Genomic DNA, 144,179 nt, shown 5'->3' on the forward strand with positions numbered 1-144,179 from the left:
CTTTATCCCAGGGATGCAAGGATTCTTCAATATCCACAAATCGATCAATGTAATTCACCACATTAACAAATTGAAAAATAAAAGCCATATGATTATCTCAATAGATTCAGAGAAGGCCTTTGACAAAATTCAATATCCATTTATGATAAAAACTCTCTAGAAAGCAGGAATAGAAGGAACATACCTCAACATAATAAAAGCTGTATATGACAAACCCACAGCAAACATTATCCTCAATGGTGAAAAATTGAAAGCATTTCCCCTAAAGTCAGGAACAAGACAAGGGTGTCCACTTTCACTGCTACTATTCAACATAGTTCTGGAAGTTTTGGCCAAAGCAATCAGAGCAGAAAAAGAAATAAAAGAAATCCAAATTGGAAAAGAAGTAAAACTCTCACTGTTTGCAGATGACATGATCCTCTACATAGAAAACCCTAAAGACTCCACCAGAAAATTACTAGAGCTAATCAATGAATATAGTAAAGTTGCAGGATATAAAATCAACACACAGAAATCCCTTGCATTCCTATACACTAATAATGAGAAACTAGAAAAAGAGATTAAGGATACAATTCCATTCACCATTGCAATGAAAAGAATAAAATACTTAGGAATATATCTACCTAAAGAAACTAAAGACCTATATATAGAAAACTATAAAACACTGATGAAAGAAATCAAAGAGGACACTAATAGATGGAGAAATATACCATGTTCATGGATCGGAAGAATCAATGTAGTGAAAATGAGGATACTACCCAAAGCAATTTATAAATTCAATGCTATCCCTATCAAGCTACCAGCCATATTTTTCACAGAACTAGAACAAACAATTTCAAGATTTGTATGGAAATACAAAAAACCTCGAATAGCCAAACAATCTTGAAAAAGAAGAATGGAACTGGAGGAATCAACCTGCCTGACTTCAGGCTCTACTACAAACCACAGTCATCAAGACAGTATGGTACTGGCACAAAGACAGAAATATAGATCAATGGAACAAAATAGAAAGCCCAGAGATAAATCCACACACCTATGGTCACCTTATCGTTGACAAAGGAGGCAAGAATATACAATGGAGTAAAGACAATCTCTTTAACAAGTGGTGCTGGGAAAACTGGTCAACCACTTGTAAAAGCATGAAACTAGATCACTTTCTAACACCATACACAAAAATAAACTCAAAATGGATTAAAGATCTAAATGTAAGACCAGAAACTATAAAACTCCAAGAGGAGAACATAGGCAAAACACTCTCCAACATAAATCACAGCAGGATCCTCTATGATCCACCTCCCAGAATTCTGGAAATAAAAGCAAAAATAAACAAATGGGATCTAATTAAAATTAAAAGCTTCTGCACAACAAAGGAAAATATAAGCAAGGTGAAAAGACAGCCTTCTGAATGGGAGAAAATAATAGCAAATGAAGCAACTGACAAACAACTAATCTCAAAAATATACAAGCAACTTATGCAGCTCAATTCCAGAAAAATAAATGACCCAATCAAAAAATGGGCCAAAGAACTAAATAGACATTTCTCCAAAGAAGACATACAGATGGCTAACAAACACATGAAAAGATGCTCAACATCACTCATTATTAGAGAAATGCAAATCAAAACCACAATGAGGTACCGCTTCACACCAATCAGAATGTCTGCGATCCAAAAATCTGCAAGCAATAAATGCTGGAGAGGGTGTGGAGAAAAGGGAACCCTCTTACACTGTTGGTCGGAATGCAAACTAGTACAGCCACTATGGAGAACAGTGTGGAGATTCCTTAAAAAATTGCAAATAGAACTGCCTGATGACCCAGCAATCCCACTGCTGGGCATACACACTGAGGAAACCAGAATTGAAAGAGACACATGTACCCCAATGTTCATTGCAGCACTGTTTACAATAGCCAGGACATGGAAACAACCTAGATGTCCATCAGCAGATGAATGGATAAGAAAGCAGTGGTACATATACACAATGGAGTATTACTCAGCCGTTAAAAAGAATACATTTGAATCAGTTCTGATGAGATGGATGAATCTGGAGCCGATTATACAGAGTGGAGTAAGCCAGAAAGAAAAGCACCAATACAGTATATTAACACATATGTACGGAATTTAGAAAGATGGCATGATGACCCTGTATGCAAGACAGCCAAAAAAACACAGATGTGTATAGTGTACTTTTGGACTCAGAGGGAGAGGGAGAGGGTGGGATGATTTGGGAGAATGGCATTGAAACACGTATACTATCATGTAAGAATCAAATCACCAGTCTATGTCCGATGCAGGATACAGCGTGCTTGGGGCTGGTGCACGGGGATGACCCAGAGAGATGTTATGGGGAGGGAGGTGGGAGGGGTTTCATGTTTGGGAATGCATGTACACCCATGGTGGATTCATGTCAATGTATGGCAAAACCAATAAAGTATTGTAAAGTAAAATAAAGTAAAAATAAAAATTAAAAAAAAGAAATAAATGCAGACAAAATATAATAATTTTAAAAAAGTTAAAGAGAAAAGGAAGAAGAAAGTAAAAACAAAAACAAAAAACTCCACAGAACTGCAAAAGCCCAATGTAGTGGCAGAGGTTTATAACAACAATAAAAAATGTGACTGAATATATATACACCCATATGCAAAATCACAACAGTCCAGCTAAAATAAAATACAATAGATTAGCCCAGCAAACAAATGAAACAAAAAATTATATCTGCCAGTTAAGAAAAAAACTAACTAAAACACAAAGTATAAAACAAAACTAAAGCACAGTGCCAAGTGGGGAATAAAGCAATGAAATCAAAAGTAACAAATATGTTGAGAGGAAAGGAAAGAAAGAAAGAGAGAATAGATATGCAGAGTTAAATAGAAGTAGGTGAAGATTCATATACATTAAAGGTTACCTGCAAGGGGAAAAGGACAGTAGGAAAAGCAAACAAAGGAATAAATGTAGAAAAAATATTAATAGGTTTAAAAAAAGTAAAATTGAGAAAAGAAAAATAAATGGGAAGAAGAAAAAAAAAAAAAAAAAAAAGAAAAACTCCGCAGAACTGCAAAAGCCCAATGCAGAGGCAGAGGTTTATAATGGCAATGAAAAATGTTACTTAGGAAAAGAAAAAGAAAACCTCAAAAGCTTAATTAGATTTCATAGTGCCAATAAAATCAACTACAACAGAGCGGGGGTGGGGAGGGAAGAAAAGTAAAAAAGTAAAAAAATCCAAAAGAATCTATGGAACAAGTCAAAATATAAGAATAATAAATGTTTTTCTTGAGTCACTGCTGTCACTGTCCTTTCCCATGCTGGGAGTCACAGTCCACCTCACCTCCCTAGAATGCCCTCCAACCCTGTGCTGGTCTCTGGACCTGCTGTGGAGGCAGCTCAGATTCTAACCTGGTCCTACTCCTGTGTGTTCTTGCCTCCAGTGTCCACAGCTATCAGAACAAGTGTGTTTTCTTTTGTGGGAGCTCTCAGTGATCTTTTATATATTCCATAGACACAGAGTCTGCCCAGTTGATCATGTGGATTTAATTTGCATCTTGTACAGCTGGTGGGAAGGATTTGGGTCTTCTTCCTTAGCCACATTGCCCCTGGGTTTCAACTGTGGTTTTATTTCCACCTCTACATGTGAATCATCCACTGGGGTTTGCTCCTGAGGCTGCCCTGGAGGACTTGGGTTTGCCCCTGTGAGGGCCAGGTGTGGAGGTGGTGCAGCTGCTTGGGTTGCTGGGGTTCTGGCAGCACCAGGTACTCAGGGGAGTTGGTGGCTAGGGCAGCAGGAAATATAGTGCTCTACAAGGGTATGCAACCAGTACTGACCAATACACTCCAATATTCTTGCCTGGAGAACCGCCCTGACAGAGAAGCCTGGGAGGCCACAGTCCATAGGATTGCAAAGAGTTGGGACGACCCAAGTGACCCTGCATGCATAGATGCAAGTTGTTTTTGCCTGTGGCAGCTCTGCTCCATGAGGGTTGAGCATGAAGGTGGTGCAGCTGCTTGGCTTGTGGGGACCCTGGCAGCGCCAATTGTGCAGGGACATAGTTACCTCTGCCCCAGGAGTTGTGGCCCTATCAGAGTCTTTTTTTTTTTTTTTGAGCCTCTGGTAGCTGGTGATCAGAAGGCCTCTTTGGCCAGTCTTTCTCCGTAGCTCTGCCCATTCAGGCACTTAGAAGGCTCCCTTGCCTGGGATCCTTCTCTGTTGTTTGGAGTCAGGCACACAGAGGGGCCCCCATGGCTGGGGTCCTACTCTGTAGTTCCGCACATCAGTCACTTAAAAGAGCACCCTTGGTGGGGTCCTACTCTGTAGTTCAGTACGTCAGGTGTTTGATGGACCAGCCTCTCTGTTGTTCAGCTGCCAGTGGTGGCATGTGGGGAGAGAGAGGCTATGGTGATGGCTCTACAGCTTCTTGTGACTCAGCAGTGTCGCCTTGCTTCATGGCTGCCTGGCTTTCTTCCACAGGCATAGCCTACTGCAGTCTCCTCCCTCACATCCCCTCAATCAGTCTCTCCTCAGGTAAGAGCAGCGCTTGCCTTGGGATTGCTCCACAATCCCTAAACTCCAGCTCCCAGCCGCTGCACCTTCTAGGGCACCTGTGTCCCTGTCCAGGGCATGAATGACTGCGGCAAGGACTGTCTGATTCTCATTCCATTTAGGCTGCCACAGATCAGCTGTTTCACTCTCAGCCTTGAATGTTTTTCCTCTGACTCAGACAGTTGTCCCATGTGGGGATCAGACCCCTGCTTCAGTTCCCCCACCCGCCCAGGGCACATCCAGTCCTACTAACACTCTTGTTTTTCCCCCTAGTTCCTTCATCCTACCGAGTTTTACATGATTCTATGTATTCTTTCTACTGGTCAGGTACTCCTGTCCGCTCTCAGCTGGTGTTCTGCGTGCGCTTCTGTGTCTGAAGGTGTATTCCTGATGTATCAGTGGAGAGCGATGTACTCCATATCCACCTACTCCTCCGCCATCTTGTTTCCATTTTTGTATATTATGTTTTCATTTTCATTTGTCTCTAAGTATTTTTAACTGCCCTTGTAATTTCTTATTTGATCCATTGGTTGTTTGAAAGTGCATAGTATTAATTTCTTCATATTTATAAATTTTCCAGTTTTACTTCTGTTGTTGATTTCTTTTTTTTTATTATGTTTGGAGATAATACTTTGATCTCAATCCTTTAAAATTTACTGAGACTTTTTTGTGAACTGATCTATCATCTAATTTAGTGAGTGTTCTCTGTGCACTTGAGAAGAACAGGTGTTTTTATATATATATAATTCTTTTAGGCAGAGTACCTCTGTCACTGTGGAAAGACTCCTTCTCTGTGGAGCATGTTCCATGAGTCTTGGGGAGGGCTTGGTCTCGCATTTGTATCACTAACTTTAGCAGGAGTGAGAGACTTCACCATTTCAAAGTCAGCTGGAAATCTAATACTAAATTAACCCACTCAGGGGCAAAGGAAGAGGTTATTGCCAAATATCCTGGCTGCTATGGACATCTCTGCTCTTGCTTTGAAGGAATGGCTAGGAGTCTGGAGGCAGGCTTCTGGATTTGTCTCTGCTAGAGTGGGTTGGGGTTCCTCCCATCCTTACTCTGCAGGACTGAGCTGAGCAGGCAACTAACCTTGGTGGCCAGTTCCCATTGACTGGGATTCCTCAACGCTCAGTACTTGATCCCCATGTAGGTGGCAGGAGACGAGTATAGGGCCATATTTCTTACATATTTTCCAGGGGCCACTGATGCTTCTTAAAGAAGGCAGGGGTTGTCAGATGAGCTTTCTGGTCTGGGTCACCTAGATGGGACGTGGGGGATATGTCAACCAGTAGCCTCTGGGCTTCACTTTCAGGCACAAAATAGCTTTCCCTGGCCAAGCTTCATAGATCTGTGCCCATGGAGTGCTGAAAACCAACACAACCTTCAGAATGCCTAAAATATGACAACTTGGGATCATAGGATACCCTAACCCACCAGCCCACAAGGTTGTTTTTAAAAAACATCAGCATGAAATCTCCTAGACTCTCAATGTGTTAAAATTGGAGGAGATCTACAAGCTAGGCTGACTCTAGCCCCTCATTTTACAGATGATAAGACATCATGAGAGGGGAGACCTTGCTCAGGATCACCCTGCAAGCCAATGGCACAACCAGGACTGCCCCAAGTCCACCCACTGCCCCACCACCAGTTTGGGAATGAAGGTCAGCACATTCTCCTTTTCTTATTCTTGCTGCTCCTTGAAGCTCATCTTTTGAATTCTGCGCCCATGTTCTTTCTTATCTAGTCCTACTACCAATGCCTTAATTAAAGTCTCTTTCCTCTCGCCAGGATGGTGATGATGGTGAAAACAATATTAATGATAGCAGCTTACACTGGATGAGTCCTTCCTGCTCACCAGGCCCTGTTCTAAACTTCACAAGTATGAATGCTTTAAAACTGAACAGCCCCTTGAAGGAGATAATAATATCACTTTGATCTCATAGATGAAGAAACTGAGGCACAGAAAAGCATGAGGTGGGCTTCCCTAGTGGCTCAGTGGTAAAGAATCTGCCTGCCAACGCAGGAGATGTGGGTTCAATCCTTGGGTTGGGAAGATTCCCTGGAGAAGGAAATGGCAACCCACTCCAGTATTCCTGCCTGGGAAATCCCATGGACAGAGGAGCCTGGCGGGCTACAGTCCATGGTGTTGCAGAAGAATCAGACATGACTTAGCGAATAAACAACAGAGATGGTGGTTAAGTGGTGAAGCCAGATTTGAATATGAGCAGTTTGACTCTGGAGTTTACGCTCTTAACCGTTTTATTAAAGTGCCTTGAGTGTATATTAGCATAATGGATAACATTTCAGACTCCTGTATTACAGACCCCATTTTACAGACCAAGAAACTGCGTCTTGGTGAGATTAAGCAAGGTCACAAAGCTAGTAAGGAGCAGAGTTTGTTCTCAAACCAAAGCTCTGGCTCTTAAACACCAGTTATACTTCCTTCTTGTCATCATGACCTCCCTGCCACCATCAACCTGACAAAATCTAAACCTCCAACAGGAGGGCCCAAGAAGCTGTGTTTTTAACAAGCAAACTTAAGAATCACTGATATCAGGACTGCTATATTTAAAAATAGATAACCAACAAGGACCTACTGTATAGCAGGTCTCTGCTCAGTATCATGTAACAACCTAAATGGGAAAAGAATTTGAAAAAGAATAGATACATGTATATGCCTAACTAAATCACTTTGCTGTCCGCCTGAAACTAACACACCAATATTTTATACCAATATAAAATAAAAAGTTTTCAAAAAGGAACTACTGGGATCAATGGTCAAGATTAAGGAATCAAACAACACAGAGTGTGGGATCCTGGGCCTGTCACTTTAACCCTTTTAAGCCTCATTTCTCTCTCCTCTAAAACAGGGGTGTTAGCTAGCATTTTAAACCACAGCTAGCATTTATCATCTGCTCACTGTTGTCCAGACCCAGTGCCTCACACGCACAGTTTCATCCGATCACGCTGCTGTCCCACAAAGTTGTAGAGGCAGGTAAGTGAGACAACACCAAGCATTGAGCCAGTATGAGTTCACACTCAGCAGACAAATAGATATCATCTTAGCCACGATTATTGCTCTTCATCCCTTTTGGGTCTGCCTCCCCTCTGAACAGGAAGATTCTCACAGTTATGACACATGTCTCACTCATTTCTGTGTCTGAACAAGATCAGTCTCATAGCCAGCTTCCAGTTAATCTGTAGATATCTGTTGACATGAAGGCTGAGAGTGTGTCCTCTGCTTGGCTTCCAGACCCTTATTGACTTTTTTGGCTGAGGTGAGCCTCTTGCTTTCCATTTTCTTCCAACTAGTCCCTATTCTTCCACAAACCCGAGCTATGCATGCTTCAAGTGGTTATGTTTTTACTTTAGGGATAAGGACAGCACAGGGTGGATTTTTGAGACTTGCAGAAGAGGATGGAAAATCCGGGCAGTTTGGACCAGCCTTCATCACAGTGTAAGGTAAGATGTGAGCTGACATGCTGGTGGCCAAGGTGACCGGTGATCTCTCCACCTCATCTGTCTGCATTTGAGTTCTCAGAAGGCTTATTGCTGCTGCTATGGGAGTACATCTCTTGACCCCATAAAGTGGGGTGACCACTGCTTTGATGCATCACAAGGTCATGGTGAAGATCAGGTCAAGTAACCACATGCTAGTGGAGGCTTTTTGCTAACTGTAAAGTTTTGTACTGGGGCTATGCTTCAGTCAGGTGGGCATCTGGTTCTTGGTGAGTCTCCCCTCCCCTTGGTGGGGACGTCCCTCTCCAAGACTCAGGGCCTTGCCTTCTCATTGTTCTCTCTTCCTGCTCCTCTGCTCACTTAGATCAAACCAGGCTGGGCTTTCCTCACTTGCTTCTGAATCCCTTTCAGACACATCTTCCTTATCCTTGTCCCCTTGCTTTCAAATTCTTAACTGACATTTTAATTTTTCTACAGGAACCACAGTCTTTCCAGCATTCCCGTCTTACTTTAGCAGTGCCCTGTGTCTGCTGGTAAGTGTTATTTGGCAGTCTTGGCTCATGGACCACTGCCTGAGCATGCAGCTGTCTGATGAGCTCCTAGCCATTGGGGGGAGGGAGTCTGTTCCTGTCTTCCTTTATTACACACATACAAGCCTCCTGTCTCCTGGAGCATCCTGTCACATTGCTTGTCTCAAGCCAAGATCTTGCCTTTCAACAGAACCTCATTCAGTTTGTTTTCTTACTGACATCATGTTGTTCCACCCGGATGATCTTCTGGTCTCTTGGTAGCCCTTTCAGTCTCCCCAACTGGTGGGATCTAACCCAGACTTCTGAGAAATCAAACCTGCTGTTGGAACCAAGAGCTAACAGACGGGGTGCTGTGAGTAGGCCTTGTGCCTGGGACACCTGGTACAGTCCCGGCAGGCCCCACAGGAGGTTCTGCTCCCCGCCAGTCACCCTCAGAAGCCCCGTGCAGAAGGTTGGAGGGCAAGTACCACCACTGTCCAGGTAAGGGGACCAACTGACCCAGGTTGCTTGGGGCCAGGGGTTTTGCAGGGCACAAAACATTCAGTGCTAAACTGAGAAAGTCCTGGTCTCCTTATAGTTGGGACAGTTCAGCCTCAAGAGGCCAAAAGGGGGTCCTTTCACTTCTGTTAAATTAAATACAGAACATGAGAGCTGTGAATTAAGTTCTATCTGGGGCAAAATGACAACTGTACCCCGAGAGACAGTGTTTCAGATAGATCTGAGATGCTGCTCCAAGGAGGTGAGGGAAGGAGTCAGGATATAAACGAGTTTTGCAACAAAGGGCAGGTAGTCAGAACATCAAAAGATTACTGTTAGTTAAAGAAAACTAGATATCCCAAGTTAAGGAATTTAGCACTTTTCAAATGTGTGGGAAGATGCAAGAGTCTGGGCTCACTGAAACTGTTCCTTTGATTTCTCAGCTATCCGGGGCCAGTATCCTGTGTTTTCACATCCTGATTTTTCTCAGGGCTCACCAGCTCGTGGTGGAGGATTGGAATCACCAATGACTGTGACGTTCCTGTTTACTGATATGTAGGAAATGTTTCACTTCTCACTTCCTATTTGGCTTCAAGACCCCTTCATTGATTTTGCTCAGTCGATGAGGATGTAAGCAGTGGTTTTGCCTGAGCCTGAAACCTCTGTCCCAGTCCAGATGAATGGTGATAAAAGGCAGGTCTGAGCAAGCCCATGTTGGCCCCCAGCAGCCTGCTTGATGATGTGGGAAGTGAGGCTCACGGGAAGAACAGAGAAAGAGCACATCTATTTTAGTTCAGGTGGTAAGCCTCCATCAAGACAAGAGAAACCCCAGGAAATAATGATGCTGATCATTATCAGCTAAGTTTGCTGTTGACCAATAATGCCCATGTGTGGGGTCCTGCAGAATATACAAATCAGACATTTTCTTCAGGCAAATACAGTGGGGGAAGGATTTAAAAATGTGTTCTTGACAATATAATTCAACTGCTTCCAAAGCTTCCTGCCCACCTACCACCTCTTAACACACAGAGGCATGTGCACACACACACACGCATATGCACACACACACACGCATATGCACACGCACGGCCACCTTCTTTTCCCCTTACACATCCTTGCAGGTCCTTTGACTAATGCTGCTTCTGTATCTAGGCCATGGCCCCTGCTGTGCTGCCAGATCCACAAAGAGAGCTGAGACTCTTGGGCGATGACTTTCAGTGCTAACAGCCTCCCTGGCCTCACAGATGTCCCTAATGTTGCCTGAGGGATTGCTGCCTCTATTCTCCTGCCCTAATCATTCCAGGGTCAGGTACCAGACAGCTCAGGATAGCTCCTGTGCCCCAGAGCCTGCTAGAATTATTTTAAAAACCAGTCCTAAGCCTGCATACCCTGCCTTACCCATCTTTCCCATGGAAGCTGCAATAAAGGTTCTTACCCAGTTTCCTCTGCTGTCTCTGCCCTCTGACTGGGCTCTGGTATTTCCCCGTGTAGACCTCCTGTTTCCAGGGATCTGTGAGCATTGCACACTTCTTCCCTTGTGAAAGTTGTTTCTGTTTCTGCATGTCATACCCTACCTGCCAAAGCAACAGGTACTTTTGTTACAATCAGGCACACATCCAAACACTCACTGTGCATGGATCATCTCATTAAACCTCAGCACAGTTTGTGTGTGTGTGTGCATTAGTCGCTCAGACGTGTCCGACTCTGCGACCCCATGGACTGGTTCCTCGGTCCATGGAATTCTCCAGGCAGTTGAGGTGGGTTTTATTATATTTTGCAGATGAGGAAATGGAGACCTGAGTACATACAATTAAAATAACAGAGCCAGGATTAAGAAATCAGGCGTGCCAATCTGAAAGGCTGTACTCCCAACTTCCCCTCTGATCTGCCTCAATCATTATTGAGTAGCTGTCTTAATATTACATCAGCAGGCAGGGGCAGGGTAGTCAGAGCAGAGGTCAGTTGGGAGAACTGAGCTTTGTATCTGGTTCTGGTCCTAAGTGGGCCCTCTTGAGAGCTTTAAAAGGCCCATAGAGGAGCTGGGTACTAGGTGGGAGGCAACCTTCTGGGGCATCCTGTCTTGATGGATTTGAAAGGATCACTCGTCCAGTGATCTGTTTACAATCACCCTCTACCCCCACCATCTGTCAGTCAAGGAGGTTTTAGATTATGAGCAAAAGATACCAGCTCTGGGTAACTTAAGTGACACTGATCAGAAGACTATTGGTACATTAACAGAATCAATAGAGAAGTTAGAAAACTGGTGTAAGAATCATCACACACCAAAAGGAAACTGGTGGCTAGAACACAGCAAATTCACCTTCAGGAACAGTGTTCATGATGCCACCTGGGGCCTGTGTTCCCACACACTCACTGTGGCTACTCCCACATTGCTGTGTCTTCCTGACACTGATTTAAGAATCACCATCAGTGGGCACTTTGGGGGGTGATGGATATGCTCACTTTCTTCACAGTGGTAATAGTTTCATGGATATATATACAGGTCAAAACATATTGCACATTTGAAATATTTGTAGTTTATTGTATGTTGCCTTAATAGCACTTTTTAAATCATGGAGTCTGAAGACAGCCCTGGTGCCTAGAGCTGGGGGGGGTGGCAGGGAGGGAAGTGGAAGATAAAATGGAGAATGAGGGGCAAAGGCTGACAGGCCAGCTTCATGAAGACAGGCAAACTGTGGTTTCTCTTCCTCGGTCTTCTAGAGTGTCCCAGATCTCTTACTGGGTCATCGTTTGTCAATAGCAAGTTAAATTTGCAGTTGATGTCAGCTTTGATAGAATAACTACTATTTCTTCCTTCTTAGGCCTTGTTTTCAGCTCCTCTAACCATCTTTTCCTCACCAAACTTCAGCCTGGGAGGGACAACCTCCCTTCCTTTAGAAGCAGCACTGAGACAGGTCTCAATGGCTAGAACTGTTGAGGGATGGCATTGCTCAGATGGGTTGTCCCAAAGCAGATAGTGAGGCATGAATTTGTATTAAGTTCCCAGGGGACACAGGTAAGGGAAGCAGGACAAAGCTTGGGGACCTTCTGATAAAGGCCTATGAGGGCAGCTTCTGCCAATCCCACAGGGTAGCCTGGAGTGTGAAGAACACTTCAGATGCCCTAGACTGGGCTGGGCTCTCATGCTGCTGCCCACCACTCACTGGGAGAAGAGGAGGAGGACACCTACTTCCAGGAATGCCCTGAATTCTTCACTTTAGCATGGGGCCACTTCAGCAGCCGAAGACAGTTTCCCCCAGGAGAGGTGAGAGTCTACCGTGGGAGGAGGGCAGGGGCCCGGGAATGAGGCCAGGTGGTCAAAGTGCAGCACCAACACTGTCCACGACATGCCAGCGTCTCCTTTAAATCCCAGCAAGTCCAGCGTGGTTGATAGAGGTGATGGAAAGGCAACCTCATTTGGAGGAAGGTGAGCCTGAGAGCCCAGAGACCCTAGACTTAATTATCACACAGTTCTTTTACTTGGCTGTGTGTTTTCAGCCGATAGAGCAAAGCAGGCTTAGCTACACACGTCTGACACATTCTTCCACTGCTCATGTCAGAGGTATTCAGGAATATCAGCTTTCAAGAAGTGCTACACCTTCTGTTTTAGTCACGCTGTGTTCTTCTGGAGATGTACAGGGTCTCTGCCCAAGGGGGCTGTGGGGTGAGAGGGAGGGCAGGGGGAGTGTGGGGGTCAGTGCTCAGAGAGGCTCTGTTGACTGATCCCAAGGCAGGACCATATGCTGCCTGCACAGAACAGGACATGGAGACTGGAAATGTGAGGATCGTTTAGTTCAGGGGCCTCACTGTACAGAGGCCCAGAAAGGAGAGGCTGTCTACTCCTTCAGTGCCTCTCTGTGCCGGGGCTTGTACCAGAACCTGGGAATAGAATGCCAGGATGTCATAGACCCCAGCCTTTTGGCTGTTCACCTTGAAATAATTATAGATTCACGGGAAGTTGCAACTATGGTACAGAAAGGCCCCATGTGCCCTTCACACAGCTTTCCCCAGTGGCAATATCTGGGCTGAAAACCACAGGGTAATATTAAATCAAAGAAGCACATAGGCACAGCCACACAGTGTTCACATGTACATGTTCATCTGTGTGTGTTTATGGTGTGTCTGTAGGGGTGTGTGTGTGTGTTCTGTGATACACAGAACTACGTGTCGTGATGTCATGCCCATCATGACAATTGCGATACGGAGCTTTTGTATCACTGCAAAGGAGCTCTCTCTGAGTCCGCTTTATAGTTGTCCCTACCCACCCCCACCCCCACATTCCTGGGCCACTGCTAAACCACTTTCCATCTCAGCTCTTGCTGTTGGTGGGCTCACTCCTTAGGAGGGATAGAGATGCAGATACAAGTCTTGGTAATGCATGGAATATTAAATACCTGCGTAAGTCTAGGAATGAAGTTGTACCATGGCACTCAGCTGCAATTAACGTCACACTCCTGATGGTGTCTGAGTCAGGTTGAATCCATTGAAAGGGGACCAGAAATTTCAGTCACTAAAAAGAACAAGTGGCACTGAGTGAGCTGACGTAGAACAATCTTCAAAGCAGATGACAGAAGGCAAAGTATAGAACAGTACATTCTGGCACACAGGGGGGTGTGTGTGTGTGTGGCAGCTGTCATGTGTATACCACCAACACCACTCACGGCATCCCCTGCGGGAAGTGAGGCAGCAGCTGAGGTGGGAGAGATGATCCTCTCCTTGCTTATTCTCTTGTGCTTTTGCAGTTTTCGCTAAATGCATGGCTTGCTTTTATTAAAAGGAAATGGAATTATTTTGGACCCTCCTTAAGTCGGAGGAGTGCATCCTGTATAGTCATATCCTCATATCCTTATATAGTCATATCCTTGCTTTTTCCTCTCCCCCGGGTTTACAGAAGGCCCTCTAGGGACTTTGCATTCTTAAAAGGGGGTTTTGCAGCCTCCAGTTGCCATGGTAGCTGTTGCTCCTGGTGACACAAGAGGCAGGCCTGGCCCTCCTGGCCCTCTGTGCAGGGAGCTTGGAATCCCCACCCAGGGACGATAGCACCCCCACATCACCCTGGGTCCCAGATGTTTAAAAGATGTCTCTATCAATGCTAGTGAGGGAATGAGTCAGCTGTGTCATTTCAGGAAGACATTGTGTTCAGTGATCTGTGCTGTGTGGTGTACTCTTTCTAAAGACAAATGCTCCTCACCTAAAAACACATTTACCTCTATCTTAGAGCACCAGACCCATTCTCCTCCCCTCCAGGCTAATCTGGTTTAACTGCCTCCAGCTAAATATAAGAGTCCTGTTTAGAGGTTGTAGAAGGGCAGCCCATTCTCACACCAGGGTTCCCTCCCAGCACACTCAACTTCCTCTCAGACCCAGAAACAGGAAGAATTGTTTATTGCTTCTTAAGGGATGGGAGAGTGCTTGCTGACCATAGGAAGAAAACTGGGTTAACTTCCAGTGGGTGGGATGCATCAAGATAGTTATTGTTCTTTCCCGGTAAGTCAGTAAGAGCAATATATGACGTAAATTAATTTCTTAATAAATGATTGTGGTATATTAAATTCCCATGAAATTCTTCTCCTTCAATAACAGAAAGGTCTTGCTTTTCATAGGTGACACGGTTAGTGGTATTTGTGTGTGTACACATGATATCTGATTACAGAACTCTCTCTCTCTCACACACACACAAACACACACACCCCAGAATGTGCCATTCAACATTGTGTGTTGACAGAACAAAAGTAAAGTTCAGTGAGACCTGGAGGAGAGAACCAAGTAAGCTCTTCTCTTGGGGAGGAGTGGGCTGGGGAGGGGAGCATTTGTGGTGGCCCTTGAGGTGGGGTAGGATTTCGCCAGGTGGAGATATAAGGAGGAGAGCTATCACATCCTTGGTGCTAAAACTAGGGTCCTGAGTCTGTCCAGAGATTTTCCAAACTATGTCATGCCTCCATGGCCCTGAGCCCTCTTCATCTCAAGGATCAAAGGCATAGGTTCAGGTGAACATAAAGCCTGGAGAGAGGCAATGCGTTCTTGTCACCTGACCAGGATATATTCAGTCCAGATGGAGCCTGCAATACGCCAATGTGCACTGAATTGCCAGACTCCACTTCATCTCTAGTGGAACCAGTGTCCTGGGGACAGGCTGGGGCTGCTGCCCTAAAGTAAGGCTTTGTCATTCATGCTGTGATTTCTGTGGGTGCAAACTAGATAGGGTTAAAGGAAGGAGAGGGAGGGAAGACAAGAAAGGCAAGGCAAGGTGGAGAAATCAGGGAAGGCCAGGCAAATCTACTCTGCGGAAGGTCTCAAGCCATGACTCACAGTAGGAACCGGACAAACATCCTTCAAGGCCTGTTGTTTGAGGCCCACATTTCTTCCCTCTGGGATTCCCAAAGCCTAATGGTTCTTGGCACCTCTCACAAACAAAAGGCAAAAATAATGTTTTAATTTCCTCCAACAAAAGTTTGAGTTATAAATACTGATCTTGTTCCAAGAACCAATTCTTAGGAAATGGGATTAAGACATAAATTAACTGAGTTCCTGGATTCTTTTCCCACTTCGGCCACATGTGCTCCACTCTGCCTTTTTCCTGCCTGTGTCTGAGATACAGAGCCCAACGTCAGGGTTTGCAATCACCCCCTTAGCATGGAGCCTGGTGGGAAGAGTCTGCGTTAGGGGACTAGGACTCTAGTTCCATCTCCACCAACTCCTGAGTGACTGCCAAGAGGCCACATCCACTCCGAGGACTCTGTTTCCCCATCTAGAAAAGAAAGGTCGGTACTTCCTTGATGTTCTAGTGGTTGAGACTGTGCCTTGCAATGCAGGGCACATGGATTTGATCCCTGGTCAGGGAACTAAGATTCCACAAGCGATGGAGCAACTAAACGCATGTGCCACAGCTAGAGAGTCTGTGCCCCACAGCGAAGATCCTGTGTGCTGCGGCCAAGACCCGAGGCAGCCGGATAAAGAAATGCATGATTTTTTTTAAAAAAGAAAAGTTTACACTAGATCTTTCATAGAAAAAATTCTGCATACACAATTTTAGGGAGGTGAGTTGGTTAAAAATTTACCCAAGTAAGTAAAAATTAATTTTAGGTGTTTGGAAGTCATGGAACAAATCATCTTCAAGGCTATGTGCTGTGCCATGTTGAGTCGCTCAGTTGTGTCCGACTCTTTGCAACTCCATGGACTGTAGCCCACCAGACTCCTCTGTCCATGGGGATTCTCCAGGCAAGAACACTGGAATGGATTGTCATGCCCTCCTCCAGGGGCTCTTCCCAACCAGACCAGGGATCGAACCCTGGTCTCCCGCATTGGAGGTGGATTCTTTACCATCTGAGTCACTAGGGAAGGCCAAGAATACTGGAGTGGGTATCCCTTCAGTTCTCCAGGGGAACTTCTCGATCCAGGAATCAAACTGAGGTCTCCTGCACTGCCAGACAGATTCTTCACCAGCTGAGCTACCAGGGAAACCCCTTCAAGGCTATATCCAGATCTAACTTCTCTATGTCTTTAGACTTCTCCACCCTCAAAAGTGGAAGCAGAGTGGGGAGGAGGGAGGTGGCTTGTCTTCCACAGCCGGGTCCCCACAGCAACCCTTCCACCATTGCCCTCTTTTATGAAAGGAGAGTGTCTCACACATGTCTTCTGTCTCTTGGGCTGGAGTGGTGGTGGTAGCAGCAGCTGGCCCTTGTTGCGTGTGTTTCTGATGGCTGGAGCAGTGAAGGCATTTCCTGTGCTAAGGGGTGGGAAGAGAGTGGGGTAGCCGAGGACAAGAGGTTCTCGCCCAGCCTCTAGGTCCTTCCCCACCCTCCCTGAAGAACAGCCCCCTCCAGAAAGGAGAAGGAAGGGAATCAGGAGCATGTAACCTGTGGGACCCACTGGAATGTGTACTTGCAGGGTCTCAAGCCACATAACCTCACAGGAGTAAGTCTGGTGTTACTGAGTCCAAGCTCGTCCTGCTTACTGCACAACGGGCCAATCAATAGAGAGATGAGTTGTTAGGACCAAGAATAGCAATTTTATTCAGAAAGACAGCAGACAAGAAGATGGTGGACTGGTGTCACAAAGAACCATCTGGCCCAGGTTTGGGTGCTGGTTTGTTTGTTGTTTGTTTTTTTCTTAAATAGAACAAAGAAGGGGAGGTAAGGAGGTAAAGTAAAAAGACGGTGGTAAGTTGTTGCATATATTTCCTGGTTCTGGCCAGACTCCAGAGGGAATGTGTTGTTTCTTCTTGCCTGCAGCCATTCACAGGTGGGTCTGGTCAGGGGGTTTCCTGTGAGCTAAGCAAAGGTATTTTAGTTTAATGCTCAAGTGTTCCTTGGCAGAGTTCCTTGTTGTTATTTACTGGCTAAGTTGTGTCTGATTCTGACCCTGACCCCCATGGACTCTAGCCTGCCAAGATCCTCTGTCTATGGGATTTCCCAGGCAGGAATATTGGAGTGGATAGCCATTTCCTTCTCCAATGGGATCTTCCCTATTCAGGGATTGAACCCGTGTCCCCTGCATTAACAGGTAGATTTTTTTTTTTTAACCACTGAGCTACCAGGGAAGCCCACAGGGTTCCTAGAGATGGGCAGTTATGTATACTTTAAGCTACAGGCAACATCCCTTTAATAGCAAAAGCAATACAACGCAAAGGTTAAAGTGAAAGAAACATCCAATATGGAGTCAGATTTGTTTTTCCCTATCTCATGAGCAGTCCCTTTCTACAGGTAAGAAAAATGAGGAACAGGGAAAGGAAGCATGTTGGCTTCAGGCATCAAATGGTGAGCCCAAAATACCTATTCTGAGGGTGGCTGGATGAGCAGGAGCATCAGGACCATGACCCCTGGAGGAGGCAGTTGGGGTCACATGCACTCACCGATTCCTGCTTCAGAACGACTAGCCAGGATGCTTTTTCCGGGAGTTAGGAAACAAAGGAGGTGGTTGGGAATAATGAAAACAGCCTTCTGAACGAGTGAAAATGAACTGAGTGTCTGTTCCGGGACAGGTGCTTCCTCTTATGGTGCTTCATTTAGTCCTCAACCACGTGATCTGGTAGGCAGGGCAGACACACCTCCACCCGCACTACACAGAACCCTCAGAGAGGGTCAGAGGGCTTCCAGGGAGGGCAGAACTCCAGTCAATCTCAGCCCCTCTCACTCACAGGTCTCGCTCCTATCAAGGGGCCCACTGGCCACAGCTGCCAAACAGCTGATCATCCTGTGTGATTTCCTGGAGTACAGTCAGCCTGCCCCCCATCCCATGCCCAGTGCTGGGTATGGAGGAGACGCTCAGAATCAGAGCACAAGTGTTTTCCAGCCTATTTAAAAGTAATGGAAGCCACTGTTGTGAATTGGTCTCCTCATGCCTCTTTCCACCTGCCAGAGTGTGCCAGAGTGACTTCCAATAGCTAAGTGGGAAAATAACTCTTTCCCTTTTGCAGGAAATTATACCTCAGGGGGTCCTAGGAAAAGAGCATTGTGCTGGGAGTCCTGCACTGGATCAGCCATAAGCCTGCCGGGTGCCTCAGTTTTCCCATCTGGGCCACGAGAGTGCCTTTGGTATGCCTAAAGGCCTCTTCAGAACACACAGCACTGACTCTTTTGTGGTTGGAGCTTCCAGTCTCTCCCAGAAGGAATTCCCTTCTAGGCTTGCCGTCCAGAGGCAGCCCTGCTCAGGCCCCATCTCTGTGGTCCTTCCTGCTTTTCTACTTAAAAATAGTCTTCACTAGGCTATGACCAGATAAAAGAGATGCACAGAGCTGGAACTCGCTGGCCAGAGAGTGTCACTATTAACTCCTGCCTGCTGGTTACAGATGGATTATAGCAGGTCCCACGGGGAGCCAGAGCAGGCACATAAAGAATAAATGGGCTTCCCTAGTAGCTCAGATGGTGAAGCCTGCAATGCAGGAGACTCGGGTTCAAACCATGGGTTGGGAAGATTGCCTGGAGTAGGAAACGGCAACCCACTCCAGTATTCTTGCCTGGAGAATTCCATGGACAGACCATGGGGTCACAAAGAGTCAGACACAACTGAGCAACTAACACTGTCGCGATGAAAGAATAAGTAAGGAATATGAGTTCTGCGAGGGCAGCAATCGTGGATCATCTATCGCAAGGATGGCACAGAATATTTCTTAAAGGAAAAACTTGAGTGTACTAGTGAATGAGTGGAGGTGATTCCTACCTACAGCTGATAGGCATGTTGGGGAGAGAAGAGATATATACATGAAAAGTTAAATAATGACCTAAGGACCAAATCCTCCCCCAACCCCCCACCCATACAAAGCAATGGTATGAGATGTTGCAAGACAGCATGTGTTCAGCCAAATCTATGGGCAGGAACACAGTGTAATTAACTCTGGGTTGGGGACAGAAGGAAGAGTCTCCAGAAGAAGGTGGACTTTGGGCCAGCTCTTGAGGGATGAGCCCAGTTTGAGGGGTGTGGTGTCTCCAGATGCTTGCCCAGAAGACCAGGCAGTTCCTGCAAAGGTTCTGTGTTGAAAATGAGCAAAACATGCTCAAGTTTTCCAACAGAGGCTGTGTCTCTGCTTCAAGAGTTGGGATACTGGGCAGGACTGATGGAGCTTAGAGTATTCTGTTCCAGACTCTGCCCCTTAGTTTGTCTAATAGATGGATCTCAGAATATCTGCTCCACTGGGATCTTGTTGGGATTTCCTGGGATGTATTTGCACAAGCATTTTGCGCTGGGAAATGTTTCATAAATACCCATTGTAACCCCAAGGGGAAACCTGTCGCCTGAGGCAGGCACACTGTTGGCTCTCTCCACATTTCCCTCAGGCTGAGGGCAGCTACTCAAGGTCCCAAATGCTGACCAAATCGGTAACCAGCTCGTGGAGCCCCATGGTTGTATACGAGAGGAAGGAAATAGGTCCCACCCTTCCAGAGCTTAAAGAGGAGATAAGAAAAGCTGGTGAAAACTTAATATCCTCTGAGATTTTGTTTATCAGTTTAAAAGAATGATAGAACTTGCTGGAATGATATTAGGTCAACTTAACTGCCCTGTTTTCTATGAGGTCATTTCAACTCCAGAGGGGTGAGACTAGGGTGGGGGTGATAAGCCATATTCAATCTCATTAAAAAGAGACCTAGTGACATTAGCAGGGAAACAGAGCCTCTGTTTACTTCTCTTGGCCCCAGGAACAGCACCTCGTTAGCCTCTCTCCCAAACACAAGTGCACAATGTGGATGAAATAGAGTGTTAGTCACTCAGTCGTGTCCAACTCTTAGCGACTCCATAGACTGTGGCCTGCCAGGCTCCTCTGTCCATGGGATTCTCTAGGCAAGAATACTAGAGTGGGTTGCCATTTCCTCCTCCAGGGGATCTTCCTGACCCAGGAATTGAACCTGGGTGGTCTGCATTGCAAGTGGATTTTTTACCATCTGAGTTACCAGGGAAGCCCAGTGTGGATGAGGTCAGTTTTAATGGCTTTAAATGTGTATATCCCTGTGACTGCTCTAACAGTGTGTCTCAAGGCAGGGAGAACAGGAGAACATCTCCACTGAGCAGATGAGGGACTGGATCTGGAACAGGGGATGTGACTTTCCTAGGCCAGAAAGTGAGTTAAGCTGGCTATGGAAGCCCCTTCTCCTGATTAATGCCTGGAGCTGGTTCGGTGCCTGCTGGCCCTGGTTAGAACTGAGTTGGGCATTGGGAATGGTTGACTGAAGTTGGAGGATTCCTCTGTGGGATGCTGATATGGCTAGCTCACTAAGCTGCATGCTTGCTTAGTCATGTCCGAATCTTTCCGACCCCATGGACTGTAGCCTGCCAGGTTCCTCTGACCGTGGGGTTCTCCAGGCAAGAATACTGGAGTTGGTAGCCATTCCCTTCTCCAGGGGATCTTCCTGACCCAGAGATCAACCCCAAGTCTCCTGCATTGCAGGCGGATTCTTTACTGCTTGAGCCGTTGGTGAAGCTCAGGCTTGCTAAGTCATTCACTAAATATGGACTGACTGACTGTTACAGTCCAAGCACTGCTCTAGTGTTGAGATTCGTTCAAGAATGAAACAGACACAAGTCCCTACCCTCATGGAGCTTAAATTCTAGTGTGGGGGGAGGCACACAAGAAACAATAAGAAAGCACATTATATAGCACACTGGAAGATGATACATGTCATGGGAAGAAGAGGGTAGATCAGGGTAATGGGAACCAGTAGTTTGGGGTGGGTGAGGTTCAACTTTAAGACAGGATGCTCAGGGTAGACGTCATTAAGAAGATGTGAGATGAGTAAAGGCTTGAAGGAGGTGAGTGAGTTAGCCAGGTAGATCTCTGGAAGAACGTTCTGGGCACAGGGAATGGTCAGTGTAATGGCCCTGGGGCAGAAGTGTGCCTGGTATGTTCAAGAGATACTGAGGAGGCCAGTGTGGCTGGAGCTGAGTGAGCAAGGGGAGAGCCTGAGATGAGGGCACATGGGTCATGGGGTCATGTCATGGTGGGGGTTATGGAGGGCTTTGTGGTTATTCTAAGTGGGATAAGAGCAGTTGAGTACTCATCTAACTTGCATTTGAACAGGATCCCCAGGGCAGCCAAATAGAGAATAGACTCAAAGGCAATGATGGTGGAACAGAGGGTGAGTTAGAAGGCTGTCAGCATGGTCCAGGTGAGCAGTGATGGTGCCTCTGGCTAGGCTGGGACCTGGGGAGAAGCAGTGAGATTCTGTATCTATTTCTAATGTAGAAGTATAAGCTACAAGATTGGCTTGCGGGTTAGATGTCAGACACGTAGGAAGGGAAGGAATAGATGAGTACTCCATAGTGCTGAGGGGAATGGGGGAGGGGTCATTTACTGAGATGGGAATACCAGCTGGCTTGGAGTTAGGAACTGTGAATCCAGTTTTGGATGTGTTAAGTTTTAGATGTAGATTGACAGCCAAGAGGAGATAGTAACTGGCAGCTGGAATTACTGGACCACAGTTCAGGGCCAAGGTTGGGGCTGGAGACATGCTCTTGTAGATGAGCTAGTTAACTTAACAAAGAAGTTATTAGTTTAGATAGAAAAGATAGGCTAAACCCAACTTACAAAGGCCACATAAAAGAGCAGAATCTAGGGACTTCCCCCGTGGTCCAGTGGTTAAGACTCCACACTGCCAGTGCAGGGGGCCTGGGTTTGATCCTTAAGTCAGGGAACTAGATCCCACATACTGCAACTAAAGATCTCACATGCCGCAACTAAGACCAGGCAGGGCCAAATAAATATATATTTTTTAAAAAGAGCAGGGTATATCAATAAGTTAGGATACTGAAAGGGAGACAGTGAGTGAGAAACCAGAAGAGGGTGGGATTCAGGAAGTCAAAAGAGGACAGAGGTTCAAGAAAGGAACTCACCTTCATCAAATGCTGCTGTGAGCCCTGGGCTTGGAGGGACAGAAATCTGATTGGAATGGGTTCCAAAAGAGGAGGGAAAATGAGACTGAGTATAAGCAACTCTTTCAAGAAGCTTTGCTATTAAGGAGAAACTGGGCACTAGCTGGAGAAAGAACGATCTAGCCGAGAAGGGGAAAACGCTGCAGAAAGCACGGGGTCGCCATCCTCGAATGGGCGAGGCGATGCAGGCTCCAGGGCACAGGGGGCCACAGGGAGGAGTACCAACCAGCACATGACCTATTGCCTTCCCCACAGCTTGTCAGTGTGTCAACTGCTTTTCCTGACTCATTCAGGCGGAGGAAGCAGCTTTCCCACTCTACAGCAAGCAGAGAAAATCCAGGTGCTACAGAACTTAACATCAGCCCCAAGAATTAAATCATATGTTATAGGGCTGGAGTGAAGACATCATGCCTTTGACAAAAAATGTAGAAGAAAAATGCTTTCTGGCAAAAAGCAACCAGTTGGGAGCATGGCGTGTAATGAAGTGCTGTGTCCCCTCTACAGGAAATCATGTCCTACTTTACTCAGAAAAATGAGGCAAAGAAGTTTTCATATTTTTCCTTCCATGATGGTGTTTCACTTTGTTACTAATCAGACTAAGGCAAATAAAAATTGAAAGCAGTATTTTTTTGCCAAATGGACAAATATTTTAAAGAATAATTCTTAGTACTCAAAAGTGTTTGGTAAAATAGACATTTTCTTCAAATATGGGTGGGAGTGAAAAATTGGTTTCAGATCTTTGAGAAGCAATCTGGCTATTGGCTGTAACCAAAAGACTTAGACAGTTTCATACGTCAGTACTTCCTCTTTTGGGAATGCAATCTAGAGAAGTGATTGAAATTTGGACAAAGATTTAATAACAAGATTTCTCACAAATTTGTTTATAGTAATGGAATAAAAATATGAACGTTAACTGTCCAAACACAGAAAACTAGTTTACAACATTTTGACATGGTCATGTTTAATGTTATGGAGAAATGTAAATGCTGGTAAGTGAAAAGAAGTTACAAAATTATCCCAAGTGAATTATTCAATACTATCTTAGGAATTGTACATCTACTCTTCAATTATGTATAGACTAAAAATTATCTTATTTATTGAATTATTTAAAATTTTAACAACTATATTCTTCTCCACATTTCTAGTTGCGTTTTCTAATGGATGTTTTTCTTTCCTTTCTTTGAGGATTCTAAATATGCATAACATCTATTATTTTCACTTCTTATAGAATGAAATCCCCCTACTGTTGGTTTGATTGGCTGTCTTTTTAGTACAGTGCTTTGCCAAAAGACTTACTTTTGGTTTTAGGTTAAGAGGATTCATCAGCAAAACACCACTCTGCACTTAAGTAAACAAGAAGTAAGTATTATTATACTGATAGCCAGACATCCTGGAATGTTAAGCCAAGTGGGCCTTAGGAAGCATCACTGTGAACAAAGCTAGTGGAGGTGATGGAATTCAATTTGAGCTATTTCAAATCCTGAAAGATGATGCTGTGAAAGTGCTGCACTCAATATGCTAGCAAATTTGGAAAACTCAGCAGTGGCCACAGGACTGGAAAAGGTCAGTTTTCATTCCAATCCCAAAGAAGCGCAATGCCAAAGAATGTTCAAACTACTGCACAATTGCACTCATTTCACATGATAGCAAAGTAATGCTCAAAATCCTTAAATCCTTCAAGCCTTCAATCCAGGCTTCAACAGTATATGAAACAAGAACTTGCAGATGTTCGAGCTGGATTTAGAAAAGGCAGAGGAACCAGAGATAAAATTGTCAACATCCATTGCATCATAGAAAAAGCTAGAGAATTCCAGAAAAACATCTACTTCTGCTTTATTGACTATGCTAAAGCCTTCAACTTTGTAGATTACAACAAACTGTGGGAAATTCTGAAAGAGATGGGAATACCAAACCATCTTACCTGCCTCCTGCAAAACCTGTATGCAAGTCAAGAAGCAACAGTTAGAACTGGACATGGAACAACAGACTGGTTCCAAATTGGAAAGGAAGTACATCAAGGCTGTATATTGTCACCCTGCTTATTTAACCTATATGCAGAGTACATGATATGAAATGTACTGGGCTGTATGAAGCACAAGCTAGAATCAAGATTGCCAAGAGAAATATCAATAACCTCAGATATGCAGATGACACCACCCTTATGGCAGAAAGTGAAGAACTTCTTGATGAAGGTGAAAGAGGAGAGTGAAAAAGTTGGCTTAAAACTCAACATTCAAAAAATGAAGATCATGGCATCCAGTCCCACCACTTCATGGGAAATAGATGGGGAAACAACGGAAACAGTGACAGATTTTAAGGGCTCCAAAATTACTGCAGATGGTGACTGCAGCCTTGAAATTAAAAGATGCTTGAACCTTGGAAGAAAAGGAATGACAAACATAGACAGTATATTAAAAAGCAGAGACATTACTTTGCCAACAAAGGTCTATACAGTCAAAGCTATGGTTTTTCCAGTAGTCATATATGGGTGTGAGAGTTGGGCCATAGGGAAGGCTGAGCACTGCAGAATTAATTGATGCTTTTGAACTGTGGTGTTGGAGAAGACTCTTGAGAGTCCCTTGGACAGCAGGAAGATCAAGCCAGTCAATCCTAAAGGAAATCAATCCTGAATATTCATTGGAAGGACTGATTCTGAAGCTGAAGCGCCAATACGTTGGCTGATGTGAAGAGCCAACTCATTGGAAAAGACCCTGATGCTGGGAAAGATTGAAGGCAGGAGAAGGGGATGACAGAGATGAGATAGTTGGATGGCATCACCGACTCAGTGGACATGAGTTTGAGCAAACTCTGGGAGATGGTGAGGGACAGGGAAGCCTGGCGTGCTGCAGGCCACAGGGTCACAACTGAGCAACTGAATAACAAAAAAGCTCAAATATTTCAGTAAAACTTACTTTTTTAAATTGAGTGAACTCTATGACCCTGAAGTCTCTCCAGTCCTGAGTTTAAGAAAAGCAAATCAAATCTAATAAGCTAAAACCAAAAGACTGAACTCCTAGATTGTTGTCATCACATCATAAAACCTGGACAGTTCCCCCTGAAGGAAAAACAGATGCTCTTTATCCTTTCTGATACTCTGTCTTAAACCATTTGGACCCAATAGATTTGATCTCTTGTCACATTGGAAGGGAAGCACTTGCCGAGGTCACCAGATAAGTTCCACAGAACTCGTCTTCCCTTGGGACTTAGTCAAATGAGACCTGCTGAGCCTGTGAGCAGAGGAGCATGTGGGCGACAGCAGAGGGATTTGAGGGAGCATTTTAGGTTCAGAGGCTACCTTGACTGTCACTCAATGAGACCTTTAAATATCCCGCCAGGGGCCAAACAATTGGAGAAACTTCTTTAAAACAAAGCAATAATTATTTCCCTCATTTTGGAAATGAACCAGGAACATCTGAAATAACCAATAGGAGGTCCTAATGCTCAACAGATGTCTAGGAATATCAGCCTGAGCTGACATCTTACAGACAGGAGAAAAAGTGAAAAGCACTTGGCATTTTAATTGCAGGGTGGCCTTATCTAAATGACTGCACAATTTCTTTCTGTGTTTTAACAAACAGAGCTTACAGACCACCAATTTCCCCCAGACCCCTTGGACAGAAACCCCTTACAGATGACTGTTCCAACACTGGGTCTGAGTTGCACTCCCCACATGGTTAAATGCAGTCTCCAGATCGAACTCTTGCCGAGCCGCCTGGGCATGTTACCTCACTTCTCTGAGCTTCACTTTCCACATCTGCAGAGTGATGATGCTAACACCCCCAAGTAGGGCTGGGTTACATATTCAATCAGGCACCATGTGTGAAGTCCTCAGCATTTTTGTTGGTAAGTGATGGGACTGTGGGCCATGAAGTCTCATGGAGCACTTTTTTTCATGGTACTTTTCTAGATCTCCTGCCTGTCCAGTCTCCTTGAGGGAGGGAAGGTGGAAGGTACTGGACTAGATGGAACATAGCCAACATCATTCCTAGGAAAGGGCTTGCCCCACTCTGTACCACTTGAACCACTCACCCCACATTCCCAGGAAAAGGCTTGCCCTACTCTGTACCACTTGAACCACTTGAACCACTTGCCCCACTCTGTACTCCTTCTTAAATTTCTCTGAAACAAGCTGGCCACCAGCCAGCACATGGCTCAGTGAGCAGCTGTGGGCGTGAGCAGCTTTGTAGGAAAGGCAGGAAGAGTAGCTGGGGAGAGATAAACTGTGGGCTTCAGGACGCTGGCTGCTGTACGGACAGCAGCCTTTCCGGGACCAGTGGTCTAAAAGATAGCGAAGAAGATGAGCGCGCTGGGAGACACAGCCTGGACAGACTCTGAAGGCTTCAGAGGGTGAGTGGCTCATTTGTCTCACATTCCATGCCAGGGACAAGGGAAAGGCAGGAGTGCTTATTCCTTTGGGGGTCCACAAAGGGTAGACTACCTGTGGCAGAAGTAAGTAGACCAGAGCATGCTCTTATCTGGTTACTAGCAAGCTGTACAGTCTTGAGCAAGTCACCTGCCCTCTCTGGGCCTGTTTTCTCATCTATAAAATAAGGAATTGGCCAAGTCTAATAACCAGACTAATAACCATACCTAACATTTGTGCAGTGTTCACCAGTTTCACTTTTGAAATAGAACTTCATTGGGTCCCCGTGGCAACACTTGGTTGAAGGATTGACTGTCACATTTACAGGTGAAGAGGGCTTCCCAGGTGGCACTAGTGATAAAAAAAAAAAAACCCACCTGCCAATGCAGAAGATGTAAGAGACATGGGTTCAATTCCTGGGGTGGGAAGATCCGCAGGAGAAGGAAATAGCAACCCACTCCAATATTCTTGCCTGGAGAACCCCATGAACAGAGGAGCCTGGCAGGCTACAGTCCATGGGTTTGCCAAGGGTTGGACACAACTGAAGTGACTTAGCACACACGAACACACAGATGAGGAAACTATTACACACTGGGGCCAGTGGACCTAAGAACCTGGTCTCCTGGGGACAGTTCTGGGCTCTCGTCAGCACCAGCTTCCCCTTGAGCTCTGAAACCTGAAGATTCCCGGTTTCTTGTCAAGGACCACCTCATTTTCCCCACCCTCCCTCACTCTTTACTTCCCACCAGTTGTCTCTTCCCCAGCCCCTTTGCAGAGTTTCCTTTCTCATCCTGTAGGCCAGGCACACTAATATTTCTGAGACGAGGGAGGTTAATATTTGATACCCTGCCCCCATGCTCCCTGGGTTAGCAGTTGTGTGCAGCCTGTTTCCTAGAATTCGCTCTGCTTTGTGGAATGTCTTCCTGTGGGGTCCCAAGAGAAGTAGTAGGTGAGGCTGTTTAATCTTTAGGGCCATGCTTCTCCAGGTGTGAGCCTGGGCCCTGTTGTGTGGGTCACAGACAGTCAGGGTGCTGCTTACATATGCAGATTCCTGGGCCTCACCCCAAAGTTGGTTAATATGCAGATTCCTGGGCCCTGCCCCAAATTTGGTGAGTCAGAATGGGCATTTCACCAGCTTCCCCTGTTTCTGACAAGCACTAACCAGGGTCTGAGAACCATGCTCTTAGGAGACTGCCTTGTTGGGCTGCAGAGGGCTGTTGATAGACTTCTTAGAAGTGAACCACACTTATATTACTGAAGTAAGTCCTTCCTGATGATGATGATAATTGATTTTTACTTCCTGGCCATGCCATGTGGCATGTGAGATCTTAGTTCCTCGATCAGGGGTGAGAACCCCCTGTAGTGGAAGCTTGGAGTCTTAACCGCTGGACCACCAGAGAAGTCCCTAATTTTTAAAGTAAACTTTAAGATTTAACTAGGTTATATTTTAGAGTTTTGCATCTCTGTAAGTGAAACTTGTCCAGAATTTTCTCTTTTTGCATGCTGTCTTCAGTGGGATTGGGTAATGATAGCTTATAAACTAGGGATCTTACCGTCATTTTCTACAATCTGAGATGGTTTGACATTGGACTTATTTTCTGAAGATTAGAGAAAGCTCAACTGTGAAAACAAGCTGGGCCTGACATTATTTTATTTTATTTATTTATTTTTTTAATTTTAATTTTTACTTTATTTTGCTTTACAATACTGTATTGGTTTTGCCTTACATTGACATGAATCCACCATGGGTGTACATGAGTTCCCAATTCTGAACCTCCCTCCCACCTCCCACCCCATATCATCTCTCTGGATCATCCCCATGCACCAGCCCCAAGCCTCCTGTATCCTGTATTGAACATAGACTGGCAATTCGTTTCTTACATGATAGTATACATGTTACAATGCCATTCTCCCAAATCATCCCACCCTCTCCCTCTCCCACAGAGTCCAAAAGTCCATTCTATACATCTGTGTCTCTTTTGCTATCTCGCATACAGGGTTATCATTACCATCTTTCTAAATTCCATATATATGTGTTAGTATACCGTATTGCTGTTTTTCTTTCTGGCTTACTTCACTCTGTATAATCGACTCCAGTTTCATCCATCTCATTAGAACTGATTCAAATGTATTCTTTTTAATAGCTGAGTAATACTCCATTGTGTATATGTACCACAGCTTTCTTATCCATTCATCTGCTGATGGACATCTAGATTGTTTCCATGTCCTGGCTATTATAAACAGTGCTGCAATGAACATTGGGGTACATGTGTCTCTTTCAATTCTGGTTTCCTTGGTGTGTATGCCCGGCAGTGGGATTGCTGGGTCATCAGGCAGTTCTATTTGCATTTTTTTAAGGAATCTCCACACTGTTCTCCATAGTGGCTGTACTAGTTTGCAGTCCCACCAACAGTGTAAGAAGGTTCCCTTTACTCCACACCCTCTCCAGCACTTATTGCTTGTAGACTTTTTTTTTTTATACAAAGGCTTTCAATTTTATTTTATTTTTAACAAACATACATGGGACTTGATAAAGGTTACTAACTGAATGAGCTCTAACAGACAGGTTCTCTGTGGCTTTGACACACTCAGCTTCTAAATGATCAGCTAGCTAGTTAGGACTGTACACTTGGTACTTTTTGCGGTTGTTCAGTCATTCAATCATGTCCAGCTCTTTGCCACCTCATGGACTGTAGCCCACAAGGCTCCTCTGTCCATGGGATTTCCTAGGCAATGCTTGTAGACTTTTGGATCGCAGCCATTCTGACTGGTGTGAAATGGTACCTCATTGTGGTTTTGATTTGCATTTCTCTGATAATGAGTGATGTTGAGCATCTTTTCATGTGTTTGTTAGCCATCTGTATGTCTTTGGAGAAATGTCTATTTAGTTCTTAGGCCCATTTTTTAATTGGGTCGTTTATTTTTCTGGAATTGAGCTGCATAAGTTGCTTGTATATTTTTGAGATTAGTTGTTTGTCAGTTGCTTCATTTGCTATTATTTTCTCCCATTCTGAAGGCTGTCTTTTCTCCTTGCTTATAGTTTCCTTTGTTGTGCAGAAGCTTTTAATTTTAGTTAGATCCCATTTGTTTATTTTTGCTTTGATTTCCACTATTCTGAGAAGTGGGTTATAGAGGATCCTGCTCTCGGAGAGTGTTTTGCCTATGTTCTCCTCTAGGAGTTTTATAGTTACTTGTCTTACGTTTAGATCTTTATTTGAGTTTATTTTTGTGTGTGGTGTTAGAAAGTGATCTAGTTTCATTCTTTCACAAGTGGTTGACCAGTTTTCCCAGGAGCACTTGTTAAAGAGATTGTCTTTACTCTATTGTATATTCTTGCCTCCTTCATCGAAGATAAGGTGTCCATAGGTGTGTGGATTTTTCTCTGGGCTTTCTATTTTGTTCCATTGATCGATATTTCTCTCTTTGTGCCAGTACCATACTGTCTTGATGACTGTGGCTTTGTAGTAGAGCCTGAAGTCAGGCAGGTTGATTCCTCCAGTTCCACTCTTCTTTCTCAAGATTGCTTTGGCTATTTGAGTTTTTTTTGTATTTCCATACAAATTGTGAAATTATTTGTTCTAGCTCTGTGAAAAATACCGCTGGTAGCTTGATAGGGATTGCATTGAATCTGTAGATTGCTTTGGGTAGTATCCTCATTTTCACTACAGTGATTCTTCCAATCCAGGAACATGGTATATTTCTCCATCTATTAGTGTCCTCTTTGATTTCTTTCATCAGTGTTTTATAGTTTTCTATATATAGGTCTTTAGTTTCTTTAGGTAGATACATTCCTAAGTATTTTATTCTTTACATTGCAATGGTGAATGGAATTGTTTCCTTAATTTGCTTTTCTAGTTTCTCATTATTAGTGTATAGGAATGCAAGGGATTTCTGTGTGTTGATTTTATATCCTGTAACTTTACTATATTCATTGATTAGTTCTAGTAATTTTCTGGTGGAGTCTTTAGGGTTTCCTACGTAGAGGATCATGTCATCTGCAAACAGTGAGAGTTTTACTTCTTCTTTTCCAATTTGGATTTCTTTTTCTGCTCTGATTGCTGTGGCCAAAACTTCCAGAACTATGTTGAATAGTAGCAGTGAAAGTGGACACCCTTGTCTTGTTCCTGACTTTAGGGGAAATGCTTTCAATTTTTCACCATTGAGGATAATGTTTGTTGTGGGTTTGTCATATATAGCTTTTATTATGTTGAGGTATGTTCCTTCTATTCCTGCTTTCTGGAGAGTGTTTATCATAAATGGATGTTGAATTTTGTCAAAGGCCTTCTCTGCATCTATTGAGATAATCATATGGCTTTTATTTTTCAATTTGTTAATGTGGTGAATTACATTGATTGATTTGCGGATATTGAAGAATCCTTGCATCCCTGGGATAAAAGCCCACTTGGTCATGGTGTATGATCTTTTTAATGTATTGTTGGATTCTGATTGCTAGAATTTTGTTAAGAATTTTTGCATCTATGTTCATTAGTGATATTGGCCTGTAGTTTTCTTTTTTGTGTGGCATCTTTGTCAGGTTTTGGTATTAGGGTGATGGTGGCCTCACAGAATGAGTTTGGAACTTTACCTTCCCCTGCAATTTTCTGGAAGAGTTTGAGGAGGATAGGTGTTAGCTCTTCTCTAAATTTTTGATAGAATTCAGCTGTGAAGCCGTCTGGACCTGGGCTTTTGTTTGCTGGAAGATTTCTGATTACAGTTTCAATTTCCGTGCTTGTGATGGGTCTGTTAAGATTTTCTATTTCTTCCTGGTTCAGTTTTGGAAAGTTGTACTTTTCTAAGAATTTGTCCATTTCTTCCACGTTGTCCATTTTATTGGGATATAATTGCTGATAGTAGTCTTTTCTGATCCTTTGTATTTCTGTGTTGTCTGTTGTGATCTCTCTATTTTCATTTCTAATTTTATTGATTTGATTTTTCTCACTTTGTTTCTTGATGAGTCTGGCTAATGGTTTGTGAATTTTGTTTATCCTTTCAAAGAACCAGCTTTTGGCTTTGCTGATTTTTCCTATGGTCTCTTTTGTTTCTTTTGCATTTATTTCTGCCCTAAATTTTTAAGATTTCTTTCCTTCTACTAACTCTGGGGTTCTCCATTTCTTCCTTTTCTAGTTGCTTCAGGTGTAGAGTTAGGTTATTTATTTGACTTTTTTCTTATTTCTTGAGGTATGCCTGTATTGCTATGAACTTTCCTCTTAGCACTGCTTTTATAGTGTCCCACAGGTTTGGGGTTGTTGTGTTTTCATTTTCATTCGTTTCTATGCACATTTTGATTTCTTTTTTGATTTCTTCTGTGATTTGTTGGTTATTCAGAAGTGTGTTGTTCAGCCTCCATATGTTGGCATTTTTAATAGTTTTTCTCCTGTAATTGAGATCTAATCTTAATGCATTATGGTCAGAAAAGATGCTTGGAATGATTTCGATTTTTTTGAATTTATCAAGGTTATATTTATGGCCCAGGATGTGATCTATCCTGGAGAAGGTTCCAGGAGCACTTGAGAAAAAGGTGAAATTCATTGTTTTGGGGTGAAATGTCCTATAGATATCAATTAGGTCTAACTAGTCTATTGTATCATTTAAAGTTTGCATTTCTTTGTTAATTTTCTGTTTAGTTGATCTGTCCATAGGTGTGAGTGGGGTATTAAAGTCTCCCACTATTATTGTGTTATTGTTAATTTCCCCTTTCATACTTGTTAGCATTTGCCTTACATATTGCGGTCCTCCTATGTTGGGTGCATATATATTTATAATTGTTATATCTTCTTCTTGGATTGATCCTTTGATCATTATGTAGTGTCCTTCTTTGTCTCTTTTCACAGCCTTTGTTTTAAAGTCTATTTTATCGGATATGAGTATTGCTACTCCTGCTTTCTTTTGGTCTCTATTTGCGTGGAATATCTTTTTCCAGTCCTTCACTTTCAGTCTGTATGTGTCCCTTGTTTTGAGGTGGGTCTCTTGTAGGCAGCATATATAGGAGTCTTGTTTTTGTATCCATTCAGCCAGTCTTTGCCTTTTGGTTGGGGCATTCAACCCATTTACATTTAAGGTAATTATTGATAAGTATGATCCTGTTGCCATTTAGTTTACTATTTTGGGTTCGGGTTTATACACCCTTTTCGTGTTTCCTGCCTAGAGAATATCCTTTAGCGTTTCTTGGAGAGCTGGTTTGGTGGTGCTGAATTCTCTCAGCTTTTGATTGTCTGTAAAGCTTTTGATTTCTCCTTCATATTGAAATGAGATCCTTGCTGGGTACAGTAATCTGGGCTGTAGGTTATTTTCTTTCATCACTTTTAAGTATGTCTTGCCATTCCCTCCTGGCCTGAAGAGTTTCTATTGAAAGATCTGCAGTTATCCTTATGGGAATCCCCTTGTGTGTTATTTGTTGTTTTTCCTTGCTGTTTTTAATAGTTATTCTTTGTGTTTGAACTTTGTTAATTTGATTAATATGTTTCTTGGGGTGTTTCTTCTTGGGTTCATCCTGTTTGGAACTCTCTGGGTTTCTTGGACGTGGGTGATTATTTCCTTCCCCATTTTAGGGAAGTTTTTAACTATTATCTCCTCAAGGATTTTCTCATGGTCTTTCTTTTTGTCTTCTTCTTCTAGGACTCCTGTAATTCGAATGTTGGAGCATTTCATATTGTCCTGGAGGTCTCTGAGATTGTCCTCATTTCTTTTAATTCGTTTTTCTTTTTTCCTCTCTGATTCATTTATTTCTACCATTCTATCTTCTACTTCACTAATCCTATCTTCTGCCCCCGTTATCCTACTATTTGTTGCCTCCAGAGTGTTTCTGATCTCATTTATTGCATTATTCATTATATATTGACTCTTTTTTATTTCTTCTAGGTCCTTGTTAAACCTTTCTTGCATCTTCTCAATCTTTGTCTCCAGGCTATTTATCTGTGATTCCATTTTGATTTCAAGATTTTGGATCATTTTCACTATCATTATTCAGAATTCTTTCTCAGGTAGATTCCCTATCTCTTCCTCTTTTGTTTGGTTTGGTGGGCATTTCTCCTGTTCCTTTACCTGCTGAGTATTCCTATGTCTCTTCATCTTGTTTATATTGCTGCGTTTGGGGTGGCCTTTCTGTATTCTGGGAATTTGTGGAGTTCTCTTTATTATGGAGTTTCCTCGCTGTGGGTGGGGTTGTATCAGTGGCTTGTCATGGTTTCTTGGTTAGGGAAGCTTGTGTCGGAGTTCTGGTGGGTGGAACTGGATTTATTCTCTCTGGAGTGTGATGAGGTGTTCAATAATGAGTTATGTGATGTCAATGGTTTTGGAGTAACTTTGAGCTGCCTGTATATTGAAGCTCAGGGGTGTGTTCCTGTGTTGCTGGAGAATTTGCCTGGTATGTCTTGCTCTGGAACTTGTTGGCCCTTGGGTGGTGCTTGGTTTCAGTGTAGATATGGAGGCGTTTGATGAGCTCCTATCAATTAATGTTCCCTGGAGTCAGGAGTTCTCTGATGTTCTCAGGATTTGGACTTAAACCTCCTGCTTCTGGTTTTCAGTCTTATTTTTACAGTAGCTTCAAGACTTCTCCATCTATACAGCACCGATGATAAAACATCTAGGTTAGAGATGAAAGTTTCTCCACATTGAGGGACGCCCAAAGAGTTTCACAGAGTTACATGGAGAAGAGAAGAGGGAGGAAGGAGTTAGAGGTGACCTGAATGAGATGAGGTGGAATCAAAAGAGGAGAGAGCAAGCTAGCCAGTAATCACTTCCTTATGTGTGCTCCACAGTCTGGACAGCTCAGAGATGTTCTCGGATTTATACAGGGAAGAGGAGAGGGAGGAAGTAGACAGAGGTGGCCAGTAGGATAAAAGAGAGAAATGAAAAGGAGAGAGACAGATCCAGCCAGTAACCAGTTCCCTAGGTGTTCTCCATCGTCTGGAACACACAGAGATTCAGAGTTGTTTAGAGAAGAGAAGGGGGAGGGAGGAGACAGAGACAACCTGGTGGAGAAAACGGAGAGTCCAAAGGAGGAGAGAGTGGTCAAGTCAGTAATCTCGCTCTCAGGTAAAATTGGTACTGAAGATTGGGTTTTTAAATGTACAAAATTGACAACAAATACCAAAAAGCAAAGATTGAAAATCTAGAGTAAAGGTTGGATTTTCAAAAATACCGTATTAAAGAAAAGAAGAAGAAGAAGGAAAACACTAAGTCACAAGAATTATTAAAAAAAAAAAACAACAACCACCACACACAAAAATATATATATAGCATTTGCTTTAAAAATAGGGTCTTTTCTTTTTTTTAAGTAATAGCCAGTCTGTCAGTCAGTCGCTCAGTCACTCAGTCGTGTCCGACTCTTTGCGACCCCAGCACGCCAGGCTTCCCTGTTCATCACCATCTCCCGGAGTTCACTCAGACTCACGTCCATCGAGTCTGTGATGCCATCCAGCCATCTCATCCTCGGTTGTCCCCTTCTCCTCCTGCCCCCAATCCCTCCCAGCATCAGAGTCTTTTCCAATGAGTCAACTCATCACATGAGGTGGCCCAAGTACTGGAGTTTCAGCTTTAGCATCATTCCTTCCAAAGAAGTCCCAGGGTTGATCTCCTTCAGAATGGACTGGTTGGATCTCCTTGCAGTCCAAGGGACTCTCAAGAGTCTTCTCCAACACCACAGTTCAAAAGCATCAATTCTTTGGCACTCAGCCTTCTTCACAATCCAACTCTCACATCCATACATGACCACAGGAAAAACCATAGCCTTGACTAGATGGACCTTAGACGTCAAAGTAATGTCTCTGCTTTTGAATATGCTATCTAGGTTGGTCATAACTTTTCTTCCAAGGAATAAGCGTCTTTTAATTTCATGGCTGCTGTCACCATCTGCAGTGATTTTGGAGCCCCCAAAACATAAAGTCTGACACTGTTTCCACTGTTTCCCCATCTATTTTCCATGAAGTGATGGGACCAGATGCCATGATCTTCGTTTTCTGAATGTTGAGCTTTAAGTCAACTTTTTCACTCTCCTCTTTCACTTTCATCAAGAGGCTTTTAGCTCCTCTTCACTTTCTGCCGTAAGGGTGGTGTTATCTGCATATCTGAGATTATTGATATTTCTCCCGGCCATCTTGATTCCAGCTTGTGCTTCTTCCAGTCCAGCGTTTAGGTTAAAGAAATAAAAATTAAAGGAGAAATGGAGGCCTTAAAATTTTTTTAAAGTTAGATTAAAAAAAGAAGAAAAAGAAAAGAAGAAAAAACAATCAAACAGCAACATCAATTTTAAAAAAAAGAATGATCGTAAAAATAGTAAAGATATATCTGGGACTTTCTCTGGTGTTGTGGGCAGTGTGGGGTCACTTCCAAAGTGGTTCCTCTGCTTAGCTTCTTCTTGTTTGCTGGTCTCTTCAGTATCTGATTTCCACCCTGACACAAGAGGGATGGTGGTGGACATTTTTTTTTTTTTTCAGGCTCACTTGTTCAGTCGCGCTGTTGGGAGGGAGGGATACTACAAACAAATAACACTGGCATGTGCTCGCAGTGTTTCAGCCACACATGCCCACAGTGCACACTGCTCAGGCTCTACTTTGCTCCGCCAAGAACCGTCTGAGGCCAGCCCTAGGCTGCATGCACCTCCCTGGTCTAAGCTGCTCAGGTTTGGCTCTCAGGTAGCCCTCAGAGGCGCAGATTCGGTTGGGCCTGCGTTTTGGGCCTTTCCCAGGTCCAAGTAGCTCAGGTGTTTGGCGAGTGTGGTCGCTGCGACTTATCGCCCTTCCTGTGCCTGCTGCTCAGTTTTCTGGGTGTACCGCTGGCGCCCCTTCTGAGGCAGATGGTGACTGTCCAGAACCCCAAGAAGTCTTAGCAAAGAAGCCTGCTTACAGTTTAGTAGGAGATGTCTCTCTGGGGCTGTGATTGCTCCCTTCCAGCCCTTACTGTTCTGTTGCCTGTCACCGGAGGGGGATGGTCTGCAGCCAGCTATTTCTGTTCTGTCCTTTGTTCTGTGCGCGGTCCTGGTGGTGTCTTATGTTAGAGCTTTTCACGTGGTAGCTATCCCACCATCTGGTATGCTAGCCCAAGTTAGTTCGCTCTGGTTACACTCGCGGCATTCTGGCCCGATTCTTAAAAAGCACTGCAGCTCAAGCCTCCCTGCCCAGCCCCCACTTGCTAGTGACGGATGCAGGCGTCTGCGCTGCTTCTCCACTGGGGGAGTTACCGTTGGGCTCATAATCTGTTGGTTTTAATTATTTATTTATTTTTCTTCCCTGTTATGTTGCCCTCTGTGCTTCCAAGGCTCGCCACAAACTCGGCAGTGAGAGTGTTTCCTGGTGTTTGGAAACTTCTCTCTTTTTAAGACTCCCTTCCCAGGACAGGACTCCCTTCCCGGGACGGAGCTCCCGCCCTACCTCCTTTGTCTCTGTTTTTGTCTTTTATATTTTTTCCTACCTTTTTTTGAAGACAATGATCTGCTTTTCTGGGTGCTTGATGTCCTCTGCCAGCATTCAGAAGTTGTTTTGTGGAATTTACTCAGCGTTGAAATGTTCTTTTGATGAATTTGTGAGGGAGAAAGTGGTCTCCCCGTCCTATTCCTCCACCATCTTCCTGACATTATTTTAAATGTTCACATTTAACCCCCTTACTATTTAAATGATTATTGGTCTGTTCAGAGTGTTATTTCTTGAAATTAATTCATTTCTCTATGTTCACCAATTGGTTGCACATAACACTCATATTTCTGTAGCTGTTTTCTGGATTCTATTGCCTTTCTCAATATTAATATTTTATTTTTTCACTTTCTCTAATCATGCTTTTTTTACTTAGTATTATCATAGAGCCAACTTGTTTTTTCACTATGTGCACGATGCTTAGTCACTCAGTCATGTCCGACTGTTTGTTACTCCATGGACTGTAGCCTTCTGGGCTCCTCTGTTCATGGGATTCTCCAGGCAAGAATACTGGAGTGGGTAGCCATTCCCTTCTTTAGAGGATCTTGCTAACCCAGGGATCAAACCTGGTTCACCTGCATTGCAGGCAGATTCTTTATCACCTGAGCCACTAGGGAAGAAGCCCTTTTTTCATTATACTGAGGCATAATTGATGTACAATTATTAAAATGAACAATTTGATGAGTATTGACATATGCATGCATCTGTAAAACCATTGCTGTAACCAAAATCAGTTTATCATTTTGACCTTTTTTTTTCCAGTATTCTAGTTTCTTAATTTCAGATTTTATACTTGAGTCTATCCTTCTATTTGTGTATGTATGTGTTTTATTCTTTTTCTAGTTTCTTAAGTGAAAGCCCATTTATTTCATTTTTCTAAAGGTTATACTCCATTTATAGTTAAAAATATTGGCTACATTCCCTGTGTTGTACAATATATCCTTGTAGCTTATTTTATACATTGTTTGTACCTCTTAACCCCTTACCTCTATCTTTCCTCTCCACCTGTCCTCTCTCTATGGGTAAACACTAGTTTGCTCTCTATATCTGCGGATCTGTTTCTTTTCCATTATGTTCATAGTATGTTTTAGTTTTTACATTCCACATATAAGTGGTATCATAAAACATTTGTCTTTCTCTGACTCATTTCACTTTAACTCATTTATTTTTAATCTTATTTGTATATACAATTAATTCTCATTTTTTGTGGTAGTTGTATTCTGTAAAGTCACCACAAACCCTGAATGAGGAAATTCTGTACCTTTATTCCTAGGGGAAATAAATACAGGATTTGATTCCTACCAGCTGATGAGCACAAAGTTTCATATAATGATCAATATATGATTTTGCTTTATGTGTGTTTCTGGTTAAAGACTCCTTTAAAAGCAGAAATTGTTGACTCGTTAACATAGACTTTGCGGTCAACAGCACTAGAACTCGTGTCTGAACAAAGCTTATCTAACAATGTAATTTCTGCATAAGGCAGATCACAGCCTTTTGTGCTGAGGAACACTAGACAGTGCTTTGTATTACTCCTGGGGGCCACTTTAAAGAGCGAAATCACCAATGAAGAGTGCAAAGATGTGAAACACACAACGCTAAATAGATTGTGGGAAAGCCATTTGTTTATAGTCTGAGAGCTGAGACAAGTAGGCAGACTGTTGCTTGTGTTGACCTCAATAGGAAACATGCACATTGAGCGACTCAAATGCATTCCCACCTTACCCATGTCCACGGTGACCTCAGAAATGCTGCAAGTATCGATTTGGGGTTACAAATAAATTTAGCAAGTAGGCTTATTTCCATATATGGAATCTGCAGATAATGAAGATTGATTTAAAGTTATATTAAACTCATGAGATATAGACAAAAGCCATTCTCACAAAGGAAGTTTAGAGAATAAGATGACATAAATTCTCACTCACTGACTCATCATTGACTCAAGTTTGGATTGCTGGGTTCTGATGCCACAGAAAGTGTTAATCTCCATTCTCATCACAGTATAGTTAGCCCATCTGTGAGGGTTTATGATGACTGATGCCCTTGTGACATTGCTGATACATCCTGGACCTGGAGAGTCAAGCTCTCGGTCTCAGCCCTTGCATGGCTTATACTTGAAATGTTCAGGCAGAGGGTGGAGGTTCTTGGGTTTGATGGGAAAAGCACTGGCCTTGGAGCTGACCTGCTGAATAAAGTCTGCTAAATAACTGAAGTGCTCTGAGCCTGTTTCCTCCCTGTAAAATGTCTTAGGGAGGAAGGAAGCTCAGAGCAGCCGAATATTTTACATTCGGTAACAAGGACCAAAGCAAAGAATGAGTGGGAAGGATTCAGAACACAGTAAAGAGCCGGGTAAATGTGAGGTGGGATGTCACTGTCACCATGTTAATAACACCCATGGAGCGAGCCATTCTCTGAACTTAAGCCCATAGTCTGCGGCCCAGTTCACTGGGGCCCTGTCATCCCAGAACCTAAAGAGACTTAAGCCTGGGTCAGCCAATGCCCTAGATAGAAGGAAGAGACTTAAAGACATCAAGAAGCAGCTGTGGGGAAGCACTGCTCCCACCCTGAAGCTAGTTCAACCACATGGGAAGCCCGAGACCCCAGCTGTAGGAAGACAGAGGTCCTGGGCCACCGTGAGGCCTCCTGAGCCCTTGAACACCCCAAACCCACACACCTGTCTCCTTTGTCTTCCAGCACCATGAATGCCGAGGAGGACGCCAAGTGGCTTCAGTGGGTGACGCATCAGTTTAAGACCATTGCAGGAGAAGATGGGGAAATCAACCTGCAAGACTTCAAAAAAGCCCTGAAGGTGAAAGAGGCAAGTGTCTGCTCCAGAAGTGGGTGCCCTGTGCTCATATTTTGTAGAGGAGGAGCAAGCTGGTTTGCAGGACACAGTACCTCACAAGGAAGGAAAAGTTGCTTCTCAGATTCCTTTGGGCTTGAGGCTCTACTCCTTAGCAGGGCCAGAGGATATTTCTGTCTCTGTTACCAGGGCCCTTCATCCATGGTGGTAGCCATGGCCTCCTGGGATCTTCCAAACAACACATGAAGTTGGAAATCAGTAGCTTGTCAAATCTTAAGAAATATTATTGACCTTACATTTACCGCCAGCCTCATGGGCAGAGGTGATGCCAAGGCTTAAGTTTCCTGCCAAAAAAACAAAATTTTCCACGGCTTGTATCCATTAAAGTCCTGTTGGCACTGCCACACCATCCCTAGTCCTCTCTCTTGGTGTCCTCTGCCCATCCCCATAACATTTGAATGCCCCTGTTTGGATAGGAGGGCCCCTCACTTGCTGGTGGTACCAGGGGCACTGCTTTGAACCCTAAACACTGTCTCCTTTCATAGTCAATATGGGGAAGGGAAAAAAGGCCTTCTGCCTAATAGGGGCTGTAAGATATCTTAAGATGAAGGCCATTCAGGATGGTAGAATATCGGGAGAGTGATAAAGGCATTACTAAAGGGACCCAGGTGAAAAAGAGTGAAGCCAAGGCAGGGTTGACTGGCCACAGTAGACCTCATGCTTGTGAATTAGATCAGACACTAAAGCCCTCAGGCTCCTCTCCCTGCCTCAAGGAGTGAATCTCGGCCTGGCATATCTGACACTGACCCCGCCTGTCTTCTTAATTTCTGTTTTCAGTGCCTAACACAAAGCCTGCCTGGCAAGCCAGGGCTTGTGCTGATATGATTCTTGAATGAATGAATGGTTGAATGATGAGTGGAGTGAGTGTACCAGCAACTGAGAACAAGTGCTGTTAAGAACAACTCTACATTAAAAACATTTAACTGTAGGCTATAGGCAGCCCAAATGAGGCAATGACAAAGGTATTCAAGTGGCACCTTCTTTATAAATCCTTCCTGGCTTCACTGTCACCAGGGTCACCTTAAGGGGAAAAAGACAGGACCTGGGAGGAGCCTGCAGGGGGACACTCAATCTGACCTTTTCCCCATGTTGAGTAAGGGGCCACCAGAGGTCTGGACTGCAAGGCTGATGAGAGCGGTGGGTTGTGGAGACAGAGAACCTTTGCAAATTACCAGGCCGGAGAGCCAGAAGGGGGCCCAGGACCTAGACACAAGCCTAGCCTCGCTACAGGGATCTGAACAGTTCTCCTACCAGAGCCCAGAATTGTTCTCAGCCGACAGGATGGGCCATGGACACTGTCCCCTAGTGTGGCTTCATTGGGCAGATCGCAGGCTATTTTCAGTCACTTGAGTCCTCCCTGAATCCCGCCACCCCATGGCATGTACACACACACACACACACACACACACACACACACAGAGTGAATGAATTCAAAGCCCAGGCTCCATGGCCACATTTGTACCCATCTCCCATCCTCCTCTGGCCACAGTCTTTCTTTGCTGAGAGATTCTTCATCCTGTTTGACTCGGATGGAAGTGGCACCATCACACTTCAGGAGCTGCAGAAGGCACTGACCCTGCTCATCCACGGCAGCCCCATGGACAAACTCAAATTCCTCTTCCAGGTGTATGACGTCGACGGTAAGCATCCTTTGTGGGATGGGAGGACTCAGAGGGAGGGACAAAGGGAGCGGGCCCATCTCAGTGACTACCCAGCACTGGGCTAATGTCTCCAGGGGACGCCAACAGCTTCCTCTCCCTCTCTCTGTGGGTTCCCTGCCCAGTTTCTGGTCCTCATCCCCCTTTTGTTGGGGGAGAGGGTGGGACACTGGCAGGCAGACAAATGCCCTTGATTCAACTCACGAGAAGCCAGAACTTTCCTTTGTTATTTTCCATGTTTGAAAAAAGAAATTGGTTTGTTGCTTTTTAATAATAGTAATAGCCCACTATGAACATTTTAGGCAATATAGAATGGTTTTAAAAAGAAAGCAAAAATCACCCATTGCATTTTTCTATACTGCCTTATAACTGATCGCATATACATATTCATCACACGTTTTTTAAAAACAAAATGGGATTATAATACTATATACACTGCCTTTCTTCACTCAACAATATAAACAATTGTTCATATAAGACTGTATTGCTTTACAATGTCATTTTTTATAGTAAAATAGTCATAATATTAAATTTATCACTTTAATCATTTCTAAGTGTATAGTTCAGAAGCATTACCTAAATTCACATTGTTGTGCAACCATCGCCACCATCCATCTGCAGAACCTGTTCATTTTTCCAGACCGACACTGTACCAACTAAACAATAACTCCTTACTGCCCCCTTCTCCAAGAATTTGACTATTCTAGCTACCTTATCAGAGGCAATGGCACCCCACTCCAGTACTCTCGCCTGGGAAATCTCATGGATGGAGGAGCCTGGTAGTCTACAGTTCATGAGGTGGCTAAGAGTCAGACACGACTGAGCGACTTCACCTTCACTTTTCACTTTGATGCATTGGAGAAGGAAATGGCAACCCAGTCCCGTGTTCTTGCCTGGAGACTCCCAGGGACGGGGGAGCCTGGTGGGGTACCGTCCATGGGGTCACACGGAGTCGACACGATTGATGCAACTTAGCAGCAGCAGCAGCAGCAGCCACCTTATATAAATGAAATTGTATAATAGCTGTCCTTTTGTAACTGGCTTATTTAACTTAGCATAATGTTCCCAAGGTTCACCCATGTTGTACCGTGTGACAGGCCTTCATTATTTTTTTAAGACTGAATATGACCTGTTGAATGCATATACTACATTTTGTTTATCCATTCATTTGTCAATGGACACTTGGGTTGCTTCTACCTTTTGGCTATTGTGAATAATGCTGCTATAAATATGGGAGCACAAATATCTCTTCAAGACCCTGCTTTCGGTTCTTTTGGGCATGTACCCAAAAATGGAATCGCTGGATCACAGGACAATTCTTTTTGTTTCTTTGAGGAACTACCTGATTGTTTTCCACAGTGGTTGCACCATTTTACATTCACACCAGCAATGCATAAAGGTTCCAATTTCTCCAATACTTATACTTTTCTTTTTTCTGTTTTTCTTTTTTTGATAACAGCTATCTAACAGGTGTGAAGGGGAAACTCAATGGAGTTATAGCAGCATTTGTAGTGACTGTGTTATATGCTACTGTGTGACTTTGACCCACTGATTCCATGAAGCACAGCCTAGTAGTTAAGATCTCTGACTCTGAGACCAAGTTACCCAGGTTCAAGTCTTAGCTCTGCCAGTTGTTGACCCTAGACAAAGTGCTTAACTTTTCCATGCTTTAATTTCCCCATGTATCACATGAAAATAATGATCATCATAATAGTAAGTACTTGTGAGGTTGATAGGATTAAATTAGTTATGTAAACTCAAAACAATGCCTAGCTCAGGACACACCTTTACAGGGATCAGTTGTTGCTTATTTACTCAAACACCATTTCCAAAATGGAGACTTCCATTGTTCTCCGTCCTTACTTTGGCATTATAAATGACACTGCAATAATTATCCTGGTTCTTACATCATTGGCAACTTTGTGGCTTAAAGAGTCTCTGAAAGCCCAGAATCATCAAAGGAAGGGAGTCTGAGTGGGAAAAAGGCACCCAGTGAGACTGGGGTGGTTGGTGAAGCCAGACTGGGCAGGCCCCAGAGGTCATGGTTTGGATCTCAGTACAATAAGTGGGGAGCCACTGACGAGCACTGAGAGGAGTCACAGGGCTGGATTTGCACCCGGGAAAGCTCAAAGCAGCTGCTGTTGTGCTCCTGGGCACGGCCCTCTGGCCTATGGGGTTTCTCTAGCTCCTGTATGATTTTGGCTACAAAAAAAGGCCTGTTATCACTTTGGAAGGACTTTGGAAGTCCAAATAAAGGAACTGTTTCTTTTAAAAGAGACATACAGACATCCATAGCCTTTTTGGATCAGATAGGGAAGGCTTCAACCCATCCTGTGCAATAGTTGGCCTTGGGGTTGGAGGGCTCCCTCTTTCCAGGTTTTAAGAACCTGGTCCTTGGATTTATTTGTGAAGGAACGGCTCCTTCCTTTGCATTTTTAGTGGGAGCTTGCAGTGCCTTTTGGGCATAGTCATGGATCGCCTTCTGAACGTGTCCAAGATTAATAATATCTGGACACACCTTGGTTCATACCCTCATCCCTTAGAATTCGTCAGTAGTTAAGAAAAGGCCTCCATAGGTCATTTCAAACGGGCTAAATCTCAGACTCCTCCTGGGGGCTACATGGACCCTGAGGAGTGCGATAGGAAACAAGTTGGTCCAGGGTTCACGAGTTTCTTGGCAGAGCTTTACTAAGGTTTTCTTTAAAGTATGGCCCATGATGGCTCTTGGCTTGGGCTCTTGCCTGAGCTGAAGGACAGGAGGTGTGACTGGAGAGTGGTGTGTTAGACTCTGCACTGTACTGTGATTTCAGGCTTTGGCTTTGGCCCAAGTATTGATCACAGTACCAAAAAGACTTTCATTTATGTGTAGCTGCTTTCTTCCAAATACTGCATTGTTGTTGTTCGGTCGCCCAGTTGTGTCTAACTCTTTGTGACCCCATGGACTGCAACATGCCAGGCCTCCCTGTCCCTCATCATCTCCTGAAGTTTGCTAAGTTCATGTCCATTGCATTGGAGATGCCATCCAGCCATCTCATGCTCTGACCCCCTCTTTTCCTCAATCTTTCCCGCATCAGGGACTTTACCAATGAGTTGGCTATTCGCATCAGATGACCAAAATACCAGAGCTTCAGTTTCAGCATCAGTCCTTTCTGCTTTATAATTATCTATTATCCTTGAACCAACACTGAAAGGGAGGAATGCTGCTGCTACTGCTGCTAAGTCGCTTCAGTCGTGTCCAACTCTGTGCGACCCCATAGACGGCAGCCCACCAGGCTCTGCCGTCCCTGGGATTCTCCAGGCAAGAACACTGGAGTGGGTTGCCATTTCCTTCTCCAATGCATGAAAGTGAAAAGTGAAAGTGAAGTCGCTTAGTTGTGTCCGACTCTCAGCGACCCCATGGACTGCAGACTACCAGGCTCCTCTGTCCATGGGATTTTCCAGGCAAGCCCCATTTTAGAGATGAACAAAGTCACAAGACTCTAAAGGACTTATAGCCCACCATCACACAGTAAGGGGCAGAAGCTTACCCTTATGTGTTATTGCTACCTCACGTGTGTCTATATCCAAAATAAGTCAAGAAATTTCTAATCAAGTGTCCTACTACTTATGAAGAATAAAAATATATACAGAAAAAAAAAATGCCTCAGATCCCATCTCAGTTGATACAGTTGTTTCTCAAGTTAATCCCAGGATCCCTGTGGATACCCAAACCCATGGATGTTCAAGTCCTTTATATCAAATGTAGACATACAGTTGACTCTTGATAACCTGTGGGTTCATGCATCCACAGATTCAACCAACTGTGATCAAATTTGCAGATGAGGAACCTGTCTATACTGAGAGGCAACTGTACTTTTGGCTTCCTTTTCACATCACTCTTAGCCACTCATGTTTACATAAGGTCATAACGCTGGACTTGAGGGACAAACTGTGGCCTCTCAGGACAACATGGAGGGATGAGCAGAATCTGCTACACATTGGGGAACAAAGGGAAACCTCTTCACTACCACCTCATATACAATCTGCCTCTGAATACCTGGGGCTCTGGGCACATAGCTCCTTATAGATTAAGTAAGCAAGTGTATCTTCTGGGCAGATGGTCTTGGAAGTTGAGTGGTACTTAGAGAGGAGGCTGCAGATTCTAGAGGAAGGCATGCGCTGAGGCCAAAGATTCTCCATGCTTGGGAAGGTGTTTGCCTCTGTTGAGCCCAGAAGTAGGGAGCCATGGAAGGTTTGTGAGCTGGAGGTGCCATGTGTCCTTTGATTGCCTGGTCTTTACTCCTCAAGACATCAGGTTGGCAAAAACCTGAACAAACAGGAAGTTAACCCCACGATGTGGGGTTGTGCAAGGCAGGGGGGAGTTTGCAAGTACCCAGTGAGGCGGGAGGCTGGTGGGTGCAGGTCCCCACTAGGCTTCACTTCACCTGAAACAGGCAGCGGCTCCATCGACCCTGACGAGCTGCGCACCGTGCTGCAGTCGTGCCTGTACGAGAGCGCCATCTCGCTGCCCCAGGAGAAGCTAGACCAGCTGACGCTGGCGCTCTTCGAGTCAGCCGACAAGGACTGCAGCGGCACCATCACCTTCGAGGAGCTCCGAGACGAGTTGCAGCGCTTCCCCGAGGTCATGGAGAACCTGACCATCAGGTACCGCCCTGTCTGGTGCAGGGACTCAGCCCGTGCCGGGATTAGACGCCAGGTGCGAAGTGTGGCCTGAGCACAAGGATGATCCCTCGGCCTGGCCCTGCCCCGCCCTGGTCGGCGCCACCCAGCCCCGCCCCTCGGGTTCCCTCCCTGGCCCAGCTTAGCTCCTCCGCCCGCTTTCTCTTGGGGCCAAAGGTCTGTCCTGCCCTCTGCTGGGCAGCTGTTGTCATGCGTGCATTTTCTACAGGGTTCCTTAAGAATCAACTCGATATTAAGCACCAACTATGTGCTGGGCATTTTTACAAGTGTATCATTGCAAGCATGGAAAAGAAAATTGAGGTTACACAAAGAATGAAGTAACAAAAAGACGTTAAAGTTATTTCACCTGAAGTAACACGCCTGCTGCTGCTGCTGCTGCTGCATCACTTCAGTCGTGTCCAACTCTGTGCGACCCCATAGACGGCAGCCCACCAGGCTCCGCCGTCCCTGGGATTCTCCAGGCAAGAACACTGGAGTGGGTTGCCATTTCCTTCTCCAATGCATGAAAGTGAAAAGGGATAGTGAAGTTGCTCAGTCGTGTCCGACTCTTAGCGACCCCATGGACTGCTACCCACCAGGCTCCTCCATCCATAGGATTTTCCAGGCAAGAGTACTGGAGTGGGGTGCCATTGCCTTCTCCAAGTAACCCGCCTAGGAGCACACAAATAATTAGCAAAGACAGTTATTTATTCAACTTGTTCGAGCAGCTACTCTGTACCAAGCCTTGTTCTCAGTAATGGCAGAGCTCTGCTGGGGCTGCATTCCAGGCTGAGACAGGTAATTTATACCAATAAACAAGTACATAAACTAGACAAGCACAAATTTGATAGGCGCTGTGGAGAAAATAATATAGAAAAAGTATAACAACAGACCTAAGTTTGTCTGACTCCAAGTTCGGAATAGTGCCGCTTTTGTGCTTCATTCTTTCTGTGTATTAAGTTCAAAAATTTCTCAGATTCTTCCATCCGTTATGATTGTCTCCCCACTCGAGATAGTAAAAAAAAAAAAAAAATGTGGTGGGTGTGGTATCAGACAGACAGGAGATTGATCCCAGTTCTACCTCGCTGAGTGACTGTAAGCAAGTCACTTGACCTCCCTTTCCTGATGTGAAAGCAAGCCGGCCTGTTTGCCCCGATGGTCCCAAGAGTTAGCGGCTGCAGAGGGAGCGCGTCTCCAGGTCCCCCCACTCCGGTGGTCCCCGCCGCCCCGCGTCCCCCTGAGTGGAGTCCTCTCTTACAGCGCTGCTCACTGGCTAACGCCTCCAGCTCCCCAGCGACACCGGCGCCAACCTCGCCCGCTGACCTCTGCCTACTGGCACAACCACCGCAGCCACGCGCTCTGCCTGGCCGTCTTTGTGGGCCTCCACGTGCTGCTGTTTGCTCTGGCAGCTCATGCCCACCGGGGCTTGGGAGCCAGCATCATGGTGGCCAAGGGCTGCGGCCAGTGCCTCAACTTTGACTGCAGCTTCATCGCGGTAGGGCTCTGCGGGCACAACACAGGGAAGCAGGCAGGGGGACTGATGTAGGCTCCTCTCAGACTAAATGACCCATGCATGGACACCTGCATTGGCAGCGCAGGATGGCACCTTAGAAATCCACTGGGCCAACACTCAGCGGTGGGGACTAAGGCTCAGGGAGGAGCAGCGAGTGGTCTGTTGTCACACAGCAGGTAAATAATACAGCTGGCATTTTTGTGTGCTTGCTATGTAGCAGTCACAGTGCTAAGCACTTTCCATAGGGTTACTGACTCTCACAATAACCCTATGGTAGACCCAGAGGAGGTCAGGCTAGGTCCTGTGCAGGGCTGCAGCCAGAAAGAGAATACTTCAAGAGGCCTTGAATGCCAGAACGTGATCCTCTGGACCAGAGCCTGAGGTCTCCAAGTGCATTTGATAACACACTTCTACAACTGGAATGAAATAAAACACAACAAAAATAAGCAAAAAACAAAAACCCCTTCCAATTACCCAATATATGCTCACTTATAATTGTATGCATGCCCTGTTATTGTTAGCCAATAGGTTTAGGCACAATATAAGGCAAGGTTCATCTTTAATGATCAGAGATGTACATCTCTAGTTCAAATACTCCTTTTGACACTATCATCTTCTTACTAGAGTGGGTTTTATTTTTAACCTCATAACTGGCTACAGAGAATTCACACCAGGAATGGGACACACATGACTCACTTTTGTGGTCACTTGCTCTTCCCTTATTAACACTATTTTCAATCTGCATTTTCTCTGTGGGGAATCTTTTTAAGCTACTTGTCCTTTCTGAGGGGTAGTTAGCTTACTTAAATTAAAAGCAGTTAATGTAATCCGCAAATTCGCACAATAGGACAGGCATAAATTAAAGCAAATGAGTAAGGGAGAGGGCCCTCGCCATAAGCCCCTTGAAAAGTGCCGTCTCCCCTCAGGACATCTCAAGAACTACATGGGACATGGTGCCTGTCTGACCTATGACTAAATGAGGACTCCGTGTCTACACTGAGCCTAAATATTAGTAAAAGCTTATGTGCTTCCCACGTGTTGAGATAAAAGGAATACAAACAGACATTCCTAAGATTTTCTTCTTCCCTGCCCAGTTCTGGAGGTCCTACTTTGGGACCCCAGCTATGAATCTAGGGCAGCAATCGAAGACTTGAGGGCAGGGGAGGTGGTGATGTCCCCTAGCTCCGCCCGCCTCCAGCCCTGCCCCGCCTCCAGCCCCGCCCACCCGTAAGCACAGCCGTCTCAGGGGGAGGCAGGGAGACGCTGCTGCGAAGAGGAGGGCCTCAGGTTAGAGAGCGAGACAGATGGGCTCTCTACCGCTTTGCTCGGCCAGGTGCTGATGCTCAGGCGCTGCCTCACGTGGCTCCGGGCCACGTGGCTGGCTCAGGTCCTGCCGCTGGATCACAACATCCAGTTCCACCAGCTTATGGGCTACGTGGTGGTTGGGCTCTCCCTCGTGCACACCGTGGCCCACGTGGTGAACTTCGGTGAGTAGCCTGGGGCTGGGGTTGGGGAGGAATCTGGGCTTTCCACAAACCACTAATTTATCCCACCCATGTGTCCCGGTGGGCAGAGAAGGGTGTCCTGGATAAGCTGGATGGGGAGAAGTGGGAACCCCAGCAGGAAGGTGCAGTGGGCTGAGCTTGTCTTGTACTCATCCCCAGCGCTCCGGGCTCAGTCTGAGGCCATGCCCTTCCAGTTTTGGGAACTCCTGCTCACCACGAGGCCTGGCATCGGCTGGGTCCACGGCTCGGCCTCCCCGACTGGCGTGGCTCTGCTCCTGCTGCTGCTCCTCATGTTCGCCTGCTCCAGCTCCTGTGTCCGCAGGAGTGGCCACTTTGAGGTGCCCCAGCCTTTCCCCTTTGCCTGGCCTATCTTGGGCTCCCACCTTCCTTTCTTCCTTTTTTTAAAAAAATTAATTTTTATTGGAGTATAGTTGGTTTCTGTTGTTCAGCAAAGTGAGTCACCCACCTTCATTTCATGCTGTGCCTCCTCCAACTTATAGAGCCCAGGAAGTTCCAGGTGGTTTGCATACTGTGGACATGTGACTTGGGTTCTGCCACTGAACTGTGATGTATGTCTGGCGAGTGAAAATGTTCTGCTCTAGAAGATTCTACCTTTTTTTCTGGCTTATCCTCTTGCTCTAATTGGATTAAACTAGGCTCAAGATGGCACAGAGAGGGCAAGAAACAAGCTCTTGAGAGCTCTAATCCCCACCCCACTCCTTATTGGTCATTCCACTGCCCTCATCAGTAAAGCGGAGCTGTGATTCTCTACCTTTGCAGTTATTTTAGAAATTAAATGAGATAATACAGGTGAAGTCAATAACGATACACACCTGGCACGTGGGTGCTCTACAGGTGTTAGGTCTAGCCTTGCTTCCCTCTCTCTAGCCTCCTGGAGATATAAAAGGTCCCAAAGGATCTATTTGGAGAGTGTGTCCCCCTGGACTGATTTGGTCATAGCAGAAATAGACATACATATATATATATATACACAATCACCTACTCTGAGCCAGCAATGATCCATTGAAGTCATAATCAGCATCCTCACTTGACCCACGAGGAATCTGACTCATAGAAGTAACTTACCAGGCCGAGACCACACAGCTAGTAGCAGAGCAGGTATTAAAACTCAGGGCTTTGCTCTTTCTTCTCTACTGCCAGGACATCATTGCTCTCTTTCCTTCCTTCCCCCTGAGAAAGGGTCAGTGAGTTGGGACACTGGTGTTGATGAGCCCATCAGAGGGGACAGTTCACCCTGCCCATAACACATCCAGGCAGATGTTCCAGGTGTTTGCCACTAGCGCCAAGAATCTTTACTTACAGACTCTCTGAGCCAGGCCCTCAGAACAAAGAGGCAACAAAGCTTCTCACCCCCAATCTTCTACACAAGCCTGTTCCCAGGAGAGGGTGTGTATAGCCAAGGCTCTGGGCACAGTCCTGGCTTTGAAGGTGACCGTGAACCTTGGCTCTGTCCCACCCCCATGCCTTGACACCTTTACTCCCCCATCTCCCACAGGTGTTCTACTGGACCCACCTGTCCTACCTCCCCATGTGGCTCCTGCTCATCCTGCATGGGCCCAACTTCTGGAAGTGGCTGCTGGTCCCTGGCACGTTGTTCTTCCTGGAGAAAACCATCAGCCTGGCAGCGTCCCGCATGGCAGCCCTGCACATCGTGGAAGTCAATCTCCTCCCTTCCAAGGTACAAAGGGGGCCTGAGGTCAGCCAAGAGGTGTCCCAGGTGGTGGGGTGCAGCAGCTGGGTGCTCTGTTAGACCTCCACCCCCAGGAAATAGGGAGCACAGTGGAGGAGACAAGTGCAAGACGTGGTCCAGCCCTGCAAGAGTGACACTTCTGGAAGGGGAATGGCGGGTGGGCAGGGCACTACTAAAGGCCAGGCATGCGTAGAACACCTTCAGTAAGTATATATTACATGTCTGCAAGGGGCAGGCCCTGCGCTTGGTGACAGAGATGCAGAGAAAACGGAGGCACTCTTCTACTCTCCACAGACACACAGGGTAACAGGAGAGGCAGCCCTTTCATCAGTGCAAGGCTGTGTTGACAAGAGAAGAAAATCTCAGGGGGCGTTAAACTCTTTGAGAGATCAGAGAAGCTTCAGAATGAGAGGGGAGCTGTCATATCAGGGTTTTGAGAGATGAATAGAAGTTTGTTGGATAGACAAGACAGGGAAGGGTATTGCTGGGAGAAGGAACAGCATGGGCAAAGGCAGAGAGTAATGAAAGGGCATACTGTACTGAAGGGACTATGAGTAATTTGGAGCCAAGGTGCCAGGGAGAAGCTGGAGGGGTGGGCAGGGCCTAATGGTGAGTGGCCTCACTCTGCAGACCGTGGGAACCTTGAGCAGGGTGGGAAAAGGATGGTAGTGTTGAGCTGGTGTATACTCCAGCTGGATTTCTTCAGTTGCTCTGTGGAAGATGGCTTAGAGGGGACCACTGGGGAGGCTGTTGCACATATGCTCATGAGAGAGCTCATGAGAGCCTTGACCTTGACCAGGGTGGGGAGGGGCATATCACAGAAACACTCAAGAGGTAGCTGGCTGCATTTGGGGTGGGGGGTAGGGGGAGGAGTCTAGGCTGTCTTGCAGGTGTCTGAGTAATTGGGGGCATTTTTGGAGAAAGGACAGGCAGTTTTGGAGGGCTTGACTCTGGACAACTCGAAAGTGAGGACACGGAAGCTGGGTAAGAAACTGAGGTTTGTGTCTAGGCCCTGGCATCAGACAGGGTGGTTAGCTTCAGATCCCACGGTTTCTTAGCTGGTGCTCTTGAGCAAGTTATTTAACCTCCCTAACTCAGCCTCTCCTCTGTAGAGTGGAGAAAGGTTTGTCCCAGGGAGCTGTTGTAAGGACTAGAGACAGCACTTGCAGTTGCCCTTAGGACAACTAGAGGTAACACTTAAAGCGCTCCACACAGCTCTGGTGCCTGTAAGTGCTCAGTAAACCAAAGTTACTCTCCAGGAGGCTGTTGTATCCTGGGAGAAATGCCTGTTCCTGGTTGGAATGCCAGCCAAATGCCACAGCAGTTCCAGAAAAGGGGCTGGAGCAGTCAGGGGCCTTCACAGAGGAGGGGGGACACTCAGAAGCAGTATTTATACCAGAAGAAGTGGGATCACACCATGAGCCCCGCTTCAGACACAGCCTGCCTCCCCTTCTCCAGTGGCCACCTACCACCCACGTGCAGTAGGGTGAGTGCCACTCAGGGACACAGAAGGTCTCATGCCAGGCTGGCCTGGGTGATGGTGAAAGATGGCCCAGCCTGTGGTCCTGGGGCCCCTGGCAGCTCTGGGTCTGCACGGATGACCCTGGTCTCTTCCTCTCCGCAGGTCACTCATCTCCTCATCAAGAGGCCCCCTCTTTTCCACTACAGACCTGGTGACTACTTGTATCTGAACATCCCCAGCATCGCACGCTATGAGTGGCACCCCTTCACCATCAGCAGTGCTCCTGAGCAAAAAGGTAGGCCTGCACCAACTCCACCAGTCCCTTGGGGGGTATTACTGCATCCTTGCTATGTGCCAAGCAAGGCTGTGAACCAGGAACACAGAGGCAAACAAGATCCGAGACACAAATTCGGCCTCCCAGATCTCCCTCTGGAACACGGGGGCAGATGTGCAGATGCTGACTAAATGGGGTGATTGGGGCTATACTGGCTTCTGTGAGGGTCACCGGGGAGGGCCTGATCTGGTTGGGGAAGTGGGCAGGGTGGCATTTCAGCTGAATCTTGAAGGGTTTGTAGGAATTTACTAGGTAGGGAAGGGCATCGGGGTGGAGGCTAAAGGGGAAGCATGAAACCTGCAAACGTAGAAGGGTCTGATGTCGTTTGGGCTGAAGGTCAGGTGGAGTAGGGAGGAAGGAAGCAGAGGTGAGGGGGAGGAAGAGAAGGTCAGAGAGAGGACCAAAGTAGCCAGCAAAATTGGTAAGAGGAGTGTGGGGTCAGGAAGGTCTTCGAATGCAGAGTGAAAAGTGGAATGGTGCAGGCAGGTGGGAGCCTGCAAGGGTCTTAAGCAAAGGAGTAGTGGCTCAGATGAAGGGGCACCAGGGCATTTCCAGAGGGCTGTGACAGGAAGCCAGGCTTCCCCACTCCATGTGGGCATGAGATCTGGGGAGCCCCAAGGCAACAGAATCCGTCCCATCCTTTTCCCCCATCCCTGACCATCCTCTGTGCCCAGCACCCACAGAACTACTCAGCCAACCTTTCTTTGCCCAGCTGTCCTCTGACCCCCGCCCGTGCATGTGCCTGCGTGCCCGCCTTCTGGTCCTGGGCTGTTGGTGGGGCCACAACCTGGACCTCTGATCTCCAGGCCAGGCCAAGGATTGGCCTTCCCATCTCAAGTGATGCTTTTTTTTTTAATATTTATTTTTATTTATCTGTTTGGTTGTACTGAATCATAGTTGTGGGATGGGAACTCTTAGTTGTGGCACATGAGATCTAGCTCCCTGACCAGGGACTGAACCCAGGCCCCTGCATTGGGAGCATGGAATGCACTGGGCCACCAGGAAGTCCCTCAAGAAGTGCTTCTGACCGGGGAGGCCTTGTATGGCCTATTGCAGCCAGACCCTTGCTTGGCTTCATGAGAGGTAAAGGTTTCTGGTTGCCAGGGTTCTCTGACCCTCCTCCATGAAAAACTGTAGCTCCATTCAGGATGCCTCCCACCCCAGCCCAGGCCCCATCCCTGGCCCAGCTCTCACAGCTCAGGGCACAGACCCAAGGCCAGGGTTCCCACAAGAAGCTGTACACACCTGCCCTGGAATCACATGAGTGGTAGCCTGGATTTACAATGGGTTGGGGGTGAGGATTAGAGAGGGTGGATTATTTTCTTCCTATTTTTATTTCCACCCCCCCCTTTTTTTTTTTTTTTTGCTGTTTCATAAAGAACAGATATGCTCCCAGAAAATTCAGACAGTATAGAAATAGGTGCCAAAGAAACTTAAAATCCCTCAAATAATTCTACCCAAGGAAAACTATTGTCAATCATTTGGTGAATAGCTTTCCAGATCTTGATGTATCTCCATGAATAATCAGATATAGAGATAATTCTGCATATAAGGGATTATGGTTTTGCATATAAGAGATTACACTGTTTTGCCATCCACTTTTTCTCCATGAATAATATGTTATGAAGATCTTTGCATGTCAGTTCTTTTAAAAGAAGAACTTTTCCTTTTCGTGGCTGCATGCTATTCCAGTGTATTAATAGTAACAGGATTATAATGTAGATGTGTAATTTATTTGACCAGTTTTTTAAAGTATTTATTTATTTATGTGGCTGCACTCGGTCTTAGCTGTGGCATGTGGGATCTAGTTCCCTGACCAGGGGTCAAATCTGGGCCCCCTGCATTGGGAGTCTTAGCCACTGGACCTCTCTTGGGAAGTCTCTATTTGACCAGTTCTTGAAGGGTTTCTTTAGGGTCTCTGCTTGGAATCTCTTAGTCCTGAGTCCCCTGCAGTAAATGAGTCCACGTAAATAAATCCTCTGATTTTGTAGAGCTGGTTTCCAGGATCAGGAGTGGGACTTAGGCTGGCAACTCTGGCTGACTGAATTCAGCTGACATTTACGAGTCCTCCTCCATATGAGTCACTGTGTGAGGCAGTTCAGGGTGCATCTGTGCAGACAGGGCACAGCGCAGCCCTCCTGCTGCTTTGCACCTTGAAGAGGGAGGAAGTGCCAGGGAAGCTCCTGGGAGCCGGGGTCCCAGGACCTGACTTTTTCAGTCCCCTCCTCACAAAGCTGTGAGAGCGTGAAAGTGAAAGTGGCTCAGTCATGTCTGACTCTCTGAGACCCCATGGACTATACAGTCCATGGAATTCTCCACTAATAGTGGAGTGGGTAGCCTTTCCCTTCTCCAGGGGATCTTCCCAATCCAGGGATCGAACCCAGGTCTCCAGCATTGCAGGCGGATTCCTTACCAGCTGAGCCACAAGGGAAGCGCTATGAGAGCATGCCTCACCTCATTCAGGAATGCAGATGGGCAAAAAAAAATGGGACACATTTGTTTTTACCAACCTCTGACTGAGCTTTACCATTTTCTTCTGTTATAAATGCAGGTTACAAATCACAGTAGCATTACCGACCCCTGTGACTTTTTCGAAATGAAAACCATGGATTCTTCTTCATATCGTGTGATGGTTGTTGTCCATACTTGGACATGCCATTCATGCTCATCGCTAATTCACATTGCCAGTGACCAGGCAATTCCTGCTGCATCTCATTATTTCATGTGTTAACAAAAAAACACATGTATTTTTAAATCAAAATTTAAAAAAAATTTATTTTGGTAGCTGTCTCATTATAATTGGTTTCATTCATAATTTCTACATATATTATTCAAAGTATTTAAAAACCTTATTCTGAGAAGGAGTTTATCCTTGCCTTCACAGGACTGCCAAAAGAGTTCATGATTTAAATAAAAAGCATGAGCACTGCAGACCAGGAAGTCTCTTAGGGGCCTCCTTGCTCTAACGTGTGTTCTTTCTGGTACCCCTCAACAGCCTTCTACCAGTCATCCCCTTAATAGGGAACCTAAGCAAACACCCACTGTCTCCCAGACACTGAGGGCAGTGAAAGCTATTGGTCCCGCTATTGATTGAGCACCTAATGGGTGCAGAACCATTGACAGGCATCTCATAGAATGTGGGAGAGAGATGGTTCCCAACCTTGGTGAGACCCTGGCTTGATGGAGGAGGCAGGGCCCCCACCTCTAGGGAGCCCCCAGTGTGCTCAGGGCCACTCGGACCCCTGCCTTGGCAGAGGAAACTGAGCCCTTAGTTGACTTCACTGAGAAAGATTGCAAGGTCTGCACCAGAGAGGCCAGCTCTCCCAGTCTCATGGCTGTGGCTGCTAGTTTGGACCTGAGGAAGGGCGTTCAGAGGAGAGCGTAAGGGGTTGATGCCAAGTCCCAGTCCCTCCAGTGAGACAGGCCTGTCCCTGCTGGAGGCCAGCACTGACCCCTTTCCTCCTGCCCTGTCTCTTGCTCAGACACCATCTGGCTACACATCCGGTCGGAGGGTCAGTGGACCAACAGGTTGTTTGAGTCCTTCAAGAAATCAGACCCAGTGTTATGTGGTCCCAAGAGGCTCTCAAGGAGCTTGGAGATGAAGAGGAGTCAGAAGAAGCCCCGGGTAAGTGACCGAAGGGGAGAAAGGGTCCACCATGGTGACAAACCCATGGGGACCAAGTTGCCTTTGTAGCTGGCAAGCCCTGAGCAGTTGTGAACACTGGCTGGGACTGCACAGAAGGTAGGTCAATTCAGAATGTGTGGTCCAAGAGCCTCCTTAAAGCTGGACCACACCTGATCCTTCCTGGTCCAGTGTGCTCCGTTAGAAGGCAGGGGACAAGGCAAAGAGGGAGAAATTGAGATGAGAAAAATCCATGTCTACTTCTCTGCTCTAATACTTTCCAACTGTATGGACTTGGGCACACCCTTTAGCCTTACTAGCCTCAAGTTGTTCACCTATGAAATAGAGGTGGTTCCTGTCCTTGGCTCTCCTTTCTAACATGATTGTTTTAAGGACCCATGGAATGTATGCATGTAAAGTATTGCATGAACTGGGCAGCGTGGTCCAAGTGGACCATTCATTATCCCCATCAGCACTACCACCCCCACCATCATCATCACCACCACGAGTTTAACTATCTTTTGAGCCCTGATGAAACCCATACAATTGACAAGCTGCCATTGGATACAGGCTCTGAGAGGTTTGGGAGGAATGCAGAAAGATCAGAGCAGCGCTTGAAGAAGCAGGAATCAATGTAGAAGGCTGAGGGTGTCTGAACACTAGTAGGCTGAGCCACCAGGCCTGGAATCAGGTTAATACGTGGAAACCCTGCTGAAGGTCAAAGGAAGAGATTCCCCCAGGCCTGACCCAGCCCTGCCTTGCCCTTGTGGAATATAAAGTCCAGAGAAGAAAACCACGTGGAATCCTGCCTGGCCAGACCAGAGGGCCCTTCTAGAACAGTGCCAAGAGCAGAACTTGGGGAAATGGAGAGGTAGGTAGAAACAGACAGGGTGTTCTTTCCTGTGAATCAGGGGAAATCTGCAGGAGGAAGCTGATTTTCAAAATCAGGTGAGTCCTGGCACGCTGAGAATTGGTAGGCAAATATACTAAAAGCTGTGTTTCCTTGGGGTCTTAGGCACCACTGCCAAAGAGTAAATTGGCACAGACTCTCTGGCGGACAGTCTGGCTATATGTGTCTGCATTTTAAATATCTAAACACAGTGACTTAAAAGTGAAAGTGTTGGTTGCTCAATCAGATCTGACTCTTTGTGACCCCGTGTACTGCAGCCCACCAGGCTCCACTGTCCTTGGAATTCTCCAGGCCAGAATACTAGAGTGGGTAGACATTCACTTCGCCAGGGGATCTTCCCCACCCGGGGATGGAACCTGGGTCTCCCGCATTGCAGGCAGATTCTTTACCATCTGAGCTACCAGGGAAGCCTTCCTACCCAATGGCTTAGTAATACCATTTTTAGGAGTTTAATCCTAAAAAGCTATTTGGACATGTATGCAAGCTCCTTCACCACTTCATTCCTTCATTCACTTAGCAAATATTTAGGGCTTCCCTGGTAGCTCAACTGGTAAAGAATCCACCTACAATGCAGGAGACCTCAGTTTGATCCCTGGATCGGGAAGTTCTCCTGGAGAAGGGAAAGGCTACCCACTCCAGTATTCTGGCCTGGAGAATTCCATGGACTCCATGGGGTTGCAAAGAGTCAGACACGACTGAGCAGCTTTCACTTCACTTATTGAGCGCAGGATCTGCTGTTTTCCAAGTACTATTCTAAATGCTGGAGATTCATCAATGAGCCAAATACCCATTGTCACTGTTTCCAGTCCGGAGGGGGTGGCGGACAGTGCATACACAATAGATGCATAATGTGCCGCGTGGTAATAAAGGCCGTGAAGAAAATAAGTCCGAGTCAAGAGAAAGAGCTGTTTTATACACCATGGTTGTTAACAGTAATGAGAAAATGAGTATAATCAAAATGCCCAACAATAGGGAAGCAGTTTAAAAAATTACCAATCACCCTTCTAATGGAAGAGTAAGTTGCCTAAAAAAGATTATGTAAATTTGTATGCATTAGGATGTAAAGCTAGCCAAGATGTAGTAAGTGGGAAACGCAGAGTTACAAAGCAGTATGTTCTGTTTATGTAAAAGCATGTGTGTGTAAGTCTGGAAGGACAGAGAAAATGGTTAGAGAAGTTGTGTTTCTGATTCAGGGTGCTTTTTTACTTGATCCTTTAAAATTCTGTAGTTTCTGAGTTTTTTTAAAAAAAATGTATTGATTTATGATTTATTATTTAAAAAATTTTTTTATTTTTATTTTATTTTGCTTTACAATACTGTATTGGTTTTGCCATACATTGACATGAATCTGCCACGGGTGTACATGAGTTCCCAATCCTGAAATCCCCTCCCACCTCCCACCCCATATCATCTCTCTGGATCATCCCCGTGCACCAGCCCCAAGCCTCCTGTATCCTGTATCGAACATAGACTGGAGATTCGTATCTTACCTGATAGTATACATGTTTCAATGCCATTCTCCCAAATCATCCCACCCTCTCCCTCTGCCAGAGTCTAAAAGTCCGTTCTATACATCTGTATCTCTTTTGCTATCTCGCATAGAGAGTTATCATTACCATCTTTCTAAATTCCATATATATGTGTTAGTATACTGTATAGGAAGTCTATTTAAATCATAAATCATATATATGTTATATATGTGTTATATACTGTATTGTATACTAACACATATATATGATGTATGATTTAAATAGACTTCCTAGTACCTCAAACAGTAGAGAATCTGCCTGCCATGCAGGAGACCAGGGTTTGATTCCTGAGTTGGGAAGTTCCTCTGGAGAAGGGAATGGCAATCCACTCCAGTATTCTTGCCTGGAGAATTCCATGGACAGAGAAGCCTGGTGGGTTACAGTCCATGGGGTCGCAAAGAGTCGGACACGAGAGTGACTAACACACACATGACTTAAATAATAAAGCAATATTTGTTTTGAAACCAAGCAGGACTTGCAGCGCCAGCCCATCGATTTCGGAGCCTCAGCACAGGGTGCAGTAGCCTCCAACAAGGAGGTGATTGTGGAGCTGACATCCTACCGGCCGCGGGGAGCTCCATGGCAGGGACACGAAGGCCTGGTGAACACGGGGACAAAGGACAGGACTCAGGCACAGAGGGAAGCTACAGCCCAGGACCCGGCCCTGGTAAGGCTGAAGAAGCTGGGGCTGGAGGTTGGAGAGCCAAAGATTTTTCTCCCAGGAATGGCGGGTGGGTCCTTGGAACCTGGAAGAGAGGGCCACAGTCAGGAGGGACCCCACGCCTCATGGTGTTTCTGCAGCCTCTCACCTGTATGGCAGGCACCTTTGTAACTTTTACCATATTTACTTCCCATAGGTAATATTTCCCACTGAGTATTTCTTCTTACATCCCAACATTACTTTAAACTTAATTGTATTTTAAAAGTTCTCTTTAGATTAGCATGTTTAATGGAAAATAAATGTCATGTGCCATAGAAAAAGATAAGTCTAAAAGCAAAAACAATGTTATTAAATTCTTGCCAGATGTTTCTGCCTGTTAAATGAGGCTTTGAGCCTGAAGCTGCTCTCTTCGGCTTGTTCCTTCTCTGTCTCTGTCATGCTCTCCATTTCTTTCTTTCTCACTTTGTTAAAAGGAAAAAAAAAGAAGAGGGAATAGTAAGTGTTAGAAGTTAAGAGGATATAATAACCATCTTGTAAGGCTTTCTCCTTGCAATAGGAAGGATTTTTTAAAAACTGTCAGAGGAGTAGTCCTCTCACAGTGCACCTCCTAAAATAACCATCACGTAGTTATGTAGTGCAAGGCCAGCACCGTGCAGGACACAAAATTCAGTTGCCGCTGGATGAAGGAGAGACGTGGTGTGACGTGGTGAGCGCAGGACAGGCAGACAGGGACCCAGGTTCCACCCCAGCTCTATGGGAACTTGAGTGAGTCATTGTCACACTCCCAGATTCAGCTGCTCTTCTGTGAAAGGAGGGGTTTGCCTGGATGACTGTGAAGGTGACTCCTAACCAGAGAGAAGCTCTCACAGGCCTCTGAAGCCCTTTTGCGGGTCTGTTTTCTTCATCTTCAGGAAGGAAGCACATGAACCTCAGGGACTCTGGCCTACCTGTGCTCAGGGCTGGAGGAGTCAGGCAGAGTAGACAGAGGAGGCTGCTCCCTGTCCTCAGGTGGCTCCCCATCAGTGAGCCCAGAGCAGGGTCCCCAGGGCAGGGGTGAGCTGTGAGCCAGGCCAGCACCTGGTTTTTCTGCCCAGAGCCGCTGGGCAAAGACTCTAGGAAGGTGGCCACTCTAAGCCAGGTGCACACTGAGGGATGCGCAGGAATTTGCCAGCTGAGGAAAAGGAAAGTGTGTGCTCTAGGCACAGGGGAAGCATGTTCAAGGCCAGGGGTGTGTCTAGAAACATGAAAGCAAGCGGATGTAGCTGAGCCCACGAGGCAGGCTGGGCTGAGTGTTCTGTCACAGCTGAAGCTGACTTGTATTGGACCACAAGAGCGATGTTAAATTTTCGGGAATTTTGAGAGCCTTTTTTTTTTAAAAAATTGTTGTTATTATTTATTTTTTATTGTTGGGTATTCATTGCTTTGCTTGGGCTTTCTCTAGTTGCGCTGCCGGGACTTCTCATTGAAGTGGCTTCTTTTGTTGTGGAGCATGGGCTTACGGGCTCAGTAGTTCCAGCGTGCCAGCTCAGTAATTGGGGCTCAAGGGCTCTAGAGCATGAGGTGGGTCGGGGGGAGCCAGTTATTAAAACCAGCCATTGGTGGGAGCCACGATGACAGCATTTACAGCAGAAATCTCGACACTAACGAGCAGGACTTTGGTTCTGGTGGTCCTTTCTTCTGAGGAGGCAGTTTACCAGCACATCACTGATGTTTTCCCTCAAAAGCACCCCATGCTCCTTGGAATGGTTTGCGGGGAAAAGGCAATCCCCTTTTTGTAAGGTTGCTCAGACTGCAAGGGCGAGTAAACCTCTGAGAAATGCCTGGCCCACCCACTCTCTCTGCTCTGTGCTCTGCAGGTCTGCGAGATGTCCTCTGAGAACCACCAGTTCTGTAACATCAAGGTGAGAGGTTCCGGGGGTGGCCGTGACCAAAACCGCTGCCCCAAGCAGAGGAAGCAAAGCCTCTGCCCACGGGGAGGGCTTGCTGGGGCGCTCAGTTCCTGGGCTCTTCAGTCCCCACAGCCTGACTGCTAGGTCTCCAGATAATGGGAATCAGATCCCTGCCCACCCTCGCAGGGTACACGGCTGTGCTGGTTGGACCCTGCTCTCACCAGATCTGCACGTGGAAGTTCTAGGGTGCCCCCAGACTCAAGCTCAGAGCGCAGTGTGTGAACAGTGCTCTGAGCAGGAGCCACTTACTCCTGGGTTCCAGCCCAGGAGGCAACTGCCTACATATACAGGGGGTCTGATGTGTTGGGGTCCATTTCCCACCCCCCCCACACCTCCCGCCCCTCTCTTCTAACCCCTTCTGTGTGCAGTGCTACATCGATGGCCCTTATGGGACCCCCACTCGCAGGATCTTTGCCTCCGAGCATGCTGTGCTCATTGGTGCAGGCATTGGCATCACGCCCTTTGCCTCCATCCTGCAGAGCATCTTATACAGGTGGGTGGGCAGGCTGTGGTCCTACCTGTATCCTGGGGCAGAATCCTGAGAGACGCCCGCCCCTCCCCGCTCCCTTGTTACCTGTCTCCATCTCCCGTTTGACCTCTTTTCCTCTTCTATTCCTCCTCCTGCTCTTTTTTGGGGGTCTCATCCCTCCCCCTCCTCATGGGCTCATCCCTCCCCCTGCCACCCGACCCTCCCTCCCTGTCCCCTGCACTGTTCTCTGGGGTCCTGAGAAATCTCATACTCACCCCAAACTCAAAATCCCCTCCCCTCAGACACCAGAAGAGAAAGCACGTTTGTCCCAATTGCCAGCACTCCTGGATGGATAGTGCTCAGGACGAGGACATGAAACTCCACAAGGTGAGTGACCATTGCCTCCTACAGGCAGGACTCCAGAGCTTCTCCCCAGACACCAGAGCTAGTTCCTGCCCGCCACCGCCCCCACCCCACCAAGGCAGGCATGTCATTAGAGAACACAGAGCCTGAAGGTCAGGCAGCCGGGATGCAGTCACAGCCATGATGCTTGCTAGCTCTGACCTGATGGTCGTTTTAAAAATGAAAATGTTCGCCATTTGAAAATTCATTGTTCTGTGTAAGCCACTTAAAAGAGTTCCTTTAAAAAAAAGTTCTTCTGGCTTAATAAGCTTAAGAGCTCAGAACACTGCTTGCTGTGAGCAATAGATTATTAGAGAAAATCCTGACCTGGCAGTCTAGAACCCAAGTTCTGGTCCCATGCTGCTCTGTAGCCTCATTCTTCACCTCTGTGAGCCTCAGTTTACACCCGCATCCCACTCCCCTCCCACCACCCCACTTAAATGGGAATGATAGTGGACAGTGTGTGCTGTGCTAAAAGCAGGGTGGTCACATGAGCACAGATAAGAGTGAATGAGGTAACCCCCCACCCTGATCTGGGCCCTTCTCCCTAGGTGGACTTCATCTGGATTAACCGAGACCAGCAGTCTTTCGAGTGGTTTGTGAGCCTGCTGACCAAACTGGAGATGGACCAGGCGGAGGAGCCACAGGAGGGTAGGAGAGGTGGAGAATGACGGGGTGCGGGGGTGGGGAGTGGAGGGTCTCTGTAAGAAAGTGTTTATTCTATCAGAAATGTAGGGGAGAGGGAGCTGCTTTTTTCCCCCGATAAAACATCATAATTTGCGAAACTTAAGAGAGGGGTGAAAAAAAAACCCATTTTATAAAAATGTATAGCCTGTTTCCCTGGTAGCTCAACTGATAAAGAATCCACCTGCAATGCAGGAGACCTGGGTTCATTCCATGGGTTGGGAAGATCCCCTGGAGAAGGGAAAGACTACCCACTCCAGTATTCTGGCCTGGAGAATTCCATGGACTGTATAGTCCGTGGGGTCACAAAGAGTTGGACACGACTGAACGACTTTCACTTTCACTTTCCCCCCATTTCTCTTTTGTAAATGACATTTCTTTTTGTTCAAAATGAGCACTTATTAAAAAGTTAGATTCCCAGCCATCATTCCAGACCTTCCAAGTCAGATTCTCTGGAAGTAGGGCTAGAGAAGTTACATTTTAACATGCTTCTCAGATGATTCCTGTTCACACTTCTTTAAGAAATTTTTTGAGGGATAATTTATGTACAGTTAGATTCATCAATTTAAGTGTCCAATAAATATAATGGCACTTTGACAAATGCGTCCAGTTGTATAACCTTACAAGCAGGGTGGTCACATGAGGGAGCCTAGGGAACACCGTCAAAACATGGACCATTTCTTTTACCCCCCAAAGCTCCCTTGTCTCACTCTGCATCAATACCCTCTCTCAAATTAACAGCCCTTGGGAACCAGCGATCTGCTTTCAGTCACTATAGTTTTGCCTTTTCTAGAATTTCATAACAATGCGTCTTTCAGTAAGTAGTTAATTCCTTTTTGTTGTTGAGAAGTGTTCCAGTTTGTGGACATACCACAATCTGTTTTTCCATTCAGTTGTTGGTGGATATTAGAGTTATTTCCACTTTTTAGCCATTTTTGACTATGAAAGTTTTTGTGTGGACATATGATTTCCATTTCTCTTGGGTCGATACTTAGAATTGGGATTGCTGGGTAGTATGGAATGTGCTCAGCTTTACTTTATAAGAAACTGTCAAATTGTTTTTCCCAAGTGGCTGTACATATTGCATCTCCATCAGTAATGGAGTTCCAGCTGCTCTACAACCTCATCAGCTACAGCCTTATTTGATGTTGGCAGTCTTTTTCATTTTAGCTCATCTAGTGGGTGTATAGGGGTGTCTCAATATGCTCTTTTTTGTCTGTTTTGTTTTTAATTTTTTGAAATTGGAGGGTAATTGCTTTCCAATGTTGTGTTCATTTCTGCTGTACAACAGCGTGAATGAGCCATAAACATCCATATATCCCCTCCTTCTTGGGCCTCCCTTCCCTGCCCATCCCACCCCTCTAGGTTCAAAATACTTAAAAAAACTTTTTTTAATTTATTTTTTATTTTAGGTTCAATATACTCTTAATTTGCATTTCCTTAATTACTAATAATGTTGAAGATATCTTCATGGTCTTGCTGTGTATGCCTTCTTTATAAAGTGTCTGTTCAAATATTTTGTTTGCTCTTTAAATCCAATGTTTTTCTTCTTTTTATTAAGCTCTGGGAGTCATTTATATATTCTGGAAACAGGTCCATAACCAGTTGTGCATTTTATAAATACAGTCTCCCAGTCTGTGGTTTGTCTTTTCATTTTCTTAAACTCTCTTTTGAAGAACAAAATTTTGAAATATTAATGATGTCCAATTTATCAGATTTTTTTTTCTTGTAGAATTCATACGTTTTGCATCTTATCTAAAATCTTTGCCTTACATGAGGTCACAAGTATTTTCTTTTATGTTTTCTCCCAGGAGTTTTATAGTTTTAGCTCTTTATTTAGATTAGTTTTATAATGAGTTCAACAAGGGCCAGGATATAAGGTCAACATGCGAAAGTCAATTCTATTTTTATTTGCCGTTGTTGTTCAGTTACTCAGTCGTGTTCAACTCTTCGTGACCCCATGGACTGCTGCACGCCAGGCTTCCCTGTCCTTCACCGTCTCCTGGAGTTTGCTCAAACTCATGTCCATTGAGTCCATGATACTATCCAACCATCTCATCCTCTGATACTCCCTTCTCCTCCTGCCTTCAATCTTTCCCAGCATCAGGATCTTTTCCAACAACAAATAATTAGTATTTGAAAATCTTTAAAATAGTAAAAGCATGAAATGCTTATGGATAAACTTAGCAAAATATAAGCAAGGTCTGAACACTAAAAACTATAAAACATTTCCAAGAAATTTTTTAAATATATATTTCTTGTACTTGGAGTTTACTGAACTTCTCGGCCGTGTGGACTTAGAGTTTTCATCAAGTTTGGATAAATTTCAGCCATTCTTTCTTTGCATATTTTTTTCTGTCTCCCCTGCCCCTTCCTGTCACGTCAATTACACAGGTGTTATACTGATATCTCACAGGCTATTGGGAATCTGGTTGTTGGTTTTTCCCGCTCAGCCTATGCCGCATTTTAGATAGTTTCTATTGCTGTGGTTTCAAGTACATTTTTCTTCGGCAGTATAGTACAGTACAGTGCGGTGCTCAGTCCTGTCTGACGCTTTATGACCCCATGGACTGTAGCCCTCCAGGCTCCCCTGTCCATGGGATTTTCCAGGCAAGAATACTGAAGTGGGTTGCCATTTCCTTCTCCAGGGGATCTTCCTGACCCAGGGATCGAATTGGATGTCTCTGGCGTCTCCTGCATCGGCAGGCAGATTCTTTACCACTGAGCCACCTGAGATCCTTCTAATTCTAGTAAAAGTCCCAGCAGGTTTTTAAAAGTAGGTTTCGAGAAGCTGATTCTAAAATTAATATGTAAAAACCAAAAGACCTAGAATAGCTATGCGTCCTAACCACTGTGTTTTTCATTTCTGTGATTGTGTTTTTCTTCCACAGAACTGGTATTTGGGTATCTTTTATGTCTCCTGCTGCTCTCCTCATCACGGCCCTTTGTTTTGTCTTTACATTCTCAAGCGTGTTTATAATACATGTTGTAACATCTTTGTCTAAGTCCATCATCTCTGACATTTCTGGATCTGTTTCTAATCACTAATTTTCTCTGGGTTATGAATTGTATTCTGGTTTTTTGCATGCTTGATAATTTGTTACTGGATGTCACGCATTGTGAATCATATGTTGTCCTATTCTGGATTTTGTGTATTTCTCTAAATAGTACTATACTGTGTTCTGGTATACAGTTACATTATTTAGGATGATTTGGATACTCTCAAGCCTTGCTTTTAACTTCTGTTAGGGTGAGTCCAGAGCAGCCTTTACTATGGGTCTAATTCAGCCCCAGAGCTAAGGTGCTACATCTCTGAGGACTCATTCTACTGCCTTGTATATTACAAGCTCTCTGCATCCCTGATGGTGGAATGCAGATTATTCCCAGCTCTGTTTGAGCTCCAGGCACTGTGGCGCCTCTTGTTTCCTGGTAGCTTTCTTTCACGTGTGTAATAGACTAACACTCTGCGGAAGACTGAGGGGGTGCTTGATGCAGTTTTCTAAAGCGAGTGAGTCCCCGTCCTCTTCCTCTTTCTCTTCTTCCTTTTCTCTCTCTGTTTGTCTGCGGGTGCCTTTCTTCTAGTTTTGTGCCTGGCACGGTCTAGCTTTCTTGGCCTCTCTGAACTCCAGTATTGGTCTCCTCAACTCAGTGAGGCTGACACCAGTCGGTCGTAAGGCACACTTCATTATTTCCTCTCTCAGCAAAGACAGTTCTGCACAACTTGTTGATCAGTGTCTGGAAACCATTGTTTTATATATCTTGCTCATATTTCTGGTTGTTCAAGGAGAGTGTTATGATTCCTTTTACTCAAATATGTTTTTTTAAATTTTTTTTTATTAATTATGTATTTGATTGTACTGGGTCTTAGCTGTGCATGGGGTCTTTTCTCTAGTTGTGGTAGGCAGGCTTCTCTTGTTGTGGAGCCCCAGCTCTAGAGTGTGCGGGCTCAGTAAACACGAGTGCAGGCTTAGTCGCCCCACAGAATGCAGGATCTTAGTTCCCTGACCAGGGATCAAACCCACGTCCTCTGTACTGGAAGGCAGGTTTTTAACCACTGGACCACCAGGGAACTCGCTCCAATATTGATTTTTAATAGATGTAATCTGTAAGTAGAGATGAACATATATATTTATTTGTGGTGTGTGCTCAATATTTTTCCTGATGAGGTGGCAATCAAAAAGTTCAGAAAGTGGTCTAAGATAAAGGCTATCTTGCTTGGCATGTACAGATTCTTCTGTGGATGGTCCTTTCTTTTATATGTTTGTTAAATTGGAGTGTTTAAAGTCCTCCTCCAGCCCCTGCAGTCTCCCCTCCCCACCCAGCAAGTGTTGTACCCCACGTTTTTTACTGAGCACTGTATGATAACATGTTTCTCTGGGATACACAGTAGTCCTCTTGGGACATTTTTGTCCCAAGGTTTTGTACTGTACTTAAAGTTAATCTGTTAGTCATTATTTTGTTTTGTTATGCTTTACTTGTGGAAAATCTTATAGAAGAAGGAACATTTTTAGATATGTTTCTAACTTCAAGAGAATTGGTGAGGTTTTTTTATATTGTTGAGTTCACTGGAACTAGATATTATTTGGCTGTTTAATTATCACAGGGTTGCCATGAGTAAATTCAAAGTCCTATGATAAACATAGTTTATAAGCTCAAGTAATTAAACACAGTTTTCTACAAAAACATTCCAACACATGTAGTTTACTATAACAAACATCCAAAGCCTTAAAGCACAAGTCAACAGTCTTTGGAAGATGACAGTTAAACCCTAGATGTTGCAGTAAAGCTTCTTGCCCTTTCTTGTAAATAATAATTAAAGCAAATATTTATATAGCATTGACTTTGTTCTAAATGCTTAAGTATTTTAATTCATAAGAAACTTACTTTTATGATGATAGCCTCAGGGGAAGTTTAGATTTAATTTAAATTTTCTGGTTGCTGGTATATAAATATTTACTGTTTGCTTCTTCCTAATCTATGTAAGCAAAGGGTAACAGTGAACCCACTGCTTTGCATTCTCAAAGTCACTTGAGTCAACAGCTTTGCTACCTCAAATTTTTTGCAAGGTTTCTCATTCATTGCAGCTGAAGCACATGGCCTCTGATTTCAACTTTAATTATATACCAAGGTTTGGGTTAAAGAATTTGTGGCTTATAATTTTTAATGTCTATAGCTTAAGCTTCAGTCATTTTGTTTGACTTGAATCTTCTACTCTAACCCCAATAACTCTAGAACCTTGAGCACCTTGTTTTGCCTCTACTTCCTGATCTGAAAAATATGGATACTAAGTCCCTACCTCATAGGATTGTCATGAGGATTGGATGAGAGATCATCTGTATAGCACCTAGAACAGGGGCTGGAACTTAATACCTGCTCAGTAAAGTTAGCGGTAGCAGAAATAGTACTAAGATTAGTAGCAGCAGTAGTAGTAACTGCTCAATAAATTTAATATTAGAAGTAATAATAGTCATAGTAATTGCCCCATAAATTTAATAGTAGTAATGTATCAGTGCTGCTGCTGCTGCTGCTGCTGCTAAGTCACTTCAGTCGTGTCCAACTCTGTGTGACCCCATGGACGGCAGCCCACCAGGCTGCCCTGTCCCTGGGATTCTCCAGGCAAGAACACTGGAGTGGGTTGCCATTTCCTTCTCCAATGCATGAAAGTGAAAAGTGAAAGTGAAGTCGCTTAGTCATGTCCGACTCTTAGCGACCCCATGGACTACAGCCTACCAGGCTCCTCCATCCATGGGATTTTCCAGACGAGAGTACTGGAGTGGGGTGCCATTGCCTTCTCCTAGTAGTATTTAATGACTTATCTAATGAATAGTACAGTTAATGGTTTGCCATAAATTATTCAACCACGCCCCTACTACGGAACATTTTATTTATTCCTAATTCTTTATTATCACAAGTAAAGCTGCAATTAATATACATGTGCACATAGATTTTCCCCCCCTTTCTTTGGATGATTTCCTTAAGGGAGTGTCCCAGAAATGGGAGGACTGTCTTGAACACAAGTGTCTTGGAGAGAGTGAAGACCTCCACAGCACCTCCTTCTCCCTCCCACCCTGGTGTCTCCTCATCTCCTTTTTCACCCCCATGTGGGGGGTAGTGACTGTGCAGGAGGGGGAAGAAGGATCAGGGTTCTTTCGGGTGGGCATCCCCTATGGCGCATCTCTTTCCCTCCTGCGCCACCAGCACTGTTCAAGTTCAGTGATGTGTGAAATACGGTGTGTCCCTCTTAGGGTCATTTGCATTAAATTTTTAAAATTGGAGTATAGTTGCTTTACAATATTGTGTTCGTTTCTACTGTATAGCAAAGTAAGTCAGCTATATGTGAACATATATCCCGTCTTTTTTGGATTTCTTTCCCATTTAGGTCCCCACAGAGCACTGGGTAGAGCTCCCTGAGCTGTACAGTAGCTTCTCATTCAGCTCAGTTCAGTTTAGTCGCTCAGTCGTGTCCGACTCTTTGCGACCCCATGAACCGCAGCACGCCAGGCCTCCCTGTCCATCACCAACTCCCGGAGTTCACTCAAACTCATGTCCATCGAGTCGGTGATACCATCCAACCATCTCATCCTCTGTCATCCCCTCCTCCTCCTGCCCTCAATCTTTCCCAGCATCAGGGTCTTTTCAAATGAGTCAGCTCTTTGCATCAGGTGGCCAAAGTATTGGAGTTTCAGCTTCAACATCAGCCCTTCCAATGAACACCTAGGGCTGATCTCCTTCAGAATGGACTGGTTGGATCTCCTTGCAGTCCAAGGGACTCTCAAGAGTCTTCTCCAACACCACAGTTCAAATCTATTTTATACATAGTAGTGGATATATGTCAGAGAGCTTCCGAGGAGGCACTAGTGGTAAAGAACCCACCTGCCAGTGCAGGAGACATAAGAGACACAGGTTTGATCTCTGGGTCGGGAAGATTCCCTGGAGAAGGGAATAGTAACCCACTCCAGTATTCTTGCCTGAAGAATCCCACGGACAGAGGAGCCTGACAGGCTACAGTCCATAGGGTCGCAAGGAGCTGGACATGACTAAAGTGACTTAGTACGCATGCACACACTCAAATATGAGGTCTCGCTCCTGGGGTGGTTGTAAGGCTTACGTTGGACAGTGGCGATAAGGTAACTCGTGTATGCTGTGCCTAGGGCCTGCCCAGCTCAAGCAGCCCAAGGTGGCCATCTTTCCCTTCTATGGTGTTGGTCAGATGGAGGTATTGGATGAACACGTTAGCTGATGGTATTTGTATGAGCCCTGGGGCAGAGTGGCTGGTGTCCTGCCCTGTCCCCGTCACAGGTGCTGGCCCCTCAGCCCTGCCCTCTGCTCCCACCATGTAGGCCGATTTCTGGAGCTGCACATGTACATGACCTCTGCACTGAGCAAGAACGACATAAAGGCCATTGGTCTGCAGATGGCCCTCGACCTCCTGGCCAAGAAGGAGAAGAAGGATTCCATCACGGGCCTCCAGGCACGCACCCAGCCTGGGCGGCCTGATTGGAACAAGGTAAAGGCCGCCTGGAGTCCTGAAGCCTGCAGGGACTAGTGGGGCTGAGAGCCTAAGGCACTGGCTAGGGAGATTTGGGCCAAGCAGCCAGAGTCCAGCTAGGACCTCAGGGCTGGAATGGGAGGCAGGGTACCTACATTCTGGCTCCATCACTACCTCACTTTGTTCTACCACTAGTCTCTGTTTCCCCATCTGATCACAGAGGAAGTTAGTCCATAGGACCTCCAAGGCCCCTCCCAGCCTGCAAATACCCTGCAGACCAGAGTCCAAAGGCCCTAGTGGACAGAGTTCTGAGGAGATATCAGGCCTTATCCCAGTCTATTATATTCCTCAGATTGGTTTTATTATTATTTTTCCTCCCTGAGCACTTACCAACTGGGGTGTAGTGTTTGCCTGAAATGACCAGACTGTATTGCACTTCAAACTACTGTGGTGATCCATGTTTAGATGGTAAGAGCTGATGGGGAAGGGATGCCAGCAGGCCTTGAACTCCAAGAAAACTTTAGGCAAGGCAATTCTTAAGCGGAACTTGGGGTTAAAAATGGTCCTCCCTGAGGGAGAAAGCCTGACTTCAGGACAGAGGCATTTCAGTGGAGGCCTGTGAGCTGGCGTGAAGTTGGGGCATTGGAGATCAGTGTGCCTGCTGGACTCTGCCATTGCCCCCCAGCACTGCAGCTGGTTAGTACATGTCTCCCCCATGGATGCAACTCCTTGAGTGGAGGGCCTGGGTCTTATCTGCTTCTGGTCCAGCCCTCCCTGGGGTCTGGATCAGGTTATGCATTGAGCATATGGCCTCTAAACTAATGGCCAAAACCAAGCAGCTATGCCCTGGAGCTCCTCATGGGGAGGACAGCCACCCTGGCCCATTATATCCTCAGCCCCACTAGGTGAGTCACTGGGTGGGTCCGAAGTCCCCCTCTTCTCCCTCTGCCCTTCCCCAATTCTGTGGACTCTAGGTGTTCCAGAAGGTGGCTGCTGAGAAGAAAGGCAAAGTGCAGGTCTTCTTCTGTGGCTCCCCAGCTCTGGCCAAGATCCTCAAGGGCCACTGTGAGCAGTTCAGCTTCAAGTTTTTCCAAGAGAACTTCTAGCCCTGCCCCTCCCAGCTCTGCCCCAACCCACTGCCTGCCAGCCTGATCAGACTGCTGCTAGTGCCTTGCAGGGACCAGCCTCAAGAGGACCCAGTGAATCCAGCTTCACGTGCAGAACAGGAGGCCCTAGGAGGCAGACGGACTTCCTTGAGAGCCCAGGGAGAGGGCAGGGCCTTGTGGGGTGCTGCTGTGAGTTTGGGAATTGCTGTGAGGCTGGGCAGACTTGGCTGGGGGGTAGAGGGGTGGAGGTGACATGGTTGAGGGGCACAGGGGGTCTTCCCAAACCAACCCCTTCTCCAGAAGTCCTCTGAGGACATCTTCCCTCCTCCTACAGTTGTCCCAGACCCACCTGATCATCACGGTCATTCTGGAACTTACACACACACACAGCATTTTATTATGAAAATTTTCAAACATACAGAAATTTAAAGATTTGTCCAGGGAACAGTGTTACCCACTGTCTGGATATCCTCAGTTAACATTTTGCTGTGTTTGGCTTAGTACGTATTTTCCATCTCCCCTTCCCTCTGTTCATCCAGGCTATCCTGTTTTTCTGATGCATTTCAAAGCACACCTTACTACTCAAAGGAACTTTCTTTAAAGGTAGATTCCTGGGACCCATGCCCAGAAATTCTGATTCTGAAGATCTGGGGTTGAGACCTGGAATGTGTGTTTTATCCAGAATCCATGTCCATAGGGAGCGATGAGCAGCTAATTTTCCCTTCTCTTTATGTTGTTGTCTTCCCATCTCTCTGTATATTGTGTCCTTTTTCTTCTCTCTGCCTATCTCTTTGTATCTCTCCCCTGTGTGTGTCCCTTCCTTGCTCAGCATGATGCTTTTCCCTTCTCTCCACACACTGAGTCATTAGAGAAGTGGGATGGAGACAGAGTCTCTGTGTGTGTCTCTCCATGGGGGTCACAGAGAAGTCCTGTGCCTGGGAATCTGGCAGGTTCGAACTTGTAGCTCTGAGCCCCAGTGGTGTGGCCCTGGAAACCTCCCCAAGCTTGTTTCTTCATCTGAAGGATGGGCCTGATGCCCCACCTGCCTGATCACAGTTGCTGGGGGTGAAATGAGACATTACCAGTAGTGCTCAGGACATTCATCCTCTGTCCCTGGGTGGCTCTTTATTGCTCCAGCATCTGAGTCTCTGCATCTTCTCTCTACTTCATGAAAGTGAAAATGAAAGTCGCTCAGTCGTATCCAACCCTTTGCGACCCCGTAGACTATACAGTCCATGGAATTCTCCAGGCCAGAATACTGGAGTGGGTAGCCTTTCCCTTCTCCAGGGGATCTTCCCAACCCAGGGATGAAACCCAGGTCTCCCACATTGCAGGCGGACTCTTTATCAGCTGAGCCACAAGGGAAGCCCAAGAATACTGCAGTGGGCAGCCTGTTCCTTCTCAAGGGGATCTTCCTGACCCAAAAATCGAACCAGAGTCTCCTGCATTGCAGGCGGATTCTTTACCAAGTGAGCTATCAGGGAAGCCCATTCTCTACTTCATAGCTTCCTTTATGTCTGTGTTGGAGCCTCTGTTTGTTTCTTTCACTGTCCAGACAGGAGTCGATGGCAAGGACAGCAAATACAGACGCTCCCCTGGGAGACTCTTTGGGGAGGAGATGTCCTGGGTGGTAGGCAGGGACAGAAGGGCTGGCCTCACCCCTCAGATCTGAGCTGGGTGTTTTCTCTCTGCCCCACACTGCAAGCCTCTGGGGACTTCACAGTTGCTGCATGTCCTCCGCCTTGGCAGTTGGTCTTGCTGTGTTCCATCTCTTCTGTGACAGTCTAAACTCTCCTCCCCAGAGCAGCTTTCTGGGAGTTGGAATCAGGCACTTTCCAATGGGACTGTAGAATATACCTTTCTTTTCTGTGGGTTAGAAGTCCTGGGCACAGAACAGGTAAAGGTGACGACCGTGATGGTGACACCTCTTATAAAGGGCTGGGCATCAGAGAGGAACCTGGGACACAGCAGGTGAGGGGAGTTTGGAGGACTCTGGAGTCATCTTGTGGGCGACAGTGAAACGGCATGGGTGAGAGAAGTGCTTTTCAAACAGCAGCAGCAAAAGGGGACTTCCCTGGTGGCCCCGTGGCTAAGACTCTGTACTCCCAATGCCAGGGGTCCAGGTGTGATCCCTGGCCAGGGAACTAAATCCCACACGCCGCAATGAAAAGTTCCCATTCCACAACTAAGATATCCCACATGCCACCACTAAAACCCAGCACAACCAAATATTTAAAAAAAAAAAAAAAAGCAGCAGCAGCAAGAACACAGGACTGGTGGATAAGAATGCTGAAGCGCAGCTTGGGGCAGAGGGCAGAGCACAGCAGGAGGACTGAGACAGAGAAAAGATGGGACCCAGGATGTCGTATTCCAGATGCAGGAGGAGCAGGAGGAAGGGTGCGAGGGAGAGGGGGACCCCGCTGGCAGCCTGGAGGTGGAGGAGGCAGCCACGCGAGCCGCACGGAGGGCAGGAAGGAAGGCCACCAGGTTCACAGGGCCTCTCCTGGGGGTGGGCGTCAGCATATCTGCGAGGCCTTGTGTTGGCGCCTCTGTGCACGATTGTGTTTAATTTCCAACAAGCCTGGGATAGACATCTGCCAGGAGCCACCACGGGAGATCCCACCCATGACAAGGTCATGTGGAAGAGAACTGTTAAGCAAGGCTTCAGGACTCAAGGGGCTCCCTAGGCTTTCTCGAGCATCTACCCCAAAACCAGAATCTGTCTGTTTTACTGTTTCATGACTTTCACCAACTCCTCTGACATTAACAGGGGCTAACCCTGACCACCTTTCTCTGGAGAAAATCAACTTAGGGCTATAGCTAATAAGTCTCCTGGACATGAGAGGAATATTTCAAATCAAACCCCCTCTTAGCGTTCTAGCTTGCTTGGCAGGTATATCCAGACTCTTGCAGCTACACATATGATTATTTACAGCCTCCCAACTGTGAGAGGCACGGAAAGCCTAAATCATAGAGCCTTTCAAAGAGTTAAAAGTTATTAGAGTAGTGCTAGTGCTGGTGTAGGATTTCATTATTGGGCCAATGCTTGTTGCTAAGTTCCCATATCTCTTATCCACTGTGCACCTGGGAGTACATTAGTTAACATAGTGAGAATGTAAGAAAAACAAGTATAGCCTTGAAATTAACCATATCAGAACTTTGAGCTAATTGGTTCTTTCTTGTAACTCACTGCACCTTTGCTCTGTAAAAAAATGTAACTCTGTTTAGCATTTTCTGAGGCTGACATAGATTAGAAATATAAAGAAAAAACACTTTGAGGGAAAATAAGTTTTCTGGTTGAGCAGCATCAAAAGAGGGTCATAAAATGTTCACAGGCCTCCAAGGCCAGAAGATACTGTACACAACATCATTCGTGGTAAAGGTATGCAGAAAAAATCCTGGTTTCAATAAGGGCAAAACTGCTGGAATGTTTTGGCTGACTCTGTATGACCTTGCATCTTTCATTTCCCTCTATGTATAAGCCAAAGTAACCTTTTAAAAATAAAGCTATTGGGCCTCACTCAAAGAAGCTTGGTCACCCCGCATCAATCATTTTCTCTCTCTCTCTCCCTCTCCCTCCTTCTCTTTTTCAGGCTGATCCCTTGGAGCATAGAGGCTCCCTGCGTTCACTTATCTGCCCAGGTTTCTAAGACCTGAACGGGAAGACGTTCTGCGTCTTCACTCCCTGGGGAGACCGGGAGGGCACCTGTGGCCTCTGTGAACAGGGCAAACTTCTTGTCTCAGAGTTTTATTGGCTTTCTATGTAAACCAAGGAATATCAGCCTCTTTCTCTCCTCTATTTTCTTATCTTCAACATTCTTTCCTTATTTCTCTCTAAATCAATTGCCGACGCCATTTCTCCTTCGGATTTCCCTGGATCCTGCGGGGGCTGGACCCCGGTGGACATCTAACTCCCATGGAGAAACTCGGACCAAGAACAGTTAACTTACTAGCCTGGGGTCACACTCTTGGAGCCCATTTCTTCCTGTTGAGTCTGTGTTTTCGCCTTATCATCAGACTTGGGAAAGCTCGGGGAAAAAAACAACTGTCACTCAGTGGAGTGTAGATGTAAGCTAGGAGGGTGTCCTGATGGGGGGCTGGTAAAGAGAATATAGCAAAGTCATGTGGCAAGAGTTGGCAGAGCATTCTAGTGTGTGCTAACAGGACTTCACGTACACACACACACACACACATACACACTCACAGTCACCACTATCTTACAGCTTGCCCAGGACAACTGTTCATACTCCTGAAACACTGGTCCCCCAGAGTGCAGTCCTTTGCTCTCTCATTACAGATTTCCACTGATCTGCCACTGTATGCAAACAGCCAACTCTTCATATAGAATTTTATCTTCCAAAGGGCATGGGAGCATGTGGAGGAACTTGCACCTAGATTCTAAAATCCTTGAAGGATCCACAGGCATGACTTGTGACCATATGTGTCCAAGGCTTTCTCTCCAGACATATTCTAGTTACCCACTGGAGGGCACTGTGGAACCAGCGATCTCAAGAGGGTTTGTTTTGCTGGGAGGGAGACTGGTTTCTGAATGGTAGTGAATCCAAAAGAGCCAGGGAAGAAAGCCCCACCCCAAAGCTCTCTGCTAGAGGCAACTCTCCCTCAGACAGAACCATGAAGTCAAGAAACTTCATTTTCAAGATTAGAGTTTCTTGGGACTTGGTGGTGGTCCAGTGATTAAGACTCTGTGCTTCAGAGTCTTACGCACCTTCAGAGTCTTATGCACAGGGTGCATGGGTTCCATCCCTGGTCGGGAACTTCCACGTGTCGTGAGGCATGGCAAAGAAAAAAAATCAATTTCTCCAGCTGCCAGCCTCTTACCCCAACACACAAACAAACAAATGCACACACAGCCCTCCACCTCCCCACCCTCTGCTATACACCCACACCACACCACACACACACACACACACACACACACACATGGCCCTCCACCTCCCCACCCTCTGCTACACACCCACACCACACCCTTCCCATCCCTGCACCCAGTGTACAAGTTCTGGGCTTTCCTCTTTTCCAGTTGCAAGGTCAGAGCAGGTCTGGGGCGGCTGGCTGGAGGGTGGGGGGAGTTCATTGGCCCAGGCTCTGCCACCTCACATCATCATAGGTGACAGGATCGAATATGTGGGTGTACAGATTAGCCGGGCCGTCCACCTGGATATTTCCTAGATGCTCAGATCGGGGCTAACCTGCAGTTAACCAGAAACAAGCACATCCCCGCGACTGGCTGACTTTTCTCCTTCCACCCAGGTGTTGGCAGTCCTCTACGTGAACAGAAAGGGACTGCAGGTGAGCTCGAGATCAGGGCAGGTTATTAGGGTGTGTACCACCCACGCCATCAAGTTGGGAGCTTCCAGAGGTCAGGCCTGTGGCCCCAGGGCCTCCTGTAGAGGGGAGGGGCCTCACGGGGATATAGCTCCCCCCAGGGGAGGGGCTTCTTCTCCTCGTGTAACTGTCACGGTAATCTGGGAAACAAAAGCGAGAACACAAGCCCACTGAACGAATCGCCTTGTCAGCCTCCACGACACTGCTCTGCTGTGACGCCAGCTCTGGAGGGGACAGCAGCATCAGAGACACAAACCATCTGACAGCCCCCACACGTGCAGTCTATTATACACTGAGAGCCGACGGTGCTGAGGAGTGTAGCCGCCTTGCAGACAAGGTGGAGGTTGTTCAGTCACTCAGTTGCGTCCAACTCTGTGACCCCATGGACTGCAGCACACCAGGCTTCCCTGTCCACCATCTCCACGAGCTTACTCAAATTCATGTCCACTGAGTCCGTGATGCCATCCAACCATCTCGTTCTCTGTCCTCCCCTTCTCCTTCTGCTTTCTTTTTTTTTTTTTGATTTGTATTTCTTTATTAAAGGTTATTTTTTCATATGTTTATCGATATTGGTGTTTCTTTTTTTATTTTATTTTTACTTTATTTTACTTTACAATACTGTATTGGTTTTGCCATACATTGACATGAATCCACCACGGGTGTATATGAGCTCCCAATCCTGAACCCCCCTCCCACCTCCCACCCCATACCATCTCTCTGGATCATCCCCGTGCACCAGCCCCAAGCATCCTGTATCCTGTATCAAACATAGACTGGCACTTCATTTCTTACATGATAGTATACATGTTTCAATGCCATTCTCCCAAATCATCCCACCTTCTCCCTCTCCCTCAGAGTCCAAAAGTCCATTCTATACATCTGTGTCTCTTTTGCTGTCTCACATACAGGGTTATCGCTACCATCTTTCTATATTCTATATATATGTGTTAGTATTTTGGGCTCCAAAATCACCGCAGATGGTGACTGCAGCCATGAAATTAAAAGACGCTTACTCCTTGGAAGAAAAGTTATGACCAACCTAGATAGCATATTCAAAGCAGAGACATTACTTTGCCAACTTAGGTCCGTCTAATCAAGGCTATGGTTTTTCCTGTGGTCATGTATGGATGTGAGAGTTGGACTGTGAAGAAGGCTGAGCACCGAAGAATTGATGTTTTTGAACTGTGTTGTTGGAGAAGACTCTTGAGAGTCCCTTGGACTGCAAGGAGATCCAACTAGTCCATTCTGAAGGAGATCAGCCCTGGGATTTCTTTGGAAGGAATCATGCTAAAGCTGAAACTCCAGTACTTTGGCCACCTCATGCGAAGAGTTGACTCATTGGAAAAGACTCTGATGCTGGGAGGGATTGGGGGCAGTAGGAGAAAGGGACGACCCAGGATGAGATGGCTAGATGGCATCACGGACTGGATGGACATGAGTCTGAGTGAACTCCGGGAGTTGGTGATGAACAGGGAGGCCTGGAGTGCTGCGATTCATGGGGTCTCAAAGAGTCGGACACGACTGAGTGACTGAACTGAACTGAACTGAACTGATACTGTATTGGTGTTTTTCTTTCTGGCTTACTTCACTCTGTATAATCGGCTCCAATTTCATCCATCTGATTAGAACTGATTCAAATGTATTCTTTTTAATGGCTGAGTAATACTCCATTGTGTATATGTACCACAGCTTTCTTATCCATTCATCTGCTGATGGACATCTAGGTTGTTTCCGTGTCCTGGCTATTGTAAACAGTGCTGCAATGAACATTGGGGTACATGTGTCTCTTTCCATTCTGGTTTCCTCGGTGTGTATGCCCAGCAGTGGGATTGCTGGGTCATAAGGTAGTTCTATTTGCAATTTTTTAAGGAATCTCCACACTGTTTTCCATAGTGGCTGTACTAGTTTGCATTCCCACCAACAGTGTAAGAGGGTTCCCTTTTCTCCACATCCTCTCCAGCATTTATTGCTTGTAGACTTTTGGATCGCAGCCATTCTGACTGGTGTGAAATGGTACCTCATTGTGGTCTTGATTTGCATTTCTCTGATAATGAGTGATGTTGCTCCTTCTGCTTTCAATCTTTCCCACCATCAGGGTCTTTTCTAATGAGTCAGCTCTTTGCATCAGGTGGCCAAAGTATTGAAGCTTGGAGAGATTAGGCACTCCAGTTGAGACCAGTTGCGGGCAAACTCCCGAGAACTGTGCAGTGCGGAAAGGCTTTTGCCCTCTGAGATCTAGGAGGCGGCCTCTGCATTTGCTCTGTGACCTTGATCTGCCCTGCGACCTCTCGGAGCCCTCCCTCCCTCAATGAACAGATGAACGTGTGCACATTTAAACGCTTCTACATGCATGGTCTTTCCAAAAAGTTACACAGAGATGTGTTATATCTGCTCTGAGTGAGTGGAAAGGACGGTGTTAGGTTGTTGTTTTTTTTTCACCATTTTATATTCCACCCCTCTATCATTTTGGAAATTTTTATGACAAACATGAATTAGTTTTATAGCTGTATTAAAAAAATCCAAAATAGAAGGTTAATTAAAAATTCAAATGCCATGTTTTGATGTGTTTCCATTCCGTCCAGCAAAAAACAAACAGTGTCTGTGTATCATGCAGGTAAATAGAAATGTGTTGGAAGAGGGTAAGAAGGACACACACCTAACAGTGCCCAGTGGTCAACTGGAAGGAGGTAAAGGAGCACTTTGAGCAGTGCTCTCTGTTCTATTTCATGTATTTCTGTATTACCCATGGAATGTTTCACAGCATAGAATTTTTATACCATGCACTTCATATATTACTCGGTTTTTATCTGCGTCCTTTTTAAAAGAATAAAGCAGAATGGAGAGAGCGTCTGAAGTGAAAGTCACTTAATTGTGTCTGACTCTTTGCAACCCCATGGACTATATAATCCATGGCATTCTCTAGGCCAGAATACTGGAGTGGGTAGCCTTTCCCTTCTCCGGGGGATCTTCCCAACCCAGGGATCAAACCCAGGTCTCCTGCATTACAGGTGGATTCTTTACCAGCTGAGCCACCAGGGAAGCCTGATAGGAATAAAAGAAGCCCAAAAAGAATAATGCAGAATGGAGACAGCATCTGAAGTGTCTTCTAAAGACCCCTCATATTGATTAGTTCTCCAACGGGAGTGTCTGGGGCACTGCTCGCCCTGGGAATGGACCCCTTACACTGGGGGCGCTCTCCCCTCTTCTACAGAGTAAGGCTGCGCCAGTGCCCAGACTCAGAATGCAAAGCTGCCGGCCAAATGTGCTCTAAGTATTCAAATTAAAGGCCCTTCCAGGCCCAGGGCTGGTCCAGAAAGACTGCTTCGGGGGCACTGACTCTGCTAAACAAATACTCACATTAACCAGCCTTCCTGACAGATTGATGCATCTTTTTATGATCTGTCTTTACAACATGATGACTCTCTCCTTTTAAAAATAAGATTAATTCAGACAAGACATTTATTTTACAGGGAAATCCATCCCAGGGGGGAAGAAGACTCCAGCAGAAAGGCAGAGATGGCTGGAGAAAGACCACTCTCAAGGAAGCTTCCCGCCTCCCAACATTAGCTCTGTGATAGTGGCCCCAAATTAGCTGCCCTAATCCTACACCACCTGGAATCACCCCAGTTGCATGAGTGTTGCCTCCTGGAGAAAACAAAATAAATCAGGAAGTGGGTTTCAGTGGGGGTGGGGGGCGGAGAGGGGGCAGGAGGAAGTGAGGGAGGGAATGGGTATATATATATATATATATATATATATATATATATATATATTTTTTTTTTTTTTTGGTAAAAGAACAAAGTTCTGAGATTCTCCCAAACTTGTTTGGACATATGTGTATACAGATTAAGCTTGTCTTTAAAGAATAGAGAAGTACATCCAAGGGAAATGAATTATTCGTCTCTGTCTCTATGTCTGGAATAGCACTACCATCTACCAGGTGCTTGGCAGTGGTTCGTGAAAGCTTCTGCACTGTGATCCCTGTTTCAGCTGGTGGCATCAGCCAGGTACCCTTGACTCCTCTGTCTCCCCATCTTCATCCCTCAGCCAGCCACCAGGCGCTGCCAATGTGTTTCTCACATCCATTCCCTCCTGTGTCGGTCCTGCCTCGGTTCAGTCCTTCCATAGACTGTTGCCTGGAGTATTATATGATCTCCTGGTTGGTCTTCCTTTCTCCAGCCTCTCCGGGCCTGATCCATCCTCCGCACTGTTGCAGATCTGATTAGACCCCTTCCTGTTGGATAATTGTCCTGTCACAGTCATCAGACTGCCAAGACTGGCACACAGGCCTTCCTGCACGAGCACTTGATTCAGTTCTGCAGACTGGCCCTTCTTCCTCTGTCTGGCCAACATCCATTTCACCTTCATATTCTAAAAATGAGGTAGAACTCAGCGTTGCCCGGAACACTATGCCATTTCACACCTTCACGCCTTTGCTTCTGCAGTGCCTGACATTTGGAGCGTTCTTCCCCACCTTCAGATTGAGATCTCAGAACATTTTATCAGCTCATCTGTGAAGACCTGGTTGCTGCTCCCTCCCGGCGTAGAACAACCTCCTCTGTGTGATCGCATCGGGACTACTTCCCCTACAGCACCTGCCGCAGGCATCAGCTTTACCTGTACCTGTCTGTGAACCCCTTGAGGGTAGGAACAGTGTCTACGCATCTTTGTCTCCTCCATGCCTGGCACATAGTAGGTGATCATGTGTTGGTGTTGGTGAGCTGCCACAACTCACTGGAAGCCCCGTCTGTCTCTACTCCCTTTCCCTGCTCTGCTCTGCCCCTTCAAGGATAAAGAAACTCCAAGATCTCTGCCGGCAGACTGGACCAGCCTTGCATGTGGATACAGTAGGCAGCTGCCTTCAAGGTGCAACTGAAGAGTCCCTAGAAAGATCCCTGCCTCCCTGCCTCCCAGTCTCCCATCCCTCCCACAGTTGCTTCTCTTCTATGAGTGGAGGTCAGGATTCCTATAGGAATCCACGCTCCGCCTCCAGCTCCCCCTGTAGAATAAGGAGGTGGGACTCAGGGTCCCTTGTAACCCTGCGATACTTCCTCTTCTTCTTCCTCATTCTTCTTCTTTCTTCCTCTAACTCAAAAGAGATGAATGACTTAGAAAGAGCCAATGAATCAGAAATAGGGAAAGCAAAAAAAAAAAAAAAAGAGTAATTTTGCCAAGTTATTATTCAAAGGAGCTCTCTGGGACCAGGAGCAGAGCAGCGCCATCCATCACGGCGCAGAGCTCTGGGGCTGGGGTGGGGGGAGGTGGCCGCGCTGTCTGTGGACAGCTCTGGGCCCCGTGCGCGAGTGAGCAGCCAGCCCGGGAAAGCTGGGGCCCGCTGCCAGGCACCGCGGAGGGCGGGAGGGAGGCCAGAGGGGCACTGAAAGGGGACCAGCAGCCCCAAGGCCTGGGGCAAGGCTTACTGACCTGCTTTCCTCAACAGGCCGGAGCCCTGGAGCCTGCCCTCTGGACTGGACTGGGCCAGCTCTGGGGAAAGCACCCTTTGGAGCAGAGGGAAGAGGGATGCGGGCGGCAGGCCTCAAGTTTAGAGCCTCTTCCGCTCAGCTGCTCTCCCCAAGCCTTTGCTACCCTTGAGGGAGGAAGCCTTGTCCCACCAGAAGGGGGCCTAGTTCACACTCATCCCTGCATCCCAGGGCTTAGCCCCATGCAGGCTCCTTGGATGAGTGAGCCGATTTGAGGATGGCAAACTTGTTCCAGCACACTGTTTGCTCCTGTTTGGGTTTTTAAAAAATTACTTTACTGTAGTTTTTCTGCATAGGTTATCACTGCTTATTACATTGTAATTATAACCCACTTGGGCCAGAAGGGAAATCTGATTCCTCTCTGTGCACACGTTCCACAAATAGGAAGCCCTTGGAAAATATGTAGGGAAGGAAAAAGGACAGGAGGGAGAGGCAGAACTTCTCGATGGCATCTAAGCCTCCACGCATCCCCATGGCCCCACTGTGCCACCATCTGGGCCATTGTTGGCCCCAGGCTCTGCGTTAGAGGACATTTCAGTGCTGCTTACTGGATGAGTTTGTCGCATTCCTAGGTTCTAGGTGCTGGAGTTGAACAAAGTAGACAAAAGGTTTCAAGGTCTGCTCTCAGTTTCCTCATCTGTAAAATGGAGACAACAATAATAATGGTACCTGTCAGATAGGGAAATGGTAAAATGATTAAATAAATTAATGTGTATAAGGTGCTTGGCAGGTAGTAAGTTTTAACAAGTGCTGGTTATTTCTGTCTTAGTCTGTTTGGACTGCTATAGCACAGTACCATAACCTGGAGGTCTTATAAACTACAGAATTTATTTCTCACAGTTCAGGAGGCTGGAGTCGGAGATCAGGGTCCCAGCATGGTCCGGTTCTGGTAAGGACCCTCTTCCAAGTTGCCCCTCTACCATCAGGAGGGGTCTGCAGCCCTCTGTCTTCAGGTTTATTATCACTAAACACATTTGTGAGCCTGATAAACAACCTTCCTTCCCAGGGAGGACTAGCAGGCTCCCAGGAGTCTGTAAACACTGCCCGCCACCCACCATGTCCCCGGGGAAGCCTTGACCGGCTATGTGGACATCAGTGCATCGTTTCCCAAAGCAGCAAATCTCCCCAGGCTGCAGGAGGCCCAGGAAGACGGGAAGATGGAATCACAGCCCCTCCAGCTCTTCAGCTCTGCGTTGTGAATTCTGGGGATAATGTATCTTCTTTTCTCCCCTGATTGCTCCTGAAATCTCCTGCCTGTTTATCAAATCTGAGTGCTTCACTGCCCTTGGCTCTTTAGCTCTGTCTGTGCGCCTCTTCTCTAGAAGAGGGAAACAGGCGTGCTCTTGGGGGATTTCCATCCAGTGCTGAGGACAAGAAGGCCAGTTTCAATGAGGCTGTCCCCATGTCACCAGGGGAGCAAGCAGATGGGTGGTCTTTTGGGACATGAGGCAGGAGGGCCTCAGAAAGTACCTGACACCCCTGTCTAGGCTGGACTGAGGCTAATCTCCCAGAAAGGAAAGTCCCCTCCTCACACTCCACTCCCCCAACAGAACCCGGTCAAGTGAGCTGAGGCGCATTCATTCATTAACTCCACAGGTATAGCGCCAGGTAACAAACAAGTATGGTGCCAATGCAAGGGAGTAAACGCCAGCACAGGGCCTCGTGAGCTGCTGTGGTGGCCAAAGCAGAGGGGAATCAAAGTTAGGGTTGGAGAGAGATGTCCCCTGACCTTGATCTTGGAGGAGGCATGGGAAATGGGTGGAGGGTGTATTTGTACACAAAAGTCCAGGCATGTTCAAAGGCATAAAGGTGTGACTGTTTAATCTTAGGGTGACTGGATGGCAGGTCAGGAGCATAGGTAGGGAGGGAGTCAGATATCACTGGAGGCTGGGCTATGAGGAGCTACTCAAAGCTGTACAGCAAGGGCCTGGCAGGGTCATGCTAGAAAGACCAGTGTCTGCAGTGAATGAAATGAAGGGGAGAACACATGCAGGCCGAGCAGCTGGTGGAAGAGAACTTGGCCTAAGGCAGAGGCGGGGATGGACTGGGGAACGGGAGAGCGGTGGATACAGGGCTGAGGGGTGAGCTCGAAGTCTGCCCCCGCCGTACCATTCAAGCTGAGGCACAAAACCTGTTCAAACCAGCCCTCATAAAAGGAACATTGGTGGTCAGGATGGAATGGCAACCCCAACCCCAGTTCAGGATGGGTCAAGTTAGGAGTGAGGCTGCCCTTTCCTTCTTTTTTAAAAAAGGTGGGTTTTTTTTTTTTGGTTGTGAAGCAAGGCATGCAAGATCTTAGTTCCCCGACCAGGGATCAAACCTGTAGTGGACGCAGAGAGTCCTAACCACTGGACTACCAGGGAAATCCTTGTCCTTTCCTTCTTGAGGATCTGTGTGGTCTCTTGACACATCTCTTACCACGAGGTATCAGGACCTCTCACCCTGAGCAGTAGTCTCTGTGTCTCTTCAGATTCTCAAGACAGAGCACTTGAGTGGCCCAGCTCACGTCCTTCCTGCCAGGTATGGATTGGCTGCCTTGGGCTCAGGGTCCACGTCTGATCCCATCAGCCGTGGCTGGGGTTGGGAAGAGGCCTGGTGCTTATAGGATCACAGGGTTAGGAGCCGTGACATGCTCCCCAGAGGGGTGCGGGCAGGGCAGGCTGTGAGCGAGCCTTGGGCCATGACGGCCTTTACCTGTGCCTCTATTTGATACCGTGTGTTCAGATCCTGCCAAAGCCTTTTCACTCTCTTGTGGTCCCAGGTGGTTCAGCTGTGTGTGCGTCATTTCCAGCTAGCCTGAGAGCTCCCCAAGACTGGATCCTTCCTCCACCACCCTCACATTTCCTACAGAGCCCTTGGAAAAGAGCTTAGTAAGCAGCCATACATAAAGACTTTTTGCCCCATCTTGGGCTGTATTAAAGAAAGAAATGTCATTTTTTTTTAACATGAAAAAAATTTTTTTGGCTGCACTCCACAGCATGTGGGACCTTAGTTCTCTGACTAGGGATGGAACCCACACCCCCTTGCATTGGAAGGCCATCTTAACCACTGGACCACCAGGGAAGTCCCTCCAGTATTATTTTTAATTGCTTTACTATTTACTTAAGATTTGCAATAGGATAGTTGTCTCTTTGTCAGGGCCTCACCCTGTGAACAGTAAGGAGCAAGATAACCTGACCCCAAAATCCTTCCCTCTTCTCCTCTGCAAGCTGACCCCTGACTTTGTGCTGGGCAACCCCAGGTGATATGACCAGATTAATTAGTCCTGAGGACGCTGATGCAGCCACGTGCCTCTTCTCTCAGGTGATGGTGAGAATCCACTGGGGATCCTGGGAAAGTTTCCTTTCCTGATGAAAGGAGCAGGAGAGGCTGGTGCCATCTCTCTCTCGTGCTTCCTGTCTTGGTTGAGATTCCTGGCCATCCCAAGTGATCCTAGGACCAGGAGGCAGAAACCAGTACACCGGGTGAGTGGAGGACAAAGGTAGAAAGGCCCGGGCACTCCAGGCTGTGTGGAGCCTCTGCCTGCACCAGGGCTTGCCTTCTTGTTCTAGGACAGGAAGTTTCTTTTCTCTGCTCTGTCCCCAGCTCCCAGAACAGTGCCAGGCACGAAGTCACCTCTCAGTAGTTCTCTGTGGATTGAGGGAATGTCTTTATTGTTTAGACCACCGTTAGGAGCTATGTTGAAAGTGAAAGTCGCTCAGTCATGTCCAACTCTTTGAGACCTCATAGACTATACAGTCCATGGAATTCTCCAAGCCAGAATACTGGAGTGGGTAGCTGTTTCCTTCTCCAGGGGATCTTCCCAACCCAAGGATGGAACCCAGGTCTCCCGTATTGCAGGTGGATTCTTTAGCAGCTGAGCCACAATGGAAGCCCAAGAATACTGGAGTGGATAGACTATCCCTTCTCCAGCAGATCTTCCTGACCCAGAAATCAAACCAGGGTCTCCTGCATTGAGGCAGATTCTTTACCAACTGAGCTATCAGGGGAGTTGTGTTACTTACAACTAAACATATTCCTAACTGATTCAGTATCTGTAAAAATCTGTGTATGCTAAGATTCTAAGTGTAGTAGGCTGGGTGGACCCACAAGCTCAGGTGGCATCCTAAAAGTTTGAAAAAAGATGCCCCTGGCCCTCAGCCTTCCTCTGCATAGAGTGGGGTTGGCGCCACCCGTCAGCTTCTGGCCTGGCCCTGACTCCCAGAACTAAGGAGACAAATAGGATTCAGCCCTTCCTAGGTACGAGACTGCAAAGCCCCCCCAAACACTAGGGGGTGAGGAGCAGAGAGAGGGAGACTTCCAAGTCATTTTCTGCCCCCTGGCTCCAGCCTTGCATTATCCCTGCCGTGAGTCATTAACCTGCTAATTACTAGCCAGTTACCTCGCTGAAGCTACACTTCTAGTCTTTTAAACCTTTCTCCTCAGTACACAAAGGGCCTGACAACCTCAATTCCCCACCCCTACCCCCCAAGCTACCTTTGATGGGGACCTAAAAAGTCTCTCTGCACACAGGTCCTACACATACTCTGGCACCCCTCCAATGGGTGCTGAAGGGAACCTGCCCCAGGAGGCTCCACAGTCATGAGCGCTTGTAAGTCAGCAGGGAAGTGAGTTGTATTATTTCTACCAAATGGGATGGAGAAAGTAAAGATCATGAAATGACCAGCTTTTCTGAGGTCCCCCCTGCAGACCTGAAACCTGACTTTGTAATAGTCCCATTATTTTTACATCCAGCTGAAACAGGAGGGAAGCGGGCAGGGCACAATCTTTAAAAGAATGACATAGCCATAGGACATGCCCAAAACTGGTTACGACTAGCTAGGTTCAAGATGGCGGAATATGATTTTCAGGAGACCTGGAACCTCATTATACACTCATTGTAATACATTAGCATCTAAGTGACCAACCTCCAGTGCTGTGACAGTTCTGACATTGACCATAAGAGGTCAGAAAGTGGGCAGTGGTCCAGTTCCTAGAAATCCTGCTTCTTCCCTGAAATAGTTGGAATAATCCTCTCAGTCATTAGCCTAAGGAATTACTCAGACCATAAAAACTAACAACCCCATATTTCAGGGCCTCTTGACTTCTGAGATGGCCCACAGTCTACGGAGTATGTGTATGCTAGTCACTCAGCTTGTTCCCAACTCTTTGTGACCCCATTACTCTCAGTTCAGTTCAGTTCAGTCGCTCAGTCGTGTCCGACTCTTTGCGACTCCATGAATTGCAGCATGCCAGGCCTTCCTGTCCGTCACCATCCCCCGGAGTTCACTCAGACTCATGTCCATCGAGTCAGTGATGCCATCCAGCCATCTCATCCTGGGTCGTCCCCTTCTCCTCCTGCCCCCAATCCCTCCCAGCATCAGAGTCTTTTCCAATGAGTCAACTCTTCGCGTGAGGTGTCCAAAGTACTGGAGTTTCAGCTTCAGCATCATTCCTTCCAAAGAAATCCGAGGGTTGATCTCCTTACAGTCCAAGGGACCCTCAAGAGTCTTCTCCAACACCACAGTTCAAACATATCAATTCTTCGACGCTCAGCCTTCTTCACAGTCCAACTCTCACATCCATACATGACCACAGGAAAACCATAGCCTTGACTAGACGGACCTTAGTTGGCAAAGTAATGTCTCTGCTTTTCAAAATGCTATCTAGGTTGGTCATAACTTTTCTTCCAAGGAGTAAGCGTCTTTTAATTTCATGGCTGCAGTCACCATCTGCAGTGATTTTGGAGCCCCCCAAAAATAAAGTCTCACACTGTTTCCACTGTTTCCCCATCTATTTCCCATGAAGTGATGGGACTAGATGCCATGATCTTCGCTTTCTGAATGTTGAGCTTTAAGCCAACTTTTTCACTCTCCTCTTTCACTTTCATCAAGAGGCTTTTTAGCTCCTCTTCACTTTCTGCCATAAGGGTGGTGTCATCTGCATATCTGAGGTTATTGATATTTCTCCTGGCAATCTTGATTCCAGCTTGTGTTTCTTCCAGTCCAGCGTTTCTCATGATGTACTCTGCATATAAGTTAAATAAGCAGGGTGACAATATACAGCCTTGACGTACTCCTTTTCCTATTTGGAACCAGTCTGTTGTTCCATGTCCAGTTCTAACTGTTGCTTCCTGACCTGCATACAGATTTCTCAAGAGGCAGGTTAGGTGGTCTGGTATTCCCATCTCTTTCAGAATTTTCCACAGTTTATTGTGATGCACACAGTCAAAGGCTTTGGCATAGTCAATAAAGCAGAAATAGATGTTTTTCTGGAACTCTCTTGCTTTTTCCATGATCCAGCAGATGTTGGCAATTTGATCTCTGGTTCCTCTGCCTTTTCTAAAACCAGCTTGAACATCAGGGAGTTCACGGTTCACGTATTGCTGAAGCCTGGCTTGGAGAATTTTGAGCATTACTTTACTAGCATGTGAGATGAGTGCAATTGTGCGGTAGTTTGAGCATTCTTTGGCATTGCCTTTCTTTGGGATTGGAATGAAAACTGACATTTTCCAGTCCTGTGGCCACTGCTGAGTTTTCCAAATTTGCTGGCATATTGAGTGCAACACTTTCACAGCATCATCTTTCAGGATTTGAAACAGCTCAACTGGAATTCCATCACCTCCACTAGCTTTGTTCATAGTGATACTTTCTAAGGCCCACTTGACATCACATTCCAAGATGTCTGGCTCTAGATTAGTGATTACACCATCGTGATTATCTTGGTTGTGAAGATCTTTTTTGTACAGTTCTTCCATATATTCTTGCCACCTCTTCTTAATATCTTCTGCTTCTGTTAGGTGCATACCATTTCTGTCCTTTATCGAGCCCATCTTTGCATGAAATGTTCCCTTGGTATCTCTAATTTTCTTGAAGAGATCTCTAGTCTTTCCCATTCTGTTCTTTTCCTCTATTTCTTTGCATTGATCGCTGAGGAAGGCTTTCTTATCTCTTCTTGCTATTCTTTGGAACTCTGCATTCAGATGCTTATATCTTTCCTTTTCTCCTTTGCTTTTTGCCTCTCTTCTTTTCACAGCTATTTGGAAGGCCTTCCCAGACAGCCATTTGGCTTTTTTGCATTTCTTTTCCATGGGGATGGTCTTGATCCCTGTCTCCTGTACAATGTCACGAACCTCATTCCATAGTTCATCAGGCACTCTATCTATCAGATCTAGTCCTTAAATCTATTTCTCACTTCCACTGTATAATCATAAGGGATTTGATTTAGGTCATACCTGAATGGTCTAGCGGTTTTCCCTACTTTCTTCAATTTAAGTCTGAATTTGGCAATAAGGAGTTCATGATCTGAGCCACAGTCAGCTCCTGGCCTGTTTTTGCTGACTGTATAGAGCTTCTCCATCTTTGGACTCTAGCCCGCCAGATTCCTCTGTCCATGGACTTCTCCAGGCAAGAACATCGGAGTGGGGAGTGGGTTGCCACGCCCTCCTCCAGGGGAGCTTTCTGACCCAGGGGTCACACCCATGTGTCTTACATCTCCTGTATTGGCCGGCAGGTTCTTTACCACTAGCGCCACCTCGGAAGCCCCATGAAAACACAGGATACTGGCCCAGATAGCTGAGGTGTGCATCAAAGGAATGCTTTCAGTGAGCCCAGACTCTAGCATCTTCCCATATGTAGAAAAGCATTAAATTCCTTGAGATAATCTGGCTTTCTTTAATTAATGATAATCTTTCGACGGTCTGACCACCTGCTCTGTGTTGCCAAACTCCTATATATCCTGGCTCCCCTCTCACTTCCTCGGAGAAGTTCTCTCAGGATTAACTGAGATGCTGCCTCGCTGCTTGACATCCTAAAAACTTCCTCCAGTAAAACATAACTCTCAGCTTTTAGGTTGCGCACATTTTTTAAGTTGACAGAGGGGTGGCTGGAAGGCTGGCCTAAGTTGAGACTCTCCCTCTCCTCCCATAGATTCTCAGGGCCTCTGTTTTTCCATGCACTCTCCCTATACTGTCTCTGTAAGCAAGCAGACAGGCCTTTCTCCATATCCTCTGCTCTGGCGCCTCTCTGAAATACTTAGATATCAGTATTTGATGTGCATTTCCTGAGTTGTTTTACAGGTGTGAACCTGTCCCTCAAATGGAAGATGTTAACTAATTGATGATCGTGAGCTCGTGGCCCCAGGCCTCCTGGAACCTAAGGCCTGATAATGCTAACCCCTGAGACACAGCCCTGTTACCGCACCATCAGCCAGTCAGAGAATTGTGCGTGAACTGATCACACACCTTGTGATCCCCTCCCTCACCTGGCCCTTAAAAAATACTTTGCTGGAACCCCTCAAGGAGCCCTTTCAGGGGACTTGGGGTTTTTTGGGTGTGAGCCAGCCGCAGCACGAACCACCAATTTCGTAGCATGGCCCTGAAACAAACATTTGTCTGCTCCAAACTCCAGCGTTTCCATTTGTTTGGCCATGGAGCATGTGAACCTGTGCTAACATCTCTACATCACAGAGACCAGATTTCTTAGATACTGGCTCATGGCCTCCCCGAAACACAAAGGCAGACACTTCCAGAACTTCTTGAGGCTTAGGCCCAGGGTCACTTCCACCTTATTATTCAAAACAAATCACAGACCAGCCCAGATCCAGTGTGGAGGGACACCATGCAGGGTGTGTCCATGGGGAGGCCTGGTTCACTGACAGAATGCCCAGTGGCATTTCACTGAGGTTTGTCTGGTTTTCTAAAGCACCAAGATTTCTATAAAAGACTCAGCTCTCTCCTCTTCAGACTTCTTTTTTAAAAATCAACTATAAGAAAAAAAAATCAACTATAAGAAACACATGTATGCACACGGAGCTCTGGGAGCATTGCCACCCTAACCTGTAAAAATTATAAAAATCTCCAAGAGGGTGAAGTTGTATGTTATGAAGGAGAGATTAAACACCATCATATTTAGCTGCTATTTATGAGATGACTTAGATGTGTTATTTCATCTGATCCAATCTTCATACCTATTTAGAGATGAAGACACTGAGACTCAGAGGTGTTATGTCATCTGCCCACAGTGGTGGAGCTAGGTCTCTCCAACCCCAAGACCCTTCCATCATACCAGACAGAATCATTAGAGAATCGTGTAATGTTTCTAGTCTGCAGAAACAAGACCCTGAAAGGTGAAACTGACCAGGGTACCCCAATCAGGATCCTGATCCCTGCCTTGGAAGAGAACAGATGCACAAGCAAGCATAGGGCCTGGCACACAGTAGGTATCCAGTACACACAGGACCTAGCACATGATGGGTTTTCAGTAAACACAAGCACCACCTCTCCACTCCAAACCTATTTCTTCCACAGCTCGCCATCATGGGTTCCAGGCAGCAGTCACAATGCTGAGCTGTTGACATAATTGCAGACATAAGTGATTCACTCTGATCAGACGTGAAGTTAGATGGCCAGCTCAGAAGGGCTCTGCCCACTCCACCTTACTCTTTTCCTCGCTTGCGTTTCACCCAACCGTCTTGTGCTTTTTGAGAAGTCTGTTCCTGAAGAGCAGAGGAAAGTAACAGATTGGTGCATTGACTATGTGCGGCCAAGTGATTTATTTGTAATGTGACTAAACAAGATGCCCACCTGCCTGTGGAAACACGACCACACTGAGTCATCAGGGATTTGGATGGCTGTTTAGGCAAGAAGAAGACAGGAGACAGAGGAGAGAAGGAGAACAGAAGAGAGAGGAGGGGAGGTGGGGAGAGGAGGAGAGGCCTGGGCCAGTTCCTAAAAGTTATGGTTTCAACAGCATCAGAGAAGCACCTGCAGTTGGGCCAGGTGTCCGCAGTTAGCTTGACTGATGCCTAAAATTTCGCAATTAGACTGTCATTCCTCTGGTTTAATCAAACACAGTATGTCCCCCACTAAAGCGTTAATGAAACAGAATCAGGGCGTAAAACTACATCAGCTGTTTCTCAAGGAGAATGCTCTTTTACAAAAGCAGAGTTTTGTAGTTTTTTTTCCCCCTAGGCAGGGATGGGCATTAACCCAATGTTTGAAGGAGTCACCAGTGAGGGAATAAAAGGGCAGAGAGGAGATTTGGGGGTTCTAGTTGTTTTACAATGTTGTGTTATCTTCAGGTGTATGCAAGGTGATTCAGATACATACACACACACACACACACACACACACACACACACACATTATTTTCCCTATAGGTTATTACAAAACATTGAGTATAGTTCTCTGTGCTATGTAATAGGTCCTTGTTGGTTAACTATTTTATATATAATAGTGTGTATATACTAATCCCAAACTCCTAATTTATCCCTCCCCCTGCTTTCCCCTTTAGTAAGCATAAATTTGTTTTTTGTTTGTGAATCTATTTCTGTTTTGTTCAGAAATAAGTTCACTTGTATCCTTTTTTTAGATTCCACATATAGGTTGTATCATGATATTTCATGGCTTTTCTTAATCATTGCAGCTGCCTGTACTGGGCCTTCGCTACCTAGGGCCGTGGGCACCATCCCATGCACGTGTTATTCCGTTCCGTCTTCCCAGCAGATGCCCCTCTCTGCAGGTGAGGACACGGTGGCCAGCCTTGACTTGTCCATCTTAGGGCCCTGAAGGGAAGCTCCGGGCACTTCAGTTTCCAGTGGGACTCCCAGCACTGCCCGCAGCATCTGGCTCCAGGAGGCACTCAGTGCATCATCTGTCCACAGAGTGAAGCGTGGTGGATGGAATGTGGTGTGGGCTCGCTAACACCAGCACCTGTGCCGTTCACCATTTGCTGTAGCTTTCTCCCAGCTGGGCCTCTCCCTCCGCCCCTCTTCTGGCCAGAGTAGCATGAGAAATTCGTGAACCATGCCTTGGGGAGGCTAGTGTCCTCCATCTTTGCTCCCTTCTCCAGGGCCCTGGCTCAGCCCCGATAACTGGACAGCCAGACCCTTCCACTTTGCCCTGCTGGTTGTCTTTTCAGATATTTGCTGTCCCCAGCTCAGCTGTCATGCCTTTGAGGGCAGGCACAGCATCTCTGCAGAGGCTCTTTCCGTGATGGACATGTACTTTAGAGTTGTAAGAGGACCTTTCTTGACAGTGACATTTTTTTTTAATTGAAGGATAATTGCTTTACAGAATTTTGTTGTTTTCTGTCAAACCTCAACCTGAATCAGCCATCAGTTCAGTTCAGTTCAGTCGCTCAGTCGTGTCCGACTCTTTGTGACCCCATGAATCGCAGCATAGCCCCTCCCTTTTGAACCTCCTTCCTATCTCCCTCCCGATCCCACCCCTCCAGGTTGATATGGAGCCCTTGTTCGAGTTTCCTGAGCCATACAGCAAATCCCATTGGCTATCCATTTTACATACAGTAATGTAAGTTTCCATGTTACTCTTTCCATACATCTCACCCTCTCCTCCCCTCTCCCCATGTCCATAAGTCTATTTTCTATGTCTGTTTCTCCATTGCTGCCCTGAAAATAAATTCTTCAGTGTCATTTTTATAGGTTCCATATATATGCGTTATAATACAATATTTATCTTTCTCTTTCTGACTTACTTTACTCTGTATAATAGTTTCTAGGTTCATCCACCTCATTAGAACTGACTCAAAGGTGTTCCTTTTTATGGCTGAGTAGTACTCCGTTGTGTATATGTACCACAGCTTCTTTATCTATTCATCTGTTGATGGGCATCTAGGTTGCTTCCATGTTCTAGCTATTGTAAATAGTGCTGCAATGAACAATGGGATACATGTGTCTTTTTCAATTTTGGTTTCCTCAGGATATATGCCTAGGAGTGGGATTGCTGGGTTGTATGGTGGTTATATTCCTAGTTTTTAAAGGAATTTCCATACCATCTTCCAAAGTGGCTGTATCAGCTTACATTCCTACCGAGAGTGCAAGAGCATGTCCTTTTCTCCACACCCTCTCCAGCATTTATTGTTTGTAGACTTTTTGATGATGGCCATTCTGACCAGTGTGAGGTGATATCTCGTTGTAATTTTGATTTGCATTTCTCTAATAATGAGCGACGTTGAGCGTCTTTTCATGTGTTTGTTAGCCATCTCTGTTAAGGTCTTTTTCCCACTTTTTGATTGGGTTGTTTGTTTTTCTGGTATCGACTTGTATGAGTTGCTTGTATATTTTGGAAATCAATCCTTTGTCAGTTGTTTCATTTGCTATTATTTTCTCCCATTCTGAGGGTTGTATTCTCACCTTGCTTATAGTTTCCTTTGCTCGACAGCAACATTTTACCTTTGTATTTTCTATTAACCTGACTGTGGTAGGCTTTCTGGTCAGCATCCCTCCTCTTATTCCTAGTATTTGGTTCAGCTGCAAAGGAGGGGGATGATGAAGTTGTAAGTGCAGGGAGGGGGGTCCATCAGAGTGGTAAATTTTTAAAGGTTGAGAATATTGTGTGTGGGCAAGGATGGGGGAATGGATATGCATATGCTGTGGGTGAATTCTCTTTTGAAGGCAAATCATCAGTAAACAGCAGTGGCTTAAAATAGAAATTTTATGTTTCTTTCATACAAAAATCTAAGCTGGCAGGATGTCCTGAGAAGAAGTGTAGCTTGGCTCCTTGAGGTTATCTAGAGGCCCAGATTCTTTCTATACATCATTCCACCATCCCCAAAGGTACCGTCTTCACCACCTGGTGGAAGCTGGCTCCCACCACCACCACATCTGCTCTCCAAGCAGCATTCTCAACAGGGAAAGAGGAAATAGGCCAATGGCTACTTTTAAAAGCATGACTCAGAAATCTCACACAATAGGTCCCACTGGCCAGAAGTCAGTTACCTGTCTCCCTTGTCCATAGCAAGGGAACGTGGGAAACACCTTCTCAAACTGTGCCTAGATAAAACTAGGGAGATTCATTGCTAAAACGAATAACAGAGCAAATATTTGCTGGGCAGCTTTAGACACATAGAGGAATTATCAGAATTAAAAGTGAACATGTCACTTGATCCAACAATTCTAGTTCAGAAAGTCTGTTACAAGGATGTGTTCACACAAGTACATAAAGATTATATAAAAGGCTAGTACTGATGGCTTTCAAACAAGTTTGCGAACTCTTTGACACTCCTCCCTTCAAACTGGCTGGAGTTGGTGACTGACTTCTAATGAACAGAATGAGGCAGAGATGACAATGTGTGACTTACTTACGAGGCTAGGTCTTAAAATGCATTGCTGCTTCCGTTCTCTCTTGAATAACTCACTCTGGGGGGAACCTGCTGCCATGCTGTGAGGACCTTCAATCAGCCTCGTGGAGAGGGCCACTTAGGGAGCTAGGAATTAGGGCTCTGCACCATCAGACAGCCAGCAGCGCACTCCAGTATTCTCGTCTGAAGAATCCCATGGACAGAGGAGCCTGGCAAGCTATAGTCCATAGTGTCATAGAGAGTCAGACACAACATGCTAAGTACCTTAACATGGCATGGCACCATCAGACATCACCCACTTGCCAGCCCTGGAGGGAGTCAACCCTCCAGTACAGTCAAACCTCAGTGACTGTAGCCCCAGCCAACATTCTGACTGCAACCCAATGAAAACCACGAAGCCAGAAGCCATCCAGCCAAGCAGCTCCCAAATTCCTGTCTGGCAAAAACTGTGAGCCATGTTGAATATTTATTATAGTTTTAAGTCACAAAATTTTGGGATGATGTGTTAGGCAGCAATAATATTGCTTCCTTGTTTGTAGTAGCAAAAACCGGAAATACCAGAAATAATGATGAGAGGTTAGGGAGGGTGCTGTCGCCTGTGGGCATGGGTCTGGGCTCCCCATGTGCACCCCTTCTGGTACACTGTTGTGTATATGCGTTGTATACCCAAAGTGCCTTTCTGGACACATAGTACACACACAGCTGTGTATATATATTGTATACACAAAGTGCCTTTGTGGACACATATACACAGTTTTTATATAGGTGCTGTCCCCTTTGGCTGATTCAATCAGCTGCTAGGTCACACGGCTCCTATTGTTAAATCAGTCCCCATAAACAGGTAACCCTCACTGATTTGATCAACATGCTGGTATCATGTGACACCTACATATTAAACCAGCCCCTAAAACACGTGACTCCCATTGATTAAATCAGTTCCATTAAATATCCTGACCCCCACTAAATCAATCATCCTTCTTAAATCTCCTGGCACCCATTTTACCAATCAAACCCCTTAGGTTTCCTGACCTCCATTAAATCCATCTGCCTTCTTAACTCTCTAGACACCCATTGAGCCATTCTACTTTCTTAGCTCTCCTGTACCCCGTTAAGTCAATGGGTCTTCTTTTTTTAAAGACTTCCAAAACAACAAAACATTTGAGATTTGAGACTAATGGGAAATTTTAAGTAATGGGAATTGGACTCTCATCGGGGTCTTCTGGGAAATCAGAAGCACTACCCCCTTCTGCAGCTCAATGTTTCTCCAGTTTAATAATCAATTCTTTCTCTGAACGCCATTGGTCAGCTGGTCACAGCCATAGCAGCGAAGGGTGGTGTGAAAAAGCTGCAGCGCCCAGAGCTCACAGAAATAATGCCTTCACTTGGTGATAACTGGGTTTTGGAAGGTCTGGTGACAGAGGAAACACTTGAATGGTATTTCCTTCCGGTCGCTTCCCGCTTCCTAGTTTTCGTCCTCTTAGACGCCACAGGGACGCTCATCAAGTTCGTGTCCGATCAAGTTCCCAGGCATTTTGAAAAGAAAGATCTTTTTCACAACTGGTTTGTCCTCTTTCCTGGGAAAGTTGCTCTGCCATTTTTAGAGTCTCGAGCTCCGAATCGGCTGTGGTCTGCTGGGTGGCACGGGCCTGCTCATCACTGCACTGTTGAGTGCTCGACTGTGAATTCGTGCAAAATCTGCAGCGGCAGGTGTTCTTAGTCTCCTGAACAAACTTAAAAAAAAAAAAAAAAAAGACCCCTTAAATCATGTGACTGCGTTTGATTCAATCAATCCCCTTAAATCAGCCTGGGGGTGCTCTCCTTCTTCAGGGATGCTTGGGTAGAGCATAGTTGATGAATAATATCATGTTAGTTTCAGGTGTATGCAAAGAGATTCAGTAATACTTACACGTGTATCTATTCTTTCTGAAATTCTTTTCCCATTTAGGTTTTTACAGAATACAGAACAGAGTTCCCTGGACTATAGAGTAGGTCCTTGGAGGTTATCTATTTTGCTTTAGTGTTTGTTTTGGTTATCTATTTTAAATATTGTGGTATATGTATGTCAGTCCTGGTCTCCCAATTTATCTTTCCCCCTTTGGTTAACCCTTGGTAACCATAGGTTTGCTTTCTAAGTCTCTGAGTCTGTTTTATGAATTAGGATTACTTATATGATTTTGATAGCTTACAGTGAACAGGATTGGATTCCTGATTTCTGAAGAAGAAAATTCAGCTTCAGGATCAGGGACCAGGCTTGACCACTCAGAGCTCCGGTATGGCAGAATTTTTATTACAGTGAAAAAGGACAGAGAATGCTTCTGACAGGCGTCGGAAGGGGGCAGAGAGTGCACCCCTTGCTAGTCTTAGCAAGGCCTCATATACTTTGACCAGACCCACTCCCACAATATGCATCTTAAATTAACAAGATTAGGATCAACTATAGAAAGATCTTACCAGACCCTATTTGGAACAACAGACTGGTTCCAAATAGGGAAAGGAGTACGTCAAGGCTGTATATTGTCACCCTGCTTATTTAACTGCTATGCAGAGTACATCATGAGAAACACTGGGCTGGAAGAATCACAAGCTAGAATCAAGATTGCCGGGAGAAATACCAATAACCTCAGATATGCAGATGGCACCACCCTTATGGCAAAAAGTGAAGAAGAACTAAAGAGCCTGTTGATGAAAGTGAAAGAAGACAGTGAAAACTGAGCAACTGAACTGAACTGAGAAGTTTCTTATGAAGGAGAAACATGTCCTCAAGCAGGATACATTGTTTTTATATAATCATTCATTTTCAGTTCAGTGGCTCAGTCGTGTCCGAAAGTTGTTCAGTCGTGTCCTACTCTTTGCGATCCCATGAATTGCAGCACGCCAGGCCTCCCTGTCCATCACCATCTCCTGGAGTTCACTCAGACTCATGTCCATCGAGTCAGTGATGCCATCCAGCCATCTCATCCTCTGTTGTCCCCTTCTCCTCCTGCCCCCAATCCCTCCCAGTATCAAAGTCTTTTCCAATGAGTCAACTCTTCACAAGAGGTGGCCAAAGTGCTGGAGTTTCAGCTTTAGCATCATTCCTTCCAATGAACACCCAGGACTGATCTCCTTCAGAATGGACTGGTTGGACCTCCTTGCAGTCCAAGAGACTCTCAAGAGTCTTCTCCAACACCACAGTTCAAAAGCATCAATTCTTCAGCATTCAGCTTTCTTCACAGTCCAAATCTCACATCCATACATGACCACTGGGAAAACCATAGCCTTGACTAGATGGACATTTGTTGGCAAAGTAATGTCTCTGCTTTTCAAAATGCTATCTAGGTTGGTCATAACTTTCCTTCCAAGGAGTAAGCGTCTTTTAATTTCATGGCTGCAATCACCATCTGCAGTGATTTTAGAGCCCCCCAAAATAAAGTCTGACACTGTTTCCACTGTTTCCCATCTATTTCCCATGAAGTGATGGGACCAGATGTACAGAGGAGCCTTGTAGGCTATAGTCCATGGGGTCGCAAAGAGTTGGACATGACTGAGTGACTTCACTTCACTTTTTGTGAGTGGTGTAAGATAGTAGTAGTCCAATTTCATTGCTCTATATGTGTTTATCCAGGTGTTCTCAATACCATTTATTGGAGAAACTGTCTTATCCACAATGGATGCTTTTGGCTCCCTTGTCAGATACTAGTTGAGCATGTAAGATCTTCGTTTTCTGAATGTTGAGCTTTAAGCCAACTTTTTCACTCTCCTCTTTCACTTTCATCAATAGGCTTTTAGTTCCTCTTCACTTTCTGCCATAAGGGTGGTGTCATCTGCATATCTAAGGTTATTGATATTTCTCCTGGCAATCTTGTTTCCAGCTTGTGCTTCTTCCAGCCCAGCGTTTCTCATGATGTACTCTGCATCTAAGTTAAATAAACAGGGTGACAGGATATAGTCCTTAGTACAGAGTTTAAGCTGAGATGTTTTGTTGTGTAAACATCAGCTCTGGACTTAGAGAAAAATGTTTTATGTGACTGAGACTAAGGAATGTAAAAAAAAATAGTTTATCCTTTCTCTCCTCCTTGAAAACTCCAGACCCTTATCTCCTCCTTGAAAGCCCCAGACCTCTTTCTCCTTCTAGGGGACCCTAGACTTCTTATCAATCTATCTAAGAATTGACTCTCAATTTTTTGATTCTCCAGATTCTCCATATAAGTGATATTATACGATATATGTCTTTCTCTGTCTAACTTACTTCACTTAGTATGTTAATTTCCAGGCCCATCTGGGTAATAGTCTATTTTATATTGTAGCACATCTTCTTTATCCATTCATCTGTTAATGGACGTTTAGGTGGTTTCCATGTCTTGGATACTGTGAACAGTGCTGCAATGAACTTTGGTGTGCCTATATCCTGTGAATCATGGTTTTCTCTGGATATATGCCCAGGAGTGGGATTCTTGCATCCTATGATAGCTCGACTTTTAGTTTATTAAGGAAACTCCATACTGTTTCCCATAGTGGCTCTACCAATTTACATTCCACCAACAGTGTAGGAAGGTTCCCTTTTCTCCACACCATCGCCAGCATTTACTGTTTGTAGACTATTTGATGATGGCCCTTCTGACAGGTGTGAGGTGATATCCCTTTGTAGTTTTGATTTCCATTTCTCTAATAATTAGTGATGTTGAGCATCATTTCACATGCTTCTTGGCCATCTGTATATTTCTTTGGACATATGTCTTTATATCTTCTCCCCATTTTTGATTAGGTTGGTCTTTTTTTGATATTGAGCTGCATGAGCTGTTAGTAAATTTTGGAGATTAATTCCTTATTGGTCAAATCATTTGCAAATATTATCTCCCATTCTGTGGGTTGTGTTTTTGTTTTGTTCTAGATTTTCTTTGATGTGCAAAAGCTTTTCAGTTTAATTAGGTCCCAATTGTTTTTTTGTTGTTTTTTCCATTACTGTAGGAGAGTAAAAAGCCTCTTGATGAAAGTGAAAGAGGAAAGTGAAAAAGTTGGCTTAAAGATCAACATTCAAAAAACTAAGATCATGGCATCTGGTTCCATCACTTCATGGGAATTAGATGGGGAAACAGTGGAAACAGTGTCAGACTTTATCTTTTTGGGCTCCAAAATCACTGCAGATGGTGACTGCAGCCATGAAATTAAAAGACGCTTACTCCTTGGAAGGAAAGTTATGACCAACCTAGATAGCATATTGAAAAGCAGAGACATTACTTTGCCAACAAAGGTCCGTCTAGTCAAGGCTATGGTTTTTCCAGTGGTCATGTATGGATGTGAGAGTTGGACTGTGAAGAAGGCTGAGTGCCAAAGAATTGATGCTTTTGAACTGTGATGTTGGAGAAGACTCTTGAGAGTCTCTTGGACTGCAAGGAGGTCCAACCAGTCCATTCTAAAGGAGATCAGTCCTGGGTGTTCATTGGAAGGACTGATGCTAAAGCTGAAACTCCAGTACTTTGGCCACCTCATGTGAAGAGTTGACTCATTGGAAAAGACTTTGATACTGGGAGGGATTGGGGGCAGGAGGAGAAGGGGACAACAGAGGATGAGATGGCTGGATGGCATCACGGACTTGATGGACATGAGTTTGAGTGAACTCCAGGAGATGATGATGTACAGGGAGGCCTGGTGTGCTGCGATTCATGGGTTTGCAAAGAGTCAGACACGACTGAGTGACTGAAGTGAGCTGAACTGAGGAGAGTAAAAATGTTGCTGCTATTTATGTCAGAGTGCTCTGTCTGTGTTTTCCTCTAAGAGTTTTATGGTGTCGTGTCTTACATTTAGGTGTTTAATCCATCTTGAGTTTGCTTTTTGTGAGTGGAGGGACTTCCCTGGTGGCTCAGACGGTAAAGCGTCTGCCTGCAATGCAGGAGACCAGAGTTCGATCCCTGGGTTGGGAAGATCCCCTGGAGAAGGCAATGGCAACCTACTCCAGTACTCTTGCCCGGCAAATTACATGGACAGAGGAGCCTTGTAGGCTGCAGTCCATGGGGTCGCAAAGAGTTGGACATGACTGAGTGACTTCACTTCACTTTTTGTGAGTGGTGTAAGATAGTAGTCCAATTTCATTGCTCTATATGTGTTTATCCAGGTGTTCTCAATACCATTTATTGGAGAAACTGTCTTACCCACATTGGATGCTTTTGGCTCCCTTGTCAAATACTAGTTGAGAGTGTAAGCTGGAGTTAATTTTGGGCTCTGTTCTTAGTATATGTGTCTGTTTTTGTGCCAGTACTCTACTGCTTTTGTTACTGTAGCTTTGTAGTACAGTTTGCAATCAGGAAGTGTGTGAGTGAGTGAAAGTTGCTCAGTCGTGTCTGACTGTTTGCGACCCCATGGGCTATACAGTCCATGGAATTCTCCAGGCCAGAATACTGGAGTGGGTAGCTGTTCCCTTCTCCAGGGAATCTTCCCAACCCAGGGATTGAGCCTAGGTCTCCCACATTGCAGGCAGATTCTTTACCCACTGAGTCATAAGGGAAGCCTGGAAGTGTGTGATACCTCCAGCTTTGTTCTTTTTTCTTAGGATTACTTTGGCTATTTGGGGTCGTTTGTGGTTCACTATAAATGTTAGGATTTTTTTCTATTTCTGTGGAGAATACTATTGATATTTTGATGGAGACTGCTTTGAATCTATAGCCATTTTAGTAATATTAATTCTTCTGCTCCGTGAGTACAGATATTTTTCTATTTATTGTGTCTTTTATTTCTTTTCAGTAGTCTTACAGTTTTCGTTGTGCAGATCTTTCACTTCCTTGGTTAAATTTTTTCCTAAGTATTTTATTGTTTTGATGCTATTGTGAAAGGGATATTTTTATTTCTTTTCATATATTGTATCCTTAGTGAATAGACATAAAACTGACTTCTGCTTATTGATGTTGTATGGTGCAACATTACTGGCATCGTTGATTAGTTTTAACCGTTGTTTTCGTAGAGTCTTTGGGATTATCTATATACAAGATCATATCACCTGCCTTTCTGTATAAGTAATACTTACTGAAAGGATAAGTTTTACTTATTCTCCCCAATTTATATGGCTGTTATTTATTTGTCTTAGTTAATTACTCTAACAGGGCTTCCAATACTATATTGAGTAAGAACGGTGAAAATGGACATCCTTGTCTTATTCCTGATCTTCGAAGGAACACTTTCTCCATTGAGTATAATGCTAGCTATGCATTTGTTATGTACGAGCTTTATTATGTTTAGTTATACTCCCTATGTACCCAGTCTGCTAAGAGTTTTTATCATGAAAGGATGTTGTATTTTGTCACGTGATTTTTCTGCATCTGTTGAGATGATCATGTGATAAATATTTTGTTTCATTACTATGTGTTACATTTACTGATATGCATATGTTGAACCATCCTTGCATACAGGCATAAATCTCACTTGGTTGTAGTTTATAATCCTTCTTAAGTGTTCTTGAATTCAGTTTGCTGACACTATGTTGAAACTTTCTGTTCCTGTATTCATTAAGGATATTGATCTATAGTTTTCATTTCTTGTGGTGTCCTTATCTGGCTTTGGTTTCAAGGTAATCTTGGCCTCACAGAATGAGTGTGGAAGTATTCCCTTCTCAAAATTTCGTAAGAGTTTGAGAAAGACTGATGATGAGAAATCAGAGAACTCTCTCTCTTGCACATGCTGAGGAAAGGCCATATCAGGATGTAGTGACAAGGCAGCCATCTACAGGACAGGGAGAGAGTGCTCACTAGAAACCCAAATGGCTTAACTTTGACCTTGGACTTCCAGCTTCCATCAGTTCAGTTCAGTCTCTCAGTCATTTCTGACTCTTTGCAACCCCATGAATCACAGCACACCAGGCCTCCCTGTCCATCACCATCTCCCGGAGTTCACTCAGACTAATGTGCATCGAGTCGGTGATGCCATCCAGCCATCTCATCCTGGGTCATCCCCTTCTCCTCCTGCCCCCAATCCCTCCCAGCAGCAGGGTCTTTTCCAATGAGTCAACTCTTCGCATGAGGTGGCCAAAGTACTGGAGTTTCAGCTTTAGCATCAGTCCTTCCAAAGAACACCCAGGACTGATCTCCTTTAGGATGGACTGGTTGGATCTCCTTGCAGTCCAAGGGACTCTCAAGAGTCTTCTCCAACACTACCATTCAAAAACATCAATTCTTGGGTGCTCAGCTTTCTTCACAGTCCAATTCTCACATCCTATACATGACCACTGGAAAAACCATAGCCTTGACTAGACGGACCTTTGTTGACAAAGTAATATCTCTGCTTTTTAATATGCTATCTAGGTTGGTCATAACTTTCCTTCCAAGGAGTACGCGTCTTTTAATTTCATGGCTGCAATTACCATCTGCAGTGATTTTGGAGCCCCCAAAAATAAAGTCTGACACTGTTTCCACTGTTTCCCCATCTATTTCCCATGAAGTTGTCATGTGAGTGTATGTTCCTCGGTTCTTTGTCTCATCACAACAAAGATTTGGAGTGACGGACATTAAAGCCCCCTCAGCATGTCACAGCTCTCAGGTCTCGAATGGACCGTGATACAGCTCTTAGACAAATCAGTGTTTCAGCTCAGTGTTACAGCTCTATTTTATTTGGAAGATAGCAGGAAAATCCATCTTCGAGGTGTGAGGGCATGTCGATCCAAAGACACGAGGAGAAGAGCACCCCAGCAAGCAGGAGAGAGAGAGAGCTAGCTTTGGCTCCTCTTTTTATATGTTTATCTCTCCCTGGGCCTGTCCTATGTAAATTGGGCCAGCCAGGAGTGTTGTTTGTTTTACCTGAGGTCCTCACTCCTTCTTTTGTTCTATTTTCGAGGGCTTTTCCCTTCTTTGTCTTTTAGCTACCACCGTTTTGGACTCTTTTTCCCTATTCTACCTACCTAACAAAGTGATGGGACTGGCTGCCATGATCTTAGTTTTCTGAGTGTTGAGCTTTAAGCCAACTTTTTCACTCTCCTTTTCACTTTCATCAAGAGGCGTTTTTGTTCCTCTTCACTTTCTGCCATAAGAGTGGTGTCATCTGAATATCTGAGGTTATTGATATTTCTCCCAGCAATCTTGATTCCAGCTTGTGCTTCTTCCAGCCCAGGGTTTCTCATGATGTACTCTGCATATAAGTTAAATAAGCAGGGTGACAATATACAGCCTTGACGTACTCCTTTTCCTATTTGGAACCAGTCTGTTGTTCCATGCCCAGTTCTAACTGTTGCTTCCTGACCTGCATACAGATTTCTCAAGAGGCAGGTCAGCTGGTCTGGTATTCCCATCTCTTTTAGAATTTTCCACAGTTTATTGTGATCCATGCAGTCAAAGGCTTTGGCATAGCTAATAAAGGAGAAATAGATGTTTTTCCGGCAATCTCTTGCTTTTTTGATGATCCAGCAGATGTTGGCAGTTTGATCTCTGGTTCCTCTGCCTTTTGTAAAACCAGCTTGAACATCAGGGAATTCATGGTTCACATATTGCTGAAGCCTGGCTTGGAGAATTTTGAGCATTACCTTACTAGCGTGTGAGATGAGTGCAACTGTGTGGTAGTTTGAGCATTCTTTGGCATTGCCTTTCTTTGGGATTGGAATGAAAACTGACCTTTTCCAGTCCTGTGGCCACTGCTGAGTTTTCCAAATTTGCTGGCATATTGAGTGCAGCACTTTCACAGCATCATCTTTCAGGATTTGAAATAGCTCAACTGAAATTCCATCACCTCCACTAGCTTTGTTCATAGTGATGCTTTCTAAGGCCACTTGACTTCACATTCCAGGATGTCTGGCTCTAGGTGAGTGATCACACCATCGTGATTATCTGGGTCGTGAAGATCTTTTTTGTACAGTTCTCCTGTGTATTCTTGCCACTTCTTCTTAATATCTTCCGCTTCTGTTAGGTCCATACCATTTCTGTCCTTTATCGAGCCCATCTTTGCATGAAATGTTCCCTTGGTATCTCTAATTTTCTTGAAGAGATCTCTAGTCTTTCCCAGTCTGTTGTTTTCCTCTATTTCTCTGCATTGATTGCTGAGGAAGCCTTTCTTATATCTCCTTGCTATTCTTTGGAACTCTGCATTCAAATGGGAATATCTTTCCTTTTCTCCTTTGCTTTTCACTTCTCTTCTTTTCACAGCTATTTGTAAGGCCTCCCCAGACAGCCATTTGGCTTTTTTGCATTTCTTTTCCAAGGGGATGGTCTTGATCCCTGTCTCCTGTACAATGTCACAAACCTCCATCCATAGTTCATCAGGCACTCTGTCTATCAGATCTAGGCCCTTAAATCTATTTCTCACTTCCACTGTATAATCATCAGGGATTTGATTTAGGTCATACCTAAATGGTCTAGTGGTTTCCCCTACTTTCTTCAATTTAAGTCTGAATTTGGCAATAAGGAGTTCATGATCTGAGCCACAGTCAGCTCCTGGTCTTGTTTTTGCTGACTGTATAGAGCTTCTCCATCTTTGGCTGGAAAGGATATAATCAATCTGATTTCAGTGTTGACCATCTGGTGATGTCCATGTGTAGAGTCTTCTCTTGTGTTGTTGGAAGAGGGTGTTTGCTATGACCAGTGCATTCTCTTGGCAAAACTCTATTAGCCTTTGCCCTGCTTCATTCTGCATTCCAAGGCCAAATTTCCCTGTTACTCCAGGTGATTCTTGACTTCCTACTTTTGCATTCCAGTCCCCTGTAATGAAAAGGACATCTTTTTTGGGTCTTAGTTCTAAAAGGTCTTGTATGTCTTCACAGAACTGTTCAACTTCAGCTTCTTCAGTGTTACTGGTTGGAGCATAGGCTTGGATCACTGTGATATTGAATGTTTTGCCTTGGAAATGAACAAAGATCATTCTGTCATTTTTGAGATTGCATCCAAGTACTGCATTTCGGACTCTTTTGTTGACCGTGATGGATACTCCATTTCTTCTAAGGGATTCCTGCCCACAGTAGTAGATATAATGATCATCTGAGTTAAATTCATCCCTTCCAGCTTCCATAGCTCTGGGGAAATAAATGCCTGCTGTTTAAGTTTTTCAGCCTATAGTATTTTGTTATGGCAGCCTCAGGAGACTGACCAATACAGGTAATACTCCCATTTCTTCTTTGTCACCCTCTCTTCATTGAGAGGTCTCAGAAAGCAGAGAGGCTTGGTTTTGCATATAGTTATGTACCCAGAACCTAGCAAAGGGCCTGACATACCACTGCACCCAAATAAATACAGCATTTGAAGTTTGCCTTTCATACCTAGCAAGACAAACAGTATGAAGTAAAAATGCATACTTCATCCTGGCCTGTGCAATTAATTAATTTATTCCTTCACATTATTCAGGTTGTCGATATTTATTGAATTCCTCCTATGTGCCAGACAGATAACACTCAATATATGTTAATTCCCCTCCTGGTAAAATGGACTTGGTGTCTATCTAACTTTGCTGGAACTCTAAAAGGAGCCAATTATCCTGCCCTCTCCCCGGGCGTCTGATAGAACTCAGCGTGTCCATCATAGCTATAGGAATATCACTAGCACGCAAGGCTAGCTGAATTAGACCAGCAGTGTTTAAAGTTTAGCAAGAAAGCTTTCTGCAAATCTCAACACTACCGCTCCATTCCCAGCAAACCAGTGGCCCAATCAGCAGGGCTGCCGATTCCAGTTTATTGAGTAATGCTGTAGAGAAGTCCTGAAGACACAATCAGGTTCTCTAGATGAGGGATACCAGAAGGCAGAAGGTGGGGGACAACCATCATGGCTGCCTATTACGTGCAACGTACAGGACTCGCAACTTCAATTGTGTCACCTCTGATCCTCATGAAGACGCTGGTGGAGGGAGAGGTGAGGCTAGCTCCAGCTGAGTATTAGGGACATTAAGTGAATAGTCTTGTTTAGGCTTCAGAGACAAAGCAGAGCAGGCCTCTGACCTTGCTTCTAACCTGCCTGGACACTGCCCTGACTGGGAGTGACTGCCTGCTGTTAGGGCAAGACTGGCAGCACCAAAGTTAAAGTGGGGGAGGAATCTTGAGATTGTTGAGACCCTGGAGGGGCCTTGGCCAACCAAGCCCCAGGCTTAACTACATTCCAAGTTTTACACAGCAAAACAAGCAGTATTAACATGAAACCAGGCTTGCATGTTGGTGACAGATTGATGATGCGGTCAGTTTGCCTCTGTCCTGGGATTAGAAGCCGGAACCCTGAAATGCAATCTTGGAAGTCTCACCCGCGGAGCGGACATGCTCCCTGGGACTCTTTCCCAATTGGGACTTCAGACGTGCTGTGACATAGGACTTCCCAGTGATGTTTGAGTCTGGATGTTGGTCAAAACCCAGTTTGGTGATGTATTCTCTGCTCTTTCTATTTCTCTTTTCTTTTAATGTTAGTATGTTGAACGGAAGCTAGATAATTCTCTAATAAATATCTGTATTATTTATTTGTACGTAAAAGTGGCTTATTTCATTAACAAATCCTTTGAAACTGAGACGAAACTTTCCGGCAAAACACTGAGGCCAGTTGGGGGGTCTTCCCTTCAACTTCTTAGAGTGGGTGGGGCTTCAGAGTCCAGTCACAGGAAAAGAAGGGAGCCGTGCTCTTGCCCAGGTGTCCTAGGACCCCAATCTCCTCCTTCTTCAATTCTTCTCCAAGTCCACATGTAGGGATGTAACAATTCTGGAAATCTTGAGCTGAAGGAGGAAAACATTTCCTTGTCTTTTAATGGGGGAGTTCTTAGGGTGTTTGCCTATTGGAGTGCTAGGGTAGCACCTGGTAGCTTGATGAGATTTTAAAATGAAGTTGCTAATGCAAATTACACACTGGGAATTACAGTTTCCAGAGCAAGTGCTTAGTGAGTGCTCATGCTGGGAGGTTGGGAGTGTGGCTCCGGCTTGTCACAGCTGTGCACAGAAGGTACAGACGCCAGGCATGGCTGAAACGGTACAGAAGGGTCTTCTTGAAGTTGGCTCTGCACAGGAGGTGGAGCCAAGGAGGAGCCAAGGTAAACGTATAAAATCAGATGCAAAGGGACTTCCCAGGTGGTCTGGGGGTTAAGACTCCGTTCTCCCAGCGCAGGAGGTGTGGATTCAATCCCTGGTCGGGGAACTCCCACATGCCACAACTAAGAGTTTCCATGCCACAACTAAAGATTCCTTATGCCACAGCTAAGATCCAGCACAGCCCAATAAATTAAGTTTTTCAAAGTCCGGATGGGAAAAGACATCCCTGAGCTAGCTATCAATCTGTCCCTGGGTGGAGATCTGAAGACATTTCATCTTGAACCCAGGCAGGCAGCTGTGTGCTAGAGCCTGGTTCCCGATTCCTGGGCAGAGCAGGATAGCCTGGAGGCAGCAAGTTCCTCATTTTGATCGCCCTTCATCCCTGAGACAGTGGGGGACTGGAAGAGAGACACTATGGTAGGGAGAGCGCATGTGTGGGCAGGTCTGGAGCATGGCTAGGGTGAGAACTGAGGCTGGAGAGGGCAGTAAGTGCCACATCGTGACCTGCCTTATAAATGACCTTAGTCTTGGGTTACATCTGTCTCATCTCCTTTCAACCTCAAAAGTGCGCTATTGGGACTTCCCTGGTGATTCAGCGGTTAAGACTTCATGCTCCCAATGCCGGGGGCCTGGATTCCATCCCTGGTCAGGGAGCTAGATCCCGCATGCCGCAACTAAGACCCAGCACAGCCAAATAAATTATGGTGTGGTTTTTCTTAATGTCTTGTTGGGCAGTAGATTCTACGGTTGCCCTACTAATAAACTATTGTGAAATGTATGCTCTTTATCCTAACACTGATGAGAACGATTGTAGGGTTTTAAGTGAAGAGAGTTATACAATCAGACTTGAGAGTGTATGTGTGTGTGTGTGTGTGTGTGTGTGTGTGTGTGTGTGTTGGGGGGGTTGTAAGGATTGCTTAGTGAGAATTTTTTTTGAGGCGCTAATACATTCATACAGGTCAAAAGGTTAAAAGATCGAGAATTCGCCCTTCCATCCTGGCCCTTCTTTCATCCACCCATCCACTGACCCCCATGACTTAATTTTCCTCCCTAAAAGCAAATCATGTTGCCAGTTTCTTCTGCGTCCTTTCAGAGGTGTTCAATGCACGTACAACAGATCTTCTTTGTCTTTTCTTTCTCTCATTTTTCTCTCTAATTCTCTATTTTCTTTTAATTTTCTGACTTTTCTTTTTTCTCTCGCTTTCTCTTACTGACTTTTGCTGTGGCTTCTTCTTTGTCTTTGGACATGGGGTATCTTTTTTGGTAGGTTCCTTCTGCCGATGGCTGTTCAACAGCGAGTTGTGATTTTGGTGCTCTCAGAGGAGGAGATGAGTACACATCCTTCCACTCCAACATCTTGAACCAGAAATCTCTTACTGATCTTCTAACAGTAATTTTTTCTCCTTCAGATTTTAGACTTCTTTTTCAGAATGAAGATTACACTTTTTTTTTTCTTCCACTTCTTCCCTGAGCTCTGTCAGCTCAGGATTCATTTCCTCCTATCGTTTCCATCTCTTTCCTGAGGTTTCTTCACTATGTTTTCTTAATTTTCTGGTTAGAATTTTCATATGCTCTGTGGCAATATTTTTTTGATGCGCCTTTGCCTTGCTGTTGTTTTCTCTTTTTTCTCCCTCCTTTTTTCTTGTCAAATCTTTGTTTAGACGATTCATCATTAGAGCAGGTAATTTCTTTTTCCTTTCCCTTGGACCTTCTGTCTGAGAGTGGCCAAGGCTGCCTTCTAGGTGGTCTGAATTTTCCTTATGACCCAGGGTTAATCTTAGCAACCATCGCCTGAATTGTCTCCAGCCAGTGGTGATGCTTTTCCCAGTGTAAAGCCTCTGCTCCCCTATTGCCACAGAGACAGATCACTTCCTACAAAGAACTTGCCTGCATGATGCCTCATTTAGTCCTGGTCCAGCAGAACTCAAGCCACCAGCATATGCACCTGCTTCCTGCTCTTGCAAACAAGGCCTTTCGTAGTGCACCGCTAGGCGTGCCCTTTGCCTTCTGATGAGTGTTTTGCAGGTTGTCCCTGAGACTCTGCGGCAAATTGTCCTCACTCCGCTTCCTCTGCTTTTTTTTTTTTTTTTTTGTCCTCTGTGCCATGCATCTTGCAAGATCCTAGTTCCCTGACCAGGAATTGAACATGGTAAAAGCATGGAGACCTAACCACTGGACCACCAGGAATTACCTGAGTGCCTCTGATTTGGGGGCAGCTCTTCTACCTATTTTGTGTTTTAAGCATCTCCTACTTGCACTCAAAATGGAGTTTTTCTTTTCTCAGCTCCTTTTCACTTTTAGATTATTTCCAGTAATAGAAAGGGGGATTTCTAACTGGATGCCATCTTCAAATCAGAAGTTAAGCATAGAAAGACTATGCTGTCTGTGGCCTCAAAACAGACTGAGGCAGAAAGCTTGCAGTTTGGTAGACCAGCGATCATAAAAAAAGCAAGAGAATTCCAGAAAAACATCTACTTCTGCTTCAATGACTATACTAAGGTCTTTCACTGTGTAGATCACAACAAACTGTGGAAGGTTCTTTTATGTGATGGGAATACCAGACCACCTTACCTGCCTCCTGCAAAACCTGTATGCAGGTCAAGAAGCAACAGTTAAAAATGGACATGGAACAATGGACTGGTTCCAAATTGGGAAAGGAGTTCATCAAGACTGTATATTGTCACCCTGTTTATTTAACTTATATACAGTGAACATCATGCAAAATTCTGGGCTGGATGAAGCACAACCTGAAATCAAGATTTCTTGGAGAAATATCAATAACCTCAGATATGCAGGTGACACCACCCTTATGGCAGAAAGCAACAAGGAACTAAAGAGCCTCTTGATGAAGGTGAAAGAGGAGAGTGAAAAAGCTGGCTTAAAACTCAGCATTCAAAAAATGAAGATCATGGCATCCGGTCCCATCACTTCATGGCAAACAGATGGGGAAACAATGAACACAGTGACAGACATTAGATTCTCAGGCTCCAGAATCACTGTGGATGATAACTGCAGCCACGAAATAAGACACTTGCTCCTTAGAAGAGAAGCCATGACAAACCTAGATACTGTATGAAAAAGCAGAGACATTACTTTGCTGACACAAGTCCGTATAGTCAAAGCTATGGTTATTCAAGTAGTCATGTATGGATGTGAGAGTTGGACCATAAAGAAGGCCGAGCACTGAAGAATTGATGCTTTTGAACTGTGGTATTGGAGAATACTCTTGAGAGTCCCTTGGACTGCAAGGAGATCAAACCAGTCAATCCTAAAGGAGATCAGTCCTGAATATTCACTGGAAGGACTAATGCTGAATCTGAAGCCCCAATACTTTAACCACCTGATGCGAAGAGCTGACTCATTGTAAAAGACCCTGATACTGGGCAAGATTGAAGGCAGGAGGAGAAGGGGGCAACAGAGGATGAGATGGTTGGATGGCATCACTGATTCAATGGACATGAATCTGAGCAAGCTCCAGGATGTGGTTAAGGACAGTGAAGCCTGGCGTGCTACAGTCCAGGGGGTCAGGAAGAGTTGGACATGACTGAGTGACTGAACAACTACAATAACAAGACCAGTGAGGAGATTGCTCCAGCTCTGGGAAGTTGGTGCCAGGGAGCAAGAGAAGTGGATCGGAGACAAACTTGGGGGGTGTGTTGATAGCTTTTACTGGCTGATTAGATGTTGCCGGGGGGTTGGTGGGGAGGGTCAGGAGGAGGTGGACTATTTCAGAGAAGGCTGTGGGAAGCTGTGACGTAACCATTAGAGGGACTGACGCTGAAGCTGAAACTCTAATACTTTGGCCACCTGATGCGAAGAACTGACTCATTTGAAAAGACCCTGATGCTGGGAAAGATTGAAGGCAGGAGGAGAAAGGGATGACAGAGGATGAGATGGTTGGATGGCATCACCGACTCAATGGACATGAGTTTGGGTAAACTCTGGGAGTTGGTGACGGACAGGGAGGCCTGGCGTGCTGCAGTCCATGGGGTCGCAAAGAGTCGGACATGACTGAGTGATTAAACTGAACTGAATGTGGAGTTGGGTTTCTTCTGCAGCTTGCTGCTGCGTCCCAAGCCAACTCTGTTTAGGCTGGCCTTCTGGGAAGGGCATAGGGGGTCCTAATGGGACAGTGAGCTCCCTACTGCTTCCCTGGAAGGTCCTCTGTAAGTATCTGGATGAAAGTCTGATGGAGACCTCCAGGAAGACCTGAGGCAACCAGAAGCAGAGTTCTTGCCACTTCAAGATTCCTGTCTCATTAACCAAGTCTCACTGATGATGAGACCTGAAAACAGGCTTTGCAAGATTAAAAACAATTAAACAAAAAACCTGGGCATAAAATGCTCTGTAAAATTATTGATATCCCTGCCAAGCTCTGCCTAAGGAATATAGATTCCTAATTTTCCCCGGGGTGGAAGGGAGGGCCAATTAGAGGTCTGAGAGCCCACCCCTGTCTCCTGCCTCCAGGAATGCTTTCTTGGGTAATGAACCTGGGGGGAAAAAAAGTACACAGAGAGCATTGTCTTTCTCTAGGATTCTCCAGAGCAAAAAGATCAATTTTTTTTCTTTGATCAGAATGTGATAAGTCCTGGGGATTTTCTTTGTTTTTTTTCTCTTAATGCGGTCAGGGTTGAGAACCAAGGGCTACACGGTCTCAGAGGTGGTCAGAGTTCAAAGTAAGAAATTTGCTGGCCCCAGGCCTGTCCACTCCTATCCAGTAATACAACTGTCTGCCTGTGTCCAGATGAAATGTCTCCAGTTTTGCTCACTGGGGACAGATTGGTGGCTGCTGTCAATCAGGCAGGTAATGAGTCTTTTGTATCTGGTTAACACTTCTACCTTGGTCCTCCTATGATATGTTTCTTGACCCAGCTTATGTGGTTACAGCAGGGCTGGCATCAACACCTTCTGCACACCATTTGATAACTTAGAGCCTCACTCCCAATCTAAAAAGGCTGTTTCCTATGAGCAATTTCTTTGGAAAGTCTCCAGCCATTCCTAAGCTATTTATTAGGCCTCATAAGGATTTATTTTAGCAAGACTAATCCTGAAACATTGACTTTCTTCCCCTAAAAATTCCACTTTTTTCTGTTCTACAGTGGAATATTACAAAACTGTATGATTTCAAGTCTGTTAAAGATATGTGTGATAGATTGAAAGGAGACGTGTCACCCTGCTCTAGCCATCGCCCCACACCCACCCCTATTTCTCTTCCAAGCAATTAAAGCCATATGCTTTTTTGTCAAGTTAATGAAGGATATCTTGTCATCTAACCTTGACAGAGAGAAGGTAAATGTTCTCTTGGGCTAATAAGGTCAGGGTGTTTGCTCACAGGAAATAGAGTTACGAGTACAGTAATGGGAAGAATATTAATTTCTTATGTGGGTCAAATATTATTTGTATGGTTGTGGGGTTTTTTCCTGGAAGAAATTAGTCTTGGTGTAGGGAGGTAGGTTCTTTCTTAGATGCACTGTTGGGTGAAGCAGCTATGTGGAAGACCATTCCCTGCCTGCCTCACTTGCACACCAGAACACAGGGCTCCCCTTTGCCCCTCTGCACACTACCTCCCAGGAAAACCAGCTTTTCCTCTCTGGACCAGGAACAGCTGGCAGCTTGGGAAAAGACTTGGTCATTTGAAGCCAGAGGCTGGGAATGTGGGAGGCATAGGTGTAGTTTTAAGAATTCCTTATTTGAGGAAGAGAGGTCGTTCCCAGAAGGGGATAAGCTGGATTTATGAGCAGAAGGAGGTGAAGAGTCAGAGGGGCAACAGGAAGAGAGGAAAGGGGTCAAGAGGTCTCCTCTCCAAGTAGGAGACTTTGGGGAGGTTCATGCAATAGCCTACCCCACCTTCCTCCCATCCCTGCCAAATAGAACCCCAGATCTGTTCTCATTCAGTATGGAGCTGAAATCTTCCCTAAGGGCCCAGGGAGACCTCAGAGGAAGGTTGTCTAAGCCCATCCCGAGTGGTGGGGGATGGGACAAAAGTAGCATGTGTCACTGGGGACACACAGAGGTAGCCAGCTGATCTATTGACACCCTCTTTCCAGAAGACACGTTGGGTATCTCCTCACAGGTCTTCTGGATAATCACAATGATATGCTCACTCACCTAGAGCCAGACATCCTGGAATGCAAAGCCAAGTGGGCCTTAGAAAGCATCGCTACGAACAAAGTTAGTGGAGGTGATGGAATTCCAGTTGAGCTATTTCAAATCCTGAAAGATGATGCTGTGAAAGTGCTGCATTCAATATGCCAGCAAATTTGGAAAACTCAGCAGTGGCCACAGGACTGGAAAAGGTCAGTTTTCATTCCAATCCCAAAGAAGGGCAATGCCAAAGAATGCTCAAACTACCGCACAATTGTACTCATCTCACACACTCATAGAGTAATGCTCAAAATTTTTCAAGCAAGGCTTCAACAATATGTGAACCATGAACTTCCAGATGTTCAAGCTGGATTTAGAAAAGGCAGAGGAACCAGAGATCAAATTGCCAACATCCATTGCATCATAGAAAAACCAAGAGAGTTCCAGAAAAACATCTACTGGGCTTTTATTGACTATGCCAAAGCCTTTGACTGTGTGGATCACAACAAATTGGAAAATTCTGAAAGAGATGGGAATACCAGACCACCTGACCTGCTTCTTGAGAAATCTGTATGTAGGTCAGGAAGCAACAGTTAGAACTGGACATGGAACAACAGACTGGTTCCAAATAGGAAAAGGAGTATGTCAAGGCTGTATATTGTCACCCTGCTTATTTAACTTCTATGCAGAGTACATCATGAGAAACGCTGGGCTGGAAGAAGCACAAGCTGGAATCAAGATTGCCGGGAGAAATATCGATAACCTCAGATATGCAGATGACACCACCCTTATGGCAGAAAGTGAAGAGGAACAAAAAAGCCTCTTGATGAAAGTGAAAGAGGAGAGCGAAAAAGTTGGCTTAAAACTCAACATTCAGAAAAGGAAGATCGTGGCATCTGGTCCCATCACTTCATAGCAAACAGATGGAGAAACTGTGGAAATCGTGATAGACTTTATTTTGGGGGGCTCCAAAATCACTGCAGATGGTGACTGCAGCCATGAAATTAAAAGACACTTACTCCTTGGCAGGAAAGTTATGACCAACCTAGACAGCATATTAAGAAGCAGAGACACTACTTTGCCAACAAAGGTCTGTCTAGTCAAAGCTATGGTTTTTCCAGTGGTCATGTATGGATGTGAGAGGTGGACCACAAAGAAAGCTGAGCACTGAAGAATTGTTGCTTTTGGTATGTGGTGTTGGAGAAGACTCTTGAGAATCCCCTGGACTGCAAGGAGATCCAACCAGTCCATCCTACAGGAAATTAGTCCTGAATATTCATTGGAAGGACTGATGCTGAAGCTGAAACTCCAATACTTTGGCCACCTGATGCGAAGAGCTGACTTATTTGAGAAGACCCTGATGCTGGGAAAGATTGAAGGTGGGAGAAGGGGACTACAGAGGATGAGATGGTTGGATGGCATCACTGACTCAATGGACATGAGTTCGGGTAAACTCCAGGAGTTCGTGATGAACAGGGAGGCCTGGTGTGCTGCTATCAATGGGGTTGCAAAGATTTGGACATGACTGAGTAACTGAACTGAACTCCCAGAAGACCCCAGAAAGAAGCCTTTTATAGGACTTACAAGTTCACAAACGGAAATAGGCTTAAATGGAAACTATGGTTCCTGCTGAATATCTGGATTATGGCTATCATATTTTCCTGCTTATGTTATTTTAAGTGGTATGTGCTATTTTTACAATCACAAGGTAAAAAATTCATGGCCATCTGCCCAAGGAGTCTCAAGGCTGGAGGTTTCAGAGTAAGAGGCCTGAGGCAGCTTTGCAGGGGTGGGGATGTGGAGGTTATGATCGTGTCAGGCTGGAAGAAATGTTGAGAAGTCATCCTGTCAACTCCCCTGCCTCTGAGATAAAGGACCTGAACAAGACACAATAGCAGAACTTCCTCCCCACCTCAGAAACTGCCCATTGCTCCCCTCATCCTCCTCCCAGCAGAATCCCCGAAGAGCTTCAACTGCATGGTAAATGTTTTTATTGCTCTCCTGTTTCCATCATCCGCCTAAGTAGAAAATAGGGCACAATCTTCCTGCGAGGTCTTTGCTCACAGGTGGCTCCAGGACCTGCCTATGGGCCCCGTCCTCTGAGAAGACCCAGTCACCCAAGGGGCTAGTGGAGTCAAGCTGGGCCCCAGGGGAGGGGGAACCCAAGTGAGGAGGGAGAGAATGCATTGGCCCAGGACTTAGCAGGGAGAGCTGCTGGGCCTGGGAGAAGCAGCTGCCCCCACCCTCACCCCCAACACCCCCCCATACCATTTCCTTTTTTCCTTCCTTTTCTTTCCAATCGCATTCAAGGTGCTGGGGTGCAACAACAGCCTAAAAATGAATATTAAAATTATTTATTTATTTATTTAGCTGTACCAGGTCTCAGTTGCAGCACATGGGATCTTTAGTTGCCCTAGTTACAAGTGAACTCTTAGTTGTGGAATGTGGGATCTAGTTTCCTGACCAGGGATGGAACCCCGTGCCCCCTGTACTGGGAGAATGGAGTTTTAGTCACTGGACCACCAGGGAAGTCCCTGAACAAAAGCCTAGGCTTTGACCCCTGGCTTCCAGGAGCTTATAACCTGGTGAAGGGGGAAAAACTCAGCTGGGGGAGTTAATTTCCTAGCACAGGTGTCTGCTTTCCATAACCCGTTCCTGTGCCCTATGGCAAGGAGGCAAATAGGAAACAGACATGGTAATGTGACAAGCCTTGAAGAGTAAGGATGTCTCCGTTTAGGTAGGGTTGCAAGAAGAGGTCTGTGATGAGGCTTAGGTCACACCAAGTATAGAGTGTTCCTGGGTTCTGGAGATGGAGGGAGAGCTATGCTTTTGCCCTGGAGCAATACTATTGCTTCTTCCTCCCTCTTCCCTTTCTCTGAATAATTCCTCCTGTCCCCATCCCAAAGATTCTCCTAATGCCTGAGATTTGTGAATATGTGATTAAATTTATGGTTTTTAGATGGGGATATTACTCTGGATTATCTGGATGGCCCAATGCAATAACAAGGACCCTTATAAAGAGGCGATAAGCATCTCAGAAAGAGAAAAGATGAAAGGAGGGGAACAGAAGCCTGAGAGGAAAGAAGATGCTATGTTGCTGGGTTCAAAGGTGGAGGAAAGGACCATAAACAAGGTGATCTCTGGAAGTTGTGGAGAAGGCAATGGCACCCCACTCCAGTACTCTTGCCTGGAAAATCCCATGGATGGAGGAGCCTGGAAGGCTGCAGTCCATGGGGTCGCTAGGAGTTGGACACAACTGAGCGACTTCACTTTCACTTTTCACTCTCATGCACTGGAGAAGGAAATGGTAACCCACTCCAGTGTTCTTGCCTGGAGAATCCCAGGGACGGGGGAGCCTGGTGGGCTGCCGTCTCTGGAGTCACACAGAGTCAGACACGACTGAAGTGACTTAGCAGCAGCAGCAGCAGCAGCTGGAAGTTGGAAAATGTGAAAGAGTGGATTCTCCCCATGCCCTTCACCTCTACCCCAGCCTCAAGGAGGAACACAGCCCCTGTGACCCTATTTAGACATCCAGACTCCTGAACTGGAGTAAGTCACTACATTTGATTTGTTTGAAGCCACTAAATCTGTGGAGATTTGTTGCAGCAGCAATAGAAAGCAATACAGCTCCCCTCCGCCATGCCCGCAGTCCATGTGAGGCAATCGCTCAAACTACTTCTAGAAACAAGAAAGACCTCCATGGATTTGAAATTAAACAGTAAAAAAACAAGGAAAACATATTTGGAACATATAAAGTTGACCAAGAACTGGCCAATTTATAGAGAGTCTGATAAGAAAGAGATCCAAATCAGATTTGCCAAAGAGCAAAGTATATGAAACCTACATGTTCAGGAAAAGAAAGGTGGATGGCTTTGTGCTGAAATGGAAAGATTCTCTCAGATGGGTTACTGGGTCAAAAACAATAAAACAAAAAAAGAGTAAGCTGCAGGAGTATCAGGCGACTCCATTTGTGTAAAAACAAAATTGAGTCATACATATCAGATTACATATGTTCTTTTTTACTGGAAGGAATCCCAAGAAAATGTTGGAAAGATTGCCTTTGGGAGAGGAATACAGGGGAAGAGCATTTAATTTTTAAAATTTCCTGTTGCTTGCATTTTCTAAATTTAGATTTTTTTTTCTAATTTTATTGAGGTACAATTGATATAACATTGTATTCATTTTAGGTGTATAACATAATGGTTTGATACACGTATATATTATAAAATGATGAAATAAGTATATTTAATGATTTTTTTAATGTCAAAGAAAGCTGATTTGACCAAGGAGATTTTAACTCATTTTTGGTTTGCTTCTTGGTACCTCTTTGTATTGAAAAAAAAAAAAAAGAGTTCAACCAGCACAATAAGGGTGGGAAGAAAAGATCCTCTAGAGGAGGAAATGGCACCCCACTCCAGTTTTCTTGCCTGGGAAATCCCATGGACAGAGGAGCCTGGAGGGCTGCAGGCCTTGGGGTCGCAGAGTCGGACGCAGCTGAGCACGTACACGTGCCTGCCTGCATGGCCAAGATTGCGACTCCCTAATCATTCAACCTCTGGGCAAGGCAGGAGACTTCTCTGGGCCTTTGTCTCTTCATCTGTAAAACTGGGATGATGAAAATGCTTGTCTTGGGGGTTATGATGAGGGTTAATATGATAATAAGATCATATTTAGGAATACCCAGGGATCACCCCAGGCAAGAACACAACAAAATCAAGTTTCTTCTCCTTCCTTATCTTTCTTTCCAAGCCTGTCAAGGGCCGAAGGAGGCCTTGTTTAACAGGAGAGAGGTGAGAGCAAGTCTTTGCCTATAAAAGTGCAGCAACCTCGTAGAGAAAACCAAGTCACGAAGCCGCGTTAACATTTCCACATTTGTGTGTTTGCCGCCAGCTTGCCGTCCCTGCCAAGTCACAGAAGGTTCATAAACACTGTGCGTCTTTAGAGCCAAGCAGGCACATTTTGCTTTCTCCCTGATGAAACTTTATTGTCGCTGCAGTAGCTGAAATCCTAGGTGTCTTTAGCCTATTTGCCCACACCCCGTGTGTAACCAAGGTGGGGCAAAAACAAGCCCACTTTGTTCCCAGGGCCCCTGTGCCAATGTGCTAGTTTTCTGACGAATTCAAACCAGAAATGGAGCAGTCCAACTTATAGCTGCTCCAGGTGGGACCTGGGGCCAACTGTACTGAGCTGAAAGGAAAAGCTGAGCTCTTGGATTCGAAGGGTCTTTAGGGATCCTCTGCTAGAGTGGCCACCTCCCACCAGAAGTGCCTCTGTAGTGTCCTGACTATGGTGGGGAGCAGCCCTCTTAGTGTTAAACGTGTGTGAGGTGGGTTTCAATTGCTGGAGGCCCCACACGTGGTTGATCAGTTCAGTTGAGTTCAGTTGCTCAGTCATGTCTGCCTCTTTGTGACCCCACGGACTGCAGCATACCAGGCTTCACTGTTCATCACGAACTCCTGGAGATGGCTCAAACTCATGTCTGTCAAGTTGGTGATGCCATCCAACCTTCTCATCCTCTGTCATCCCCATCTCCTCCTACCTTCAGTCTTCCCCAGGGTCAGGGGAAGTGACTTTTCCAATGAGTCAGTTCTTCACGTCAGGTGGCCGAAGTATTGGAGCTTCAGCTTCAGCATCAGTCCTATTCCAATGAATATTCTGGACTGATTTCCTTTAGGATGAACTGGTTGGATCTCCTTACCATCCAAGGGACTCTTAAGAGTCTTCTCCAACACCACAGTTCAAAAGCATCAATTCTTCAGCGCTCAGCTTTCTCTATGATCCAACTCTCACATCCATACATGACTACTGGGGAAACCATAGCTTTGGCTAGATCAATCTTTGTTGGCAAAGTAACATCTCTGCTTTTTAATATGCTGTCTCGGTTGGTCATAGCTTTTCTTCCAAGAAGCAAGTGTGTTTTAATTTCATGGCTGCAGTCAACATTTGCAGTCATTTTGGAGTCCAAGAAAATAAAGTCTGTCACTGTTTCCATTGTTTCCCCATCTATTTGCCATGAAGTGATGGGACGGGATGCCATGATTTTCATTTTTTGAATGCCGAGTTTTAAGCCAGCTTTTTCACTCTCCTCTTTCACTTTCAGCAAGAGGCTCTTTAATTCCTCTTTGCTTTCTGCCATAAGGATAGTGTCATTTGCTTATCTGAGGTTATTGATATTTCTCCCAGCAGTCTTGATTCCAGCTTGTGCTTCATCTAGCCCAGCATTTCGCATGATATACTCCGCATATAAGCTAAATAAACAGGGTGACAATATCCAGCCTTGATGAACTCATTTCCCAATTTGGAACCTGTCCGCTGTTCTGTGTCCGATTCTAACTGTTGCTTCTTGACCTGAATACAGATTTCTCAGGAGGCAGGTCAGGTGGTCTGATATTCCCATCATTTTTAGAATTTTCCACAGTTTATTGTGATCCACACAGTCAAAGGCTTTGGCATAGTCAATAAAGCAGAAGTAGGTTTTTCTGGAACTATCTTGCTTTTTCGATGATCCAGTGGATGTTGGCAATTTGATCTCTGGTTCCTCTGCCTTTTCTAAAGCCAGCTTGAACATCTGGAACTTCTCGGTTTATGTACTGTTGAAGCCTCAGTTGGAGAATTTTTAGCATTACTTTGTTAGCATGTGCTGCTGCTGCTGCTAAGTTGCTTCAGTCGTATCCGACTCTGTGTGACCCCGTAGACTGCAGCCCATCAGGCTCCACCATCCCTGGGAAACTCCAGGCAAGAACACTGGAGTGGGTTGACATTTCCTTCTCCAATGCATGAAAGTGAAAAGTGAAAGTGAAGTTGCTCAGTCATGTCCAACTCTTAGCGACCCCATGGACTGCAGCCTACCAGGCTCCTCTGTCCATGGGATTTTCCAGTAAAAAGTACTGGAGTGGGGTGCCATTGCCTTCTCCGGTTAGTGTGTGAGATGAGTGCAATTGTGCAGTAGTTTGAACATTCTTTAGCATTGCCTTTCTTTGGGATTGGAACGAAACTGACCTTTTCCAGTCCTGTGGCCACTGCTGAGTTTTCCAAATTTGCTGGCATATTGAGTGTAGAACTTTCAAAGCATAATCTTTTAGGACTTGAAATAGCTCAACTGGAATTCCATCACCTCCACTAGCTTTGTTCGTAGTGATGCTTCCTAAGGCCCATTTGACTTCACACTCCAGAATGTCTGGCTCTAGGTGGCTGATGACACCATCGTGGTTATCTGGGTCATGAAGATCTTTTTGTATAATTCTTCTGTGTATTCTTGCCACCTCTTCTTAATATCTTCTGCCTCTGTTAGGTCCATACCATTTCTGTCCTTTATCGAGCCCATCTTTGCATGAAATGTTCCCTTGGTATCTCTAATTTTCTTGAAGAGATCTCTAGTCTTTCCCACTCTATTGTTTTCCTCTATTTCTTTGCATTGATCACTTACGAAGGCTTTCTTATCTCTCCTTGATATTCTTTGGAACTCTACATTCAGATGGGTATATCTTTCCTTTTCTCCTTTGCCTTTAGCTTCTCTTCTTTTCTCAGCTATTTGTAAGGCCTCCTCAGACAACCATTTTGCATTTCTTTTTCTGGAAGATAGTCTTGATCACTGCTTCCTGTACAATGTCACAAACCTCTGTCCCTAGTTCTTCAGGCACTCTGTCTATCAAATCTAATCTCTTGAATCTATTTTGTCACTTCCACTGTATAGTCATAAGGGGTTTGATTTAGGTCATACCTGAATGGTCAGTGGTTTTCCCTACTTTGTTCAATTTAAGTCTGAATTTGGCTATAAGGAGTTCAGGATCTGAGCCACAGTCAGCTTCTGGTCTTATTTTTGATGACTGTATAGAGCTTCTCCTTCTTCAGCTGCAAAGAATATAATCAATCTGATTTCAGTATTGACCATCTGGTGATGTCCATGTGTAGAGTCATCTCTTGTGTTGTTGGAAGAGGGTGTTTGTTATAACCAGTGCATTCTCTTGGCAAAACTGTATTAGCCTTTGCCCTGCTTCATTCTGTACTCGAAGGCCAAACTTGCCTGTTACTCTAGGTATATTTTGACTTCCTACTTTTGCATTCCAATCCCCTATGATAAAAAGGATGTCTTTTTTGGGTGTTAGTTCTACAGGGTCTTGTAGATCTTCATAGAACTGTTCATCTTCAGGGTTTTTGGCATTAGTGGTTGGGGCGTAGACTTGGATTACTGTGATATTGAATGGTTTGCCTTGGAAACGATCAGAGATCATCCTGTCATTTTTGAGATTGCACCCAAGTACTTCATTTCAGACTCTTGTTGACTATGAGGGCTACTCCATTTCTTCTAAGGGATTCTTGCCCACAGTAGTAGACATAATGGTCACCTGAATTAAATCCACCCATTCCAATCCATTTTAATTCACTGATTCCTAAAATGTTGATGTTCACTCTTGCCATCTTGTTTGACCACTTCCAATTTGCCTTGATTCATGGACCTAATATTCCAGGTTCCTGTGCAGTATTGCTCTTTACAGCATTGGAGTTTACCTCCATCACCAGTCACATACACAACTGGGTGTTTTTTTCACTTCGGCTCTGTCTCTTCATTCTTTCTGGAGCTATTTCTTCACTCCTCTCCCGTAGCGTATTGGGCACCTCCCGACCTGGGGAGTTTATCTTTCAGTGTCATATCTTTTTGTCTTTTCATACTGTTCATGGGGTTCTCAAGGCAAGAATAGTAAAGCAGTTTGACATTCCCTTCTCCAGTGGTTGGTCAAAGTCACCTCCTGTCCCCCAGGCCTTCGGGGAGGTTGCCTCTTTTTCCCAAAAAGAATTCTCTTACTTTTTTTGATCATTCATCCATTTGCTTGTTCTATCCACACATTTTGGTGGAAGTCTTTAAATACCCGGCACTGTCCTGGGCTCTGATCAGTACAGCAGTGTCCATGACATAGACCCTGACCTCAGGACAAAGCCACAAGGTGTAAACTGGGGAAAAAAAAAAAAAGTACAACCTAAGAGTTGAGAGTTATGAGGTTTTGGGTTTGGGGGAGTTTTTTCGTCATTGCTGTTGTCGATCTTATTTGTTTTTACTGCAGTATAGATGATTTGTAATATCATGCCAATCTCTGCTATATAGTTATACATATGCATGTACATTCTTTTTTTATATTCTTTTTCATTAAGGTTTACCACAGGATATTGAATATAGTTCCCTGTGCTATACAGTAGGAGCTTGTTTTTTTATCCATTTAAAATGTAATAGTTTGCATACCAATCCCAGGCGCTCAGTCCATCCCTCTCCCTCCCCTCAGCCCCAGCCTTTGCAACCAGAGAGCTATGTTTTATTCAGTGAACAAAATTGAGGACTTAAGCCCCTCAGATAATGTCTGAGCATCTCAGATAACTTAGAAAAACTACTCTAAAGAGGCAAGAGGGGAGTCAGGATACCTAGGAGTTTTTGCAACAGGCATCAGATAGTTGGAACATCAAAAATTTACTGTTGATTAAGGAAAACCAGATATATCAAGTTAAGGGATTTAGTGCTTTTCTATGTATGGGAAGATGCAAGAGTCTGGGCTCACTGACCTCATTCCTTTGACATGCACCTCGGCTCTCTGGGGCCAGGATCATGTGCTTTTTTATCCTGGGTCCCCTCAGCTTGTACCATCAGGGTGGCTGTAATGTGGTGGCTTGGTGGCTGCAGATCCTTTGTTTGCTGATATGGCAGACCATATTTTTCATTCACAAAGGGGATGAAAGGAGCAGTGAGCAGGTCTTCTGCATGGGGGATGGAGCCTTGGCTAAAATAGAGACCAGTGGTCACCTAGGACTTCCTGAATACCTAACATGAGCAGGGCAGTAGAGCTACAAAAAAGGGAGATGGAATCTAGAGAGATTTATGGCCTGGGGCTTGATAAAATTTGGGCCATGAGGGAGGGAAGGGGTCAGGGATGATCCAGCTCTGTGATGAGGGTGAGAATGTGGCAGGAGATAGCTGTACCCCAGGCTGAGTAGCCAGAGTTTGCCCCTGTGGACAGATATTCCAAGATGAAGAGGAAGAGAAGTTAAGCCCAACCCAGATAAGAGACCACATGTCTCTTATTCTCAAGGTCAAGGAGACCTTCCTGACTACATGTCCTCTGAAAAGTCCCGTGGTGGTCAAAACGGATGAGGCATCACCTCATAGTCAGCGATGTCAACCTACCCATATGCCTCTTTGCTGGAATCCATCTTGGCTAAGAGATACATACACACACATGGGAGGACCCTGAGATAGATGAAGTATGGCCTCAGAACCAGGTAAAGCAAGATGATTGGTCAAAGAAAACCCAGAATAAATGAGCCATAAAGGTGATTCAAACTACCCTGAGGACAAGACTGTCTGAGCCCACCCATGTGTCTATACACATGTACCCTTCCTCCTCTTAATCAGCACTACTTGTTTCACTACTTTTCACCTTTGCGGGAATTCATTTCGACAAAGCCGAAGGGCCTGGGCCTGGCTGCTGGCCACTGTCCTCTTGTGGTCTAGTGGTTAGGATTCCGTGCTCTCGTGTCGTGACCTGATGTCCATCTCTGGCTGGGAACTGAAAATCCAGCTTCAAATGGCTGCAGGCTGAGGCCCCCAGAGATCAAGAACGCAGACAGGAAACAGGCTGAGGGAAGTGAGAATGAGCTGAGAGTCAGACCCAACCGTGGGGTTCTGGGCCACCTCCAAGCGGGCAGACCCAGTGGTAGCTGGGTCTACAGTTTCACGGCCCAGGAGTGACATCTAGGCTGGTCATGGGGAATCAAGGTCATCAATAAATGGTTAGTCAGGGAAGGCGAAAGAGACAGCTTGAGAGAGAGAAGACTGAGGACAGCCCTGGGAAGCCCTATGCGTAAAGCATGGGAACCCCAACTCTGAGAGCAGGGGGAGTGGAAAGGAAGGAGGACACACAGAGGAGGTGAAATCAGAGTGGGCCTGCGTCTGTGCCCCACTTCTTTTTTTAAAAACAGCACTTACTTATTTTTGGCCATGCCAAGTCTTAGTTGTGGCACACAGGATCTCCTGGCTTACAAACTCTTAGTTTTGGTATGCGAGATCGAGTTCCCTGACCAGGGATTGAACCTACACCCCCTACACTGGGAGCTTGGAGTCTCAGCCACTGGTCTACAGAGGACGTCCTCCTACCACACTGCTTGCGGAGTTTCCTTTGGGAGGTCTCCCTTCCTCCTTTGTCTTTCACGTGGTTTGAGTGATTGTGGTGGTGGTGGTAGGGGGGGTCTTTAGACAACTGTGTATGCCAGCCCCCCACCTTCACTTTGACTGATTTAGGGATGGTGTGTAAACCCTCAGGGCCAACAGGAAGCAAGGAGATGGAGCGGGGCGGGGGTGGGGGGTGGGGCGGGGAGAGGGTGGGGGTGGGGGTGGGGTGATGAGAGGAAGGGAGGCTTTCAGGGAAAGAAGAATTCTTCTACTAGAAGAAAGACTCCCCCTTAGCTTGGGAAGAGTAGGGTAGAATGTGAAGTCAGGCTCCAATACAGCTATTTAAAACTGTGATGGAAAGCCTAGAGCTACTGGAGGCTCCCCAAGTGAGGCCTGAGTTTGAAACCTAAGTTGTAGGAGGCAGGACATATAGAGACCGGGTCTTAGATGACATTGTTTGAGCCACTAGATCAAGCTTCACTAGAAGCTAGCGTGCATACATGCTAAGTCATTCAGTTATGTCCGACTCTTTGAGACCCTGTGGACTGTAGCCCACCAGGTTCCCCTGTCCATGGGATTCTCCAGGCAAGTATACTGGAGTGGGTTGCTGTTTCCTTCTCCAGGGGATCTTCCCAATCCACGGATTGAACCCACGACTCTTACACCTCCTGTGTTGGCAGCAGGTTCTCTATGACTAGTGCTACCTGGGAAATCCATACTTCTAGGCTTTTCAGTAATGCATGGCAATAACTTCTTTTGACTGTTGAAGTCAGTTTGAGCAGCGTTTTGTTTTAATGCACAAGCTGAGAAATAGACCTCCTTGGGTCAGTGGGTGGAGCATGGGATGGCAGGGGAGGTGTCAGGATTTCGGAAAGTTGGACACTTCCCTGAATCACTATCACCTATAGGCCACATCAGTGGGTTTTCTATTTTGTAATCTTTTTACAGATTTTTCCCCCTTTCCTGCTGTATCACCTCCCTGACAGAACAATTAACATAATTCTAAAGTTGCTTACTCACTAAAAATGAGATGTTGCTGTAAAATAAACTGGACTCTCCTTCTCCTTATGTTGCCTGCCCAGATATTGAAGGGCTGTCCTCATCAACCAGGGTCCATGGCGTGGAACGGCACATTCTTGAGTCTCTCCGCACTCAGATCCATCCTCCTCACTGTGGCCCAGTGTACTCTCTAAAATATACATCCCTGCCTAAAAAATGAGCTTCCCTGGTGGCTCAGGGGTAAAGAATCTGCCTGCCAAAGCCAGAGATACAGGTTTGGTCCCTGGATTGGGAAGATCCCCTGGAGAGGGAATTGGCAAGTATTCTTGCCTGGGAAAATCCATGAACAGAGGAGCCTGAGCATGATTAAAATCTGCACCCACTGTTCATTGAACTGTTTGAACATGCCATGCCCTTCCATGCCTCTATGACTGCGTGACTGCTTTCCCTTGCCTAGAGAGATTGTTAATAACAAGAGATCATGTTTGTTGGGCGCTTTCCATGGACCAGGCACTGCATGAACTGCTGCTCATGGGTTGTCTCGTTTAATCCTCACAGCTTCCCAATGGGTAGTGCTATTCTCGTACCCCTGCCGCTCCCAGGGTGTTACCCCTGTCGCCACAACTGAGACACTGGCGGGGGGAATATGCCGGAAAAGCAGTCATGGATTCTGGACTAACGTCAACCCTGGAGTTAGGGAATGGGCGGAGGATCAAAGGGGGAGACTGGACAAAATACAATTGTCTGGAAAAGAGTCTGAACAGGAAGTGAGGAGGACCAGGTGAGGACCTGGACGTCGTCTCCAGTTTGTAAAATTCCATCTTACTGGATGTTGGGGCTCCACCCACCCTCAAGCAAAGGTCTCAGGGGACCTTGAGAATCCACATTGGTCAGGCTAGGTCCTCTGGTCTATGTTCTGCCCCAGAAACCACAGGTGACGTCTACCTCTACAGGGTCTCTGCCAAGTGTGCCTGCGTGTGTGCATGCGTGTGCGTGTGCGTGTGTGTGTGTGTGTGTGTGTGTGTGTAGGGGACTATTTGCATCTTTGTCAAACTCAGGAGTCTGTGTGACAAGTAGGGTCCCTGATGGCCGCTCCTATCCACAGTCCCCCAGGGCACAGTCCCCGTCTCCCAAACCTGACCCTTTTCTGCTTGGGAGACGCTCCCCAGTTTTCTACTTCAGCTGCTTCCATCTCACCCCCTCCATACCCTCCCTCTTTTCAGACAACACAGCGTAATTCCTTCAAAGATGTGTTTTCACAAAACAAAAGCCAGGAAGGGGAGGATGGCTTCCGGGTGCTTGGCAACAGCAGCCTGCAGCCCAGGCTCACCCAGCAACACAAAGGCCTCTGGGAATAGAACAAATGCACCAATGCTGGGCTTCCTCCCACGCTGGGGGCAGCATCTGCCGCAGGAAGAGCGAGCGTGTGGGAATATCTCCACCACCCGCTCCATTCCTGATCCTGGAGTCACTTGACTGTGGCTGTCTCCTGTGTTCATCACTTGAGCCTAAGCTGCGTGAAGGCAGGACTTTTGTGTCTATTGTGTTCGCTTTGGTACTAGCACAGGGCCTGGCACTCAGCAGGTGCTCAGTAAGTGTTTGTGGAAGAAAGGAATGGAAGAAGGAGGCTACAGAGCATGAGGGAGGTTAAGGGCAGAATAATGGCAATGGCGCCGTCATTTCACCTTTATCCCCATCCGTTTACTCAGAGCCCCTCTGACCCTGTGTCTGTGCTCCCTCACCTGGAAGGGAGAGCATGGGCTTGCTGCCTGCGGAAGACCTTGGACAGCTACTCTCTCTGGCTCCCCTAATGAGGAGCAGCGGGGCTTAGGGGGACAGCACACGGGGGAGTCAGGCAGAGCTGGGTGTGAATTCCACTTAGTGACCTTGGGCAGCTTAAACTAGTCTCATCAGCAAATCAGCAGATCGAAGCTGCTTAACTGTATTAAATGAGCTGCTAATATGTAAATGTGCCTGACTCCTGCTGGAGGCTTGAGAAATGGAGCTATTATCATTTACACGGCCTTTCGAACATCATTCATTCATCTCATCCTAATGAGCACCTACAGGTCCTCCTCTCGCTGAGTTTACTTTCAGAAAGTTCTAGTCTCTTGCTTTCTGCTGGGCAAATGCAGGGCACTTCCTTTGCTAAGGGCCAGAGACCTGGGGATGAAGAAGATGGAGTCTTGTCCACTGAAGGGGTCACATCTTCCCCTGTGACGTTCTGGCCCCTGGTTTACTGTTCTTATCTCCTTCTCCAGTGTCCCCTCTGGGCTCAGGGCCTTCTCTGGATAGAGCTCAGCCCATGACAGCCTCAGCTGACTCCTCGGAGAAGCCCTGGAGCTTCTCTCCACCCCTCAGGGTTGTCCTGACTTGGGCGGCAATGGCCAGATGGTTATACTCCATCAGTCCCCAGATGCAGGCTGTGGGGGAAGGGGAGGATCTTGGGCAGGGCTTCCCGGGGCAGCTGAGGCTCTCCTGAAGGGGCTGACTGCTGTGCTTGCCACAACCCTCCCAGCAGGTCCCTCACTGAAGGAGCACCTCCCCGGGCAGCCTGCCCCCTCGGTAGAGAAGATCTTTTGGCCTAGAAAGATTTTCTGAGACTCTTCAGCCCCAGTGCCTCTGGTTTGGTTGAATTCTCCCAGGAGTGCTGCGCAGTCATAGGACTTGCCTGGCCCTGCGGCCCAAAGCAGGCTTCCCACACAGGCCCGAGGCCTGAGGCTCAACAGGGGCCCTGCAGCTCCCCTCTCACACCTCAGCGGAATTCTGTCCTTGGCCTGGATGCCCTCACACTGGACTCCCTTGGTGAAATTCAGCTGTCCTCTTTTAAGACTCAGAAATTGTCTCTTCCAGGAAGCTCTCTGGGATCCCACACCTTTTCTAGGAACAGTGGGCCCTTCTGAGCCCCTCTGAGCATCCTGCCTTTTGTAAACGATCAATGTGGAGGAAGTTGTATGAGGTGGGGAGATGCCTTATCGATCCCTGCACAATAATGATAGTTGTGACGGCTGCCGTCGGCTACTTCCTCTGATGGTCCTGGCACCGCGCTGTGCAGACGCAGCTGGGCTGACCTCATCCAAACAACCCCGTGAGGGAAGAGTAGCTGTCTTGTAAAACAGAGGCCTCCGTGCCCATGATCACATCATCACTAAGCGTCAGAGTTATTAATAGCACACAGACGGGAGTCAGTTTGTAAGCCTCAGAGTCCTCTGGAAATGGCAGTTAGGGAAGGAGAAAGGAAGGAGAAAAGAGGAGAGAGAGGGAGGGAGGGAGGAAAGGATGCCCTACCCCCTCCCCCCCCCATCTGTACATGCCCCTGGGGGCAGGTCTACTGGCTGCCTGTTTCCCGGAGCTGTTGTGTCCCTGCCCCCTCTCACAAGCCCTTCCCAGAACCCTCAGCCTGGGATCCTGGCCTGGGGAAAATGCAGTTGTCAAATCAAAGCCTGTTGGTGGGGAAGTTTGCTGCACCCAGGCGTGGTGAGTTCACAGTTTTAATCCTGATGTTTACTTTCTTTCCGTCCATCCCCCATCGCTCCCTTTGAAGAACTGCCTCAGGCTTCCTGTTGCAGCATCAAACAGGGATGGAAGACGCAGCTCGCATTAGCAGGGGGAGCCTCTAAAGCAGCTTAAGTCCCTGGAGGTGCCTGGCACACAGAAATCTGCCCTGAGCCGGGAGCACAGCAAGGGGCCAGGGAGGGGCCCGCAGCAGACAGACACACAGACACCGACACACGGATACAGTCATGTTGATGTGCCTGAGCGCACACAGCTGCTTACCTGCACAGGAGCATACATGGCCCCCAAGTGCCTCTAGACGGCATCCTCACGTGCAGGCGTGCATGCATCTAACATATGTGTCGATAGACACACACCTGGGCACGCAATCACTACAGTGACACACCTGGTTTCTTGTAAGAAACACAACTGTGTCCTTAGCCTCCTGCCAATGAGTCTACTGATTCCATCTCTGAAATATCTCTGAGTGTCCCCTGCAGCCCCCCAGCCCACCACAGTCCCGGTCCCTTTAACCCTGACCATTCTGGCTGGATCTCTGCTGTATTCTTGTCCCGGCTTTAGTCTATCCTACACACAAGAGTGGGCTTCCGAGGTGGTGCTGCTGCTGCTGCTAAGTCACTTCAGTCGTACTCTGTGCGACCCCATAGACGGCAGCCCACCAGGCTCCCCCATCCCTGGGAGTCTCCAGGCAAAAACACTGGAGTGGGTTGCCCTTTCCTTCTCCAATGCGTGAAAGTGAAAAGTGAAAGGGAAGTCGCTCAGTCGTGTCCGACTCTTCGCAACGCCAGACATAAATGACGCTGGTTCAATCCCTGGGTTAGGAAAATCCCTGGAGAAGGGAATGGCAACCCAGTCCAGTATTCTGGCCTGGAGGATCCCATGGAACCAAGGAGCCTGGCAGGCTATACAGTCCATGGGGCCGAAGAGTCGGACATGACTAAAGCAACTTAGCACACACGCGGGCACACACAGCAGAGGGCGGCCTGGGTATCAGGCACACCTGACCACAGCACTCCTGGTTTAAAACCCTTCAGAGGCCTCCCCTTTCCCACCAGATGTAATTCAAATCATCTGGCATCCCGCATAAGGCCCTTTGCAGTCTGGTTTCAGCCCCCAGCTTGGAGCCCCAGGCACTCAGCTCTCCAGCAGGGGGACTCCAGAGAGAAGCCGCCCCTGCCTGCTCACCGCATGAAACCCCCTCCTCCGCCTCCACCCTTTCCTTTGCTAAACTATCGCTCAGCCATCTTTCAAGACCCAGCTCAGCCAGTGTCTCCCCACTCCACCCTGGTGTTCAAGGCATTGCTAGTGTCCTGTCCTACTGCTTTCTCTCGCCCTGACCACTATCAGTGTCACCTCTGTACAGGTGAGCTGCTCCCATGGGACTCCATGCATATCCAGTACGGAGCCCAAAACCCACGAATACTCAGCCAACTCCCGGGAGTGAGTGAAGAAGTGAACTGGTCTGTATGATGGTCAGATGGCACTAGGTCAGATCTTTCCGGGCTGGGGACTACTCAGGCCCACACTGTAACTTCTCTGAGCTCAGCCTAACGTAGATGAAAGGACCCAGGAATGCCCTCAGGCAGAGCTGACAGCATGGGCTACAGAGGTGGAAAAATCTTTGCAGAGTGTCTAGCACGAGGTGCGTGCTCCACAAATGATCCCTGTGGCCGTTGGTTTTGATTTCTATTTTTATTTTCACTGATGTCCTTCTGCTCATGTTTTCTGTTGTTCTGTCCCTCTCACTGTCTACCCAGTTTGGTGCTGCACTCCCAGAACTGCCTCACTGAAGGTTTGCGGTCGGATAGATCCACACTGCATGGCTGCTGAAGGCTTGTTTCCAGTCTAAGAATTCTGAGCTGAGGGATGTTCTTTCTCCTTGACAGCCTCCCCTGAGCCCGGAAGAGGAGAGCTATACAAAGTACGTTCCTCCGCCTGTCTTCCCAAGCTGCACAGATGCTCTATTTGCAGTTCTGTGAATTGCATTGAGTTGGGACCTGGGGGTAGGGGGTGGGGGCTTCCCAGGTGGCACAGTGGTAAAGTAAAATTGGCATTCTTGCCTGTCAATGCAGGAGACGCAGGAGACATGGGTTCGATCTGTGGGTTGGGAAGATCCCCTGGAGTAGGAAATGGCAACTCACTCCAGTATTCTTAAGTGGAAAATTCCGCGGACAGAGGAGTCTGGTGGGTTGCAGTCCTTGGGTCACAAAGAGTCAGATACAACTGAGTGACAGAATGGGACGTGTGGGGAGGAGAATAGCTGGGCCTTTCTGCTCCAAAAGGCAGAGTCATTGCAGCCAGTCCCTCAGCAGCTGCAGGCACCCCCCACCACAGATGCTGCCCAAGTGGCTGGGGTTCCCATAGCAACTTCTGTGGGGATCAGCTGTCCCTACTCTGCCACAGATCCTCCTGGACTTGTGTGAGAGGTTAGGAAGAGAATGTGGAGGATGCCAAGAAAGTGATATCACTTTGACATGCAGATGCTTTTAATCCTCACAATAACCCTGAGAGGAACATGCTATTATTGTCCTCATTCTACTGACAAGGAAGTGGAGGTCCAAGGTCACCCACCAACAAACGAGAGGACTGGTCTGTAGTTGTATCAGTTTGTACTGATGCATTCAGCGTGGATAAGCAGAGGTCAGGATTTCTAGCCACAAGCAATAGAAACTTCCATGAATAGGAAAGAATGCATGGAGGGGCTGTATGCGGTGCCAGCAAGAGGGGAAAAGTGAGACGTGATTGGAAAGAATAGGAAGCAGGGCAGCTTCAAGGGTCTGGGTGGAAGGAATGAACAAACAATCATTTCATCAGAATGAAGAAACTTCTGTTTTAAAATCTTTATTCCTCTCCTTTTAGGGCTCAAGTTCAGAAGGGCCTGGGTCCAGTGCTACCTGTTAACTGGGAGAAGGCAGAGGCTGTGATTGACAGCCTTACCAAACCTATATCCTATGGGGTAGGGAGAGGTCCCCTGAAAATCTTGGGATGCTGTTTCTAGAAGAAAGGGGAATGAATGAATGCCAGGCAGGCCAGAACCCAAACTCACCTGATTGAACCATGCCATGGGGCACAGGATGTTTTCTGCAGGCTAACTGACCTTGCACACCCAATACACACACACACTCACACACACACATGTACTCCTTTTCTCTTTAGCTTTTAGCCTTGGTTGTTAGAAAGAGACCTGCGTGCCTGTGTGGGTATTGAGTCATGTTAGAAAGAGATCTGCGTGCCTGTGTGGGTGTTAAGTCATGTCCATCTCTTTGAGACTCCACGGACTGTAGCCCACCAGGCTCTTCTGTCCATGGAATTTTCTAGGCAAGAACACTGGAGTGAGTTGCCATTCCCTCCTCTAGGAGATCTTCCAGACTTAGGAATCAAACCTGTGTCTCCTGCACTGGCAGACAGATTCTTTACCATTGTGCCACCTGGGAAGCCCTAGAAAGAGCCCTAGTAACCTTCCAATGTTCTATATAATTTCCTTATTAGGTATTTTTTTACAAGATTTTTTGGATGTGGACCATTTGAAGAGTCTATTGAATCTGTTACAACATTGCTTCTATTTCATGTTTAGGGGTTTTAGGCAAGAGGCATGTAGGGTCTTAGTTCTCCAACCAGGGATTGAACCGGCACTTCTTGCACTGGAAGGTGAAGTCTTAACCACTGCACCACCTTACTATGTTTACTGTCTATCGCCTGCCTCTCCTGTCCCCTCTAGAATATAAGATCCAAGAAGATAGATGTTTTCTCCTATTTGTTCACTACTGTGTTCCCAGGGCCTAAAAGAGTGTCTGGCACCTAGTAGGAGCTCAATAAATGCTGAATGACTACAGCAGTACCAACCACTCCAATAGACACTTGGGGTGTGGAAGTGAACTGAAAGCAGGATCCAGACCTCACAAAGCTTCGGATTCGTAACACAGAAACAACGCAAGTAAATAGCAAAAGAGTAAAACTAAGATAATAAAAAATTGTAATATGTACTTTGAAGTAAACAAATATGTGTTTAAAAAACAGAAAGAAAGTGAAAAATTACTTATGATATGTCCTTCCATGGAAGGACATGGAAAATTACTTAAGATATGGCCTCTCTCAAGCAACATTAAACAGAGGACCGAAGGGTGAGAAGAAGCTGATGGTGAAAAGTGTGAAGGCAAAGGCTTCCAAGTCAAGGAAAGGCCCTAAGGCTGAAAGGCATTTGGTATTTTTGAGGAACTGGGATGATAAGACCAGTGTGGGTGGGCCTTAGCAAGTGGAGTTAGCAAGGGCTAGTGGGGTGATGCAGTTGATGTGGGGGAATGTGCTAGGCACCACAGCCCTGGGGCTTCGTAGGACATGACTTGTGGTTTAGACTGCGTTCTGGGTAATCAGTACTTGAACTCATTTTTAATTCAAATGGATCCCCCTGGCTGCTGGGTGAAGAACACAGTAAGTCAAGGGACCAGTCACTAGGCGATGTGGGGGTCCAGACTGGGGCTGGCTGAGGACACAAGATGGTAGGACACCTTTAAACCACCTCTCAGTTAAATGAGGTGCTACAGTCAGGCTAGATGTCACCCTCTGGAGCCCATGAAGCTCCCCCCACTCACAGTTCACTCCCAGTCTCTAGGTGATGAATGGTCCCACTGACGATCTGCCTGGGCTCTGTGCCTAAGTGACGGATGATGGATGGGATTGGAACTGAATGCTCTAAGCCACGTGGCCAACACACTGCTCCGAGGAGGACTTTGGAGCCAGGAGTTAATTTAAAGAAAGGAGTGGAGAGCTCAATAACGCTTCCTCCACTGCTCAATTAGTGGAAAGGGCTACAGGGAGCTGGAGTTTTCAAGAGCCCCTTAATCATCTTCTGTCTGTCTGGCGGTGTGCAGGAGTGTGGCAGAGATAATTGCACCTACCCATTAACAGATGCAATTAAGGCTCTAGGGCCTCTAGCACCCCCTTCTCCAATTAAACAGCAGATGAGGGGCCCATGGGGGTGGCTTTTGAGATGAATCACTTGGAGATGAAAACCTGGAGACTGGAAGTCTGGATGGAGAGGTGATTAGAGTCCATCAGATCATGATGGGGAAGGTGAGACCCTGGTCCAATCCCAGCCTGCTCCCGCTTGAGGCCCTCCCAGCCGTAGACTTGAGGATGAATTAGAGTTCTGCTTCACCCAGAGGAGAGTCAGTGTTTGGAACCCACTGACCACCACCTCCAGCCAGCTGCTGCTTCTTTGCCAAAGACATACCTGAAGCTATAGCCTAAGCTATTCCATCTTGTAAAAGAACTCCATTTTGTAAAGGTTCTGGGCAAACAGACTTAGACTTTGGATATTGCCTAAACTTGCCCCACTGTGCGCAAGCCAATCAGCCCTTAGGTTAAACCTCCTGAATTTAAGTTCAATAATTTGTGATTTACCTTGGAAGTAATGAGTAATGAGTTACATTTGTGATTTACCTTGGAAGTAATGATTGACTGTGGAAATAAGAAAACCAATCAGAACTCAACACCTAACCCTTCCACAGAAGGTAACCAATTAGACGTCTCCCAACCCAGAAACTCCCGTTTTTCGAATTTTTCGCGCGAGAATACCCTATATAAGCAATGTAACCCAGAGTTCGGGGCTCCTCTCCTTAGCCACTGCGTCGGTAATGGTGGGAGCCCCAGCTCGAGCTTGGTAATAAAAACTCTCTTGCTTTCGCATCGGATGTCGGCTCCCTGGTGGTCACTGGGAGATTTCGTGACTTGGGCATAACAATACCCACAGAGGGTTTAGATTCTGGTGAATTCCCGGATAATTAATTTTGTGAGAACTGCGGCTGTCTGGTGTGTTGGTGGCGGGGGGCGGGGTGGAGAGAAGTGGAGTGCTAGGAAGCCATGCTGCTGTCCTGCAGGGGGTGGGGTGGGGTGGGGAAGGCAACCCCCTTTCCTGGGCGTCTCCAATATGCCAGGCGTTGTGCTCCTTCTTGTCTTATAGACCATGTCCTTCAATTTAATCCAAATCCCACAGCCTTGGAGGAAGGCCATGCTCTCTCTCTACAGGAGATGGAACAAAGCTTGGGGAGTTCAAGTGCTTTATCTAAGATCACAGAACTTGTAGGCGGTGGAACCAGGATTGAACTCTGTTCTATCTAACATCCAAGTTGTTGCCCTCTTCACTATGCCAGGCCCCTTTGAAATCTCAGAGGCCAAGTGTCCCTTCGTGCCCAGCAGGGTGGACTCAGGGGGACATTTCAGATGTTATTTCCAACTCTCTTCCCCCACCCCCTTCCCCTTGGGGAACCGCTAAGACTCTGTGGTCCCTGAGGGGGCCGAGGTAGGACTCGACAGGTGGTGAGTCCTGTGGTGCTGGCCATCATGCACATTTCAAGCTGAAAGAAAAAAGAAACCCCCTCCCCCAAACTGCCTCTTCCTGTTCTCTGTATGCATCTCATCAATTACAACTGCTCTGAATCATCACACAAGTGCTGATCCTCATTTGCATTCAACATCTCCACTGGAGCTCCGGGGCAGGGTGGAATTGAAAAGTTAGACTTGTGAGTTTGCGCTGAAGAAGTTCTGCTCCACTTGACCCTCCTAGCGCAGGGGTCCCCCCTGCAGGGCCCCAGATGAAGGCCAGGAGGGCACAGCCTGCATCTGCTCAGGGACCCTGCGGCCCCAGATGAATGCTGCTGTAGCTCTGTTGCTGCCCTGGGAGCTCAGGGCCTGAGTGATATGTTTCCTAATCCCCAGTTCCTCTGTCTTATTTTCCCGGGAAATTTGGATTTTCTCTGTGGCTTCAGTGAGGAGCTATTTCTAGAGAGGAACCAGAATCACTGGGGTGAAATCATCACTAGATTGTGTCAACAGGGGACTGCTTGCCAGTCATCCTGAGGCAGGAGACAGATGGGCCCCCGGAGCAAACAGTTGGCACTGGTTCTCTGTGGACAGATACTCTGAGACTAAAATAGCAGGACAATTGCGGGAGGAGGCGGGGCCCTGCCCAGACAGACAGTAAGAGACCACATATGCCTCATTCTCAAAGTCAGGAGACCTTCTCGACTACACATGCACAGAAAGGCTTCTCGGAGGTCCAAAAGGGAGGGGGCGCCGCCCCATAGTAAGTGATGCTAACTACTCCTAGGAGTGGAATCCATCTTGGTAAGAAATGCGTGTGCACACATGGGAGGATCCTGAGATAAACCAAATGGGGACTCTGAACCAGGCAAAGCAAAATGATTGGCCAAAGGAAATCTCGAAGAAACACGCAAGTTTAAATTACCCACATAAGCAGTTTAAATTACCCACATAAGCGATTTAAATTGCCACAGGGGTACAACTCTGAGTCCATTTGTGTGTTTATCTGTATGTACTATATTCCTTTCCTCCTAATAAACACTTTACTTGTTTCGCTATTTTTCGTCTTTGTGGGATTTCTTTCCCGCAAAGGTGAAGAGCCAGGTCCTTGTCGCTGACCACTAGTCTAGTGGTAATGATTTGGTCCCGGCTCACACCGCCGGGACCCGACCTCAGTCTCTGGCAGGGAACCAAAGCCCTACTTCAAACTGCTGCAGGCTGAGGCCACTCGAGATGAACCCTTCTTCTGAGGCCTTCCTGGGTAACACCAAGACACCTGCTTTTCTGGGACCTAGGGTCTTCTTGAGCTTAGGACTCTCCCACCTCTGCCTCATTCACCCCAGACTCCCTGGAAGCTCTAATCAGGCAGGGAGAGAAAAGGGGAGGGGCACCCAGCTGCAGCCTGACCCAGGTGAGAAGCCTGCTGCTGTCGTCAGCAGCCACCGGGCGTGCGCTGACTACCAGCGGGAGGGTCTCTGCAGCCCCTGTCACCCCTAGCACATTGCTGCATGTTTAGGGTGGCAACCAATCCTCTCTCCTCCCCTGCTTTCCTTTCCAAACATTTACCAAAAGTCCACCACGAGTCTGGCTGAGTTCTCGGAGCTGAGGACCACATGATAAACAAGCCAGTTCCTTGTCCTGCTGGAGAGACACTCAGGTAAGCAACACACAATAAGAAGTAGAGTGTAAGAGTTTTTTTCAGGAGAATGGGGAGCAGAGGCCTCCCTCTGGGAGCAGAGGTGGGGCTAATGATCCGGCTGGGGGAGACTGGCCTTTGCATTCAGTCCTGAAGGCTGCCTAGGGCAGGGAGGCACAGATTTTCCAGGAGGAGGGAAAGCCTGAGCCAAGGTGAGAAAGACACAAGGGATGTGGCCTGTCGCTGCCACCTGCCTGCTGCTGCTTCCACAAACCCAGAATCGTCAGGGTTTCATAGCCCCAGCCCCAGAGTGGAGGATGGCCAGGCCTCGCAGATGGCAGCCCGTGAGCCAGGTCGGGGCTCTGACGGGCCGGGGGGCACTGAGGCCCCTCCTCCTCTCCTCTCTATATTTTGGAGTTGGGGTGGAGAGGCCACAGACACCTGCTCTGGGGTCAGACTCCAGATTCAGGGAGAACCCTCAATCCACACAACTTGGGTAGGAAAGGTCTCTAGGCCAGAGTGAGCACACACAGGTGTGCACGCGTGCACGGGAACGTACACACACAGGGCTGCGAGGGCCTGGATCCTTCCACTGCTCACCCTCCTCCTCTTCCATGAGCAGATTCCCCTTCACACCACGCTGAGCATCACCAACTGACTGATGCCAAACAGATGGTGGGAAAGTGTGCTTGGTCCAAGGAGGGATGGGCGGCAAGGTCATTGCTGACCTTGAGTGAGGGCTGGGCTGCAGGGCAGTGGAAGGACAATGAATGGCGTCCCTGTCATCCTGGTGGCTCAGCCCAGGCCCTCCTGTCCGGCCACCTGTGTTCAGCTGGGAAGCTGAATCTACAAGGTTAAGTCTCCCCACATCCGGCCTCACAATTTCCTTCTCTTTCCTCTTTTCTTTCTTAAATTTAAACCTTCTGCTTGCTTCCTTCTCCCCTTTTCTCTATCCTTTGTGGGTGGTGGGGGAGGGTGGGGAATGGGGCGTGAGAAAGAAAAAACGTGGAAGCTCTGACTTTCAGAAGCTGGCCTGACGCTCACAGCAGAGTTGGGTTATAGGCCTGTTAGGTATGAACGATTTCAGAGAACACCAGCCTCAAAGTTTACTCTGAGATCAAGATAAAATGAGATGAAGCAAGGCCACTTCATAATTTTGTCTAAGACTTGAGACTTCCCTGGTGGTTCAGTGGTCAACTTTCACTGCAGGGGGCACAGGTTCTATTCCCAGGTTGGGGCACTAAGATCCCACATGTGCTGCACAGTGTGACCAAAAAAAAAAAAAAGAAAACAAAGATACAGAGAACAAACTTCTGGTTGCCAGGGAGAGAGAATGGAGGTAAGGGATAGCTAGGGAGTTTGGGATCAACATGTACGTCCTGCTATATTTAAAGTGGATAAACAACAAGGACCTCCCGTAGCACAGGGCACTCTGCTCAATGTTATGTGGCAGCCTGGATAGGAGGGGAGTCTGGAGGAGAATGGATACATGTATATGCATGACTGAGTCCCTTTGCTGTCCACCTGAAACTATCACAACAGTGTTCATCAGCTATACTCTAACATAAAGTTAAAAGTTAAAAAAAAATTGTCTAAGACAAAAACAAAGTCATTATGTGCTGTGCTGGGCTTAGTTGCTCAGTCGTATCCGACTCTTTAAAACCCCATGGACTGTAGCCTGACAGGCTTCTCTGTCCGTGGGGATTCTCCAGGCAAGAATACTGGAGTGGTTTGCCATACCCTCCTCCAGGGGCTCATCCCAGGAATTGAACTGGGGTCTCCTGCATTGCTGGGGTGTTCTTTACCAGCTGATCTACAGGGGAAGGCCTGCCTCCCAACAATACCCCTACTCTTGGCCAAGGTGGGTGACTACTACTTTACCAATGTCAATTTTCTTCATTCTAGTCTCCCCTCCCCATAGATGAGAGTCACTGAAATGGTCATAGAAGAGCCCTACTTTCTGAAGCTATTGATCTAGAGCAAGGCTCATTTCCTGAGACCCTCTACTAAGTCACCCCACCACAGCTCAGTGCTATGATGGGTTCTAAGACCCTCCAGTGGGGATAACACCCCAGGATTCCCCACGGGGATACTCTCCCTCTCTATCATGAGGAACAGACTCAGCTGGGTTAATTATAGATGTCTTCCTGGTGGTCTGGCTGAAGGGCATCAACAGAATTGGAAGTTCCAACCAAGATTCAGTTGAGAATCACCACCTTAGATCAGGACCCTCACTCAGTGCAGTAACAGTACACACATCTTTCACAGGATGAGCCCCAGGTCATGGTATTTTTAACCCCACCCCCCAGGTGATTAGTCTGTGTGTCCTGGATTTTGAACGATGGGTGACAAGTCACTTCAAGGGGCCGTAGTGAAGCAATGTCTGTGGAGCCTTGTACTCGGGCCCTGCACTGGGTGCTCGGCTCCTGTGAGCGTCACGTGTTGGCTTCTGTGCCTTATTCATTTTGCTGTTCCTCTTAATAAATGGCTGTCGAAGGAACACCGATGCTGCTGATGGGAGGCTGCAGATCACATCAAACACAACACATCTCAGAGCATGCCACCATTTTTCTCCCCAAACCATCCTTCCCTCCATCTCAGTGTTCTCTCAGTCACTAAGGTTACAGCCCAGAGTTGGAGGTTCTCACTCATCCCACGGCCCTGCACCCTCCTCTTGCAGGATCTTGTGACCCTCATTCCTTTCTGATTCTCAGACCAGTGGTGGTCTGGGACTCGCAGCATTCCCTATTCAGTTCATAATCTCCAAGTTAGCTCTTTCTAGAACTTTCTAGAACCCTCCATGGACCCTCATGCATGCATGCATGCATGCTCACTTGCTTCGGTTGTGTCCAGCTCTTTGTGATCCTATGCACTGTAGCCTGCCAGGCTCTTCTGTCCATGGGGTTCTCCAGACAAGAATACTGGAGTGGGTTGCCATGCCTTCCTCCAGGGGATCTTCCTGATGCAGGGATCGAACCTATGCCTCTTGCATCTCCTGCATTGCAGGTAGATTCTTTACTCACTGAGCCACCTGGGAAGCCTCCATGGATCCTTACCACCTCCTAGTAAGGTTCAAACCCTTATCTTGACTCTCAAGGCTTTCCATAATTTAGTCCCACCTCACACACAAATCATACTTTAATGAAGTGTCCTGCTTAGCTCCACAAACATCCTTCATGTTTTTAAGTCATACTTTGCTTATGTTGATCCAGCTGCCTGGCATGCCCTTCCCACCACTTTTTCTAAATAAATCCTACTTACCATTCAAATTCCAGCTTAAGTGCTACTTTCTCCATCTCTGATCACCTCAACCAAATGAGGCTACTGACCCTTTGTCATCTCTTAAAACCACCCTCCTCATTTGTGACTTTTTATCATACACTGAACTGAATTGTGCATCAATTTCTTCATGTACTCAATGAAGATAATCTCATAGAATTATGATGAGGATGAAATGAGATAATCACACAAGTAGAATGCCTCACACAGAACCTGACAGAAACAATAGTTAGTATCACTGTAATAACAACTGTTTTTGTTGTTGGACCAGGTTGAGCTCTCCCGGAGCAGATGTCTTAGTTTCAGTGGGCACACAGTTCACCTGGGCATCTTGTTAAAGTCCAGGTATGGTTCGGGAGGTCTAGAGTGCACCTGAGAGCCTGTATTTCTTTCCTTTTTATTTTTGGCTGTGCCACGTGGCATATGGATCTCAGTTCCCCAGCCAGGAGTTGAACACATGCCCCCTTCAGTGGAAGCATGAATTCCTAACCACTGGACAGCCAGAATTCCTAGAGCTTGCATTTCTAACAAGCTCCCAGATGGCCACAAAAGCTGCTTGTACAAGGACCACACTTGAAATAGCAAAGTCTGAGAGGGCAGGGTTTGTGTCTTGGGTAACAATATCTTTCTCGCAGAATCTGGCATGGATTCCTGCACAGAATAGAGGCCTCGCCGTTTTTTAAAATGAATGCATCCTCTCGGTGGTGGTAGGAATGAGACTTCAGAGACAGCCCTCCTTACTCAGAAGCTTGCACACACACCCACTCCACCCCAGTGACTCTAACCTTGCGTGGGACTGAGATTTCCCAGGGGCCCAGCTACTGTGTTTCAGAAATCAGTGCTCTGAGATGGAACGGCTGTGCGCTACCCTTATAGCCCTGATTAATTCCCTCCCTTTGTTTGCCTCATTATCGTGATTAGGTTCTGCCTGTAGCATAGCAACGGCTAATTGTAGGCTGGTTGCAGAGTGCATAATTCCCGCTATTAAAATTTTATCGAGGCTTAATTGTGCTCCTTTTTTGCAGCAGCGAAGCTTCAAAGTTTCAGAAAAGAAGGGATGTGGTTAGTGGGAGCTGATGATTTTTTAATCTTAGCAAGCTCTGGAAAGCCTGGCTCTGCAACAGCATTGACCTTGAGATGATTTCCCGTGACCAGAAAGAAGCACATCATTTATTTATTAACCCTCCAGAAGGTCTGCACACAATCCCCTGTGGCCAGGCAAAAGAATATTGTGGGTCAAATGCCATTACAGAAAACCCTAGAGATAAAAGCCCAAACTATTTGGCCCTGTGGGCATTTGGGCTGGAGAGCAGCCGTTTGTACAGTGGTGCGACATGTTACTCCACACACAATGCCACACGGCCACTCAGCGGCCTTCCAAAATCAGCAGCAGAATCGAGAGACTTTGAAAACAGTTTTCCAGGAATTCAAGTGCCAAAGTGCCCCAGCTGTGTGTAATGGGAGGTGAAAAGAGGTGACCCCATTAGCAGGTACTTTCTACAAAGGGTTTTCAAGGCCATGTGATCACCAGAATCACCAGGAGCTCATTAGAGCAGCATACTTCTGGGCTCCAGTTCAACTTACAGATCAGGAATGAGGAGGTGGGCTGGAACTCACTCCTCAGGTAGTGCTCATGCTGAGCCACTTTGGGAATCACTTACCTGCAGTTGCAAGGGACTGGAAAATGTCTAGAAGCCAGTAAAACAACTGACATTTGTGCATTAGGGTGAGGGATTCAGTGTGATCAGTCGCTCAGTGGTGTTCCACTCTGTGACCCCATGGACTGCAGCCCAGGACATCCATGGGATTTTCCAGGCAAGAACACTGGAGTAGGTTGCCGTTTCCTCCTCTAGGGGATCTTTTTTTTTTGCAGGGGTTGTGGGGGGAGTGTCCGCTTACTCTACTTAGCTCAAATTGGAGCCATAAAGCCTGATGGTGCCAGATGATGTAAGTCAGTGGTTCTCCAACCACAGAGTGCATCAGAACTACCTGGAAAGTCTTCTTAAAACTCAGATTGCTGTGCCCTACATCCTGAAGTGTCTGATCCATTAGGTCAAAAGTGAGGCTGAGCCTTTGCATATTTAACAAGCTTACAGAGATATGCTGCTGCTACTGCTGTAAGGACCATACTTTGAGGACTACTAGGCGATGGCACCCCACTCCAGCACTCTTGCCTGGAAAACCCCATGGATGGAGGAGCCTGGTAGGCTGCAGTCCATGGGGTCGCTGAGGGTTTTTGGACACAACTGAACGATTTCACTTTCACTTTTCACTTTCCTGCATTGGAGAAGGAAATGTCAACCCACTCCAGTGTTCTTGCCTGGAGAATCCCAGGGACGTGGGAGCCTGGTGGGCTGCTGTCTATGGGGTTGCACAGAGTTGGACACGACTGAAGCGACTTAGCAGCAGTAGCAGTAGCAGCAGCAGCAGCAGCCCTCAATGATGCTCCAGACTTGGACCAAATATGTCTCTTTGAAAAGGACTGAGTGGTGTTTCTTGATCCTCACATTATAGACTGTTGCTTTATGTGATGACTCTGTGCTTGTGTCTTAGACACCAACCTGTAACCCAGAAAAAGAGATATTTGTAATCAAGCTTTGTCCTGAGGCATTATGAAGGAGGAGTTGAATCCAGGGGTCTTGGATTTAAACATGCTGAATCCAGATGGACCCACTCTCTTTAATCATTATTAAGTCAAGCA

The 144,179-nt window shown here is 46.1% G+C and overlaps 1 protein-coding gene across 10 annotated transcripts; it reads left to right on the top strand.

The window, feature by feature from the left end:
- Positions 1-8,382: 8,382 nt before the first annotated feature.
- NOX5 (NADPH oxidase 5) lies at positions 8,383-83,218 on the top strand. 10 transcript variants are annotated; one of them, XR_009601335.1, is made up of 20 exons: positions 8,383-8,527; positions 8,786-9,004; positions 39,824-39,947; positions 41,482-41,632; positions 46,084-46,294; positions 47,570-47,804; positions 49,156-49,309; positions 49,487-49,665; positions 50,844-51,026; positions 52,663-52,795; positions 56,317-56,459; positions 59,365-59,562; positions 61,413-61,457; positions 61,874-61,998; positions 62,277-62,361; positions 62,928-63,027; positions 70,401-70,567; positions 79,613-79,685; positions 80,469-81,005; positions 81,444-83,218. XR_009601335.1 is itself a non-coding variant. In XM_042252098.2 (17 exons), the coding sequence occupies exons 1-17, from the start codon at positions 8,763-8,765 to the stop codon at positions 71,653-71,655; spliced, it is 2,607 nt and encodes an 868-aa protein (XP_042108032.1). In that variant the 5' UTR covers positions 8,634-8,762; the 3' UTR covers positions 71,656-75,184. The 10 variants fall into 10 exon arrangements, 4 of the variants coding, with proteins under 4 accessions (XP_042108032.1, XP_060274514.1, XP_060274515.1 ...); XR_009601331.1 differs by lacking the exon at positions 8,383-8,527 and having other exon boundaries at positions 8,625-9,004; XR_009601332.1 differs by lacking the exon at positions 8,383-8,527 and having other exon boundaries at positions 8,629-9,004; positions 59,368-59,562.
- Positions 83,219-144,179: the final 60,961 nt, after the last annotated feature.

Source organism: Ovis aries, chromosome 7 (genome assembly GCF_016772045.2).
Source record: "Ovis aries strain OAR_USU_Benz2616 breed Rambouillet chromosome 7, ARS-UI_Ramb_v3.0, whole genome shotgun sequence".
Classification (NCBI taxonomy): Eukaryota; Metazoa; Chordata; class Mammalia; order Artiodactyla; family Bovidae; genus Ovis; species Ovis aries.

Coding starts and splice junctions, on each gene's coding strand:
- NOX5 (XM_042252098.2), top strand. CDS start 8,763: ATGATCTTCTGGTCTCTTGGTAGCCCTTTCAGTCTCCCCAACTGGTGG. Junction 46,295..47,569: donor ATGGAGAACCTGACCATCAG/GTACCGCCCTGT, acceptor CCTCTCTTACAG/CGCTGCTCACTGGCTAACGC. Junction 62,362..62,927: donor AGGACATGAAACTCCACAAG/GTGAGTGACCAT, acceptor CCTTCTCCCTAG/GTGGACTTCATCTGGATTAA.